Source organism: Diabrotica virgifera, chromosome 9 (assembly GCF_917563875.1).
Source record: "Diabrotica virgifera virgifera chromosome 9, PGI_DIABVI_V3a".
Classification (NCBI taxonomy): Eukaryota; Metazoa; Arthropoda; class Insecta; order Coleoptera; family Chrysomelidae; genus Diabrotica; species Diabrotica virgifera.
The window spans coordinates 26,303,652-26,417,746 of record NC_065451.1 but is presented as its reverse complement, the minus strand read 5'-3'; the positions used below and the strand labels follow the sequence as shown (position 1 = coordinate 26,417,746).

General features: G+C 32.6%; 2 protein-coding genes across 4 annotated transcripts in view; both read right to left on the bottom strand.

Moving 5' to 3' along the window:
- LOC114332058 (uncharacterized) overlaps nucleotides 1-11,174 on the bottom strand; it is a 20,473-nt gene extending 9,299 nt beyond the window's left edge. Inside the window, exon 1 of the mRNA XM_050660935.1 lies at nucleotides 10,717-11,174. Coding sequence (XP_050516892.1) covers nucleotides 10,717-10,992 — 276 coding nt within the window. The 5' untranslated portion in view covers nucleotides 10,993-11,174. The remainder of the gene's footprint in view (nucleotides 1-10,716) is intronic.
- Nucleotides 11,175-20,827: 9,653 nt separating this feature from the next.
- Nucleotides 20,828-78,891, bottom strand: LOC114332060 (uncharacterized). Of its 3 annotated transcripts, none has more exons than XM_028281766.2 (2): nucleotides 36,476-37,003; nucleotides 20,828-25,718 (listed from the first exon to the last, which is right to left on the bottom strand). In XM_028281766.2, the coding sequence occupies exons 1-2, from the start codon at nucleotides 36,749-36,751 to the stop codon at nucleotides 24,591-24,593; spliced, it is 1,404 nt and encodes a 467-aa protein (XP_028137567.1). In that variant the 5' UTR covers nucleotides 36,752-37,003; the 3' UTR covers nucleotides 20,828-24,590. The 3 variants fall into 3 exon arrangements, with proteins under 3 accessions (XP_028137567.1, XP_028137569.1, XP_028137568.1); XM_028281768.2 differs by lacking the exon at nucleotides 36,476-37,003 and adding an exon at nucleotides 78,417-78,891 and having other exon boundaries at nucleotides 20,854-25,718; XM_028281767.2 differs by lacking the exons at nucleotides 20,828-25,718; nucleotides 36,476-37,003 and adding exons at nucleotides 66,597-67,744; nucleotides 78,417-78,827.
- Nucleotides 78,892-114,095: the final 35,204 nt, after the last annotated feature.

Below are 114,095 nucleotides of genomic sequence, written 5' to 3'. Positions count from 1 at the left end.
ACTATTTCAAGTCCAAAATGCTACTCAGATTCCTATCCTAAAACCAAATCTTCTTGATTTTTGTCATATATTTCCAATAATTCAAAAGAGACTTATAAGATAAGAGACTACATTGCAAAGAGGATACCATACTACAAGACAATTGTACCCTACGTTTCCTCAATGGTCAAAGTTCAACCCAATGTTTAACCACAGAAGTCACTTTTCAAGAATCTATATTGAACAAATATCTAATAAGGAAGTATTGACAATGCGATTCATATCTGAATGAGTCCAATCAAAGTGCAAGAGAGAACAAATTTTCAAAGTACCTATCTAGTTGTTTCTGCACAAATTTAGCTGTTGAAAACCAGAATGGTCCAAGTCAAGAGTTTTATTTTACTTTCTTGTATATTTTTATTTTTATATAATATTATTATATAATATTGAGATATGTATAGGTATTGCAGTAGCTTCGTCTGTGAATGGGTGGATGCACTAATATTTTTCATATTTTTTAGGAAAATAGAACACGGTCAAACAGAATAAAATTCTTGACTTAGACCACGCTGGTTTTCAACAGCTCAATTGTACACAACTCCATTGGCGACATCCTCAACCATAAGATTTATTCTTATCCTGATGATGCTGTGTTATTAAACAAAAAAGGCGGAAACCAGCATCCTGAAGATAAATCAATTATCTTTCGGTCTCAGTGATGGAACAGTCAGGACACTGAACTCTTTGGAATCAGCACATTCCAGTACACCAGAAACTACTCAATATCATTATATCGATGCCTCAGAAGCCAATCAGTGTAAGTCAATAAGTGTTTAAAATGAGACACTAAGATGTTTCTGACAATAGTTGCAGAAATATAATATGCCAGTCAATGGGAGCAAGAATAGGATATTACCTCCGACTTCTATCCTACTGCATGGCTTTTAATGAAGTTTTGGGAACAGCCTCTACTTATCTCCTAATTCAAAGTCCACCCTATTAGACCAGTAAGGATCTGTTTTTAGGTGGATGTGAGAGGTGGCATTCAGATTTTTGCGGATAAAGTTAGGTGATAACTTCGTTAATAATAATTGAATTATGCTCCTTCTCAAATATGCCCGGAACATTAATAAAAAAAAATAAAATATTTAAAAATTTCAAAAAAATTCGTTTTTTTCTACTTTTTTGCTTATAACTTAAAAACTATTCATTTTAGAACAAAGTCGTATAGGAATAAAACAAATGTAATTAAATTTTCTATCAGATGCTATTGGTTAAAAATGTCATAATTTATCACCCTTGCTTCAAAATATCAATAAATATAAAATAAGGGAGCAAAACAAGCCTGTCCTTATTCAATGATTTTCCATCACTTAGGTTACACTTGGAACCTTCCTAATTCGCTTAGAAAATTTTGGTAATGTGCTAAAAGCGTACACCAGATTTCATTAAAATTGACTTACTAGATTTTGCATAATAATTTTGCAATCTAAACTTTTTTTAAAAAATTAAAATTTTTCAAAATCTTGCACAACAAAAACTACAACATACAAAGATTTGTCAATTTTTTTACATACTCCACCTATCTAATTCACTTTACAGAATTAAAATCGGATTATTTAAGCAGCCTCAGCAATGTTTTAAAGTTATAAACAATTTTTTGGCTTATAAACAAATTAGTGCTGTGGCCAGGAGGGGGTGCTACGGGCTCCTTTATTTAGATGGACTTACCCAAGTTTTTTTATTTATTTTGACCCGTAGAACACGAATTTTTTGGGTAACAGTTGATCCGGATGTCGATAAGATTGTTATAAACAAAGGACTTGAGGAATTACATAACATCGATTTTTCGCAAAATAAAACATTTTTTTGTATTTCTTGGGTAATTCTAAGCAAAAAATGTTCTTACAAGTTTTTTCGTAGGATGCATAGTTTTTGAGATAAACGCGGTGGAACTTTCAACAAATCGAGAAATTGCAATTTTTGAACGCCAATAACGTTTGATTAAAAAATAAAATATTAATTCTGCTGACAGCTTTTGAAAGTTTAAGGGCCGGTTGTTCGAACGCTAATCAACAATGATCATTATCAAATAATTAATTACTGTCAATGTCAACTTTGTTTGAGTTGTTAAAAAGTCTGTGGAGTCTATAATCAATTAATATAACAATAATTATTAACATAATTAATAATAAATCTCATAATTGTAATTAATTATGTTTTCAGCAACCCAAACAAAGTTGACATTGACAGTTTTGGTGACAGTAATTAAATATTTGATAATGATCATTGTTGATTAGCGTTCGAACAACCGGCCCTAAGTCAAATTATACCGGTTTTAATTATTTGCATTGCTAAAAATTAATTTTTTTATTATTAAACAAAGCTATTTGTTTATAAGCCAAAAAATTGTTTATAAATTTAAAACATTGCTGAGGCCCCTTAAATAATCCGATTTTAATTCTGTAAAGTGTAATAGATAAGTAGAGCACCGCTTTATATGTAAAAGAATTAGCCAATTTCTAAATGGTATACTTATTGACGTCTCTTAAGCTGGCAGAGCAAGGTCAGCAGAATCGAAAAATTTTTTGTGCAAAATTTAAGGCTAATTAAAGGCTAATTAAATGCCCTAATTAAAAATTTAGGGCTCAATTAGTTTGCCGTAAAATGAATGTTCTGCTAGCTTAAGTTTAAGTCAGCAGAACAATGCGAAAAACAGTGCTAAAACTATTTAATTCGCAATTCTATTGAGCCCTGAATTAAAGGCTATTTAAAGGCTCTAAGAAAAACCAAAAATGAAATTGATTGAATAAACGATTTTCCGAAAAATTAACCATATCTATGATCAGAAGTTCGAACCAGCAGAGCAATGCAGAAAAAGTAATAAAAACTATTTGAATTGAATTCAATCCAACGTCATATTTAAAGGCTATTTAAAGGCTCTAAGAATAACCGAAAATGAAATTGATTGGAAAAACGATTTTCCGAAAAATTTACCATTTCTATAATCAGAAGCTCGAATGAGCAGAGCAATACAGAAAAAGTTATAAAAACTATTTAAATCGAAATTTATTCAACGTCATATTTAAAGGCTATTTAAAGGCTCTAAGAAAAACCTATAATGAAATTGATTGGAAAAACGATTTTCCGAAAACTTAACCATTTCTCTAATCAGAAGCTCGAACCAGCAGAGCAATGCAAAAAAAGTAATAAAAACTATTTTAAACGAAATTTATCCAACGTCATATTTGAAGGCTCTTTAAAGGCTCTAAGGAAAACCGAAAATGAAATTGATTGGAAAAACGATTATCCGAAAAATTTAACATTTCTATTATCAGAAGCTCGAACGAGCAGAGCAATACAGAAAAAGTTATAAAAACTATTTTAAACGAAATTTATCCAACGTGATATTTAAAGGCTCTAAGGAAAACCGAAAATGAAATTGATTGGAAAAACGATTATCCGAAAAATTTAACATTTCTATTATCAGAAGCTCGAACGAGCAGAGCAATACAGAAAAAGTTATAAAAACTATTTTAAACGAAATTTATCCAACGTGATATTTAAAGGCTCTTTAATGTACAAAAAGAATTGTTTTACAGTCCTCGTTTAATAGGTAGTAACTTTAATAACATTAAATTCGATTAAAATAGTTTTGATTACTTTTTCTGCATTGCTCTGCTGGTTCGAACTTCTGATTATAGATATGGTTAATTTTTCGGAAAATCGTTTTTTCAATCAATTTCATTTTTGGTTTTTCTTAAAGCCTTTAAATAGCCTTCAAATATGACGTTGGATAAATTTCGATTAAAATAGTTTTTATAACTTTTTCTGCATTGCTCTGCTCGTTCGAGCTTCTGATTATAGAAATGGTTAAGTTTTCGGAAAATCGTTTTTCCAATCAATTTCATTTTCGGTTTTCCTTAGAGCCTTTAAAGAGCCTTCAAATATGACGTTGGATAAATTTCGTTTAAAATAGTTTTTATTACTTTTTTTTGCATTGCTCTGCTGGTTCGAGCTTCTGATTAGAGAAATGGTTAAGTTTTCGGAAAATCGTTTTTCCAATCAATTTCATTATAGGTTTTTCTTAGAGCCTTTAAATAGCCTTTAAATATGACGTTGAATAAATTTCGATTTAAATAGTTTTTATAACTTTTTCTGTATTGCTCTGCTCGTTCGAGCTTCTGATTATAGAAATGGTAAATTTTTCGGAAAATCGTTTTTCCAATCAATTTCATTTTCGGTTTTTCTTAGAGCCTTTAAATAGCCTTTAAATATGACGTTGGATTAAATTCGATTAAAATAGTTTTTATTACTTTTTCTGCATTGCTCTGCTGGTTCGAACTTCTGATTATAGATATGGTTAATTTTTCGGAAAATCGTTTATTCAATCAATTTCATTTTTGGTTTTTCTTAGAGCCTTTAAATAGCCTTTAATTCAGGGCTCAATAGAATTGCGAATTAAATAGTTTTAGCACTGTTTTTCGCACTGTTCTGCTGACTTAAACTTAAGCTAGCAGAACATTCATTTTACGGCAAACTAATTGAGCCCTAAATTTTTAATTAGGGCATTTAATTAGCCTTTAATTGGCCTTAAATTTTGCACAAAAAATTTTTCGATTCTGCTGACCTTGCTCTGCCAGCTTAAGAGACGTTACTTATTGTTCAGACAGATTTTAAAAAATTTGAACTTTTTTAAAAACATTTAGATTGCAAATTTATTATGCAAAATTTATTAGGTCGATTTTAATGAAATTTGGTACACGATTTAAGTATGTTACAAAGAATTTCGTAAGCGAATTACTAAGGTTCTAAGTGCCACCAAAGTGGTTAAAAAATATTGAATAATAACAGACTTATTTTGCCCCTTTCTTTTGTATATTTTGCTATATTGCAGAAAAGGTAATACCTTAACACATTTTTTACCAGTCGTATATCATACAAAATTCAATTATCTTTATTTTATTTCTCTACGACTTTGTTCCAAAACGAATCGTTTTAAAGTTATAAGCAAAGAAAGCAGAAAAAAATCGACGTTTTTCGAAATTTTTAAATATTTTAATTTTTTTATTAATGTTCCGGGCATATTTGAGAAGGAGCATAAGTCAATTATTATTACTGAAGGTGTCACCGAACTTTATCTGCAAAAATCCGAATGCCACCTCTCACATCCAAAAATAGACTTTTTTTGCAGATCCTTACTGGTCTATACGTCGATGTGCGCTATTATCTTGGGTGTGGTTCCCACCCCTTCTCGGGGATGGAAAATTTTTTGGTTAAACTAACCACGGAATTGGCTAGAGAACCTAATTCTAAGCAAAAACTGCTCTATAATTTATTTGTAAACTCAATACTTTTTGAGTTATTCGTGGTTGAAAATTGGTCATTTTCATTGAAACATAACACCTTTTCGAACGGTTTTTGGCGAATACTTTAAAAACTATGCATCTAACTAAAAAAAACTGTGTATAATATTTTTGTAGACTATAAAAAAAGAGACTCGTTGTTCCTTCACAAATCTTCTAGTTATAATAAAAAAAGAGATATGGTAGGTGAAAAGAGTATGTTTTTTTGGGGTATGCTCAAATTGATGTATTCAACTTGAAATAATAGAGAAACAGTCGATTTTAGGTGTATAATGCTACCAATTCCTTTTGTATTGCTTGAAAAGACCTTTAAAATGAGCAATCTTAAAGGTCGATTACAGTCAAACTAACCGAGATATGCTGCAAAAAAATTGATGACTGATGTATTTTAAGAAAAAATCAGAAGTATGTAACCCCCATCCACCAGAATTTAAATGCATCGTTTTCCTTCTACGTTACCTTTTATTCTAGTGTTATTTCTATGTTCAAAAAGTTGAACGGGTTCAAAATGAATGGTTTTTGAAAAAAAAAAAAGATTAAATTATAGAGCGCATTTTTAAATTTTCTTAAAAACCTTCCTTTTTCTCCATGTAACTCGAAAATTATAAGAGATACAGTAATGAAAAATAAAAACAGATTGTTTATCCAAAAAAACCCTACATTTTTGTGTGGTATCTTTATTTCGTATCTCTTATCATTTTCGAGTTACATGGAGAAAAAGGAAGATTTTTAAGAAAATTTAAAAATGCGCTCTATTATTTGATATTATTTTTTTCAAAAACCATTCATTTTAAACTTGTCCAACTTTTTAAACAAAGTAATATCACTATAATAAAAATTATTATAAAAGGAAAATGATGCATTTAAATTCTGATGGATGAGGGGTTAAATATACTTCTCAGTTCTTCTTAAAATCCATTAGTCATCAATTCTTTTTGCATCAGATCTCGCTTAGTTTGAATATAATCAACATTTAACAATCCTCATTTTAAAGATCTTTTCAAGCACTACAAAAGGAATTGGTAGTATTATACACCTAAAATCGACCGTTTCTCTACTATTTCAAGTTGAAAACACCAATTTGAGCATGCACCAAACAACATATTCTTTTCACCTACCATATCTCTTTTTTTTATTATAACTAGAAGATTTATGAAGGAACCAGTCTCTATGTTTTTTATAAGCTACAAAAATGTTATATACAGTTTTTTTAGTTAGATGCATAGTTTTTAAGGTATTCGCAAAAAACCGTTTGAAAAGGTGTTATGTTTCAATGAAAATGGCCAATTTTCAACCACGAATAACTCAAAAAGTATTGAGTTCTCTAGCCACTTTTGTGGCTATTTTAACCAAAAAAATTTCCACCCCCAAAAAGGGGTGGGAGCCACCCCTAGATAAAAGCGCACATCGGCATAGGGTAGACTTTGTTTCTTGAGCTATTCCCTACTTACTGTGAAAATATCAAGTAAATCGATGTACTAGGATGGAATTTGGAGCCAAATACCCTCATTAACTGCCCTATGTAGTTATTAAAAACAAATAAACTGTCTTTATTTATCATAATATGAATATGGGTAACATATTTATAAATACAAACAAGGAAATATCAATATTATTATATATAATAAGTGTTATATCCAATGAACAGTCAACACGGATGGAATAGGCACGAAGAAAATTAATGTGGCCACGATACAAGAGAGACAGAGAATGGACAGGAAAATTTGACAGGCCGTTTAATTTGAGTTGCCTATATCAACTTAAATCGGGGAAATGGACCTCATATTTTCTTAACTTTATTAACTTAACTTAATTTTTAAATACTGCCTATCAGCCCTAGTTAAATAATATAAATACCATTCTGTCTCTCTCTAGGACCTCTCTCTTGTATGTTGGTAGCAATCTCGCTTCACAATAGGGCTTTTCATCTATTGTCATTTGTTTCGAGCTTCTGTCATGTGTCACATAATATTAATATATCGACGTCATACGTCTTTGGTTAGTATTATGGAGACCTGTAAGAAGGAGTGGAAACGCAATGCATCGTTTGTGGGCCAACTTTTCAACCTCTAATTCAACTTTCAGCAATCGCCGTTAGAGACGCAAGTGTTCTACAAATACATTAGCTCTTATGGACTTATTTAATATTTAACTCATTTTATTTTTGTTTTTAGCGTAATTAGACATTAATTTATTGGTGGATTGTAGCTGAATATGTTTTATGCCAAAAATAAATTATTTTAACCTTATAACATATCGACGTGTGGTAAAAAGTGTATTCTTTTTATACCATTGTAGATGGAGATGTGACATCAAATTTAAATTTGTCATTACTTTAATATGTAGGCAGGCTTATTTAGAAGCGGAAATATTTTGTCACATTATCTAACTGCCACATTTATATACCAATGGTATTTCAACTGCAAATTAATTTTTTAATATCTTTGTACTGGTATCAAAAAGTTTGTTAGTTGAAAAAATTGACTTAACTGTACGTTTTTTTTTTTCTCCGATTCTGGCTTTGGTTTAGAACTAGAACCTTTAGCCACGTAATTGTATAACTTATCACTAAGTCAGGGGAGTAATGTGTAGTGTGTGTGTTGAGTAAGTGTCTTGTTACTTTGCAAAGTCGACGTCATTGTCTTTGCAAAGAGACGCTAATTGTTTCCAAACGTCTGCGGTCCCTCCGGTGAGTACCGATCCCACAAGGACAGAAACTATTTTTCATTTATTATTTTATAATAAAACTGTACGTAATTGTTTTTAAAAAGTTATTTAAATAATTTGAAGTTTATTGATCAATTTTTTTTTAATTATTCTTTTTATCAAAATTTAAACTGCTTTTTCTTTTGAATACTTCATTTATCTATATTCTGAAAGCTTACCTATCAGATGTTTAAATTTAGTTAATAAAAATATAAATATGTCTATAAACTACGCAGACGATAGTCTGACTTTTATAAAATTAATGTTAATTTTTGTGAAATATTTTGTCTCAAAAAATGCATTGTTTCGACAGAAAAACTTTCAAGATCCTCCTACTATTATCACTATAATTTTCAGGTTAAAATAAAAACCAATAATAGGCACAAATTTTATTTACACCGAAGGAAATAACATACAAACGAATAGGTATAATCCATGAACAATATAAATAACATAAAGACAAATCTTTATAAAAAGTCTTTATTAACTTCATTAAGTTCCCTTTTGAATTTTTTATCGGAACGATAACTCGATATAAATCCCGGTACGAAGCAAGTTCTTTTAGTGTAAGCTTTCTTGGCACTCATATTTAAATAATATTAACCACCAAAACCAATAATCTTATATTAACTACGAATAATTAATTATTTTCGAAATTTTCACATTCACTCCAATGCAAAAGTAGCATCTATCTCTACGCCACCGCCGCCCTAGCGAGAAACCAAGCAAACAGGCAAAATCGTGTACAAAAATTTCAAGGTCGTCCTATCTCGATTCCTCTCCTCTGTGTAGGTCTCCATAGTTAGTATCATTGGCATATACCAATAACGTATGACGTAGATATATTAATATTATGTGACACATGACAGAAGCTCGAAACAAATGACTGTGAATGAAAAGCCCTATTTGAATGGGACGGGGCCATTCCATCCATGTTGACAGTTCATTGGTTATATCTCGTAAGTCATAAGTCCCAGATGTAAACAATAAATCTGAAACCTCTCCTGGAACCACTTTCTGGTAACATGCTTAATCTCTGCCTATTAAAATTTATAAAACAAGGAGATGACGAATAAAGGAGATGAAAGGGACTCTACAATATATAGTCACATTCTGTCTTTTCGTCAAAGGAAAATTCCAACGAAGGTTCCATGTACTCAAATATGAGTAAAATGAAAAATTAAGGACAGCTTATGTTTCCTTTGGGTCCAGAGATGACATAAATATCATCCCCAGAGCAGACTGCTTAAATAGACAGTTTGGTTTTTTTTCGATTTAAAAGTGTTCACGTAGCCCCACTCACGAGGTCTGAGGAGACCGAAACATATGTATGAAGATGATGGATAATCTCTGGACCGAAATGACAAAAAGATGACTTTCATTTTTCATATTTCTGTTATTATTTAGAATTTTGAAAATAAATTGATTTTTAAAAACTACTTTTAGAAACTCAAATCTTTAATTCTTTTTTGTTTAGGATTTGATTTGCCCATAAAATATAATAAATATTAACTACAAAAACCTTATCCTATCTGTGGTCTGCAGCCAACATATAAAAATAAACTACAAGTAACTACAAAAAAAATATAGGTCTTTAAATTTTAAAAGAAGCAGACTTGGATGACAAAGACTCAGAATAATTTAAGAGATCACATAAAAAGAAACAGATCACATAAAAATTATATGTGGAGTTAGGCAGGGATGTATCCTATCGCCGTTGATATTTAATATGCACCCAGAGAGAATTATTAACAAGGCTTTATACGGAGTAGACGAAGGCACCCTTCTAAATGGAGAAAGAGTAAACAATATTAGATATGCCGATGACACCATGGTCATAGCAGATAGTTTAGAGGGACTTCAGAGGCTAATGGACAGAATCAATGAGTACAGTCAACAGTACGGACTAAACATTAATTCCTAAAAAACCAAACAAATGATTATCAGCAAGGAGAATATAAATGGGGCTCATCTATACACTAATGGAACGCAGATACAGTGAGTAAAACAGTATTGCTACCTGGGAACTATTATAAATGAGCAGTGGAGCAACATACAGAAAATAAAGTGCCACATAGGAAAGGCAAGAACGTTTTTTAACAAAATGAGCGCCATCTTCAAAAGCCATGATATATTATCCCTAGATACAAAAATGAGACATTTGAGATGTTATGTTTTCTCTATATGGAGCAGAGGTATGGACGCTTACAGAGGTCATTATTAAAAAACTTTAAGCGTTTGAGATGTGGCTCTGTACAAGACTGCTGAGAATATCCTGGACAGCAAGGATCACGAACAAGGAAGTTCTAGAAAGAATGAAGAAGGAATCGAAGATTGTGTTTACCATCAAACACGTAAAACTGCAGTATTTGGGACACGTTATGAGAAATCAGCAGCGTTACTCCCTGCTGCAGTCCATATTGCAACATAAAGTAAAAGGTAAGCGAGATCCGGTAGTAGGAGAATATCATGGCTGTGAAATTTGAGAACACGGTTTAAGAAAACTTCAACAGAACTGTTTCAAGCAGCCGTCAGCAAGATTATGATTGCCAATATGATTCCAACATCCTAAAGGGATAGAAACCAGAAGAAGAAGCCTTTAAATTTACTTTAGGAACTTTAAATGTATGTACCTATTACAAACAGTATTCAAAATAAATCTTACCTGTTCATGATCCTTAACTTGAGAGTATGTTAACAATTCTCGACAACCATCAAATCTGTTGACACATTTAAATAAAATGTTTTCAGCAATTTTTCCATACTGTGATTCTACTGCTTCGAAATCATGGATAGATTGTTCCTGTTCCTTTTTATCAACACATCTTCCACATTGTATAAGCCTGTTGGGATAAACTTTTGTGGGTTTCACAGATAAGTATTTATGACAAAAACTGCAAAGTAAAGTCTCTAGGATATTATCTGGAAGTATAAACGCCATAATAATATCCTACAATAACGAAATATAAATTGATCACACAAAACAATTCGAAAATTTGTATTGTAACTAAAAAGCCAAGCCAAAACTATTGTCTAAATTCTAAATTGTCGACAGGATGAGTGATGGAGAAGAGAAGAGGGAACAGACAGAGACAAGGTGACGAGGACGAGACGAGCTAGACAGAGACGAGAGTTGTTTATGTTTGGTTTGGTTTGGGTGCACGTGCTAGTGGCAAACAGTGTTGCCAAGTGACATGAACCATTGTCCGGCAGGAAGAACATTATGGGACTTTCTTGCAAAAATGTTTTTTATAACAGTAGGTTCAAATGTAAATAATTTTCACTAAGCAATACATACTAAATTAACAAAAATATATAATTTTTATTAAATAGGAAACATAAATAAACGTCAAAAATATTATCTGAATACAAAATTCCTTCAAAAATCTTCAAAAATAGAATAGTCCGTTCGACTTTAACGGTAAAATATTGCAAAACCTCTAAATTTTAAAGAACCGCTTGGATTGACATGAAATTTGGCATACACATAGCTAACAATAGTCAAAGAAAAAAAGTGATATTGTGCCGATATGTGCTTTTGCCCTGGGGGTGATTTTCACCTCCTCTTGGGGGTGAAAAAATATTCGTCCAAAGGAAGTCAGGAAATGGATAAAATGGCTAATTTTAAGTAACTTTTGTTCTACATAGAGTTTTTTCACTAAGTCAATACTTTTCGAGTTATTTGGCAGTGAATATATGTTCATTTTTTCAACAAAATAACTACGCTTTTAGACGGTTTTTCGCAAATCACTAAAATAGTAAGTATTTTGTCGAAAAAACATTCTTAGCAAAAATATAGCCTGTAAAAAATTTAAAAACATGGTGTATATATCACGTCTCTACACCTAGTAGAAGCAGAGTTATAGCTAATGAAAAATAGGTTCATATTCGTCAAATTCCGAATGGAATACTTTAACGCGAAATAACCAAAAATGAAGCACATTCTGGGGAGAACTCATTACAACTTATTTAAAGTGTTTAAAAAGCATTTTTGTTTTATAAAAAAAATTTCTAGCATCAAAATTAAACAAGTTACGCTCAAAATAAAGTTAGTCCCTTTTGGTTTTAGTAAAAAAATCGAGAAAATCACCCCCTAATTAGTATCTTAAAGGAACTTAATCGTTACGACTTCACAAGTTTCTTGACTCTTGTATATATTGTTTATATGATCTGTATGTTTCATCGGTTCAAAGTCCTTATTATTGAAAGGGCTGTAGTTAAAAGGGGTTTAACGGAGTCACTGATCACGAATGTATGCAAATTTAGAAACACCAAATCTTAATAAATTTTTGTCTAACAGAAAAACAAAAAAATACGTGATATTCAGAAAAGCAAATCTGACTTTTTTTGTTTTTCGAGATTTTTGGTATCTCTAACAACTTTTAAGTTATTTTGAAAAAAGCATATTTGTCAAAATTTAAATTTTTAAAAATTTTACTTTGAAAAAAAATTTTTTCAAAAATAAGCACCTTTGAATCAATGAAACTTACAGATCATATATTATAAACACAACATAAGTAAAATAATTTGTGGAGCGGTAACGATTAATTTAATTTAATTTGCTAATTAGGGGGTGGTCTTTCCGATTTTTTTTGCAAAAATAAAAGGGACCAACTTTATTTTGAGCGTAATTTGCTTAAATTGAATGCTAGAAACTTTCTGTAAAAACAGAAATAAAGCTTTTTTAAAACACTTTAATAAAGTTATAATAGGTTTTCCCCAAAAAGTGCTTAATGTTTTGGATATTTCACGTCGAAATATTCTATTTGAAGTTTGGTAAATATGAATCTATTTTTCATTGGCTATAACTCTGGTTCTACGAGATCCAGAGACCTAACTCTTACATCATTTTTTAAACTTTTTTATAGGCTATATTTTTGTTAAGAACGTTTTTTTCGACAAAATACTTACTTTTTACAATTACAGAGCTGATAATAGCTATCTATTTCCAGACTTTGATATTCTCTTGGGGTGAGTAGGTTGTAACATCACTGTACAAAATTTTCTAAGCCTGTATTCTTTTTTTATAATAATTTTTTTTCTCTAACCTTCAAATGTTCAACCATGTGTTTAGTTTCTATATTTTACATTCTGATCTATTAATATGCTTTTAGTAATCAAATTTTAACTAGTGATATTCAATCTTAATTCCATTTAATTTATTTTTGTCATCTGCTACTCTTTTTGATTATTTCTTAAAAGAATGGCAGACTTGGCACATTTTGGTTTTTTAACTTCTTGATTGTTACTTATACGCATTATTCTTCTAGTTTCTGGGAATAATTCTACCTTTCTCCCTTCGGGAGCCTCAAGCCATCTACATCACCGGTAATGCTACTCTTCAGGCAAAGATGACAGGATGCATCGCAACTAGACTGCTGCGACCTGCAACCAACACCACCAGTAAACTAGAGCTGCACTGACCTGAAGCCGTCCATCTAGCCCAGATCAAGAGAAGTCAACAGCTGTACCATTCGACATCAAGAATAAGTTACCATTGAACCAGATACCAAAAGCCATAAGTATAATCTACAAATTGTTAGTTTTGGCAAGATTTTGAATATATTTTTTAATGCATGTCATATTTTTATTATACCTTTTTGAACAATAAACATGATTGGTTAAAAATACTGTTTGTTTGCTTCCATTCTAAATTTTCATAGTTCATATCTAAGATTAGGACAAGACGAACACACACCTTGAGAGATTGAACTAAGCAAGGGTGTAGCGATGGCTATCTTGGATGATTGAGGTAATATTTTCGAATATTATTTCAATTAGCTAGGATAGTCTATCGCCTATTTCGTTTCAAAATCAATAATCGATTACTGTATCTAAGGTAAGCTCCTTGACTCTGGAATTTCAAAATAAAATACTGAAGTATGTATAGGGTAATAAAATAAACAAATAAGTACCTATATAAATTTTAATTATTACAAACATAAATAAAACAGTAAATTCTTATAAATACGAAATATACAATATACAATATTGTAGCAAGAAGAATAAGTATGAAGATGCATTTACCTCATCGAGTTAGAATCCCAAGGGTCTCTGGGTTAATTAATCATTAATCAAAATAAAAAAAGTTAATTAACTTTAAAAATCAAAAAGTTTGTCCACAACAGGGAATCAAATCCCGGTCATGAGAGCAATAAACAGGTATTTTATAACTAGTATACAAAAACATTTACAAATACATACTCCACTGTAAGATGCAAACTTGCAATAATCCATTAACATTTCATTCTTGTTATTAAAAAACAAAGCACGTGGCGTTTTTTGCAAGACTTGGTGTTAAATGTAATGTATTAGTTACGCACAAAAATACAATACGCTCTCTTACAAATACATACATAACATCTTAAAAATTTATAGGTACTTTAAAACCCTACAGTGCGTAGTGATGCATATATGCATCAAACTAAATTTCAACTCATTATTTTATACGGATGTATAATTTTAAAAATAAACGCGCACCGACTCCTTTATGAATCATACTGTTGCCAAACTTTATGAACGGCCAGGGATCTAAACTAAAGTATGTAATTCAGTTGTACGTTTGAATATTGTGGTGCCAAATTGGTCATTTTTCAAGTGTAATAAAATCACTTTATTGACAAAGGTAATAAAAAATAAAAAATTTACATTTTTTTACGTTTACTGCGTACAGAGATTAAATATAATTACAGTTTATTACGTCTACTCAACACAAATCTATAAAATATGTTTGATTCAAATATGAATCACTGTGCAGTTGTAATACGATCTTGATTTATACATTCGTTAGGTTATTTTTTATATTATAGGTTGTTTTATTTTTCTTTTCAGATGCCTTTTGTTTTCAAAAATTCAAACAAAAACGTTAATTTTCAAAAATTAGACAACATGGATTCTGATGAGTTATCGGATTTTACTGAAACTATACCCAATATTAGTAAAGATAAATTACATTTGTCGGATGATTGAATGTCTTGATGTTGACAATAGACCATTGAGTCATTCTGTACAAGAATTCATCTGTACTCAGTAGATATATCTTAAAAACACCCTGTAATTATCTACGATAATTACTTTCAGTTATTTATGTCATCAAAACAACATTACAACCTTCATTCGATTATATAAATATTGTTAGCCAAGATCACGATTCACTAATAATTGCAGAGTCAATTATAAACACTTTTCATGGTCGATGCTGAATAGGCATTCCTAAATATATAAACAGTTAAACTATAACAAGGGAATTCTTTATTATTATATGAGACATTCGTCATTCTATTTTGGTGATCAGACGTAATATTTCCACATTAAAGATAGTGTCTCTTTCTACACGAGATGTTCTTTGGGTGAGGTGCTACCAGCTTATACTAATGCGAGTGTAAATAAACCAACTCAACAAGTAAGCGTATCAATTATTCCACCCCTCGGATAAGGGATAACCACCCTCACCGGGAGAAGATAGCCTTAGTGCCCAGGGCTGTCATATGGCGATCCAGAACCAGGGAAGAACGCAGGACTGGTGAACAGGACAGGTATGGAGAAACACGTCAATGTTCAGGCACCTAGACCACCTTAGACAACAGTGTGGTATGTAAAATGGATGGAGACATCAGGCCGACGCGGAGCTGAGAATGGAATAGTATGGAGATGGAACATCGTGGGACAATGGACAATGGACAATGCTATGGAACGTGCAGCGAGGACTTGTGATACGAACAAAGACGCGTAAAAGTGGTAAGTCCATATTAGCTATTTTTGTGGTATTTCCTGATTAATATAAAGTATAAAGTATAAACATTATGTGCTACCTTAATTACATTAATATATGTTTCAAGTTTACCTATTTTTACTTAATTATTCTATTCTATTACCAATATTTATCAATATAAAAAGATTTTTTTTACCCTCATATTAAGTTATTATAGGACGCAATGATACAATTTTATATGATTTTTACATATTTATCAACGTATACTTTATCCTTGCTGACTTTTATTCATTTATTATTTGACTACTGATTTTTAGTACATTTTTGCAAATTTTATGATTTTAATATTTGCTATCGTAAATATACCTATCAAAATAAATATACGATATAACAAATATACGCTATATGCATAATACATTTAAATTATTATTCTAACTACTTATTTACAAGGGTTAATATAACGTTATTTATTTTTGAATTTTTATTACTACTGCAATTTTTACATATTTTTACCATATATTGACGTATTATTTTATCTCTATATTTTTACTATATATCTATATACTACATATCTATATACACCGTAAGACTATCGAATTTATATTTTCGCTAAGAAGTGCAGAAGCTGAAAAAAATTATGTATAAATGAGTAGCAACAAAGTTACTTGGGAAGATTTTGTCAAAATAGTTGAGGAAATTGCACAAGAAACAGACAGGCAAAGCAGAAGAGTCTTAAAGAAAAAAGTTCCGAAATCTAAGGACATAAAGGAAGAAGTAACGACACAGCTAATTAAAGCTTATAACAAGTTCACACAATTGACTAGGAAAAACTGGGAAGCACTTTCGGACAAACAAAGGGAATCGTGCAACAAATATTTTGGAAAAATCAGAGACAAAGTTATACGATCATTTCAAGCAGTAAATGTGAGAACAGTGGTTCCAAGTTCAATACATCAACCAATCGACAAGGAAGTTGAAGAGGAACAAAGCGATGAGGAAATAGAAGAAGGAAAAAGCGACGAGGAAGGAGAAGAAGAAATAATTAACGACGAAATAAAAGAGAAAAAAGGTGACATAAAACAAGATATAACAATATTAAACATGGCTTTGACAATCAATGAATTTTTGAATATCGCAAGCAAGATATTGCCCAACGAGTTCGATGGAAGCGCAGGGAAATTACAACCATTTTTAGACGCATTAGAACTACTTGGAAAATTGGCAGAAGGTCATGAAGACACAGCTGTAACGCTAATAAAAACGCGACTCACCAATAAGGCTAGGAACCTAATAACCACAGAAGATACAATTCCACGGATAGCTGAAGTACTAAAGAAAGAATTAAAAGGTGATAATCCGAAGAATTTAATAGCCAAATTAGCCAAAAAAAGGCAAGGGCATAGAGATGCAGCAGTGTACGCATCTGAAGTGGAAGAGTTAGCAGAACAATTAAAAGTAGCATACATAGCGGAAGGAATGCCACTTGACTTAGCAAAGAAATATACGACGGAAGCTGTAGTAACAACAATGAAACGAAACGCTAATGCAGAGAAAGCTAAGATAATACTGGAAGCAGGTAACTTTACATCACCGCAGGAAGTAGTATCTAAATTTTTGTCGATCGATACGACTGAAGAAAATGCACAAGGAAGAGTCTTAAATTATAGGACAAACTACGAGAATAGGAGAGGACAGCAGCAATACAGAAGAGGATATCATAACAAATATGACAGAGGAAGAAGAAATAACTTCGGACAACGGAACGAAGGAGAAGCAACGGACAATCAACGAAATTATTCGAACAGAGGATACAGACAATTTAACAATCAAACATACAGAGGAAACCAGAGAGGCGAACGTAACAGGAACGTAAGGTTACTAGAAATAGAGGACAGTCAAGAAAAGCAAGAAAACCAGCAGTTGGGGTTTTGAATGAACAAGAAGTTGGAAGCACACAGGCAGAAATAAAATATAACATTTACAACTTCGACCTAAACCTAACGAACTTTGTACGAATGAAAACAGGAATTCTTGAAAACACAAGCACTTTTATCATAGACACAGGAGCTGACATTTCAATACTAAAATGTTCACAAGATTTTATGAAGGAACAGGTGAAACCAAACACAAAGGCGAAAATAAAAGGAGTCACTAAAGGAGAGTTGCAAACAATGGGAGAAGTTGAGACAACACTCGAAGTAAAAGGAACTCGATTCGAACACATCTTTCAATTGGTAGAACCTAACTTTCCAATTCCAACAGACGGAATCATTGGGAGAGACTTTATTTCTAACTTTCAATGTATACTAGATTACGCAAACCTTAAAATGCACATTAAAGAGGACAACGATTGTTACATTAGTACGAAAATTCTGGATAATATAGACAATGACACCATAATAATACCGCCTAGATGTGAAATTTACAGAATCGTAAAAATTTTTCAAACGTTAAAGAAAGACAGGATAGTGGAACAGCAAGAAATACAACCAGGAATATTCATAGCAAGAGCAATTATTTCAAGTAATAATCCATACATCAAAATTTTGAACACAACGTACGAAACAGTAAATGTAGACGCAAGCACAATCAGGACGTTGGATATTAAACTATTCAATATATATAGGCTAGTCAACGACAGCAAAGACAGAAAAAAAGAATTACGAGAATCACTGAAATTAGACATACCAGAATACATACGAGACAACTTAGTATCGTTATGCGAAGAATATTCAGACATATTCGCCCTAAGGCATGATATGTTAACCTGTAACAATTTCTACGAACAAAAACTAAGAGTTAAAGACCAAACTCCGGTATATATCAAGAATTATAGGACACCTCATGCGCAAACAGAGGAATTAAATCGACAAGTACAAAACCTAAGAGACCAAGGAATCATAGAACCATCTACATCCGAGTACAACAGTCCAGTAGTACTGGTACCGAAAAAAGCTATAGATGGAGGAAAAGCATGGAGATTATGCATAGATTTTAGACAACTGAACAAGAAGATAGTTACAGACAAATTTCCATTACCAAGAATAGATTCGATATTAGATCAACTAGGAAGAGCAAAATGGTTTTCAGTTATAGACTTAATGTCAGGCTTTCACCAGATACCATTAGAAAAATCATCGAGAAAATACACATCGTTCAGCACAGAAAATGGAGCATTTCAATTTACTAGATTACCTTTTGGATTAAATGTAAGCCCAAATAGCTTTTCAAGAATGATGTCAATAGCATTTTCAGGATTAACACCAGACAAAGCATTTCTTTACATGGACGATATCGTAGTAATTGGAATATCCGAAAAGCATCACTTAGACAACCTGAAAAAGACATTCGAGACATGTCGAAAATTCAATTTGAAACTTAACCCAGGAAAATGTCAATTCTTTAGAAGGGAAGTAACATATTTAGGACATGATCTTTCTCAAGAGGGAGTATCACCAGACAAAGCGAAGTATGCAGTAATTGAACAATATCCGACACCTCAGACAGCGGAAGAAACAAAGAGATTTGTAGCATTTTGCAACTATTACAGACGTTTTATTAAAAATTTTGCGGAAATATGCATACCACTCAACAAATTATCGAGGAAAGGAGTAGAATTTTCGTGGACCGAGGAGTGTGAAAAAGCATTCAAAAAGCTTAAAGCATCTCTGACGAAACCACCAATTTTAAAATATCCTGATTTCAACAAACAGTTTATCTTAACAACAGACGCATCCAATGAGAGTTGTTCAGCAATCCTAAGTCAAGATTACAACGGAATTGACCTACCTATAGCATATGCATCAAGAAGTTTTAGTAAAGGAGAATGTAATAAACCTATAATCGTTAAGGAATTACTACAGTTATCAATGACGAAATGTTGGCAAGCTTTTTAGATGATTGTGGAGAAGAGCAAGTTACAATAGAATTGCAAACGGAGTGTCAGTCTGCGAACGCAGTGTCATTAAAAGACAGTTACTTCAACATCAACTTCTAGTACTACCACACACAGAGAAAAATAAATCATCTAGATCCAAAGAAGTACCTATTATGGAAGAAGAAGAATATTGGGAATATTCCATTAACTTTTATAGGTAATACTAATTTGCTCTCGTTACTAACACAACGACGAATAACACTTATACACAAATAAGGGACATATTTTAAGAGCAACATCCTAATAGCTATGAAAGGTAAGACATTTGACTAATGCGTTCTTCCTATTATGACATAACGGAGCATAAACTCTCACGCTCCCAAAAACAACAGCACGAAAGATCGCTTCTCGGCGTAACAAAAAAAAGACAAAATAAGGAACCAAGACCTAAGGAAAAGAGCAGGTATCACTGATGTTGTCGAACGTATAGCGTATAGCCAAGCTGAAATGGAATTGGGCAGATCCAGAATACCAAAAAATTGTTTATACCAATAGTGCAGTCACTGAAGGTTTTCATCTCCGATTTCGTTGAACCTCCATCGATTTTTATGAAAATTGGTGAGTAGTTAGATGATATCTCAGGGAACAAAGGTGACATGATGCCAACTTGCGATTTTACCCTGGGGGTGGATGGCACCCCTTCTCGGGGGAGAAAATTATTTTATTAAGGTGATACAGTAGCGACCAACAGGTAGCCAAAACGCGTTCCAAGATTGCGTCTGTAGTTTTGAATATTTTTTCGAGATATTTGGCACACGTATTCGTAATATAATAAAGAATGGCGGTGCAGAACCCAATTTGAAAAAAATATTAATATGTGGAAATTACTCTGTAATTAAATACAATATTAAAAAAACGAGCCTGTACCGCCATTAAGAAGAACAAAAAAATACACTTTCTTCAAATAAACTATTTTATCCGATGCCTAGATTTTGTGTCATTTTGGAACTACTGATGAAATAAAAAATTTTAGTAGTTCCAAAATTACACAAAATCTAGGCGTAGGATAAAAAAGTTTATTTGAAGAAAGTGTATTTTTTTGTTTTTCTTAATGGCGGTACAGGCTCGTTTTTTTATTATTGTATTTAATTACAGAGTAATTTCCACATATTAATATATTTTTCAAATTGGGCTCTGTACCGCCATTCTTTATTATATTACGAATACGTGTGCCAAATATCCCGAAAAAATATTCAAAATTAGAGCCGCAATCTTGGAACGCGTTTTCGCTACCTGTTGATCGCTACTGTTTCCTCTTAAAAATAATACCATAAGTCGATAGAGGGACAAATTCTAATAAAAATTTGTTATATAAAGTTATTAACATAAAGCAATAGTTTTTGAGTTATTGAACATCAAAAATTTTAATTTTTCTTAGAAAATGCATGCTTTAAAACTGTTTTTCACGTATAACTCAAAAACTATAAGCTTTTGCAAAAAAAAGTTATTATCACTGAAATTGAAGATAATAAAAAACTTAATATACTCCTCACGTAAAGAACTAAACTAAATTTAATTTAAAGTGAGTTATGGGTAATTGAATGTATATTTTTTCAACGAGAACTCAAATCTAAGTATTCAAGCTTAAATAACGGGAAAACGATGCATTTTATGAAATACACCTGTTAAACAATTGTCAAAGTACTTCAGAATACCTATCAAATGAGCTCCAGAAGTTAATAGCATCAACATTAAGCAAGTTATGATGAAAATAAGAGAACCCTTTCGATTTTTTTAGGAAAAAGTGAAAACGAAAACATTTCCACAAAAATTAAAATTTATAGTAATCCTTACAAGATTTTTTTATACTGGCATAAGCAATGATGTCAACAATTTTGACTGGTTTAGAATGCATATTTTTGAAAAAAAAAGATATAATTTTAAAAAATCAGAATTTTTTAAATTATCGCAATTTTCATTTTCTTTTGAGAGTAACTACAAAAATACTCAATACACGTAAAAAATGATAAATTATATAACTAAATTTTAGTTATTTCTGTATCAAATATTTTACCTGTTTTACTATTTCTGTAGGGTAAAAAATAACCGAGACAGAAACGTTTAAAGCTTAAATTTTCCTGCGAAAACCCTGTAAGCTGGGCCATTTAACCTTTTATTTAAAAAAAAAGTAAGGGGTTAAAAGATTAAACTTAACAAGTTTTCTTGGAATTAGCTTTGAAATAGTTTTTAGGTGAAACTGATATCAGTGATATCGTAAACATTAACGGAGTTATTTAAAAAAACAATAACATTTTTTGTAAAAATTTTTAAAAGATAAATTTTGAAAATTTTTGGAGCATAAATTTTAATGCTATTATCTTGTTCGGGGACTCATTTGATAGATATTTCTAAGTACTTTGGCAAATATTTAATAAGTTTATGTTATAAAATGTATAATTTTCTCGTTATTTAAGCTTGAATACTTAAGAGTTGGGTACTCGTCGAAAAAAAATATACATTCAATTACCTATAACTCACTTTTGGTTAACACTAAAATAGACCGGACAGTATCGTCGCCCCCGCTGGCGAAATTATTCCGATTCGATTTTTTTTGCACAAACTTACCCAAAAAGAGGTCCTTATAACATATCCACAGGGTACCGGGAGGTGCCGTGGTCAAAAAATTGTTTAAACAATTTTATTTAAACAAAGTCACGAAAATAATTTTTTTCATTTCGAACAATTGTTTTTAGATAATTTAGGTCACTCTGAGCAAAAAAAGGCTCTTATAATTTTTCTCTAAAATTAATTGTTGTCGAGTTATATGCGATTAAAAATTTGAAAAATGCGAAAATGGCCATTTTCATGGCTTAACTCGATTAAAAATTATTATTATAAAATTCAATAAGTAACCAGATCAAGTTTCAACCCCCTTCTTTAAGGTCCCGAAGAGATTTTTGTCATTATTTTATTACAGAGCTGTTATTTTTAATTATTAACAATTAGCGCTGTAGTCCACGATGTATCGTCGCCCCCGTTAGTGAAATTATTCCGATTCGATTTTTTTGCACAAACTTACTCAAAAAGAGGTTCTTATAACATATCCACAGGGTGCCGGGCGGTGCCGTGGTTGAAAAATTGTTTAAACATTGTTTAAAAATTCACAAAAATTTTTTTAAGATAATTTGGGACATTCTGAGCAAAAAAGGTCTCTTGTGATTTTTCTCTAAAATTGATTGTTGTCGAGTTATACGCGATTTAAAATTTGAAAAATGCGAAAATGGCCATATAACTCGACAACAATCAATTTTAGAGAAAAATCACAAGAGACCTTTTTGCTCAGAATAAATTATCTAAAAAAAATTGTTCGCAATAAAAAAATTATTTTTGTGAATTTGTTTAAAAAAAATCGTTTAAACAATTTTTCGACCACGACACCGCCCGGTACCCTGTGGATGTATTATAAGGACCTATTTTTGAGTAAGTTTGTGCAAAAAAATCGAATCGGAATAATTTCGCTAGCGGGGGCGACGATACTGCCCGGTCTAAAAGGTTTTTCTAGTAAGGAGCTTATTTGATTTTTTATTAGCTTCAATTTTGGTAATTATAATTTTTGTAAAAACTTATAGTTTTTTAGTTATTTATGAAAAATCGGTGAAAAATAGACATTTTTCTCACGAAAAATAAAAATGTTTGATCTTTAATAACTCAAAAAGTTTTGATTTATTTTAATAACTTTATATAATTTTGCTTAGAATTTGTCCCTCTATCGAATTATGGGGTTTTTTTAATAAAATAATTTTCACCCCCGAGAAGAGGTGGCATCCACTCCCAGGGTAAACGCGCAAGTTGTAACCATGTCACCTTTGTTCCTTGAGATATCCTCTAACCACTCACCAATTTTCATGCAAATCGATGGAGGTTCAACGAAATCGGAGGTAACAGATCATATCCACCTTCAGTTACTGCACTACAATAACATGCTATTTAGCTAAATAGGGTAGACATGCTCTTGGAACAGTAAAACGAAATAGAATTCTATCATGCAAAATCCCAACGGAATCGGAGAGCAAAAAACCGATACGAGGAAGCTTAGGTGAATATGTAGCTGAATATGATGATGTACAAATAAGCAATATTTATTGGGCAGACAATAAAATGGTGGTATTTTTATCCTATTTTAAAGGAACAGATCCTATTCAAACCGTAAAAAGATATGATAGGAAGCAAAAAAGTAAGTTTGATGTAACTTGTCCTGCAGTAGTATTAAAGTACAACCGTCTATGGGAAGGGTCGACCTCTTGATAGTATTCTGAGTCGAAATAAAATAAAGATAAGATCAACAAAATGATATATTTATTAGATATGGCAGTTGTGAATGCTTGGTTGTTATGAAAGAGCTAACCTTGAAAAATCAAAGTGCTTGAACATATCTGAATTTAGAATAGATATAGCTACACTTATGCCTATGTATATATAGAAATAGAAAGTACTATATAGAAATGTAGTGTAGCACCTTTGATTTCACCAGATGGTCGAACTGGAACTGACAACATAAGAAACTTTCCTACATGGGGTGACACACGACGGGGTTGCAAAGCACAAACATTTGTAGTGTGTGAGAAATGCTCTACAGCATTATGTTTCAACAAACAGAACAACTGTTTTAAATTATTCCACAAAAATTAATTACTTTCGTATGTATATCAGATACTAGCTTACAAGTACTACTTACGTGTGATGATGCACATATGAATCAGACATTTTTTTTGTATATTTTATATACAATATGTGAGAATTTTTTTGTTGTTTTCCTCATTTAACATATCCCATTTTAAAATCAAATGTCACGGTTTGATATAAAAAAAACATTGCGCACTGTAGGGTAAGTTTGTCTCTGACAGGGATCAAATCCTGGTCTTGCGAGCAATAACATAATAATATTTTATAACTAGTATACAAAAACTTTTACAAATACTTCACTGTAAGATGAAAACTTGGAATAATCTGTTAAAATTTCATTACTGTTATTAAAAAACAAAGCACATGGGTCTGTGTTATCACTTTCAGTTGTTATTAGTTCCACTTTAATAGAGATATGCTCAAGACTGGATTTTACAGGTTTAGTTTTACGTAAACGTACAATATGCTCTCTTACAAATACATAACAGCTTTCAAAATCTACAGGTAGTTTAAAGTGAGAACCAAATCCCATATACTTATGCCTGTCTTTCAAATGTGTGATCATTTGGTTAGCAGTTCCTTTTTCATAACAATTTTTTCTAGGGCAAGTATATTGTCTACCTAATTTACAGCTTATTTCATGTGACTGCATATGTGAAAATTCAAACTCGCCACAACAATTACTACAATTCCAAGCGAACATCTTCATTGTCTCAAGTATGTTGATGGGGATTGATATTCCATCGGTGTCAACTTTAAAAAACTGATTACAATAGTAACATACATACTCATCGTCGTCGTCATAGTAATATTCCTTCACTGGATATCCAGTCAATGAAAAAACGCAATACGCTTTGCAATAATAACATATTAGATCGAGACTGAATTCTGGGTGTTCAATTTGACTCTCGAGTGAATCATTTTTGACTATAGGTTTCCTCACAGCATTACTAATTTCAGGTGCCGTCAAAACTTTTAGATTGCAATCAATTAATTTAAACTTAATCAGTATCAAATTTGACATTTTCGAAATATTCACAACAAAAAAATCATCAGTACATGGTCTTGGGTTCAATATAACATCAAATTCTTTGTTTTTACTACTTACAGTAAATTGGTGGTATATATTTTTAGCGAGTTTATAACTCCCAATATAAACCAAATATAATTTTATTGTATTTTCTGACTTAGTATAGCTAATATACAGAAAAAACAAATTATCTTCTTCGTGATATATATAAACACTAGGCATTTCTAAAAGATCATTTAACTTGAAAACAAACGCGGGACAATCCAATATAGCATCCTTATGGTTGGAATCAAAGTGTCGAAGCAGAAAAAAACTCGCCATTTCTTCACCACAAATTGGACATTCGTGAACTTTTTCCAAGCACACCTAAAAATATAAAACAATTATAATTTTATAATCAATAAATGCTTATTTAACACATATTATCAAAATACGTGTAATTCAAATTTTCAGTCAAATAGAAGGACCAGAAAACTCAATATAAATATTAAGTATTTATAGCCCTTAAACTATAATGGCTTTTAAAATACTAGTATATATTTGGTTAAGGGGACAGGCGCAAAATGTCTCCTGTCAAAATTTTCAATGTGTTTTAAATGTATTCATTTTTTTCGAATCCTGAGAAAACTAATAAGTATTTTTGAAAAATTTAAAGGCAGAATGAAAGATTGTGTTATTGTCGCGGGCCGAAAGTCCCTTAGAATAAATAAAAAGTTTCTTTTGAACGAAATATTTGCAATTAAAAATCACACTAAATTTTCTCTTTTATTTTCACCCCTGTAACTTATTAAAATAAATATTATAGAATGTTTCAGGGACTTTCATCCCTCAGTAATAATGTATTTAAATTTGCGTTTAAATTTGTCAAAAATATTTATTACTTTTCTCAGAAAAACCTAAAAAAACGTACATTTTTGTACGGTATCTTTTTTTCGTATCTCTTTCATTTTCGAGTTTCATGGAGAAAATGGAAGATTTTTAAAAAAAAATTTAAAATACGCTCTCTACTTTGAACTTATTTTTATCAAAAACCATTCATTTTAAAGTCGTCCAACTTTTTGAACATAGAAATAACACTATATTAAATGGTACTGTAGAAGGAAAACGATGCATTTAAATTCTGGTGGATGAGGGGTTAAATACACTTCTCATTTTTTCTTAAAATACATTAGTCATCAATTTTTTTGCAGCATATCTCGCTTAGTTTGAATGTAATCGACCTTTAAGATTGCTCATTTTAAAGATCTTTTTAAGCACTACAAAAGGTATTGGTAGCCTTATAAACCTAAAATCGACCGTTTCTCTGTTATTTCAAGTTGAATATACCAACTTGAGCATGCACCAAAAAAACAAACTCTTTTCACCTACCACATCTCTTTTTGTATTATAACTAGAAGATTTATGAAGAAACAAATCTCTTTCTTTTTTTATTCGCGGTGTGCAAGTACTTGGAAGGGATACGCGAAACGATCGTGCGCGAATAGCGGAGAAATATTGCAACTTTCTTAAATAATTCATATTGTCAAATGAAATTGTCAAATTGACGTACATTTCATACCTATTGTCATTTAAGAAGAAAAATTATATATTACTTCACAATATTGATATGATATGCAATTATTATATAAAGGTAAATTTAATTAATTGTATTTTGCTTGCAATACTGCATTTTAATAACTAATTTTATTTACTACATACAATTGTTTACGTTTGAATAACACAACCTAAATCTTATTTTTTCTTCTTATTATTTTTTTTTGGACTATGGCTTTGACAATTATCCAGTAACCAGGACCATATGATTGGCCAATATAATTAAAAGTGCGAATAAAAGTTCAGAGCGTAGGAATAGGTGTCGCTTTACCGAACTTGCACGGTCCCAATAGTGTACAAATAGCTATTTGTATAACAAGGGAGGAAAGTGCTACTTTTCCTCCCGAGAATGAAGTTTACTGCCCGACGCGTAGCGGAGGGCAGTAATCATTCAAGGGAGGAAAAGGCACTTTACTCCCATGTTATACATATGGTTTTTCCACCTTCCTCAAATTAATAACAAGTCATTTTTCATTTTTACTTAATTTATTTATGTAACTAACCAACAAAATTTATTAGAACTAAAACTAACTAGTAGGTACAATATAACTGTCAACTGTCAAATATAAGTCAAATTATTAATGTAAACATTGTTAAATCAAAATAACAATTTACTGTTTTTTACCATTCTGCAAAATACTGGGTGTTTTATAAATAAACGTTAAAATGTATAGATACTTACGTAATAGAAAATAGATATTATACAGGGCGTCAATAAGTTATATTTCATGAATGACGTCACTTTTACTTTTCCTCCCTAGGGAGGAAAAATATTTTCCTCCCTAGGGAGGAAAAGTACAACTTTGCTCCCTACAACCAGGTCCGGAAAAGTATACTTTCGGTAGAGGTAGGTGGAAAAATGTTTTATATAGTTTTTTTAGTTAGATGCATGGTTTTTAAGGTATTCGCAAAAAACCGTCGGAAAAGGTGTCATTTTTCAATGAAAACGGATAATTTTCAACCACGAATAACTTAAAAACAATTGAGTTTTCAAAAACAGTTATAGAACAGTTTTTGCTTAGATTTAGGTACAGTTTGTCTAATTTACTTACCGTTGCACATCATTATCTATGTCAGAGATGTAAGTTGACATTGTTGCCAAAGTATAAAAAATCCTGAATCCATTTTAAATCAAATAGATCACATAATTATTGCAAACTTGGATTATACAACAAAACAAATTAATATTCAATGTAAATAAATAAAAACATTAGAAATAGAAAACTAGAATTAAATTATAGTCTTACCTTCAAGTAAATAATAAAAACAATAAATATCATAAAACAAATATTTAGAGTCAAGAATAAAAGCAAATCTAAAGTGTCAATACCGCAACTGTCAAATAAATGTTACCAATTTATGCCAAAATGTCACCTTCGTTCGATTACAGTTACAGTGTGTTCCGAACAAATGTGCTTCATAAAAACGCTTTATAATCCATTTATACAAATTAAACGAAACATATTATTGTGTATTACTTTAAAATAACATTAATAGAAATCTTCAAATATTATATCTACGCGTATATAATAAAATATGTCTAGTGGCTGTAATTCCAGTGTACTCGGCAAAAGGATTCTAAAAAAGAACACACCTACCGCCTAAATATTTCGTGTTGGTATCATGTGACGTCACGGGCTATGACGCAAATGACGTGCAATGGTAATTAAATTAGATGGAGTATAGGTTATCTAGCGACTTCCGTGGTTATTTTGACCAAAAAATTGTCCACCCCCTTGAAAGAGTGGGAACCGCCCCCAAGATAAAAGCGCCATAGTATATAGGGTACACTTTGTTTCTTGAGCTATTCCCTACTTACTGTGAAAATATCAAGTAAATCGATGTCGTAGGATTGAATTCGGAGCCAAATACCCTCACTGACTGCCCTATTAAGAATTTGTAAAGCCAGAGTCAGACGAATAAAGACATATGCATCAGAAACAGGACCCAACATAGCCACAACACAAAAAATACTGGAAACAGTAGAGATGAGAGTAATGAGAAGAATTACAGGAAATACGCAGAAATATCTAAAGAAGAGTGAAGACATTAGAAGAACATGTAAACAGTGTATAAACGAATGGGCACTAAATAGAAAAAAAGAATATGGAATAACCACATACTTAAGCAGAATGGGAGAAACCCTTGTGGTCAAAATAGCAAGAGATAAATCACCAATTGATAAAAGCAGTATTGGAAGACTACGCAAAAAATTAAGTGACAACCTTCCATAGAAGTATCAATCCGCCAATAAACAAGCAGAATTGATTATAAAGAGGAAGATGAAGATAGATTATTCATAGATAGACAGAAACAGACTGTTCATAAGACAAACTTACAAATAATATCTTTGTATAAAACACTAACAGATCACTACAACAAATCTCCAGAAATACTTTGGAAAAACTAACAAAAACTGAAACATAACAAAAGTTCCAACTAGTAATGAAATCCAAAGCACTATGAATAGTTTAGGAAATTTTATAGGGATCCAGCTCTTAAGTTAACACTTTATAGAATGTACTTATAATATTCTGATTGTTAAATAAAATATGATAAAAAAAATGAAATTATATTAGGTACATACTTTTCAATGTACCTACCATATTAAGTCCAATAAATTTAGATTGTCAAATAATATTACATGCTATTTGACACAAGTAACTTTTTCAAGTCCAAAATGCTACTCAGATTCCTATCCTTCTCAAATCTTTCTCAATGGTCAAAATTCAATCCAATGTTTTACTACAGAAGTCACTTTTCAAAAATCTATATTGAACAAGTAACTAATAAGGAAGTATTGATAATGCCATCCACATCTGAATGAGTCCAATCAAAGTGCAAGAGAGAACAAATTTTCAGTAGGTAGTCATTTCCGCACAAATTTACCTGTTGAAAACCAGAATGGTCCAAGTCAAGAATTTTATTTTACACACTCTCTTGTATATTTTTATTTTTATGTAACATAATATTATTATTATTATGCAGTGAGTATGTAAAGGTTGGAATAAATTCGTTTTCTCGATAATGGACGATTTTGGAAAAAATCCCGAAACAGGTCAATTTTGATTTTTAAATTACGACTTTTTGGCATATACCTACATATATCATATTTACTAGTGACGTCATCCATTTGGGCGTGATGACGTCATCGATGATTTTTTTAAATGAGAATAGGGGTCATGTCATAGCACATTTGAAACATAATTCAATTCTATATTCAGTAATAGAAACATTAACATAATTATTATTTAGATACAGGGTATCCAAAAAAAAATTAGTTTGAATTAAATTTATTGACAAAAAGAAGAATCTGTAATTTATTTTATTCAAAATACATTTTACTGCTATCAGAAAACAAGAAAATATGTTTATTTGACAAATAAATGTTATTTTTTGCTTAAATTCAATATTAAAGCAGCCACCCACCTGCCTCTTGACAGTTTGAGCATTTAATTCAAGCGAAAAGCAATGATTCTTTTTTCAAATAAACATTTTTTTTCTGTTTTCTGAGAGCAGTAAAATATATTTTGAATTAAATAAATTACACATATTCTTTTTATGTCAATAAATTTAATTCAAAAAAAATTTTATTCGACACCCTGTATAAATAATTATGTTTGATGTTTATATTACTAAATAGAGAATTTAATTATCTTTCAAATGAGCTATCACACGACCCCTATTCTCATTTAAAAAAAATCATCGATGACGTCATTACGCCCAAATGGGTCATGTCATTAATATGATAAATATGCCAAAAAGTCGTAATTTAAAAATAAAAATTGACCAGATTCGGTATTTTTTCCAAAATCGGCCATTCTCAAGAAAATGAATTTATTCCAACCTTTACATGCTCACTGTATAATATTGACATATAGCATATAGGTATCGCAGTAGCTGCGTCTGTGAATGGGTGGATGCACTAATATTTTTCATATTTTTTAGGAAAATAGAACACAGTCAAACAGAATAAAATTCTTGACGTAAACGTAAATTGAAATTCTTGACTTAGACCACTCTGGTTTTTAACAGCTCAATTGTACACAACTCCATTGGTGACATCCTCAATCATAAGGTTTATTCTTATCCTGATAATGCTGTGTTATTAAACAAAAAAGGCGGAAACCAGCATCCTGAAGATAAATCAATTATTTTTCTGTCTTCTTTCCATATCTCGGTATAGTCACATTCTGTCTTTTCGTAAAAGGAAAATTCCAACAAAGGTTCCATGTACTCAAATATGAGTAAAATGAAAAATTAAGGACAGCTTATGTTTCCTTTGGGTCCAGAGATGATATAAATATCATCCCCAGAGCAGACTGCTTAAATAGACAGTTTGGTTTTGTTTCGATTTAAAAGTGTTCACGTAGCCCCACTCACGGGGTCTAAGGAGACCGAAACATATGTGTGAAGATGATGGATAATCTCTGGACCGAAATGACAAAAAGATGACTTTCATTTTTCATATTTCTGTTATTATTTAGAATTTTGAAAATAAATTGATTTTTAAAAACTACTTTTAGAAACTCAAATCTTTAATTCTTTTTTGTTTAGGATTTGATTTGCCCATAAAATATAATAAATATTAACTACAAAAACCTTATCCTATCTGTGGTCTGCGGCCAACATATAAAAATAAACTACTTACATACAAGTAACTACAAAAAAAATATAGGTCTTTAAATTTTAAAAGAAGCAGACTTGGATGACAAAGACTCAGAATAATTTAAGAGATCACATAAAAAGAAACAGATCACATAAAAATTCTATGTGGAGTTAGGCAGGGATGTATCCTATCGCCGTTGGTATTTAATATGCACCCAGAGAGAATTATTAAGGCCGCGTCTCACCATCAAATAATTGACAGTTATTTGATCAAACTTGACAGTTAGTGACACAAAGTGAAAGTTAGTGACGTCACATCCTGAACATCTGATTCAAGGCATAATTCAAGGTCAGTTTGCTCAAACTCGACAAATGACAATCAGCTGTTAGACATAACATGATGGAATTTTAATTTTTAGTAAATAAATTAATATTCAAACAAATGAGAAGCGTTGAAAAGTCCTATTTTATGAACAATAATATTATTATATTACTGATTCTGATTACTACAACACCTAGAGTGACTCACAGCTTAAATTCTGAAATGATGCAGTCACTAGCTCAATATTGATTAGAAAATAATTACATACTGATACTGAAAGTAAGTTACTATACGTCTTCTAACATAGCACAAGCTATATGTTTTGGGTTTTTAATGTACCATACTTAAATACCTTGAATTATTTTATGTATGATTTTGATATCAGCTAAAATGATAAAGCAAACTTTTAAATAAGAATGAGAAAATAAACACAAGGCAGTGAACTATGATTGCTAATATTTTATACATCCTTCTTTATTATCAGTTACAGTTGGGGTACTATTTATGTTATTTTTTAATGTCACAAATTTTCAATAACATTCAAATCTGGTGACTGGGCTGGTGTTTTAATGACATTTCAGCACTTATAAAGCAACCAAATATGAACCCGATATAACATAACATATCGATACATTTTTGGCAAAGTAATGTAAGTGACATTTTATGTTTTTCCATTAAACTAAAGCTATTATTGTTTAGAAGGTACTGCCAAAGTGTAATAAGCCTAGAATTAATTCAAACATAATATGTCTAGGCTTACAACACTCCGGCAGTACCTTCTAAACAATAAGAGCGTTTGTTTAATGGAAAAACATGATTCGCCAAAAATGTCACTTACGTTACTTTGCCAAAAATGTATCGATATATGTTTTGAAAATCCACAAGGAAGAACTTCCTGTAGTTGGCTGTATACCATTAATTACAAGTGAAATTTAATAAAAAATTTTCTTCTTGGTAAATGGTATATTAGTTTAAAAATTCCTAAAGGGCTACAAACATGTGAACAAAACATTTTCGCTCTGTAACAAGAGCATCATCAGTGTTACAAGAACATGGTGAGCCAACCAAAAAAAAAATACAAAGGTCAAAGCCCTTTAAAAAGGAGACAAAAGTCTTATATAAATAACTACATTTGAAAAATCCAAAGGATGGATAGAAATTCCTAAGGATACGGCCCTAAAGCAACATATGACTCCCACACGTTGTAAGTGGGTCAAAAGGTAATTAGGTCATTATGTTATATTGTTGCCTGCCACCTCTTAACTATGCTGATGATGCTCTTGTTACAGAGCGAAAACGTTTTGTTCACATGTTTGTAGCCCTTTAGGGCTTTTTAAACTAATATACCTTTTACCAAGAAGAAAATTTTTTATTAAATTTCACATATATGTTTTGGATCAATGTCCTGATAAAATGGGTAATTATCATCGATACGTAATTTTTGAGCACTAGCAGTGAGACGATGTGTTAGTATATCCAAATATATGTATTGGTTCATATTACTGTTAATAAAATGCATGTTACATACTCCTGCAGACAACATACACCCCCACATCATCACTCCACCTCCTACATGCTTTCATTTTTTTTAGTTTTAGTTCTTTAGTCTATCGGACCCAAACAAGTTTATTTTCATCAGCAAATATTACTGAATTCCAAAAGTTACAATCTTTGTTAATATGCTCCCTAGTGAACACAAATAATGTAATATGCCCATTTCTTTGGCTGATAGAAGATTTATTTCTTGCAGTTCATGTAGATTATTCTTTTGTAATATCCTAAATAATTAAATTTATTTCAAAGGTTTATTAATATTTATGTATGGTATACTTGAAACCCAAAACAGCTTATGCTATTTTAAAAGACTTATACTAACTTACTTTCAGTATGTAATTTTTTTCTAATACATATTGAGCAACTGACACAAGCTAGTTTTATAGAGCTTTTCATTCACAGTCATTTGTTTCGAGCGTCTGTCATATGTTGAATAATCCCTGTATATTAATATTATACAACATATGACAGAAGCTCGAAACAAATGACAATTGATGAAAAGCCCTATTGAGTAGTGACTGCATCATTTAAGCTGTGAGACACTGTATATCAGTGGTGGCTTCGCTACATATTAAAATTGTTTTGTTGATCTTTCCTTCCTTGATTTCCTTCTTTGCTTTCTTTAGCGTGCATACTAAACAAGTTATTTATGTACAGCAGCTTTTGTAGCCAATGGTTACTCTTGTTTGTTTTCTAGATTTTTTCTCATCAGGACTTCTGATTGCTTTTTGGTTTGTTACTTTCTACCTTCTACAATTCAGAGACAGAGTTTGGGGCTTATTATTCGTCCAAGTGTTGGAATGCTTGTGGGTTTTGATATATATGTACCAACTACCTACTAGGTTTAGGTTGAAAGGCTAAGGATTTGGTTGTGAGAAATATTGTGGGATAATTGATTGCATTTGTGTGGATAAACCTGGCATCTGTTGATTTTGATCTTGGTAGTCCATCTTGAGCTGTGCCATTAGCACTAGGAAATAACTTTGTTGATATGACATATATCATTTACTTGATATCCAGTTTAAAAATACAGCACACCATTTTTAAATCCCTTTTTAACATCACTGCACTAGTAGTAGGATTGTTTCTGGTTTGTTAGTCGAAATAAAACACTTGTTTTATTTATTTTGGCCACTCATAATATTAATAAAACTAATTATATTAATTATCAGTGTAATAATAATTGTAAATCTTCAAATATACAATAAGGTTTAACTAAAAACGCACTAAAATAATTTACATTTTAAACTTATTCACAGCCGAATGTTGCTAACTGCACCAATAGCTATTAAAAAATCTGAAATTCAAATCTGATATATTTGGATCATTTCTTCTTATATCTGCAATAAGAAATTGACCATCTGCATAATATAATACAGCAAAAAGTAATGGCTGTCAGTTCCTTTATAATTTCTATAGTATCCCTTCTGAGAGGTTGAAAGTTCACCATGTTTCCATCCATAGCTTCTAGACAATGTGAAAACTGCCATTTGCTATTAAATTTATTGCTAATTTAGAAAAATTATATGCAATTGTCGTGGAAAAGCTTACCCTTTTTAATGTGAGCCCTGTGCCTACAAAGCGTAAAGCAACAATTAATCTGTAAAGAACAATATTGTTTAAATATAAATACATAGGTTAATTTAATTGATTAACTACTGTTAATTCAATCTTTGATTCGTACCTGTTCGCACTGTTGATGCTTTCACTCATAGATGTATTTTTCCCAATGTCTTCTTGTACACAATTTAGTTTTTATTAGGGCTTTCATTTCATGGAAAAAGTCCAGCTAGCCTACATTCTTTCTTTTCTATTTTTTCTGCCTGATATGCTCGAACAGTGGTAATAGGTGCCCTACTTAGTACTTGACAACAAAGTAAAGTCACAACTCCCTTCAGCACTCCTCACTCCAGCCTTTTCATTTCATTTTCAATTTTCATTGTGGATTAGATTAAGTTCAAACAAGTTAGACAACTCTTAATACAGAAAATTTGATCAAACTAGACTGATCGTGAGAACACCGATTTTTAGAATTTCAACAAACTGCAATTGTGACGTCACTTTGACGTACTTCCTCTCGTACGTCAAGTTTGCTCAAACTGTTTGATCAAATTATTTGATGGTGAGGCGCGGCCTTTAATGAGGCTCTATACGGAGTAGACGAAGGCACCCTTCTAAATGGAGAAAGAGTAAACAATATGAGATATGCTGATGACACCATGGTCATAGCAGATAGTTTAGAGGGACTTCAGAGGCTAATGGACAGAATCAATGAGTACAGTCAACAGTACGGACTAAACATTAATTCCTAAAAAACCAAACAAAATATTATCAGCAAGGAGAATATAAATCGGGCTCATCTATACACTAATGGAACGCAGATACAGTGAGTAAAACAGTATTGCTACCTGGGAACTATTATAAATGAGCAGTGGAGCAACGTACAGAAAATAAAGTGCCACATAGGAAAGGCAGGAACGGTTTTTAACAAAATGAGCGCCATCTTCAAAAGCCATGATATATTATCCCTAGATACAAAAATGAGACATTTGAGATGTTATGTTTTCTGGATATGGAGCAGAGGCATGGACGCTTACAGAGGTCATTATTAAAAAACTTTAAGCTTTTGAGATGTGGGTCTGTACAAGAATGCTGAGAATATCCTGGACAGCAAGTATCACGAACAAGGAAGTTCTAGAAAGAATGAAGAAGGAATCAGAGATTGTGTTGACCATCAAACGCATAAAAATGCAGTATGTATCTATGACACGTTATGAGAAATCAGCACCATTACTTCCTGCTGCAGCCCATATTGCAAGGTAAAGTCAAAGGTAAGCGAGGATCTGGCAGAAAGAGAATATCATGGCTGCGGAATTTGAGGACATGGTTTAAGAAAACTTCAACGGAACTGTTTCAAGCCGCAGTGAGCAAGATTATGATTGCCAACATCCGAAACGGATAGAAACCAGAAGAAGAAGTCTTTAAATTTACTTTAGGAACTTTAAATTAATGTATTACAAGTAGTATAAGTCCAAATAAATCTTACCTGTTCATGATGTCGCACTTGGGAATATGTTAACAATTCTCGACAACCATCAAATCTGTTGACACATTTAAATAAAATGTTTTCAGCAATTTTTCCATATTGTGATTCTACTGCTTCGAAATCATGGATAGATTGTTCCTGTTCCTTCTTATCAACACACCTTCCACATTGTATAAGCCTGTTGGGATAAACTTTTGTGGGTTTCACAGATAAGTATTTATGACAAAAACTGCAAAGTAAAGTCTCTAGGATATTATCTGGAAGGATAAACGCCATAATAATATCCTACAATTGCTACAATAACGAAATATAAATTGATGAATCTTCTTTTTTGATAGTGAATCACAAAAAACACAATTCGAAAATTCATAAAATATTTACTACTATTTAGCCGGAAACTCTTGTCTAAATAAGAATAAGACAGGAAGATAGAAGAGAGCCTAGATCAGACAGAGACGAGAGTTGTTTATGTTTTGTCTGGGTGCACGAGCGAGTGGCAAACAGTGTTGCCAGGTGACATGAACCATTGTCGGGTATGTAGAACAAACAAATGGTAGAACGTAGATAGAACCATAAAAATATCTTTCATAAGTGTTGCCAGGTCAAATTTATAAAAGTTACTAGATTTCACTGAAAAAAATCACTAGAATTTCACTAGATTACGCGCATGCGCAATAACGTATAATTATGCGCAGTAACACATTTTTCGTTACTGCGCATACTCGTAAGCATAGGGCTTTCATAACATTTTCAGGGGATTTCCCTATTTTTGACCTATCCAGGTTAGTTAAAACGCAAAAAGTTCTTACAATTTTATGCTGAAGTAATTATTCCGAACAACCATAATTTAAATTTAATTTATAAATAAAGAGCTAAGTGATTTTTACAAAGGTAGCCATTATGATGAAACATTTTATTTTGGGGAATAGCGGGAATCGGTAACCAGGACATGGATGGAGATCATAATACTTATTAAAAGTTTATTTATTCATCTCGTTGAAATAGATAAGACAAACGTGATTTTCTTATTAGTTGGGATAATGGATTGTCAAAGAAAACCGCACAACTATTATCTGTTATTTATGTCCTTCTCTTGACACTTGAAACTCTTGAGTTGAGGAGAGTGTCGTAATCGTGAATTGACTCATCACAGTCATCACTTTTTAAGGATTGCCATGTTTATGTTAACGTTATGGTATGTTATGACTAGGTATTAAATTGCCATCACAAATTTCTGGGGATTTTTCTTTCTTTGCAAAGAAATTTTTAAACAATACAGGGAAGTATTAAATGAATTTTAATACAAACGTATTAAAAATACTACTGAAAATATTTTTTTTTGGTATAATGTAGTAAAAATATTCAATATAATGGAAATTTCCAAAAATCACTAGAATTGTGACTATTTTGAAAAGTTATCACTATTTCACTAGATTCTTAAAAAATCACTAGATCTAGTGAAATTTCACTAGACCTGGTAACACTGGATAACAGTAGGCAGTAGGGCAGTAGGTTCAAGGGCGTCATTTGATAGGGGTGGAGGTGGTATTTGCCTGTAATATTAAATTTCTCCTATATTTGTCTATAAAATTGGAATTTACAAAAAATTCATCAATTTTATTACTATAATGATCAGTGGCGTAGCGTGAGTGTCGGCCGCCCGGGGCGGAAGACAATTTTGCCGCCCTCTTATTTAGGTATTTTAATTTATTGTATACTATACATTACATACATTAATTATAGAGAACTTTTCGGCGAGAACAGTTATCATTATTTTGCATTATACAGGTTGGATTTTAAATAAAAAAGTTTATCTAAGTTTTACAATCACGTTTATTAATACAAAAATTCTTTTACTTTAACTAATTAGATACATTGATATAACTTAGGTTTTACCGGTACCTGTCACTTAAGATTAGGTACACCTTGACGATCGACGAAATTAAATAAAATCAATTTTTAATTAGAACTGGAACGATACTATAATGTTATATTTTTATTTTTATTGAAAAGTAATATGAGTATTTGTTAGGATTAAAAACAAAACTTGCGTCTTCAATTAACAATTTATACGTCTACTTTTTTTAAGAGCAAAGTCTTTTATTGCTCCGTCAATGTCTATCCCATCACACACCTCTTGCTCAATAGACAAAATAGCCAAATTAGTTAGTCTGAGCGTGTGCTCACTACGGAGACCAAAGGACTGTATCCTCGCTCCGACCCTCGCTCCCCAGTATTTATATTCGTGAATTCTCGCATTTAAAATAATGTATTTATTTTACATAGCGATCGATAATATAGTTTTGATCGCTATGTAAAATAACATTATTTTAAATGCGAGAATTCACGAATATAAATACCAGGGAGCAAGGGTCGGAGCGAGAATACAATCCATTGCTCTCCGTAGGTAGTGAGCAAACCCTTAGAGTACTCATTGTCGATCTTAAATAATTTTTAATCAATTTCAATTTTGAAAAACTCCTCTTACAGCTGGCATTGCTTATAGCAACTGTGAAAAATATTCGGAACATTATTAAAATATTCGGCAGAGCATCTTCCAGCTTGGATTTAACAATAAATTTAAATAATTCAAGTGAGTCTGCATTAATCAATTTCGTTGCATGTAGCAGCAACGAAAGTCCGCAGTCGAAGTTTTTATAGTTTGAAACCCTGCTCGTCAATTTCTTCAGATGCGTAGTCTAGATTACATTCAGTGTTGTCTGGATCTAATAATACAGCCGGCCGGCGTTAGATGAACAAACTTATCCGTTAAATTATGTTGCTGTTAAAAAGGCTCACGAATTTCTACAATAACTCTATCTCTATCTAACGAAGAAAACAGCTTTCGTCTCAACTCATTTTCACAAGACAAGTTAGCACCTCTAGTTCCGTCATCAAAAATATTCTTTCTTGTTATGCGCCTCCGAGGTTTTATGGAAACTCCAAGTTCTTCACACATATTTTTGCATAACCTACCTACAGCGCCATTTGCTCATTCCTCTGTTTTCTCTGTCAATATCGTCTGCAATGTATTTACTTTCTGAGCGCACAATCTTATGTCAAGTCCCCTTGTTTGTAAATATGTTTGTGCATCATTCACTTTATGTAGCATCGGTTGCCACAGGCCCAAAAAACAAAGAAAGGAAAATAACTGCATCGAAACTAGTGAAGCACCTGCATCTCTCCTAGTGTTTAAGCTTTCACCTGCCTCTGTCAGTTTTTCCAAAGTGACGAGAATGTCTTTGTCATAATGCCATGTCACATTTACGGCATCGCCTCTTGCACTCCACCGCGTGTCTTGAATCCTTCTTTTGCCTGTAGCTGCTATCAGAACTTCCCAACGATATGTGTCGATGAGGAAAAAAAGAATAGCAAAGTTCTAAAGCGCCGAAAAAATTTGTGGTGATTGTTAGTCATAAACGGGGAATTTCGACAAGTCAGTATAGACGTTCTTGCCAGTCGCTACAAAATATCATTCAAAGAAAAGGAATTCATCGAATTCGTCACAAAATAAGTAATAATGAAAAATTCCGTGCTCCTTTCAATCGGTCCGAATTTGTAGTTGCGATAAAAATATAAAATGGTTCAAATATTTACAAAATATTTTTATTATTTATTGTTAAATTTTGCCGCCCCTAAAAAGTGCCGCCCCTGCCGCCCCCACTACGCTACGCCACTGATAATGATTTATTTGTAATAATTAGGAACATAAACTTTATAATACATAATTGTTTTCTAATTGCACAAAATAACTGCAGTGAGCAGTGCATTTCAATGTCCAGGCCCGCCGAGAGGGGGACCTTTGGGTACAGCCGGTACATTTTACCGGGGCCCGGCGTCGACCAGACCAAAGACGTAATTTTTCCCGTTTTTTTGCTCGTCACTTTATGTGCATAATACTTTTAATTAGAACTCGGCATACTTAAATATGACCTTTACCTCCGTTTTGAAATATAGGGCCTAGTATTGAGGCAACTGATAATTTTGAGCCCGACGCAATATTTTGCTGTGAAATATTTTGTAATATTGCCATAGAGATTGTATAATAAGCAACTTAACCAGAAGATTTAATGCGGCAATTGAAATTAATTAACTTTTTAACATTTTAAGGTCATTCCGATAGAGCGCATATTATACAAGGATAATATTTGTGAATCTCAACTTTCTCCTATAGATTTACTTAATAAAATTAAACATCCCAAATTGAAATCATATTATTTCCTAACGTCGTTAAGTAGGTACCTATAGCGTCAAGAATATTTTGCACATTACCGGCGACAGTAGCAGAAGGAAAAAGATCCTTGTTTTCTTTCTCGTATAAAAAATGCTATGAGATCTACAATGAAACAGGATATATTATAATGAATATAATAAAAATTTAATAAAATTTATATTTGAAATGATTTTTATCATCTCATCCCTTTCGGCGGCCCTGTCAATGTTACGTTAGTGTAGTGGTACCGTCGTGGTTTCCTCGCAGACAAATCATCCACCGATCCACCACTTGTTCTTTGCTCTAGGGTAGGGGTCACCAATTAGTTTCCCTGAGGGTCCATTTCGATAACCTATGACACTTCCGGGGTCCGGAGTCCGGATTTATGCTGCCTGCATCTTAAAACATCACCTTTTTTGTCCCCGAAAATATGTTTTTAGCATTTTTAGGTCATCTTAAACAAAAAAAAATCTGTCATTTTATTAAAACTAAGTTTTTTTTTTCTGAGTTTTCAAGCATAGCAAATGCATATTTTCGCATTTTTCAGATTTTAAATCGCTTATAACTCGAAAACTATCAACTTTTCAGAAATATGACAAGGGACCTTTTTTGTTTATAATTACCCAAGAAACCTAAAAATACATTTTTCGAGGCAAAAAACTAATTTTGAATTTGCTTATTTGTTTAAAGAGGACATTTTTGAACAGGAATCCACAAAGAATTCGAGCCAGAAACATTTTTCATACGAAAGTGGCCTCACACATGAACTAATATGGAAAGGAAAACTAATAATATCTGATTGTTTTTTGGTTACTGTATACTTTTCTGTAAGTTTTCCTGGTACAATAAATAAAATATAAATTCATTGTGTACCTTTTTTTTATGTTATTATCAGCATATTTTGAAAACAGCAGTATTGTAAATTGTTACTGAGAATATTTTAAAGTTAGGAATTTATATTTTGACAGCTAATGAAGTTTTTACGACATCTTTAATTTTGTAGAAAGAAAACTGAGGAATTTAAAATTAATAATTATAGTACAAAATGCTTATTAACATGTTATCTTTTCTACATTACTTCCAATACAAGGTGTTTGTTGAAAACTTATTAAATCTGAAAATTATTTTAATTAAATGCACATCTAAAAAGTACTCCTACTTAACATATAGTAAAGAGGAAATGAATATAAAAAAATGAACATGACAATTTTATATTACAGTTTACTTAATTTCAAAATGAATGATTAGTAAGTATAACAATAAGGGGGAAAACTCTTTACAAAATTAAATTATCAGAGAGACAAATGACATTTTTTATGTACAACCTGTCTGAAGTTTGGAGTGAGTTTAGTGAAACTAAGTCTCACTAGGGAGTTGAGATATTCATCTGTTAAGTGAGATCTCTACCGATTTTTAATAAAGTTCATTCTTGATATAGCGGCTTCGCACACATAAGTAGAGCCAAACATAGTACACAATTTCATGGCCAAACATTTTCAAAATTGCCAAACTCTAGGTATATTCTGAATTTATTGAAGGTCCGCACAAAACTAGCCCACGGTCCGGATGCGGACCGCGGTCCGCTAATTGGTGACCCCTGCTCTAGAGGTATTTGTTTTTTCATTTCTTCTCGTTCAACCGCCATCAACATAAGTGAAGACCTTTCATCACCAGTAGAACTTCAAGAGCACAGAGAAAAATCTTTCATTTCCAGCTGTGGAGATAGGCATTGGAGCAAAAATATACAGCCGTTTTATCACTTCTGAGTATGCGACTGGAATCAGTCTGATGCCTTCTCTACACATTGGCAGACAAGTCTGCGGATGCATCTGCCGATGTACCATCACGAGTCACGAGCTGACCGCTGACCACACATCTGTAGGTATACATCTGTTCTGAACTTAGATAAGGAAAAAAGAGAGGACGGGTAACACTCATCTAATGCCTCCTCTACACATCGGAAGACGTGTCCGCGGACGGCATCTGCGTATGCATCCGCAGATGTGTAGATGGGGTAATTTGATCGTCTGTTGTTTACCTCGGACCTCTACGACGCATTAGTTTTCGCAGTGAATTAAAAGTAGATATTGCGTTACCTGAGAATTAACACAGACTTAACGATTTACAGATGTGTGGTCAGCGCGTGATGATACATCGGCAGATGCATCCGCAGACGCGTCTGCCGATGTGTAGAGGAGGCATAACACACACGTTCCAAAAGTGAAGTCAGTTTTTGGTTTGTTTGCCACCAAAAACATGGCGGTCACGTCAAATATAACAATGGGTTGCCAGTGGTGGGTGTTCGTTGAAGGTTAAAATTTCATAAAAAATAAAGAAAATCCTCATCTAAAATTCGTAATAAAAACATATGTATGTATTGACACATATGTACGTAATATGAGCAACTTAATAAAACATTTACCGTACCTACACAAATTCTTCATTTTAAATACATTTCATGTTTTCATTTTAAATACTCAATGCATAACAATACCCCAACCTACGTCGATGATCAAAATCTCTGGTGTCGGTTTGGCTTCACTTTTGGTCATAGGATTACTCGTCCTCTCTCTTTCCTTGTCTAAGGTTCTGAAGCTGAAGGCATAAGGCAATTAAGGCATTCAGTCTGTGTTAATTCTCAGGAGACGCAATATCTACTTTTAGTTCACTGCGAAAACTCGGTAAAAAGATAGAGACGATACGCACAAACAAATACCTACTTAAAATACGATAAAAAAGGTTCATTTGTTGCATACGATATTGATATTTCAAGCTGTATTTATTTATTTATTTATTAGGTGAGATAAGCCAGTAATCAAATTGTTAACTCCTAGTGTAAATATTTATACAGTATGATGTAAATGTTTGAAATAAATTAGTTATTCCTCGTAAACCGGCGACTTTAAGCAAAAATCCCGAAAAAGGTCAATTTTTATTTTTAAATTATGATATTTTGGCATATGATCATATGAGTGACGTCATCCATATAGGCGTGATGACGTAATAGATGTTTTTTTAATGAGACTGGGGGTCGAGTGATGTCTTATTTGAAAGGGAATTCAATTCTGTATTCAGTAATATAAATATTAACATAATTATTTGTACAGGGTATGCAAAAAAAAATCGTTAAAATAAATTAATTAACAAATAAAGAAGAATGTGGGCAATTTATTTAATTCAAAATACATTTTACTGCTGCCAGAAAACCAAAAACATGTTTATTTGACAACCAAGTATTTTCTTTTTCTTTTCATTCTACGCCTAAACCAATAAGCCACTACAACGTCTTCATCACTTGAGCTCATAATTTTAACTGGCATGAATTGTGCTTCCATCATCATCATAATGGTCGCGGCGATTTGTCGTCCGTTCTCTATGAACCTTCCTAGCAATATATCGTGGCGATAAAATGTCGCTTATCGTCTATCGCCAGAGTATGAACGCCGCCTAATGCGTCGTAGAGGTCAATTAAATGTGTTTGGAAAGGGATGGGACGTCGCACCGAAACCCTTTGATCTATGCTGGTTAAACCGACAACAATGGGATATTTAGGCATTAGAGATTCGAGTAAATTAAAGATTCTTCACAGTGGCGCACCTAGCATGTTTCTCTGGGAGGGGTTGGCTTGGTCACCGAAAATTGTTTGTATTGTTTTTGAAAGACAAGTTACAGTTTTCTACTATTTTTAGGTACATATATTTTAACTCTTATATAACTCTTTTACATATATTTTAGGGTACATATCGCACACCTAGTTCAATAGTGCCACAAGTACAAAACACAATATTCTCGAGAAATGAGAAAAACGTTCTGTAGTAAATGCGTTATGCCCTGTAAATAATTTATTTTGAGAGTGACTGGCTTCAAAATTACAATTTAGGTAGTACATTATACACTTATTGGCTGGATCTTATTACAATTTATTAAAAATAAAACGTTATTCTTGTTTTGATAGTTATGGTGATACTGCATTGTGAAGAAAGTCATTTATAAAACAATACTTAGGAGATACGGCGGCAATATAATGAAAAAATCAATTGATTTTTGCAGTTGTGGCCGTATTGAATTATACCGGTTGTATTGTGGCAGTGTATATTATCGCCACATCTCTCTTGATTTTTGCAGTTGTGGCCGTATTGAACGTATTGAATTACATCGGTTGTATTGTGGCAGTGTATATTATCGCCACATCTCCCAGTTATGGCCGTATTGCATTTTCAAAACCTCCAAAAACCTTACAGTGAAATACCGAAGTAACTTACTTTATACTTATCCAAATCAATATTTTAGTTCAGGCTGTATTGCATTAGATGGGCCATTATATAGGCAATATTTTACACCCTTAACCCAAAATTCGAATTTTTTGCAGTTGTGGCACAATTGAACTAGGTGTGCGATATATTGTTTGCTCTGGGAGGGGTTTTAACCTCCAAATCCCCCCTGGGTGCGCCAATGATTCTCCATCGCATGTTTGTAAGTAAAGGGTTCCTGGTTCCTGGCTATAGGCAATTGCAGATGTATAGACGTTCTAGATTTAGAACATGTAGAGTATGGAGACCTACACAGAGGAGAGGAATCGAGATAGGACCACCTTGAAATTTGTGTACACGATTTTGCCTGTTTGCTTGGTTTCTCGCTAGGGCGGCGGTGGCGTAGAGATAGATGCTAGTTTTGCATTGAAGTGAATGTGGAAAGTTCGAAAATAATTAATTATTCGTAGTTAATATAAGATTACTGGTTTTGGTGGTTAATATTATTTAAATATGAGTGCCAACAAAGTTAGAGGAACTGGTCCGAATATGGGCTATGTATTTAATATGGGCCACCCCACTATCTATGAAACAAGTAGTGTTATCTGTTAGAAAATGCTCAAATATACTAGAAGGCCCCTCTCTTGTCATATATTTACAGATTCGTCGACCAGCACATATGTTGTTGTTACACAGTGTACACCGTTTGATTTTGACTTTTGAAAAAAATTTATTGGGCAAGTTTATATTACGTTATATTTGTGTTTATTGACATTATTGCGGAATTGATATATTATGCTTGTGTGGCAGAAAAAGGGAGGAAAATAGTTTTGATATAGGTTGGAAACAAAAAATAATTACAAAATCGTAAGCTAATATTTTTCTTGAACGTACATATTTTGAAATATGGGCCCCTTGTATGACGTAAATATGGGCTAGGGGCCCATATTTAGACCGCTCGCATAAATCTAGCAGAACTATTGGAAACGGCATTATTTTTGAAATGCCAGGCGGCAGAGATAGCTAAGAATTGTTTTAAAGTAACAGAAATAGGGCCAATAAATATAACCATTTTTTATGATGCTGATTTCAGTGCTGAAAAACTTGAATCTGAGAAAACTTGTAACTTGACTGAAATTTATTTGGAAGCATTGACAAGCGACCTTGCAAAAACGATTTTCTTCAGAAAATATAACAGTTCGTTCAGAAGATCAAGGACCAAGTTATTCTAAAGACCCAGATCAACTATTAAGGAAAACAACGAACACAACAACTGTGCTAGAACACCGTTCAAAACATTCAAGAGTCCATTCGTTTTTTCAACTGTCCCATCAGTTACGAAGCGAGCGTCTTCAAGAGGAAGGAAAAATTCTCGTTCTCAAGTTATAATTTCATCTTCGTATAAATCAGACCTTAAATTATCAATTGAGAATATAAATAAATCAAAAAAAGAACGGGGAAGAGAACTGTGTTTTCAGTTGAATCAAAAGAAAATGTAAAAACCAAGGAAGGAAAGGGGGGAACTTCCTAATAAATTCTGCGCTAAAGCCGAAAGAAAATGTAAAGAAACTCAAGAGAAAAATCAAAATCAAATTCAGTTCGGATGAAGAAGAGGAAGAGGAATTTTTGCCTGCTGACGAAGACCTTGACGTAAAACAGATAGGACAGTATTCTCCTGAAAGCAATGACACCGCATGTCTATTTTCTGAACAACAGTTTTCTGATGATACTAGAGGAGAACCGTGGGTTCAATGTTCAATGTTTAATGTGCAATGTCTGGGCACGTGAACAGTGTTCCGGAACTGAGAAAGACTCTTACGTTTGCGATTTTTGCAGTTAATTTCATTTTATTTTTTCACATATATGTTTCTTATTCTCCAAGCATAAATTGTTGGCTAGGTTATTCCGTATTTTTGTTGTCAAAAGAAAATTTTGTTAGTTTTTGAATGGGGCCCATATTTTAGACAGCCTGGCCTGGTTAGAAAAATATGCCCCACATCATACTATTACCCGTAAAATAAATAAACTTTGTTATAAAAAATACATAGTTAGCAGTTTTTTTTTCTAAGGTCTCATAGCATGTATAAATGACATTTAGACATTGTTATAAAATATTATAAGCAAGTTTCGATAGAAAAACAAATGGGGGGCCCATATTCGGACCAGTTCCTCTAATATTACAAGACTTTTTATAAAGATTTGTCTTTATGTTATTTATAACGTTCACGGATTATATTCGCTTGTTTGTTATTTCCTTCGGTGTAAATAAAATTTGCGTTTTACCTATTATTGGTTTTTATTTTAACCTGAAAATTATAATGATAATAGTAAGAGGATCTTGAAAGTTTTTCTGTCGAAACAATGCATTTTTTTGAGACAAAACATTTCACAAAAATTAACACTAATTTGATAAAAGTCAGACTGTCGTCTGTAGTTAATTTACATATATTTTAATTAACTAAATTTAAACATTTGTATATAAGCTTTCAGAATATAAATGAAATGTGCAAAAGAAAAAGCATTTTAAATTTTGATAAAAAGAATAATTAAAAAAAATTTTTATCAATAAACTTCAAATAATTTAAATAACGTTTTAAACTTTTTAACTTTTTAAAAACAATTAAGTAGGTACAGTTAAGTTCCATTTTTTCAACTAACAAACATTTTGATATGGTTCTTTTCATGAGCATTTTTCAGTGCGTCACAGTTTTTCGATTTCTCTCTAACGCATTAAATTGTATGTGACAGAAAAAAACGCACGTCGCTGATTACATTTCGTCGGTGACATTTATAACATTTAATCTAGTTGTCAATAGATGGCGCTAATAATATAATATTAAATAATATTATATTATTCCATATAAAACAAATTTAATCTGTACAATTTATCAGACTATACAAATCAAAGAAAATACCATTTTATAAATGCAATAAACAAAATTGATTTGTTTTTATACCAATAAATATTTTTATACCATAAAATGTGACAACTGTCAGATTTAACTAAAATGTCATGTTAGAATAAATGTCATAAATGTGTATTTATCACGGACTAACCTTTTTTTCTATCATTTGTGACGCACTGAAAAATGCTCATGAGGGATGGCGGTTTTTGACAAAAAACCGGTTTTCGGTTATACCGGTTTTTTTTGCTTACGGTTTAACCTGGCGGTTATAACCGGCCAAAAAAAACCGGTTTTTGGAAAAACCGGTTTTCGGTTTTTTTAATCCAATAGGTTACAAAGTTACATTTACAATTACAATTTTCCTCTCCTCCCAAAATCAAAAAATTCCCCAACCATTTCAACTTATAAAAAATTTCCCAGACTCTTTGAAATGGGATTTAAAAAAAAATAATATCAACATAAATATTTTACTTAAAAATAAATTGGATAATGCAATATATCTTTTATTTTTACTACCATCAAAAAAAATTTATCATGTATTACTTTTAACACGTTTGTATAATATATATTTCTAGAATAGGTACATTTTAACTCATTTAATACTTCCTGTATGGGTGTATCGTTTTGAAAACGTAGGGAAATTCTTGGAGCTTCGTATTCGTAATCAGTAATACGATATGCATAGGCAGAGCCAGTGTTGCCAGACATACGATAATTATCGTATTTGTACGATAATTAAAGGTATTGTACGATGTACGATCAATATGAATAAATGTACGATAATTTCTGAATTATTTGAAATTCATAAACAATTGATCGAAAAAAACCTTTTTTTGCTTATTTTATAAATACATATATTTACTTTAATTTATAAAAAAATGTTAATAACATAACTGTTATTTATTATCCTAACGAACATTTTTAATTTGAACAAAGATGAGGATATTTGTATTGGGTCTGTTAAAAGGTAGGTACACCTGTGGTAAATTTTTCTAAAAAGTCTACAACAGGAAAAAATGTGCAGTTTTATTTTTGTTATAAATAAATTTATTCATTATAACAAAACTAAAGCATCCTTGATATTTAGTATTGCGTCTGTTAGGCGGCTCTATTTGAGTTACATACTTTGGATTAAAAAAAATGAAGAAAATGCTATAAAAGTCGAGAAAATACATTTTTTAAGGTGATACAGTAGCGATCAACAGGTAGCAAAAACGCGTTCCAAGATTGCGGCTGTAATTTTGAATATTTTTTCGAGATATTTGGCACATGTATTCGTAATATAATAAAGAATGGCGGTACAGAGCCCAATTTGAAAAATATATTAATATGTGGAAATTACTCTGTAATTAAATACAATATTAAAAAAACGAGCCTGTACCGCCATTAAGAAGAACAAAAAAATACACTTTCTTCCAATAAACTTTTTTATCCGATGCCTAGATTTTGTGTCATTTTGGAACTACTAATGAAATAAAAAATTTTAGTAGTTCCAAAATGACACAAAATCTAGGCATCGGATAAAAAAGTTTATTTGAAGAAAGTGTATTTTTTTGTCCTTCTTAATGGCGGTACAGGCTCGTTTTTTTAATATTGTATTTAATTACAGAGTAATTTTCACATATTAATATATTTTTCAAATTGGGCTCTGTACCGCCATTCTTTATTGTATTACGAATACGTGTGCCAAAAATATCTCGAAAAAATATTCAAAATTACAGCCGCAATCTTGGAACGCGTTTTCGCTACCTGTTGCTCGCTACTGTTTCCTCTTAACGTATACGTATACCGATTTTGAACTTTGAATATTTTTTATGATGAATGATGATTATTGATCATCATATATGATGATGAAGGTAGTCTTTGAATACTCATACCTGAAGTATCAGTTTTTTGCAATGTGATAGCAAAAGAGGTAAAAAATAAAATCTACCGAAATTGGACGATTTCTACCGAATAATTTCTGTAGCATTGTACAATATTTTCGTTATGATCATCTGGCAACACTGGGCAGAGCATTATTTTTGGTAATCAGATAAAATCATTCACCGACTTTCATTCAATGTCAAGGGTTAAGAGTTAACTGTGAAAAATAGATGATGTTTGGCTTGCGTCTAATTCAAACAGACACTTCTTATGTAAATATTATGATTACAAATACCTTTTCAAGGAAATATTAAATAAAACTTAATAACTGATTCTGCTGGCTGATGTGAGATTGCACTTTCCGTTGGCTTCTGTATTTATAAAATAAAATAAAATTTGAATTATGGTTTTGTTTGGAATAGTTACTTGAGAATAATAATTATGATTGGGATCCCAAATAATACCTAACCTAATCCTAATCACCGTAAAAACCTAATAACCGGTTTTTACTTTAAAAATAAAAAACCGGTTATAACCGGGACAAAAAAATAACCGGTAAAACCGGTTATTGCGAAGTAAAAAAACCGGTTTTAGGTTTAAACCGGTAGGTTTTTCCCATCCCTAAGTCATGAAAAGAACTATATCAATTAATTTGCAGTTTAAATACGATTGGTATATAAATGTGACAGTTAGATAATAATGTGACAAAATATTTCCGCTTCAAAATAAGCTGTCCCACATATTAAAGTAATGACAAATTTAAATTTGATGTCACACGTCCATCTACAATTTAATGGTATAGAAAGAATACACTTTTTTCTACGGCCGTGCTAAAAGAGCCACTTTCACGCAGGCATTTCGTTTCCGAAAGTTACACTTTCCCGCACGGCGTGCGTGAAAGTAAATTTTCCCACACAGCGTGCAGGAAAGTAAAATACAGTGTAATATGGCATTATAATGTATTATAATACATGCAATAAACTAATATTTAGATATTATTTACTAATTTATTTCAAATTTATCTTATTGTGGTCATGTTTTAATGAAATTACCGGGATAATTTCATTCATAGGAGATTCTGACCAATAGAAAGCTACAGAAATAAAAATTAAACTGATTATTTTTTGATGATTTTAACTTCCAATCGTATGGTAAGATATTTGATCACGTGTTTAATTCCGTCCAATCAGATTAAAATTATACTGAGAATTATCTACTGTAGAAAATTCTCGATATAATTTTTTTTATGTAGATTGTTTCTGTTTAATGGGAACCAGTTTCCTAGTTTTGACAACTGTCACATTCAAGAAAATATCCATAATATACGTATTAAAAAATAATCTTCCGAATATCACACGACAGTAAGAATAAATAAGAAAATAATGCTTCATTTTTACTCAAATTTGTTGTCATTGGGCAATAGCCACTCGAGCCCTGCGGGCTCTCGTGTCTATTGCCAGACAACAAATTTTCGAAAAACTGTCGCATTATTTTCAATTTATTCTCACTCTTGTGATATTATACCCGATAATTTTTGATAATTTCCCGTCGTCAAGTATATTACGTCAGATGCCCTTCGTTACTATGAAAAAATACATTCAGTGACATTAATGACAATTAATGTTTTAAAAATTATAAAAGTGATGACTTTCAACCGTCAAATACTTATAACAACTGTGTGTTTAATTGTACTAATTTGTATTTACATAAATAAATTACAATAAAATTTTGGTTTTGAACAGTTTTATTCATGAAATAATCGCAACAAATTGCACTCGATCTCTAAAATTAATATAGAATTTTAGAGCTCTTGTGCAATTACTACTGATAATTCGATGAAATAAAATTATTTTGACATACCTAATATTTAAAAGTCAGATCAGTAGACAATTACAATGGTTTTGAATAGTCGTCATGGAAGCCAATATCGTCGTCGTGGTAGCCAATTATATTGAAAGTTTGGTTTTGACAACCTTATCAAATAATTAATTTGTGTATTTTCACTTCTAAATAAAAATTGATATAACTCTATTTTTTGTGTTTTTTTTTTCAAAAGTACGGCCCTAGAAAAAATATTGTTCCTAACTCATGCGGAGAGTGTCTTCCCCGCACTCGACTGCTTGCCCGAACTCCGCTATCGCGTCGTTCGGGTCAACGGCAGTCTCGTGCGTGAAAGTATCACTTTCCGCACTAGTTAGGAAAATAACTATTTACCACACGTCGATATGTTATAAAATTAAAATAATTTATTTTTGGCATAAAACATATTCAGCACTTATCAACCAATAAATTAATGTCTAATCACTCTAAAAACATTAATAAAATGAGTTAAATATTAAATAAATCCATAAGAGCTAATGTATTTGTAGCACCTATTCGAACACTTGCACCTCTGGCGGCCACTGCTGAAAGCTGAATTAGAGGTTGAAAAGTTAGCCCACAAACGATGCATTGCGTTTCTACTCCTTCTTACGAGTCTCCATAATGTAGAGTTTATTTTAGTAGTTGTAGTAGTTTTCTATTAATGGCTTTAATTTCTCTTCTGCCATGAATGTTTGATTTTCTTTCTAAAGGCATCCGTTACTAAGAACAGACCTTCATTTTCTCTGAGAAGCTGTCGATAACTTAGATTATATTCCACGAGAATGATGTCGATAACTTCAGAGTATGTACCAGTGGTGTCATGGTGTGGGAACGCGTGGGAACGCCGTTCCCGCACTGGTTAAGCAAAGAAAAAAAAATAATAGAGAATTTAGGTTTTGTAAACAAAAATTAGCAGTGTGTTCCGGCACTGCGTTCCCGCACTGCTAATTTTGCCATGACACCACTGGTATGTACCTACCTATTATATATGGCCATTGTTTCGGAATAATTATGGCCAGTTGTCGACATTATAACTCGACTCTCCTTGCAACGAGTTTATGAGGAACAGTTTTCAACACTACTACTGTCTTTACCAAAAATTTAGCCTTCTCTAAAATATCTGGGTATGTCTCGTCAGTTCTGGATTTTTTAAGTTCTTCTTTGGTACTTTTGTTTAGATGCACGGCGGCTGCTAAGTTAAATTCTTCAGTTTGCAGCTGCTGCGATAGACAATAAGTAATGCCTAATATCTTTCTCATACCACAAAGCAGAACTATGAAGATATTCTACATTAATTGCACCGCCATCTTGATTTTAAACGAGAACCAAGTTTTTGCTGAATATCTCCGCCATTTTCAACTTTTCGACAAAAAGTGTAGGAACTGAAATTGTTGAAAATGCGATCTTCTATTAGTAAAAATTTCGATACCTACGAGATGGTACTCCTTTTGTATTGACTTCCCCCACACTAATTGAAAAATATCAGACAGTAATTTTTCTATTTTTTAATGCGTTGTTTCCCAAGATATGTACCTATAGTGCAGTCACTGAAGGTTTTCACCTCCGATTTCGTTGAACCTCCATCGATTTTCATGAAAATTGGTGAGTAGTTAGAGGATACCTCAAGGAAAAAAGGTGACATGATGCGAACTTGCGCTTTTACCCTGGGGGTGGATGCCACCCTTTTTCTGGGGTGAAAATTATTTTATTAAAAATAATTCCATAAATCGATAGAGGGACAAATTCTAAGCAAAATTTGTGATATAAAGTTATTAACATAAATCAATACCTTTGGAGTTATTAAAGATCAAAAATCTTATTTGTTCGAAAAAAAAATACATGTTTTAAAGGTGTTTTTCATGTATAACTCAAAAACTATGAGCTTCTACAAAAAAAATATTACCAAAATTGAAGATAATAAGAAACTGAATACACTTTTCACTTAAAGAACTAAACTAATGTTAATTCAAAGTAAGTTATGGGTAATTCAATGTATATTTTTTTCGACGAGTACTCAAATCTAAGTATTTAAGCTTAAATAACGGGAAAACGATGCATTTTATAAAATATACCAACTAAACACTTGTCAAAGTAGTTCAAAATACCTATCAGATGAGCTCCATAAAGAAGTTAACAGCATCAAAATTGAGTAAATTATGATGGAAATAAGAGAACCCCCAAGTAGCAATTTTTCGACGCATTGGTTGTCAGTACAAACAAATGCACTGTCTACAACGTTGCCCGAGAGCATTTTCAGTTGTTTCGGCCAACGTCCCATACCCCGACTGACATTACGATGTTACAACCTGTAGTTATACGGGTAACTAATTTATTACCATTTTGACAACTACATATCACACTTCAGTTTTTTCAACAATCGCAACGACTTAAAAATGTTATAATGCTAAACTAATTATTATATATTTTATTTTGATAGAAATTTTCGATTTATTTAACAACCTGTTTATTTGTTTTTTTAATAGCTGGTTTCCATTCCATTGTTTTATCAGTAGATTTGAGATTTGATAACCATCTTTGTATCTGCTTTGGTAGACAGGGTTGCCAGGTCAGTTTTAACTCTTTCAGTAGTTTTGTTTTCACAAAATCAGTAGATTCTTTTTAGGCCATGTAAATATACAGTAATACAGTGATATGCACATCCGTCCTAAATGTCCCAAGAGCAATTCCACAAAATTGGAAACCTAATTATTCCAAACCACCAACTGGTAATTATCATTTTTTAGCTAAAATCTACTAAATCAAAAACTAAAATATACTCTAAAGTATTTTTGGGATATATTTGGGATTTTTTATAATAAAAACAACAGCTATTTTAAGGGAATAGGCGCAAAATGTCGTCTGTTAAAATGTTCAATGTATTTTAAATGTTTTCGTTTTTTTGAGAATCCTTAGAAAACTAATAAGTATTTTTGAAAAATTTAAACGCACAAAGAAAGATTACGTTATTACCGAGGACCGAAAGTCCCTGAAAACTTCTATAATGTTTATTTTAATACGTTACAGGGGTGAAAAAAAGAAAAAATTTAGTGACTTTTAATTCCAAATATCTCGTTCAAAAGAAACGTTTTGGTTTTTCTAAATAATGCAGTCTTTCATTCTGCGTTTAAATTTTTCAAAAAGACTTATTATAGTTTCCTCATGATTCGAATAAAATGGATCAAATTCTGTTGAAATATACCAAAAATCTACTAAAAAATATTGCCTACTAGAATTTTTTAAAAAATATCAAAAATCTACCAAAAAAGTAGAAATCTACTAAATGTGGCAACGCTGTTAATGAGAATGATACACTTTTGACACTGGTCACATGACCTCTGTCACCCAATAAGAGGGTGCGTTCTAAAATGGTTTTGATAGTCGGCGCGGCCGGGTTTGATTGGCGATTGGACTTCTAAGTTGTCTTATCCGTCTAAGGTTGGTAATTAGGTATTTTTTTAGTAATATTGGTAATATTGTTTAATGCGCCATTTTGGTTTTACTCGAGATTTTTGGGATGTAAAGAAAATGAAAACACAGAATATAAAAAATGCAGGCATTTTCTGATAACTTTAAAAGCACCATCAATACATTAAATTTATACCATCTTTAACATAAATTTTGACTTGTCAAAAATGTCATAAAAAAAGCAGCGCGTGTTTTTTAAAGGTGAAATATCCATATTTGACGGTAATCTGAGATGCGTTTATAAATTTCACATCAGGTAATAAGTCCTTTATGTATTTATATCATATAAATTTAAATACCCAATACGATGTCAAAACAGTTTACTTTTTGGTTTTCGCATTCACCATACAGGTGTTAAAAATATAGGTAAAAAAACATAACTAGTCTGACTCCTTGAGCAATCATTGCACGCGCAGGTGCTTTTTATAGTCGCTTCAGTTGTCCTATGCAACGGTTACGAAACGATGTTGCTTAAACAGGAGGTTGCCTAGGCAACGTCAAGACAACTCAAAAATCGTCCACCAAATCAGTGCAGAATAGGGTCGTCTTTTAGGCAATAACAACGTTGTAAGAAAACGTTGCCACGCGGTAGACAACGTTGTCGCGTCGACGAATTGCTACTTGGGCCATTTCGAATTTTTTAGGAAAGTGAAAAATAAAACATACGCCATTTCCAGGGTAAAAAATAACCGAGATAGAAACGTTTAAAACTTAAATTTTGCTGCTTAAAAACCTTTGATTTTTAAAAAAGTTAGGGGTTTAATAGATTAAATTCAACGTGTTTTAATAGCCTTCGGAATTATCTTGCAAATCTTTTTTAGGTGAACCTAATATCGTAAAAATTAACGGAGTTATTTAAAAAAACAATGAAATTTTTTGGAAAATTTTTAAAAGATAGTTTGAAAAATTTTTGAAGCATAAATTTTAATGCTATCAGCTTGTTCGGAATCTCATTTGATAGATATTTCTAAGTACTTTCACAAATGTTTAATAAGTTTATCTTATAAAATGCATCACTTTCCCGTAATTTAAGTTTGAATACTTAGATTTGAGCACTCATCGAAATAAATATACATTCAACTACATACCTATAACTCTTATAGTTAACATTAAAAGGTTTTTTTATAACGAGTTTATTTTATTTTTAATTAGCTTCAATTTTGGTAATACATAATAACTTTTTTGTAAAAAACTTATATTTTTGAGTTATTTATGAAAAATCGGTTAAAAACATGCATTTTTCTCACGAAAAATTAAAATCTTTGATCTTTATTAACTCAAAGAGTTTTGATTTATTTTAATAACTTTATATAACCAATTTTGCTTAGAATTTGTTCCCCTATCTAATTTGGTGTTATTTTTAATAAAAAATTTTCACCCCGAGAAGGGGTGGCCCCCAGGGTAAAAGCGCAAGTTGGCACCATGTCACCTTTGTTCCTCGAGATATCCTCTAATTACTCACCAATTTTCATGCAAATCGATGAAGGTTGAACGAAATCGGAGGTAATAGCTCATATCCACCTTCAGTGACTGCACTACTTACTATTGTAAATTTTTATAACATATTTTAAATATTTCAATTGCTTTGTAAACAGTGTGCCAATTTGAATGCAAATAAAAACAATAAATTTTTCTATGGATGCTATACAATGTGCCATTTCTTCAGTGAGAAAAGTCGACCATTGCTGGTTTTCCATATAAATGATCGTCGTTTCCATGGTAAAATACCCAATACAAACACAATTATTTTTGTCAAACAAAATGTGTCGAAGCAAAACTTACCAAGAATTACCTTTTAAAACTGTTCAAATATAACTGTGAATTATAATGTTAAATAAATAAAGTATATTATTAAGAATATTAAATACCTACATTATGTATATTATGTATATGTATTTTATTTCAATTTTGGCATATAATCTACATAAAAGCACCTAAATTATTTAATTTTGAAGTTTGAACTCTTGACAAAAACCGCATCCATAGAAAAAGTACAGTGTACAACACGTGAGAAAATGACATATTTCTCCCTCGCTTGATTTGCGGAACTCGCGCCTATTGTTGTACAATATACTATTTCTTATAAAAGACTTAAACTTAAAAGGGTAATAAAATAAGCAAATAAGTTAAATGAATTTTAATTATTACAAGAATATAAATAAAACAATAAATGCTTATAAATAATACGAATTATACAAATTATTATAATTAAAAGCGGATTACATACAGGAAGAATGTATTTTTTACCTATTTTGCCTATTCTAGATATTTTTTGCACAATTCGCCTTTTTTGAGCTGGTATGTAAACATTTTTTTTCAACCTTTAAAATTTATTTAAATTTAGAGAAAAATTCTAGCTAGATATTTTGGGCTGTAGGAAACTGAATTATAATTTTTGTTGTCTTATATTTCTCATAATATCCTTTCAATAAAAAAATATAAACAGCGGACTAATTTGCTTAGGGTCAGTCAGGGTAATTGGAAACACTATTTGAAATATCATTTCAAATAGCATTTGAAATTTATTTAAAAATATACTGTTTTATATTATAATAAAATAAAAGCTTTTGGCTATTATACGATAAGTCTACAGTAGAATGTCTTAAAAACTAGTAAGAAAGTCACAAAAAATAAGATATTTAAAGTTTCCATTTACCCCAGAAATTTTAAGAGAAAAACTAAAAAATGGGGTAAACGTAAATAACAATCTCAGGATTTTAAACACGTAACAATATGGTCTTCAATTTTGGCTGACCATGCAGTAGGCACCCTAGTTCCATCTTATCAGTCGGTACGTTTCTACCCTTTATGCAGTTGTAAATAACGCAATGTGGAATACTGTAGTAAGCAGCAGCCTCCCTATATGTTATTTTTTTTTATTTTAACATCTGACACCTCATTTTTAAATCATTCAAAGAGTATTTCGTTGGTTCTCTCTTCCGTATGTACTTCCTCAACCTTTTAAAAATGGCAAGACCTGTAACCTTAACATAAAAAATTGATTTCCATTTACCTAACATTGTTTCCATTTACCCCTAACAGGTGTTTTCATTTACCCCATACTCAAGATTTAAGGGGGTAATTGTGAACACTTACTGCACTGACTTCTTGTAGTAAATAACATTCAAATTAACATTGTACGCAATATAAATATTCTTGTAGTAGCTATAAATTATACAATCACTATAAGTACCTAATACAGAGAGATACAATTTGTAAAATATTGGCACTGTTCTAAATCGATTTATGATTTTAAAAACAATCAAATTTAAATTGCACAGAATGGACATTCACTTGGTTTGTAAAGAAATGAATAACATACCACACAATAAGCAAAGATGGAATTGTAATTCTGTGTATGTGATATTGTTGCAATGTATCATTTCTAGCGGTAGGGAGTACTGTTTCCAATCACCCCTGTTTCCAATTACCCTGACTGACCCTACTTCATTTAGATTTACATATTTAATCCTATTTTATCGTTTACTGGAGTATTCTTGTTGATTAATGTTTCTTATAAACTACATTCATGCAGTGGCGGCTCGTGGCTTTAGGGACAGGATCGGCAAGGTTTTTGTCTCCTCAGATACCATCTACTTAAAAGGCTTCAATCATCATAGAAGATTTTTGGTTTTTTGTTTTTTTTTATTTTTTTTTTGTTTTTCACATAGATTTAGAACCTAAACATGTTTATAAATTAACTTTAGTCTATGTTGTTTGCACGTAGCAAAATGGGTTATAACATCATCGTAAAATTTATTAGTGTGTTGGAGAGATTTTAATAGTTTTTTTCTACGAGAGTGCAAAAATGTCTACTTTCGCGCACGCATTTTAGTTTAGAAAGTTTCACTTTTCCGCACGCGTGTTACTTTTCCGCACGCGGTTTTTACTTTTCCGCACGCGTGTTAATTTAGATATGTTAATATGGCCTTAAAGTAATTATAATACATTATAATACATATTGTGTTAGTGTTACATATTGTGTTAGTGTTAATGAAATTAACGCGACAATTCGATGAAATAAAATTATTTTGAAATAAAATTATTTTGACATAATATTCGAAAGTCAAATCGGTAGACAATAACAGTCGTTTTGAATCATCGTCATGGAAACCAAGATCGTCGTCATGCTAACTAATTATATTGAAAGTTTGGTTTTGACAACCTTGTCAAAGAATTAATTTGTGTATGTATTTTCATATTAATTAAATTAATTGATTAAGATTTGGTAATTTTTTAAAGACTCTTAGAAAAAATATTGTTCCTAACTCTTGCAGAAAGTCTCTTTTCCGCACTCGACTGCTTGCCGATTTCCCGCTTCGCGTCGTTCGGCAAACTGCAGTCGCGTGCGGAAAAGAATGACTTTCTGCACTTGTTAGGAAAATAACTATTTTCTACGAGCGTGCAAAAATGTCTACTCTCGCGCACGCATTTTAGTTTAGAAAGTTTCAATTTTCCGCACGCGTGTTACTTTTCCGCACGCGGTTTTTACTTTTCCGCATGCGGTTTTTACTTTTCCACACGCGTGTTAATTTAGATATGTTAATATGGCCTTAAAGTAATTCTAATACATGCAATAAACTAATATTTAGATATTATTTACTAATTTATTTCAAATATATCTTATTGTGTTAGTGTTTTAATGAAATTAACGCGACAATTCGATGAAATAAAATTATTTTGACATAATATTCGAAAGTCAAATCGGTAAACAATAACAGTCGTTTTGAATCATCGTCATGGAAACCAAGATCGTCGTCATGCTAACTAATTATATTGAAAGTTTGGTTTTGACAACCTTGTCAAAGAATTAATTTTTGTATGTATTTTCATATTAATTAAATTAATTGATTAAGATTTGGTAATTTTTAAAGACTCTTAGAAAACATATTGTTCCTAACTCTTGCAGAAAGTCTCTCTTCCGCACTAGACTGCTTGCGTCTCCGAACTCCCGCTTCGCGTCGTTCGGCAAACTGCAGTCGCGTGCAGAAAATAATGACTTTCTGCACTTGCTAGGAAAATAACTATTTTCTATTGACATTTAAGAAAACATTTGGAGACATTGAGGAGAAATTCTCTTTTGTTTCATGGTGTTTCGACAATACGTTTTGACACTTTTGAGACAAGAGAAATCCCGTTCATTTAAGGCAAAAGTTGGTAGCAATGAGAGAATTCATGATAATAATTTATTAATTTCGGGAACAGTTTGTTGCAATGAATTGCAGTATATAAAATTATACATATTTTGTAACTTTCCCATCTTCCGAAAATATTTTAATCAGCATATAAAACTTTTAATTAATTTCCTTAGTTTATTTGATTAAAAAATGATGGATAGTTTTAATACACTTGTCTAATAGATATTTTGAAAATTGTTTGGCGTAACTTTTAAATTTTTGCAAATCTTTAAAATTTGAAAAAATGAGTATCTATTTGCACAAGTAATAATAGTATCAAAAATTTCAAAATATACTTGTTTTTCGAGATCTGTGTCATACTTTTGTCTTTTGTGGGGATGTTCGAAAATATCAAGCGAAGCCAAAACGTCACTGCGTATATATTGAAAATTACTATCTCCGAGATTTTTTACCAGCTTTGTTATTCTATTTTTGGAAAAAATAATGTCAGTTGACTGATTTTGAACAACATTGAATATCACATCAGTTTGGGTAAACATTTTTTTAAAAATATGTAAAAAATTATTAAAAGAATAATCATTTAGTAAAGTTTTCAAACCGATTGTTTCACGGATCGAGATATCATCACTTGCAAAATTGTCGCCTTTATTAATAAAATTAAAAACTTCCAAAAGCTGTTTACGAAAATCTGCTACAGTGAAAACTAACCGAGATTTAAAATTCCAAAAGCTGCTTTATTTCATAAATAATTTCATCCCGAGCGCACTATTAGCAGGGTACGTGGCTTGGTACATGCCTAGCTGGTGTCTGCCCATCACCGATCGGCAGGTTGGTATCTGCCGGACTCTGCCATTCAAATACGGGTGAAATTGTGGTGAAATGTATAATTGGTTGCCTATCGGCTAATATTCCACAACGCTTCTTACAAGTAAATCGTAAATCTAGGGACGGCTTGCCGTCCCTGTCGAAGCAGATCTTTTCACACAATCGCAATCGGATGCATGGCTGGGATTATTAATTTGAAAAGTTTATTACGCGTAGGGATCACGTAACGTATCGGATTGATCGAATTCTTTTAAAAACAATGAATAAAATTTAGTGTGTATTATCTCAGATTTTTTTTATTTTACAGAAACAAACAGGGCCGTGCGGTGCTATGATGCGGTGAGGCAGCCGCATCAGGCGGCATAATCAGTAAAATCAAAATACAAATAATTGAGCAATTCAATAATTAAAAATATATATAGGACCAAGTGTCAGCCGAAAATATTTAACCGGTGAAGGTACAGAACTTATTTTGACAAATTTGGAAAAATTAGTTCTTGATTTAAAACGGCTCAGAGGACAAGGCTATGATAACGGGGTTAATATGAAAGGAATAAGAAAGGGTGTGCAAAACAGAATATATGAAAAATATCCGAGGGCGTTTTACGTGCCCTGTGCATGCCACCTTAGTCATAAATGACGCAGCGTCTTCTTCTACAGAAACAACAACCTTTTTTGTATTATACAAGAACTGTACACTTTTTTCTGGTTTTACAAAGCGTTGGGAAGTTCTGAAAAAAACATGTTGCACAACTAACACTAAAACCGTTGAGTACTACTAGATGGTTAAGTCGAATAGATGCATTGAAACCTCTAAGATTTCAATTTTGTGAAATATATAATGCCTTATTCGAAATAGTAGAAGACGTCAACAATGATTCAGAAACTAAAGTCAAAGCACGAGGATTAGTAAAAAATATGAAAAATTATAAATTTATATGCCGTGCAGTTCTTTGGCATGATATTTTTTTTATATAAATTCAGTCTCGAAGACGTTGCAACATGTAACCATAAATTTGTCAGATTGTGTAAAAATGTCGTCAGAAACTATGGAAAAAATGAAAATTTACGGACAATTTGGCTATGACCAAATGAAAATTACTGGTATTGAAATTGCAGAAAATCTTGTAAATAAGTTCCGAATTTCCTACTGAAAATGAATACTAAGGCAAGAGAAAAATGCGTCAATTTGATCTGTGGATCAGCTCTCAACAGAGGAAGATCAATTATTTAAAGTAAATTTTTTCATCTATATTTTAGACATTGCCTTTAATTCTTTGATTGATCGATTTTCGCTTTTAGAAACTCATAAGAATTCTAAATTTTTATATGATATTTTTAAATTGAGGGAAATATAAGAAAAGGGAAAGATGATAAAATACTAGAAAATCTTCATTCGATACTTAAGACTACACCAATCTGATTGACGAGTTTGCCAAAATTAAAATCAAAAGGATAAAATTTTAATTTTCATAAATGTTATTTAATGTTAATACATATTTCATTTAATTTTAAGTATGTTTTGTTTTTAAAATAAAAGTTTTCATTAATTTGGTGTATTTTCATTTAATAAAAATAGATACTAATATTAAGTTTCAATAATATTTAGAGGGCGGCATTTCGAAGACTTGCATCATATTGAAAAGATGTACCGCACGGCTCTGGAAACAAATATCATCAACTCTGATTAAATTAAATATTTAGAAAACCTACAATGTGTCCATAAATGTGTGGGTCGGCACTGCCGACCCTGACCGGCCGCCACTGCAGTCATGAATAAATCTCGGAGACATATATTGTTGAAACTTTATACGTTTTATTTTAGTGATTTACAAATAGGACACTGGTACTAAACGTTATCAAATATGCAGTATTTCAGTGTTCAGTCGATTATGAATCTATGACCTCAACTAGAGGTCAACTATTCCTCTTCAGCCGTAATGGTTGGGGAAAAACCAAAGTTGTAATGTGCCCTGATCGACAGGCGAGTAAAACCACGGTTTTGTGGCTCGTCGGTAAAGCTCTCCTGTGTATCATTGCAATACTGCGGTTTTATATATCGACGAGCCGGGCTCGCGGCTCGTCAGTTTGTTTTATTTTTTTACTTGGCTCGCCGTTCAAAACCTCGCGTCGAGCCGGCAGTTTTCGGCGACCACTTTAGTGGAAGTAATGAATTTTAGTAATGATTATGAGAACTCTCAATCGCTATTTTGTATTGAAATTTATATATGATTTATGGAAATGTAAATCGCCAGAGGGCAATAACATAGAAATTCGGCTTACCGCATATAACCTCTTGGAGATTGTGAAAAAATATGAAACGAACGCAAATTATAACCGATGCCAAGAAAAAAACTTAGTCATTGCGAGCTTCCTACAGGAAAGAACGTAATAAGATTACAGCGAGCATAATAAGAGGCTCCGGAATTAAAGATTTGTACCTGCCAAAATCATAGTATTATAAGGAGCTTACATTTCTCAACGATCAAGGCTCGTTAGTCGGTCGCTCGCTCACGGTATTATGGCTCGTACGTCGATCACCCACTTTAAACGATTGAGTGGCTGTTTTTCATGTTTTTTTCCTGTTCCGGAGTTTCACAAGAGGCAACAACTTAAGCATTTTATATATTGTAATACAATAATTGTTGTACAATAATTAGAATTCTAATGTTCAACATAATGCTCACGCATAATACTCTGGGCTAATTAGCAAAATACATGGAAAAGTTATTTACCACAAATTTTATTGCTGGAATCGAATTATAAGATCTTATACATTAATAATATAGGTATGCAAAGTCCGCAGATAGTGCTACTTTTTTTTATAAACAAAATGGCGCCGACAAATCGTATTTTTTTCAATTATTGCTCTATAACTCCAAAGATTTTAACATTACAACAAAAACACCCAAATAAAAATTCACCGCAATTAAATTTTGCATAGAGATATGTTTTTCCCGATTTGCTCCGACGAAAATTTTCCTCGTAAAATGCGGGTTTTCCCAACAAAATCTCTAATTTTTAAATAAAGTTTTAGGTAAGTAATTATTTATTAATAATTAAATAACTTCAGAAGCCAGTGAAAATTAAACGAATATTTTAGCAACAATTCAATTGTTAATTAACAATTTACGATCGCAATAATAACCAAAATAATCATGATACATTGATTAAACTTATAACGATTATAAAGATGAGATGCTTATTTAATATTTTATTGACAAAATATAAATTTTTCGTTTTTTTTGCATAATCAATAAATTTTGAAAAAAAAATAGTAATAAACTCTGGTCTAATTAGCAAAGTACAAGGAAAGGTTATTTACCAGCAATTTTATTGCTGGAATAAAATACTATGATCCTATATATTAATAATATAGATATGCCAAGTCCGCAGATAGTGTGCTACTTTTTTTTATTAACAAAATGGCGCCCCCAAATCGTGTTTTTTTTTTCAAATATTGCTCTATAACTCCGAAGATTATATCTTTCTACCAAAAACACTCAAATCAAAATTCACCACAATTTAATTCTACATAGAGGCATGTTTTTCCCGATTTGCTCCGACGAAAATTTTCCTGGGAAAATGTGGGTTTTCCCAAAAAATCTCAAATATTCAAATTAATTTTTTGGGCAAGTTATTATTTACCAATAAATAAATAACTTGGTGAAATAAAAGCTTTCTTGGTATAGATTATAATTGCAGAAGCCGGTGAAAATTAAACGAATATTTTAGCAACAATTCAATTGTTAATTAACAATTTACAGTCGCAATAACAACCAAAATAATCATGAGACATTGATCAAACTTAGAAAGATTATAAAGATGAGATGCCTATTTAATATTTTGTCGACAAAATATAAGCTTTTCTTTTTTTTGCATAATCTTTAAATATTAAAAAAAAAAGTTATAAACAAATTAACATTTCTCAGAAATTCTTTATTATATTCTAATTTTAAAAAATACTTAAAATGCGTATTTCAAAGGTCTTGAAAATGAATGCTTTAAATCTTTATTCCAACCATTTGTAAAAAAGTTATGAAACAGCAAAGTAAATATACGATTGCTCGGTTGTTTATAATTCGTTTTAATTGTTTCAAAGCTTAAAAGTGAGTATATGTTACAATCTAATTACTCGTAAAAATATCAAATATTAGTTCAATGGTTATATTTTAATCAAAGATTAAAAATATTCTTTTTTGTAATTTTTAGCGCGAAAGTAGGCTTAATACAGAGCCGGAGCTAAAATGTTCACTCGAAGCGACTGACACGCAGCATACATATTAATATAATTTTATTTAGGTCGCGCGGGTCGTCGCTTCGAGTGACAATTTACGAGAGCTACCGTACTGTATCAGTCTACTTTCGCGCGTGTAAATTACAAAAAAAAAATATTTATGATCTTTAATTAAAATATAACCATTAAACTAATAATCGATATTTTTTGTAAATAATTAGCTTGTACTTTAAACTCACTTTTACGCTTTGAAATAATTTTAAAAAATTATAAACAACGTAGTAATCGTATGTTTACTTTGCTGTTTCATAACTTTTTTGCAAATGGTTGCAAAAAAGTTTTAAAGCATTCATTTTCAATATCTATGAAATACGCATGTTAACTATTTGTTAAAATTAGAATATAATAAAAACTTTCTGAGAAACGTTAATTTGTTTATAACTATTTTTTTTAGCAGTTAAAGATTATGCAAAAAAATAAAAAATTTATATTTTGTCGACAAAATATTAAATAGGCATCTAATGTTTATAAGATTTCAAAGTTTGATCAGTGTATCATAAATATTTTGGTTATTATTGCTACCGTAAATTATTAATTAACAATTGAATTGTTGCTAAAATATTCGTTCAATTTTCACCAGCTTCTGGAAGTATAATCTAAACCAAGAAGGCTTTCAAGTCACCAAATTATTTAATTATTGGTAGATAATTACTTATCTAAAACTTTATTTGAAAATTAAAGATTTTGTTGGGAAAGCCCGCATTTTCCGAGGAAAATTTTCGTCTGAGCAGATCGGGAATAACATATCTCTATGCAGAATTTAATTGCGGTGAATTTTTATTTGAGTGTTTTTGTTGTAAAGTTAAAATCTTCGGAGTTATAGAGCAATAATTGAAAAAAACACGATTTTCGGGCGCCATTTTGTTTATAAAAAAAGTAGCACACTATCTGCGGACTTTGCATACCTATATTATTAAAATATATAATCATAAGCTTCGATTCCAGCAATAAAATTGCTGGTGAATAACTTTTCACAAAAATGGCGCATTCTCCGATAATCAGCCCAGACTATAAGTAGTGTCGAAAGCGCTTAGCTAAGGAAATAAAATACTTTTACCTACTTTAATATACAATTTTTGTCACTTCCTTTAAATTGTTTAATTATTATTAAAAAAAAATAAAAAGTTTGTCCCCAACAGGGAATTGAACCCCTGACCTGCGATCAATAGACAGTATTTAGTTTAACTATTATTTAGTAATCGTATACATAGACGTACACAAAAACTTTTACAAATACTTCACTGTAAGATGCAATACTTGGAATAATCCATTAAAAGTTTTATATTAAAAAAAAATAATAAAAAAATAATAATTTTTATTTTTTCTGTACAAAAACTTTTACAAATACTTCACTGTAAGATGCAAACGTGGAATAATCGCTTAAAATTTCATTCCTGGCATTAAAAAATGAAACATATGGGAATATGGCATCGCTGTCAATTTTTGGTACTAGTTCCAAGTCAATATATTTATGTTCAAGACTTGAAAAATTTCCTGTATCAGTTACACTTAAAAGTGCAATATATTCCTTTACAAATGCATAACCTCTTAGAAAATTTATAGGTAGTATAAACTGAGACCCAAATGACATTTCCTTATGCCGATCTTTCAAGTGTTCGATCATTTGGTTAGCAGTTCCTTTTTCACAACAATTTTCTATAGGGCAAGTATATTGTCTACCTAGCTTGCAATTTATTTCATGTGATTGCACATCTGAAAATTCAATCTCGCTACAACAATTAATACAATTCAATTTGAAAAACTTTATTGTCTCAAGTGAACTAATTGGAATTACTTTTTCAACAATTGGTTTATCACTTTCAAATTTGTAAAACTTATAACAATAGCAACATATATAATCACCGTCATTGTCAATGTAGTAATAATTAACTGGACATGTAGACAATGACAAAATGCAAAACGCTTTGCAATAATAACAGTTTAGATTGAATTCTAATCGGAGTGGAGCATTTTTGACTATAGGTTTCCTCACAGCATTGCTAATTTCAGGTGCCGTCAAAACTTTTAGATTACGATCAATTAACTTAAATTTAATTTGTATCAAATTTGACATATGCGATATATCCACAACAAAAAAATCATCAGTACATGGTCTTGGGATCAATACAACATCAAATTCTTTGTTTTCACTACTTACAGTAAATTGATGATATATATTTTTAGCGAGTTTATAACTGCCAATATAAACCAAATATAATTTTATTGTATTTTCCGACTTAGTATAGCTAATATATAAAAAAAACAAATTATCTTCTTCTTGATATATATAAACACTAGGCATTTGTAAAAGATCATTTAACTTGAAAACAAATGCAGGACAATCCAAAATAGCATCCTTATGGTTGGAATGAAAATGTCGAAGTATCAGAAAACTCGCCATTTCTTCAACACAAATTGGACACTCATGAATTTTTTCCAAGCATACCTAAAAACATTTAACAATTATAATTTTACAATCAAAAAACACTTATTTAACACATATTGTCAAAATACGTGTAATTCAAATTTTCAGTCAAATAGAAAGACCAAAAAAACTCAATATAAATATTAAGAACTTATAGCCCTTAAACTATAATGGCTTTTAAAATATTAGTATATATTTATATTTGGTTAAGGGGAAAGGCGCAAAATGTCGCCTGTCAAAATGTTTAATGTGTTTAAAATGTATTATCATTTTTTTCGAATCCTGAGAAAACTAATAAATATTTTTGAAAAATTTAAACGCAGAATGAAAGATTACGTTATTGCCGAGGGCCGAATGTCCCTTAGAATAAATAAAAAGTTTCTTTTGAACGAAATATTTGCAATTAATAATCACACTATCTCTTTTATTTTTACCCCTGTAACTTATTAAATTAAACATTATAGAATGTTTCAGGGACTTTCATCCCTCAGTAATAATGTAATCTTTCATTCTGCGTTTAAATTTTTCAAAAATATTTATTACTTTCCTCGGGAAAACCTAAACAAAAACCATACTATTTTGTATAATATCTTTTTTCGTATCTTTTATCGTTTTCTAGTTACATAGAAAAAAAGGGAGGTTTTTAAGAAAATTTAAAAATACGCTTTATACACACACCGGCAAAATTAGCCGAACACCTTAAAAATGGGACATGTTCGATGTCACGAATTTCCTAAACCAGTGGTCCGATTTGAGTGATTTTTTTAGTATGTTATAGCTTTATTATACAAGAATATCGTTGTAATAATATTGTTGCTAAACAGCTGAATATCATTTTATACCTGGTGTAACAATAATACTATGTTTTTTTCTTAAAGTTTGGAACACCCTGTGGAATATTCTAGCATATATAAAATATTGAAATTAAAACTCAATTATAGCCTTAGGCTTTCTTAACATTTTTTTTTGATTCATTTGCTTATGTTGGAAAATGAAAAAGTTATGGGCTTTAATAGCTAGCCATGTTTTTCATCGATAAATCCTCATAGTAGGGGAGGAAAGTTTGCTAAATTTGCAGTTACTCGAGCGTTATGGGGACCTATTGGATTGTGAATAGTATGTGTTATACCAGAAAAAGGTTAAGTTAAGTTTTCCATATATTGGGGACTTTTCATTTTTTAAATTTATTTTCCATTTGAAACAATCGTTTTTTTCCAATTATAGCGTGATTCATCCATAATTCGAAAAAATGTGTCGAATAAAATTTGCTTATTTTTACGTAAAGAATCCAAATCTGCAATAAAAATTGGGGGCTCCTATTTAAGATTTTAAATTAAATTCCCTACCCCACCTCCCTGGGGGGAGGTGTTTGTTACCATTCGATAGATTTTTCAAAAATATTGAATACGTGTATTTTGCAGTTTTTCGATCTGATGTTCAGCTAGTTCAGTTGAAATCCACGGGAGGTCGTCATTGTGACATCGCGTATTAATTTATTTATTTAATACATCTATTGAATTACTTTAGGCTTGTTTATTAAACTAAGCAGATAATGATGGTAGGGGAGCCCAAGCGGGAATTTTTTCAGTTACTCAGATTATCACATGGGGATAAACCTTGTACCCTGTAAATGTACCTATACCATATATTGGTTCTTAACACCGGGAAATTCATTAAGGGGGACCGAGAAAAAAAATATTTTTATAAATCTAAAAAATCTATTCGTTTGGGGGGTAAATTAAAAATTTTAAATACGATATTTCGCAAAATGAACATCAGGGCGTAAAACTGCAAAATACACGTATTCAATATTTTTCAAAAATCTATCGATTGGCACCAAACACGTCCCCCCACGGAGATGGGGTTGGGGATTACTTTAAAATCTTAAATAGGAGCCCCCAATTTTTATTAAAGATTTTAATTCTTGACGTAACATTTTTTTACATTAAGGATAAATGGCGCTATAATCGGAAAAAAATGATTGTTTCAAATGGAAAATAAATTAAAAAATGAAAAGTCCCCCAATATATGGAAAGCTTAACTTAACCTTTTTCTTGTTTTAGCACATACTATTCACAATCCAATAGGTCCCTATAACGCTCGAGCAACTTCAAATTTATCATACTTTCCTCCCCTACTATGAGGATTTATCAATAAAAAACATGGCTAGTTGTTAAAGTCCATACCTTTTTTATTTTCCAACATAAGCAAATGAATCAAAAAAAAATGTTAAAAAAGCCTAAGGCTATAATTAAGTTTTAATTTCAATATTTTATATGTGCTAGAATATTCCACAGGGTGTTCCAAACTTTAAGAAAAAAACACAGTATTATTGGTACACCCGGTATAAAATGATATTTAGCTATCTAGCAACAATATTATTACAACGATATTCTTAAATAATAAGGCTATAACATACTAAAAGAATCATTCAAATCGGACCACTGGTTTAGGAAATTCGTGACATCAAACATGTCCCATTTTTAAGGTGTTCGGCTAATTTTGCCGGTGTGTGTACTTTGAACTTATTTTTATCAAGAACCATTCATTTTAAAATCGTCCAACTTTTTGAACATAGAAATAACACTACAATAAAAGGTATTGTAGAAGGAAAACGATGCATTTAAATTCTGGTGGATGAGGGGTTAAATACACTTCTCATTTTTTCATAAAATACATTAGTCATCATTTTTTTTGCAGCATATCTCGCTTAGTTTGAACGTAAGCTTGGAAGTTTACAAAAAAAGTTATAGAACAGTTTTTGCTTAGAATTAGGTTGTCTGGCGACTTCCGTGGTTATTTTGACCAAACAATTTTCCACCCGCTTGAAGGGGTGGGAACCGCCCCCAAGGTAAAAGCGCCACAGTATATAGGGTACACTTTGTTTCTTGAACTATTCTCTACTTACTGTGAAAATATCAAGTAAATCGATATGGTAGGATGGAATTTGGAGCCAAATACCCTCACTGACTGCCCTATTAAGAATTAGTCCATGTGGTGAGACCGCTCCCGTCTGAAAAAATTTCTGATTCGGTTTCTTTGTGGATTCCTATTCAAAAATGTCCCCTTTAAACAAATCTGAAGGGTGCCGGGCGGAATTTTTGGGCAGAAATTGTTTAAACAATTTTTTTAAACAAATACAAAAGATCACGTTTTTTTGCGCTGGAACATATATTTTTAGGTTTTTTCGGCCACTCTAAATAAGAAAGGTATCTTGTAATTTTTCTTAAAAGTTGATAGTTTTTGAGTTATAGGCGATTTAAAATCTGAAAAATGCGAAAATACGCATTTTCGAGGCTTAAAAACTCAAATTTAAATTAGTATTTTTGAGGTTGTCAGATACTTAAATCGAAGATTAAATATTCAGCTTCAAGATTCTGAAGAGTGATCGCGTCCAACCTTAATTTATTCCATTGTTTTTTAATTGTTAAATATGCGTGTTTATCCGATTTTTTTGCCGGTGCGGCGCGCTGTATTTAAAAAATCTCCTATTTTCCTCCGAAAAATATTTTTTCTAGATTCTTTGAGATATTCTTAGGGCCGGTTGTTCGAACGCTAATCAACAATGATCACTACCAAATATTTAATTACTGTCACAACTGTCAATGTCAAGTTTGGCTGGGTTGCTGAAAACATAATTGATTATAATTATGAGTTTAGTTAATTAATTAACATATCAATTATTAACATAATTGATTAACTAATATAATTGTACTCAATAATTATGTTTTCAGCAACAAAATCAAAGTTGACATTGACAGTTGTGACAGTAATTAAATATTTGATAATGATCATTTTTGATTAACGTTCGAACAACCGTCCCTTAATAAAATAAGTTACTTGACATTTTTCTCAAAAGTTAATAGTTTTAAAGTAATAAGCGATTTAAAATCCATAAAATGGCAAAAAACTCATTTTTGGATTTTAAATCGCTTATAACTTTAAAACTGTTCACTTTTCAGAAAAATGTCCAGAAACTTATTTTATTTAGAATGTCCCAAAGAATCTAGAAAAAATATTTTTCGGAAAGAAATTGGAGATTTTTGAAATAGAGCGCGCCGCACCGGCAAAAAATCGGATGGACATCAGTGGCAGCTGGTCAGGGTCGGCAGGGTCGGCAGTGCCGACCCACACATTTATGGACACATTATAGATTTTTTTAAATATATAAGTTAATCAGAGTTGATGATATTCGTTTCTGTGAAATAAAAAAAATATCTGTGAGATAATACAGGCTAAATTTTATTCATTGTTTTTAAAAGAATTCGAACGATCTGATAGGTTAAGTGATCCCTGTGCGCTGTGCGTAAGAGACTTTTCAAATTATAAGGATCCTAGCCAGCCATACACCCGACTGCGATTGTGTGAATTCATGGGCCGCTGCGGCTAGCCGTACCCAGTTGACCATTTTTGCTTGTAATAAGACGCTATGGAATATTAGCCGATAGGCAACCAATTATACATTGCCCGTATTTATTTGAATGACAAGTACGGCAGAAAAACAATCTGCCGAGCACAGCGGTGATCTGCCAACCACCATCCGGTAATACTAATCTATGCTGCAAACGGCAACAAGACACGTACTTGGATGTTGAGAGGTGACTCATATTTGTTTGCAGCAGAAATTGCTTGAAAATAACTCATATAATAATATTTGAGTTATCCTCCCACTCAAAAAGGTCCGGAACATTGTTTAAATAATCAAAATGTCAAAAAATAAAGGAAAAATTCGATTTTTTTCTTCATTTTTTGATTATAACTTTAAAAGTATTCATTTTCGAGAAAAGTTGCACTGACATAAAAGTTGCGTAATTAAAGTTTCTACAATAAAGGATTAGCTAAAAAATTTAAAAATTGTCACCCTTGTTGCAAAATAGCAATAAATGCGAAAAAATCATAAAAAACAAGTATTCGCATTTTACGTTTTTCAACCGTTTATGCTACACCTAGAACTTCATAATTTTACCCAGAAAAACTATATCATATAATAAAAAAATACTGTGAATTTCATTAAGATCGGTTCAATAGATTTTGCAAGATAAATTTTGAAATCCAGCTTTCGCAAAAAATTAATTTTTTCAAAATGTTGCAGAACTGAAAATAAAGCAGACAGCAAGTTGAATTGATTTTTACGTATAGAAAAATACTGTACCTTTCTTCTGTATGTAAAAAAAGAATGTGTGTGTACTTGGTACGCACGTAAGAAGATATTCTTCTATTATATAGGTAATTTCAACGAAGTAAATATACTTAACAAGTTATTTTTATTTTATTTAAAAATTAAACAAACTTTCTGATCTACCACTTTCAAAAAATTTTTATTAAAACAACCAAAAATAAAAAAAATATATGAATCGCCCAGGATTCGAACCCGCGTCGTTCCAATCTCGGACCTAACGCCCTACCAACTACTCTAGCGAGGTCATTGCAATTGTCATGAAGTTTCGGATATAATTACACAACGCGTGTAAAAATGTTATGCCTACATAATATTTTATTATTTTACTACACACAAATCGAAAAACACAAGAATTATAATAAATAATACATTTACTAAAAACACTAATATATTCTTTTAATGACTTATCTGCACGGATACAGATACATATATACCTATCTTGAAAGATTAGCAAGGAACTAGATACTGTATGTGTGCGCAGGCGCGCAGATTTATGTACAATTTTACCCTCAATCGAATCGCCGCTAAAGAAGAATATCTTCAAAAATTCAACTTGCTATCTGCTTTATTGTCAGTACTGCAACATTTTGAAAAAATTAATTTTTTTTGCAAAAGCTAGATTGCAAAATTTATTTTGCAAAATGTATTGAATCGATCTTAATGAAATTTACAGTATTGTTTTATTATATCATAAAGGTTTTCTGGTTAAAATATGAAGGTCGTAAGTGTTAGCATAAATGGTTGTAAAACGTAAAATGCGAATACTTATTTTTTATGTTTTTTTCGCAATTATTGCTGTATTGCAACAAGGATTACATGTTTTTAAATTTTTAACCAATCCTATATTGTAGGAAATTTAGTTATCCAACTTTTATGTCAGTGTAACTTTTCTCAGAAGTGAATACTTTGAAAGTTAAAATCAAAAAACGAAGAAAAAAAAATCGAAGTTTTTCTTAATTTTTTGACATTTTGATTATTTAAACAATGTTCCGGACCTTTTTGAGCGGAAGGATAACTCAATTATTATTTACAAGGAATTTTCAAAATATCTATTAGACAAGTTCATTAAAAATTATCCATCATTCTTTAATCAAATAAAATAAGAAAATGGATTAACAGTTTTATATGCTGATCTAAATATTTTCGGAAGGTGGGATAAGTTACAAAATATGTTTAATTTTAATATTAACAATAACAAATTATTGTCCTCAAATGTGGGCAAATTCTGCCTCAAATGAACAGGATTTCTCTTGTCTCAAAAAAGTCAAAACGTATTGTCGAAACACCATGAAACAAGAGAGAATGTCAAACTTGTCTCAAATGTCAATAGAAAAAAACTTTTAAAACCTCTCCAAAACAATAATAAATTTTACAATGACGTTATAACCCATTTTGCTACTTCGAAACAACATAGACTAGAGTTAATTTATAAACAGGTTTACAAAAAAAAAACAAAAAAAAAATAAAAAAAAAAAACAAAAACCAAAAATCTTCTATGAAGCCTTTTAATTAGATGGCATACCTATCTGAGGAGACAAAACTTTGCCGACCCTGTCCCTAAAGCCACGAGCCGCCACTGATGGACATGCATATTTAACAATTAAAAAACAACGGAATAAATTAAGGTTAGACGAAATTACTCTTCAGAATCTTGAAGCTGAATGTTTAAACTTCCATTTAAGTATCTGGCAACCTCAAAAAAATACTAATTTAAATATGAGTTTTTAGGCCTTGAAAATGCGTATTTTCCCATTTTCAGATTATAACTCGACAACTATAAATTTTTGAGAAAATTTACAAGATACCTTTCTTGTTTAGAATGACCCACAAAACTTAAAAATATATCAAAAACTTAGTCTTAAAAATATATGTTCCAGAGCAAAAAAAACATGATCTTTTGTATTTGTTTAAAAAAATTGTTTAAACAATTTCTGCCCAAAAATTCCGCCCGGCACCCTTCAGATTTGTTTAAAGGGGACATTTTTGAATAGGAATCCACAAAGAAACTGAATCAAAATTTTTTACAGACGGGAGCGGTCTCACCACATGGACTAAATTTATAAAGCCAGTGTCTGACGAATAAAGAGATATGCATCAGAAACAGGACTCAACACAGCCAAAACACAAAAAATACTGGAAACTGTAGAGATGAGAGTAATGAGAAGAATTACAGGAAATACGCAGAAATATCTAAAGAAGAGTGAAGACATTAGAAGAACATGTAAACAGTATATAAACGGATGGGTACTAAATAGAAAAAAAGAATATGGAATAACCAGATACTTAAGCAGAATAGAAGAAACCCTTGTGGTCAAAATAGCAAGAGATAAATCACCAATTGATAGCAGTATCGGAAGACCACACAAAAATGAAGTGACAACCTTCCATAGAAGTATCAATCCGCCAAGGAACAAGCAGAATTGATTATAAAGAGGAAGATGAAGATAGATTATTCTTAGTTAGACAGAAAGAGATTATTCATAAGACAGACTTACAAATATCTTTGTATAAAAAACTAACAGATCACTACAACAAATCTCCAGAAATGCATTGGCAAAACTAAGAAAAACTGAAACGTAACTTACAAAAGTCCCAACTAGAAATAAAATCCAAAGCACTATGAATAGTTTAGGAAATTTTATAGGGGTCCAGCTCTTAAGTTAACACTTTATAGAATGTATAATATTCTGATTGTTAAATAAAGTATTATTAAAAAAATAAAGGAAATTATATTAGGTACATACATACTTTTCAATGTATGGGCCATTCCACGAACATACGCCTGTTTTGGATTACTTCGACAACGAATATTTTACTGTGCAACATAAGAAGTACGAAAGTAAATGGCGCTAATAATTATTCCAATAAACAACAATGTAATTTGCAATTTACTTTCGTTCTTCTTATTTTGCACAGTAAAATATTCGTTGTCGAGGTAATCCAAATCACGCGTATGTTCGTGGAATAGGGTATACCATACTTAAGTCCAATAAATTTAGATTGTCAAATATTACATGCTATTTGACACAAGTAACTTTTTATTACTATGATAAAACCAAATCTCTTTGATTTTTGTCATATATGTATTTCCAATAATTCAAAAGAGACTTATGTTGCAAAGAAGATACCATACTACAACGTTTCCTCAATGGTCAAAGTTCAACCCAATGTTTTACCACAGAAGTCACTTTTCAGGAATCTATATTGAACAAGTAACTAATAAGGAAGTACTGATAATGCCATCCACATCTGAATGAGTCCAATCAAAGTGCAAGAGAGATCAAATTTTCAAAGTATCTAGTCCATTCCTCACAAATTGAGCTCTGTTGAAACAGCTCAATTTGTTACAAACTAAAAATACCCTATGAAGAGATAAATGTTAATGACATCATGAGGCTTTTGAATTTATCCCCTTTGGAAACCAGAAGGAACTATTTGGATATTTGTACAATGTATAAAATCATAAATAATATTATTGATGAGCCCGATCTCCTGGCAGCTGTTGCTCTACTTGTTCCATCGATTAATTCCAGAAATAGTCAATTACTTAATATTGGGTTTCATGGAACAAATAAATTATGGTATTAACTCACCTATTTGTAAAATGTATCTTATTTGTTGCATGTATGTGATATGATTCTTAAATTGTTACTTCCAAACTTTTTGGTTTTATGTATGTTTCCTCTCTTTATATTTCTTGAAATAAATCTGAAACTTATTGTGGAACCACTTTCTGGTAACATCCTTAATCTCTGCCTATTATAATTTATAAAACAAGGAGATTACAAATAAAGGAGATGAAAGAGACTCTACAATGCGCAGTCACATTTTGTCTATTCGTCTAGGAAAAATTTCAAAGAAAGTGGATTCCGTGTACTCAAAATATGAGTAAAATGAAAAACTAAAGACAGCGTATGTTTCATTTCGGTCCAGAGATGATCCATCATCCCCAGAGCAGAATTATAATTCTGCTTAAATAGACAGTTTGGTTTTGTTGTGATTCAAAGGTGTTCATGTAGCCCCACTGAGGAGACTGAAATGTACCTATGGGGATGATGGATCATCTCTGGACCTAAATGAAACATGAGATAACTTTCATTTTTCATACTTCTGTTATTATTCCAAATTTTGAAAATAAATTGATTTTTAAAAACTACTTTTAGAAATTCAAATCTATAATATAAGCCTCTTTTTTGTTGAAGATTTGATTTGCGCATCTATAATAAATATTAACTATAAAAACCTTATCCTATGTGTCGTCTGTTTTGTGCAAAATATAAAAATAAACTACAAGTAACTACAAAAAAAAACTATGTGTCTTTAAATTTTAAAAGAAGCAGACTTGGATGACAAATTTCAGAACTCTACTGGAATCAGACTGCATATATGAAAATTAACGGAGAAGAAACAGATCACATAAAAATACTATGTGGAGTTAGGCAGGGATGTATCCTATCGCCGTTGATATTTATTATGTACTTATGTACTCAGAGAGAATTATTAATGAGGCTATATATGGAGTAGATGAAGGCATCCTTCTAAATTGAGAAAGAGTAAACAATATTAGATATGCCGACGACACCATGGTCATAGCAGATAGTTTAGAGGGACTTCAGAGGCTCATGGACAGAATCAATGAGTACAGTCAACAGTATGGACTAAACATTCAATACCCAAAAAATCAACCAAATGATTATCAGCAAGGAGAATAGAAATGGGGCTCATCTATACATTAATGTAACGCAGATACAGAGCGTAAAACAGTATTGCTACCTGTAAAACATACAGGAAATAAAGTGCCACATAGGAAAGGCAAGAATGGTTTTTAACAAAATGAGCGCCATCTTCAAAAGCCACAACATATCCCTAGATACAAAAATTAGACTTTTGAGATGTTATGTTTTCTCTATATTATTGTACGGAGCGGAGGCATGGACGCTTATAGAGGTCACTATTAAACACGGAGGCACGAACAAGGATGTTCTAGAAAGAATGAAGAAAGAATCGAAGATTGTATTTACCATCAAACGCATAAAAATGCAGTATTTGGGACACGTTATGAGAAATCAACACCGTTACTCCCTGCTGCAGTCCATATTGCAAGGTAAAGTCAAAGGTAAGCGAGGATCCGGTAGAAGGAGAATATCATGGCTGCGAAATTTGAGAACATGGTTTCAGAAAACTTCAACGGAACTGTTTCGAGCCGCAGCGAGCAAGATTATGATTGCGAATATGGGGTCTATTGAATAAAAAGAAGTATTTGCTTTTACTTCCTCGTATTTAAGTATTTACTTAATAGTAATTAAATAAAGCATTAAAGAAATGACTTTATTAAAATTACTATTAAGTAAATACTGAAATACTTGTAAGTAAAAGCAAATACTTTTTTTTATTCAATATACCCAATATTTCCAACATTCGAAAAGAATAGGAACCAGAAGAAGAAGCCTTTAAATTTACTTTAGGAACTTTAAATGTATGTATTACATACAAGCAGTCCAAATAAATCTTTACCTGTTCATGATCCTTAACTTGAGAGTATGTCAACAATTCTCGACAACCATCAAATCTGTTGACACATTTAAACAAAATGTTTTCAGCAATTTTTCCATACTGTGATTCTACTGCTTCGAAATTATGGATAGCTTGTTCCTTTTTATCAACACATCTTCCACATTGTATAAGCCTGTTGGGATAAACTTTTGTGGGTTTCACAGATAAGTATTTATGACAAAAACTGCAAAGTAAAGTCTCTAGGATATTATCTGGAAGTATAAACGCCATAATAATATCCTACAATAACGAACAATAAATTGAACACAAAAAACAATTCGAAAATTTGTAACTAAAAAGCCGAAACTTGTCTAAATTATTCTGACCCTGACGCTGACGACAGGAAGAGAGAAGAGAGGACAAGAGGGAACTAGGGAGGACCAGACGAGAGAGACAGAGACGAGAGTTGTTTGTTTGGTTTGGTCTGGGTGCACGTGCTAGTGGCAAACAGTGTTGCCAAGTGACATGAATGAACCATTGTCCGGCAGGAAGAACAATTTGCGGCTTTCTTGCCAAAAATGTCTTTTATAACAGTAGGTTCAAATGTAAATAACTTTCACTAAACAATACATACAAAATTAACAAAAATATATAATTTTTATTAAATAGGAAACATAAATAAACGCCAAAAACATTAACTGAAAACAAAATTATTTCAAAAAATCTTCAAAAATGGAAATGAAAAAAGAGTGTGTGTATAAAAAGGCCCCGTCTCACCATCAAATAATTGACAGTTATTTGATCAAACTTGACAGTTAGTGACACAAAGTGACAGTTAGTATGTATAGTTTGTGTCACTAGTCAAGTTTGACTGTCAAGTTTGATCAAATAACTGTCAATTATTTGATGGTGAGACGGGGCCTTTACTTGTACCATAGCCACCTTTAACAGGTGGCTATGCTTGTACGCACGTAAAAAGTTACGGCATAGGTAAGTTGAGTCCCGTATGCATCTAAACATTCCGTATATGTATTTGGACCATAGGAGTTTTCTATTGGTTCGTTGCAGCACGCGGTAATATTTTAACCAATAGACGGCGAGGTTCCAGATGCATATACGGAATGTCAGTCGGTCCCAAATTCATATACGGAATGTTAAATATCGTACACCGAAAAAGATAAGTTTTTTTAGAGTCTTTTAAAAGGAGATTGATTTTAAAATACTTGTTACTGTATTATTAAATAAAAATAAAACAATTATAGTATTTCGAATGTTATTTGGTGCGAAATTCATATGCGGAATGTTAATTATTAGTAGACCAAAAAATGGGACTTTTTATTAATCAGTTAAAGGAGACTGATTTTAGAATACCTATTTTATTAATGTATTATTAAAGAAAAATAAAACAATGATTAGGTACCTATTTGGTGCGAAATTCATAAATGGGAGGGTATAGATTTAAAAGACATTATTTCTTTATTTGACTAAGGTTTCGCTTTCTCAGAATTTTTAATGACTTGCACGTGTTTCATTCACAGTCATTTGTTTCGAGTTTCTGTCATGTGTCACATAATATTAATATGTACGACATACGTTATTGGTATATACAATAATACAAAACAAAAACGTATGACGTAAATATATTAATATTATGTGACACATGACAGAAGCTCGAAACAAATGACAATCGATGAAAAGCCCTTTATATCAATTATGATGTCACTACCTGTATCATAATGAACTTTATTATGATACAGATTTCCATTAAGATAGGGGAAGGGCGGGCACAACGGGGTGGACGGGCAAGACGGGGTACCGCGATTGAGAACGAAACCCCCAACTCTATCTACTTTGTACCGTCACGGGTACTTGTAGGAGACGAGCCTCTGTAATTTGATCGAGTTTTAAACTGGTAGTGCAAACAATACCGTTGTAGGCGACTGAAGTGTATTGTGTGACTAACAAACGAGTAGTAGTTGTAATTGTTAAGAGCGATTTAAACTAAGGTTAGTACTGTTAGGTTATTTGCACATTATTTTTTTTCATTTCAGCTAAACATGTACTATTTTGAGCGTAATATGTCGTAGCGGTTTTTCAAATAAACAATGTTTTAAGAATTTTTTAACACTTAACCTAAAAGTAGTGCAAAGCGGGCTAAACGGGGTAGAGTAGGGTAGGGTATAATGGGGTACCCCATTTTGCCCTTCCTTAAATTAGGTACTTTCTTTCAGATGGTGTTTAAATACAAACGTGTCACCCAGAGGCAGAGCTGGTCTACACAGTCTATGGAAGGGGCGGTCAGAGCAGTAATCAACGGCGAAATGGGACATTACCGTCCATCGGTTCAGTTTAATGTCCCACAAACCACACTCGAACGTTATGTGAAAAAACGAAAAAATGATCCAGATGTGCCTATTTCAAAAACTATGGGAAATTACAAGCCAGTTTTTATACAGACGCAGGAACAGGAAATCGCTGGTTACCTAAAAAATATGGAAGAACGATTATTTGGGTTTACGATGGAAGAATGCAGAGGTCTCGCCTTTCAGTTAGCTGAATTAAATGGTGTTGATCATCCATTCAACAAAAGAACTCGAATGGCTGGAAAAGCTTGGATGCAAAGCTTCTTAAAGAGACATGCGGAGCTGTCGATAAGAAAACCTGAGGCTACGTCTGGAATGAGAGCTAGAGGGTTCAATAAATTTGCTGTTTCACAGTTTCTTACACTACTGGTAGAAGTAGTTCTAAAGTATAATTTTTCAGCCGAAAAAATATATAACTTTGACGAAACCGGAATTACAGTGAATCCAAAGGGAAGTTCCAAAGTTATGGCTACGAAGGGTAAACGGCAGGTGGGTAACTTAACATCCGGAGAACGCGGAGAGTTAGTAACTGCGGAGATATGTTTTTCAGCAGCAGGTGCTTACATGCCTCCTATGTTGATTTTTCCTCGCAAAAGAATGCAGCAAGGGTTCATGGATGGACTGATGCCTGGTGGTTGGGTGGAGTTGAGTCAAAAAGGGTGGATAGACATGGAACTCTTTTTTAAATGGTTTAAGAAATTCGTAAAATTTTCTAAAGCGTCAAAAGAAGCACCGGTGCTTCTTTTATTGGACGGACAGTTTTCCCATACAAAGAATTTGGAATTAATAAATTATGCAAGAGATAACGGTGTAATTCTCTTATGTTACCCTCCTCACACAACTCATCGGCTGCAAGCTCTTGACGTCTCATTCATGAAGCCGCTAAGCACTTATTACGATGTCGAAGTGAGAAAATGGCTGAGAACAAATTCAGGTAGAGTAGTGACATTTCACCAACTCTCATCATTATTTAGTGCTGCTTTTATAAGGGCGGCTACAATGACAACTACTATAAATGGGTTTAAAAAAACTGGGGTGTGGTCTGTAGATTTAGGTGTTTTTTCTGACGCAGATTTTTTGCCATCTGCAACAACTGAGATTGAAAAAAGAGAGAGAACTCCTGAACAAAATTGTGAGGTCTATCGAACTAGTAGTAAGCCAAACCAGCAAACAAATAATAATCCGACGTTTTCTGATGAAGTGCCATCAACTTCAAAAGCTATTACTCAATTCGAAGAAATAACACCAAGAAAGAAAACGATACCCACCGTTAGCCCACAACCAGACACATCAAGAGCTACTGTTCCATTCGGCGAAAGAACCCCTGAAAAAAATACAACACCAATCAGCAATGCGAAGCCAGGTACCTCTAGTTCCAATGATTCAGCTTTTCCGATAGTATCACCAACCGTTTTTATGCCTATTCCGCAAGCCAGTGCTGCAACTAAACGGAGTTCACACAGAAAGGGAAAAACTGCTATTTTGACTTCTACTCCTTACAAGAAAGAGCTGGAAGGCGCTTTAGAAAAAAATAAGCCGAAAAGAATGCCAATGCTTGGGGTAGTAAAAAGAAAAATAGGAACCATCAAACAAACCGAGGGTATTAAAGGGAAAACTATCACGAAAAAAGTAAAAGTTTCTAAAAAGTGGGATTCTTCAAGTGATAGTGAATCATGTGCTAGTGACGCAGAGTGCCTTTATTGCGGAGATCTTTATTCTACATCCTCTGAAGGATGGGCTTCATGTCCCAGGTGCATTCGTTGGGCGCATATGTCATGCGCTGGGATTGAAGAAGATGACGAAGAGATTTTTGTTTGTGAACTCTGCAAATAGGTAGTTTACGTGTTTATTGGGTTATTATGCCTTATTTTGATCCTACCCCATTTTACCCTACCTGACGGGCAAAACGGGGTAAAAGGACTTTTCTTAATTTTTTATTGTTTTCATGTTGTATTTGTTTTTTGCTAGGAATAATTTATGTTTTTTTTGGATGTCCAAATATGCTTTTATTAATAAAATCATATGATGTTATTGTAAATATACACATTTTTTTTGTACTGATCTTTCAACCTTAAGTACCCCATTTTGCCCGCCTTTCCCCTACAGACTTTTAACTAATAGGGCTTTTCATCGATTGTCATTTGTTTCGAGCTTCTGTCATATGTTTTATAATCTTTGTAATATAGTAAATATACACGGATTATACGACATATGACAGAAGCTCGAAACAACTGACTGTGAATGAAAAGCCCTATAGAATCGCGATATGACATTCGCGATAAAGGTGGCACACGCGCAGTAACCAATGGCGAGTCAAATACATACGCTTTGACAGTTCTTAATATGTAGACAAACTGTCAGACTGACAAACTACTTAATTTGTTTGCGTTACAAAATTAATAAATTTGAATATATTGTTTTTGTGAATTATCATAGAACAAAAATCGTGTATACAACTTGCATTTAATTATCATTATGACGCTCGTACTTTATACGAAACTCGTTTCGTATCCTTTATACTCGCTTCATAATGACCATCATTAAATGCTCGTTGCATAATATACTATTAAAAACCAGTCTCATTTTAACTGGGTTTAATAAAAATCGTCTTTTTGTTCTACGAATATTTATCCTTACGAACATTTTTTCCGTAATAAAAATAAACAAGAATGGTATCCCGTTTTGTCCAACTCTCCCCTAATAATTGAATTATAGGGCTTTTCATCGATTGTCATTTGTTTTGAGCTTGTGTCATATGTTGTATAATCTGTGTATAATATTAATATAATACAATACACGGATTATACGGCATATGACAGAAGCTCGAAACAAATGACTGTGAACGAAAAGCCCTATATAATATATGCACATTGTTTTTTTTTCACATTGTTTATTTGAACTGATACGTAACTTGGAAGGTTTAGCAAATAACTTCAGACTAACATTTTTATTTTGTCGGTGTGCGCGTACTTCAGACTGTGTTCAGGCTGTAATTTTATAAAAATTTCACTTTCAATGCATTTTCGCCAATCGCGCCTAGAACTTCAAAAACATTTACGAGTTCTACGGTAATATCGGAAAACTTGGCAGCACTGCGTACGAGTGGCAAAATTCGAAAAGATGGATGGTTTAATTTTACCTGGAAAATTTTACCCCACCCATGGTCGGGTAAAATTTTCCATACTCTAAGAATTTTACCGGTACTATTGTGCGGTGTTGTGACGTCGTGATATAAAATGGAAAATATGCGATAACGACAAGTTTTAAATCATCAAACACAAAATAGTAATTTATAACGTTTTAAACTTTACAAAAAATTAAGCACAAAATCTACAATTTTTAATAGATTTTGAGGAAACTGCAGGAAACCGGACTCCACCTCCTTTTCCGGAAAGTCAACAGTACATAGAAAAAATGAGTCGGAATGCTTTTCAAGTGTATATGTAGGTACCTATCTATGTATGTGTGCAATTTGTAGCACTGTCTGCTACATACAGTGCAATTTGTAGCACTGTCTGCTGCCTTGAAAATATGTTATTTTCAAGGGCGGATCCAGAGGACGGCGATGCGCTCCCCCCGAGAATTTAAAAAATTTGTTGATTTTTTGTTGCTCGACAAATAATAATACTTTAATAACGATAAGTTTTCTTCTTCTTTACGTGCCATCTCCGCGACGAAGGTTGTCAATCATCATTGCTATTCTAACTTTTGACACTACAGCCCGAAAGAGTTCAGCTGAGCTGCATTCAAATCATTCTCTGAGATTTCAAGTATATTGCAGTTTTCTTATTTTCATGGAATCCAGTATCTCCCTGCTGTTCTCTATTCTTCTTAGTACTTCTTCATTGGATATTCTGTCTGTCCAGGAGATTCTCAGCATTCTTCGATATGTCCACATTTCAAATGCTTCCAATCTATTGAGACATTGTTTATTAAGAGTCCATGTCTCCACACCGTACAAAAGAACAGAAAATACATAACATAACGCTAATAAGTTGAATATGATGATACGTTTTGAATGTCCTTAAAAGTGTGTGAAAAGTGCCTTAAAACTCACCACTCACATTTATTCCTATTAGAGATACTATATTAGTAGATATGAGATCAATCAAATTACACCGTTTATTATTGAGATCAGTATTTGTTACTGTAACAAATACTGAAAAAACAAAAATCTATCTTGTTCAAAAAATACACCAACAAAATTTTAAAAATCAGCCAAAAAACACATTTTTGAATGAAAATTGATATAGTTTATTTAATTATTTAGTTGCTATATTACTTAGCTATATCGCAAAGGTCTGATGTATTACCTACGCTTTTTTCATTCCATTGAATTTTCATATCATTCCATCCAGTGGCGCACTCAGAGGGGGTTTTGGTCGTTAAAACGCCCCTCGCCCCAGGGCATATAAAAATATATAACCATTAGTATGAAAATGTAACTTGTATTTCACAAGTAATACAAACAAATTTCAGTGCCCAAGCCAACCCCCCCCCCCCCCCACCCTAGAAGAAAATTCTAGGTGCGCCACTGCGCACATACCACATCACGCGGAATTGGAAAATGACGTGAGATCTCGCAATACCGAGATGTAAGTGTTCCGGGATTGGAATCCCTGATTATCTTGTAATGGTTCATATAATTATTAATTATTATCTTATCACCCTTGTCGTTTGTAATAGTTAGTAATTAAACCTTTGGAGTCTAAAAATAATATACCTATACCTACCTAAGCCCAGCGGCGGATCCAGCATCGTTAAGAGGGGGGCCGATCATAGATATATAATAACAAGTAGATTAGGTCAGGTCCGAAAAATAGCGTAACGCGGAGCAGTTCGGGTCGGTGGTCTATCTATCTCTCTCTACCGGCGTGTACAGGATTATCATCATCCAAAATAAGAGCAAGACATATTCGTTTAATTTTTAAATGTCCTACAAAACAAACATTACGTTTGTTTTTAAATAATTGAGGTGACACCGATTACTTAACACAAGTGCACCAGTTTTCAATAACGCTTCGTCAGCGGTTCAATATTATTCTTAATTCAAGGTCAAGCTGAAGTCAGCATTAAACACATCAACACTTTCCGAGTTTATTTATAGTTACAGCAAAGCATTGTGGATCATTCTATTTCATTAGTTTATCAATTATCATTCGTGATTCAGATACATTATTAGACAGCTAAACTTCAAACGTACCAACTAGTTACTGTGGTATTTAGAGTTGGTAAATAAATAAGTATTCAGTAAAAGTGTTTACTTCATTAACCCCTATCATAGGGGGTAACTACCCCGACTAACCTAGGATGTTCCTGAGGATGGAGTACCATCACAGGCGCTTAGCTTTCTCTCCCTACCATATGATGGCCGCCGCCTCTGTGTTTGTGTCGTTCCATTACTCCCACCTCTTGGTAGATACGCTCACATCCGCACGGTAGACAAAGATAGCTAGACCACCGTACTTGATATTGGCGTTACACCCCGATGCATTGAGTGGCATATAACTAGTCTGGTCTATGGTTAACATGTCTCTGGGGCCGATTGGCTAAAGGCTATAAAGGGATAAGATGGTAAAATCTGCACTCGGCTGAATTTGTATGAGGGTCGTTTTTTTTTCAACCTCCGTTTGTCCATAAAAAATTCCCGTGAAGCGTTTCGCCATTGCGGTGCGCAGTGGGCGACAGCGCATCTCCCCCGCTACACTCTACATTAATCCCGACTTCCAGGCATCAGTCTGTACTGTGCTACACACGAAACAACATGGCCGCAACAATTTGTTCTCCCGCCAAGTGTGAATTACGCGCTGTCATTCGCTTTTTGCAGGCAGAAGGCAATAGTGCAGCTGCAATTCATCGAAAGATGTGTCAAGTGTACGGAGAAGGGTTTATGAGTAATGGGGTTGTGCGTGAATGGTGCCGAAAATTCAAAGAAGGACGAAATGATGTGCATGACGAAGGGAGTCAAGGTCGCAATTCTGTCGTTACAGATGAGCTTGTTCAACGTGTTGATGAAGCGGTGAGAAACAACCGTCGCTTCACTTTAACATCGTTGACAATGGAATTTCCACAAGTTTCATTTGACACACACACTTGACACATCCTTGATGTGTCAAGTGTGTGTGTCAAATGAAAGCGAATGACAGCGCGTAATTCACACTTGGCGGGAGAACTTATTGTCGCGGCCATGTTGTTTCGTGTGTAGCACAGTACAGACTGATGCCTGGAAGTCGGGATTAATGTAGAGTGTAGCGGGGGAGATGCGCTGTCGCCCACTGCACACCGCAATGGCGAAACGCTTCACGGGAATTTTTTATGGACAAACGGAGGTTGAAAAAAAACGACCCTCGTATTTGGATGTGGTAACTAGAAAGTGCATATTTCAAAACCTCCTTAGCCAAATTTTTAGCTCCCTATGTGACCCCAGGTGTCCCCTCCCGTAACAATGTGTTTTTTAAAAAACAATTTTTTCTGAGCGATCCTTGGGTTTAAACAATCTGAAAAACTTAAAAATATACATTGTTATATCCAAAATCACATTTTTGTCTCATACGCAGTATACAGTGCTATGTCCAAAACCACTAATTTTTTCAGATTTTTTTATCAAAATTGAGTTCAGGAAAATTTTTTGAAATTTTCAAAAAAATTTAGGTTATGTAAATTTCGAAATAACTTATTTTTATGTCCCCCCTTTATATCCATAGCGTTTCCTGAACGATCCTTTGCTTAAACAATCGGAAAAAACAGTTCTGTGTCCGCCAAAAATTTCCTCCATAACCTAAATTTTTTAGAAAATGTCTAAAATTTTTCCTGAGCTCAATTTTGATCTAAAAATTTTGAAACAAAAATCAGTATTTTTGTATATAACTGCAGGGCCGGACTGGCACATAAAAAAGGCGCCAACCCAAATCCTAAAAAAGGCGCCAGACCCCCCTCCCCTTCTTTACACGAAACTTTTTTCAAATCCTAACGCATGTATTTTCAAGTAACGCTATAAATATTACTTGTGATTTTTTAAGTTTATTTTACTTTAAATCCATAAAGTAATTTACTATTTTTATTGGAAATAGTAAATTACATTAAGATGGCATAAAAATATAGCTTCAGATTCCCAGTATCCCTTTTACTCCGTTACATTTTTTGGTGATCTCTGGAGATTTAAAACAAATTTTTGAAAAGTTTGAGTAATTTTTCAACTGCTTCTACAGAGGAATCTACTGGTTCAAAAACAATTAACAAAAATCATGATTGGTGTTCATTATAAGTCACTTTCTGAATTTTTTCAAATTTTTAGAGCGCTCTAACACTCCATATAATAGAAGAGTAAACCTAGATAAAATATCCGCAACCACACGGTGTCAGGCGATTTGTGCCTGAGTGGTGAATGTCCTAGATCAGACAGCCGCAAACGGAGCCCTCGGAGAACTGACGAAACCCTTTGAAATTTGAAATTCAAGCCTTTACGTGGGGCTATCAGGACCAGGTGAATATATTTAATATAGACAGTGATGCCAAAAAGGAAGAAATCCTGAGACAGGTTCGCAGGTATACCGGCAGCAGAAAATCTAACACATCTAACTCGTCTCTATAAGGGAAAATAAAGAACGCAACACAAACGTCACAGTCAGACTGACGCGCATCACAGCCAAAAAAGCACTGGAAAAAGAACATATTGGCTATAACTCGTGCAAGATACAAAAGAGAGACTGCATGTCCAGCGATGCTTCAGATGCCTACAGTTCAGTCATGGTAAAACCGACTGCAAGGGAGAAAACAGAGCGACCTCTGCTACAGATGTGGCCAGGGAGGCCATCAGGCACGAGAGTCCAGTAGTGAGGGCGACTTTTTGTCTCACTTCAGTGCCCAGAGTATAAATGGGATGTAAATGATTAATGGGATGTTCCAATATCGGCAAGCTCTTATTTTTAAAAGATGCATATCGAATTTCTTAAACATTTATACCAAACATTAAAATGGCCACTTTTTGCGCATTCTGACAAAGTTGCGTTTCTACTACGCCCACGGGCTTCATTATGTAGGGTTCTAGGCCCCAACAATCCTACATGTATAATGTAGTTATGGAGCGCAGAAGATTGCACTCATATATTTTAGGCCGATTGTGAGATGTAGCACTCTTATAATATAATAGAAAGAGCGGATATTGATACCTACGAAAGGCGCCTGAATCGTAAAATTGGTCTTCGAGGGCGCCGCGCGTCGTATCTACGCCATTTGATTATCTAATACCTGATACAAGTTGAAAATTTGTATTTTGTTGTACCAAATAGCTTCATTATTTAGGATTCTGGGGCGCAACAATCCAATACCTGATAAAAGTTGACAAGTTGTATTTTGTTGTACCCAATGGCTTCATTATTTAGGATTCAGGGGAGCAATAATCCTATATGTACAATGTAGTTATGGAAAGCAGAAAACTACACCTGTCTATAATAGGCCAATTGTGGGATGTAACACTGTATCAAGTATCAGATAATTAAATGGCTTAGATGCAACGCGCAGCTCACTCGAAGACCATTTTTATAATAAAAACAGCGGAAATTGATACCCACGAAAGGCGCCCGAATCGTAAAAATTATCTTCGAGGGCGTCGCGCGTCGTATCTAAGCTATTTACCTAGTATAATAGAAACAACGGATATTGATACTTACAAAAGGAGCAAGAATCTAAAAATGATCTTCGAGGGCGCCGCGCGTCGTGTCTAAGCTATTTATTATAATATAAACTAATACAAACAGCGGATATTGATACCTACAAAAAACGCCAGAATCTAAAAATGGTCTTCGAGGGCATCGCGCGTCGTATCTAAGCTATTTATTATAATGGAGACAGTGGATATTGATACCTACAAAAGACAAAGGAATCTAAAAATGGTCTTCAAGGGCGCCGCGAGTTGTATCTAGCTATTATAACAGAAACAGCGGAAATTGATACTTACGAAAGGCGCCCGAATCGTAAAAATTATCTTCGAGGGCGCCGCGCATCGTATCTAAGCTATTTATGATAATAGAGACAGCGGATATTGGCCAAGGGATCTAAAAATGGTCTTCAAGGGCGCCGCGAGTCGTATCTAAGCTATTTATTATAACAGAAACAGCGAAAATTATTGATACCTACGAAAGGCGCCCGAATCGTAAAAATTATCTTCGAGGGCGCCGCGCGTCGTATCTAAGCTATTTATTATAATAGATACAGTGGATATTGATACCTACAAAAGGCAAAGGAATCTAAAAATGGTCCTCAAGGGCGCCGCGAGTCGTATCTAAGCTATTTATTATAACAGAAACATCGAAAATTATTGATACCTACGAAAGGCGCCCGAATCGTAAAAATTGTCTTCGAGGGCGCCGATCGTCGAATCTAAGCTACCTACAGGGTGGGGCATTAGTGTGACAAAGTCTAATTACTCGTTTGTCGTAAGAGATACGAAAAAAAGTTATTTAGGTAAAAGTTGGGGGACACATAGTACCATAATTTAAAAATATTTTCAAATATACAGGGTCGTCCGTCTTGGCAGGGTGACACAAACTTATGTTTTTTTTAATGGAACACCCTGTATATTTTTACATTTTTGGATTCTCCTCGATGTTTCCTATCTTAGAATATATGATTTTGTAATATTATACGAGGTAGTTTAAAAGTTAATTACGTTTTTTTGTTAATTTGGTAGCAAAATCTACACCCTGTAGAATTTTAGTGATTTGACATCATATTTTTATTTTATGTTCAAACGATTTTTAATATAGTCTACTATTGTTAAACATTAACAGTATAGCGAAATGTTTAATTTTAGTATACAGGGTGGGTCGAAACTCGGAATGAGTATTTTCTGAGTTTTCTTAAATGGAACACCCTGTATTTAAGTATTGTAATGAAATGATATTTTATGGTACCTTTTTATTTCTTAAGCATTCCCTATACCTAAGTGCTTTAATTTGTAAGTTATTCGTGATTCTTTAAGCCAAACATTAATTGTAAGAAAAATTACGTGAAATTTTATTAGGTGGCTGTGAAAATATTTAATCAGAAATAATTTTTGGAAAAGAAAATACATCATAATCTAGTCTGATCCTTAATTTATTACTATTGGATGAAATATCCAAATAAATTCGTGGTTAAGTTTGTTAGTGCGCAAAATATTAATAAAAACATACAATATTCTACCTCGTCGGCTATGACACTAAATTTCCTTAAAAATTTGACATTATACTATTTTTATAGATCCAGTTGCTTTGTTACCATTACTAATATGTATTTTTCTTATGAGAAACTGACTAATAAGATTTTGGTGCTAGTGGAATATAACAAAAATGTGCTACTAGCAATAAGAATTTTTCATTAGAAATTCCCTAATAGACGACAACTAAGAAGAGAAACGTTTAAAAATATACTAGAACGGTTTCAACGGACTGATCACTTAGATTATGATAAATCTGCTCGAATAAAAACTATTGTAAGTGAAGAAAACAGCAATTATATGTAATCCTTAGTGTCACTGAGGATCTGCATATTAGTACAATCGTTCTTACAATCTAAGTATCTAGTCTGTTGAAACCGTTTTAGTATACTTTCAAAAGTTTCTCTTTTTGGTTGTCGTCTATCAGGGAACTGCTGATGATAAATTTTTATTGCTAGTAAGTAGCTCATTTTTGTTATACTCTCCTAGCACAAAGCCATTTTAATCCGTTCCTCATTAGAAAAATTAATATTAGTAATGGTATCAAATCAACTGAAACTATATAAATAGTATAATGTCAAATGTTTAAGCAAATTTTGTGTCATAGCCAACTAGGCAGAATTTTGTATGTTTGATTCATATTTTAACCACCAACAACCTTAACTACGAATGTATTTGGATATCTCATCCAATATTAATAAATTAAGGATCAGGCTAGATTATTATGTATTTTTTTTTCGAAAAATTACTTTTGATTGGATATTTTCACGGCTACCTAATGAAATTTTACGTAATTTTTGTTGCAATTAATGTTTGCTTAAAGAATGACGAATAACTTACAAATTAAAGCACTTAGGTATAGGGAATGCTTAAGAAATAAAAAAGTACCATAAAATATAATTTCATTACAATACTAAAATACAAGCTGTTCCATTTAAGAAAACTCAGAAAATACTCATTCCGAGTTTCGACCCACCCTGTATACTAAAATTAAACATTTCGCTATACTATTAATGATTAACAGTAGTAGACTATATTAAAAATCGTTTGAACATAAAATCAAAATTTGATGTCAAATCACTAAAATTCTACAGGGTGTAGATTTTGCTACGAAATTAACAAAAAAACGTAATTAACTTTTAAACTACCTCGTATAATATTACAAAATCATATATTTTAAGAAAGGAAACATCGAGGAGAATCCAAAAATGTAAAAATATACAGGGTGTTCCATTAAAAAAAACATAAGTTTGTGTCACCCTGTCAATACGGACGACCCTGTGTATTTAAAAATATTTTTAAATTATGGTACTATGTGTGCTCCAACTTTAACCTAAATAACTTTTTTTCGTATCTCTTACGACAAACGAGTAATTGGACTTTGTCACACTAATGCCCCACCCTGTATGTATTATAATAGAAACACCGGATATTGATACCTACGAAAGGCGCCCGAATCGTAAAAATTGTCTTCGAGGGCGCCGCGCGTCGTATCTGTGCTATTTGATTATCTGATACCTGGTAAAAGTTATACTTTGTTGTACCAACTGGCTTCATTATATAGGTTTCCATAGCAGTTTCTGTTTCTTCATTAAGTAAAAACAGTTTTTAGGGGAATGGTTGTCTTCCAACATAGTCGTTGTCGTCATAGTCTTTGTGTAAAGGTTAAAAAAAATTTCAGCGTTTACTTTTTATAAGGGATATATACTAACGAAGGCAAAAGGCGCACCGGCCCGCTGGCCGGTGGGCCGGCGGCCCAGTCCGGGCCTGTATAACTGTGTATGTCCCTAAATTTTTTCAGATTATTTAAATCGAAGGATCGTTCAGAAATTTTTTTGTTCGAAAAATCACATTTTTTGCGATAGGGGACACCTATTGTCACATAGGGAGCTAAAAATTTGGCTAACGGGGGTCTTGAAATATGTACTTTCTAGTGCCCAACCCCAAATACGAATCCAGCTGAGTGCAGATTTACCTATTCCGCTATACCTACCTAGTTTTTCTATAAAAATAAATGAATGTTTTTGTAATCTTTATATATAATTTTAAAAAAATTAATCACTTGGTTTGAGAGGGGGGGCCATCGCCCCCATCGCCCCCCTTGGATCCGCCACTGCCTAAGCCACATACTGAGATATTATAAGTACTAATATGCTCAACTAATAGTGAAAGGAAAGATCGAGGGAAAGAGAGGACTAGGAAGGAAAAGAGTATCGTGGCTCAGAAACATCCGACAATGGACAGGGCTAAATTCTGAACAGCTCATAAGAGCAGCTGAAGACAGAAGAGTTTGCAATATTGTAGATAAGTTAATTTAGCCAGTTGAGTTTACGCCACAGTAAACTCAAAGAAATCCTGGAGAGTAAGAACATTGACACCAGAGACATACAAATAATATTAAATCTGTACTGGAATCAGCGAGCTAATATAAAAATAGAAGAACAAACATCGGACGAAATAGAAATACGTAGAGGAGTACGACAGGGTTGTATATTGTCACCGCTCTTATTTAATATCTACAGCGAACAAATATGCCAAGAAGCTCTCTCATATGCAAAAGAAGGGATAACAGTCAATGGAGAAGTTATCAATAACATTCGATATGCTGACGATACTGTGATAATGGCAAGAACAGCGGAAGATCTACAACATTTAGTTGAAACTATGAATGAGATATGTAATAACTACGGCATAAGGATGAACGTCAAAAAAACCAAATATATGACCTTCAGTAAGAATCCAATAAATGACACTAGTATCACAATAAACGGTACCCAACTTGAAAAAGTAAACGAATACAAATACTTGGGAACCCTTATCAATGAAACAGGTGACCAAAATCACGAGATAAAAAGACGTATTGAAATTGCCAGGTCTACTTTTATAAAAATGAAAAAATTATTTTGTAATCGTGATATTAGTATTCATCTACGAACTAGAATGTTAAAATGCTATGTATTCAGTACTTTGCTCTACGGTTTTGAGTCATGGACTCTTAAACAGAGGAATATTAAAAATCTTGAAAGCTTTGAGATGTGGTGCTACCGCCGTATACTACGAATAAGTTGGGTGGATAAAATTACAAATGAAGAAGTAATACGCAGAATAAATAACGAGCCAGAAGTTCTACGGAGTATAAAAAAGAGAAAACTTGAATACTTAGGCCACCTGATGAGAGGACAAAAGTACACATTCCTACAAAATATAATGCAAGGAAAAATCCAAGGACGAAGAAATCCAGGCCGTAGAAGAATGTCCTGGATGAGAAATTTGAGAGAGTGGTTTGGCTGTACCACTAACGAATTGTTCAAAACAGCAGTAAATAAAATTAGAATCGCCCTAATCATATCCAATCTCCGATAGGAGAGGCACTCAAAGAAGAAGAAGAAGATAAGTTAATAGACCGGGAGATATTATACAGAAGTTCAGCCACGATTTTCTAAGTCCTACCCTTTGCAATAGTGGAAGGGTAGACGAGGTACTTACAATTTGTGGAAATATCCACTTTCCTGTGACATTTTCCTGTAAAAATTAGATTTTCCCAAAAAATAAAAATAGGATTTTGCGATGAATTTCTGAGTCCTGCCTGCCTGCCATATCCGTAGAATGACAAAGTACTATGGATTTTATGAAGAAAATTTTTTGGGCAGGATGGTTGCAAACGGGCTAACGGTGTATATATGTATACAAACATGTAAGGAAAATAATGAAATTTTCTTGATTTTCTGGGTCCTGCCAACTAAATAAATTATAAACATATTTATTTCAAAATGATAGAAAAAAATGTTGGCATGACGTCTCCTCTGACTGTTTAAGTATACTTGTCCCTTGGAAAATTATGCGCAAAATTTTTACCCTGATTCCGTGATTTTCTGAGTCCTGCCTTTAAAAAGTTATAATACTCAAATACAATCAATACTTTTTCGGTACTCGGCAGGAAGGTTAAACGGTTCTTGTAAGACGGCAGGAGTCCTAGATTTGTAAGAAAATTCGTGAAAAATTCCACGATGTTCTGAGTCATGCCATTTTGCATATGTTTCAAGAATCTTAATATAAGTCTATTTACAAAGAGGCAGGATGGTTTTATAGTTATTTCGTATACAGGGTGGGGCATTAGTGTGGCGCGAAGTCCAATTACTCGTTTGTCGTAAGCGATACGAAAAAAAGTTATTTAGGTAAAACGTGGGGCAAAGAGAGGATCATAATTTTAAAATATTTTCTAATAAGTATACAAGGCTACCCGTATTGACAGGGTGACACAAACTTATGTTTTTTTTAATGGAACACCCTGTATATAATTTTAAGATTCCTAAGATAATTTAACACAATTCACATAATCCAAAAATGCTTCCTAAGGGAGCTAGAGCTCTTTGAAGATGGCGCCTTGTAATTAGATTTTTTTTATCTCCAGAACGCTTCCATTTCGATAGACAAAAACTGGTCCGTCTTTTTATCTTCCAGATACATATAAATCGATTCCATCAATTGCGAATCTCTAGTACCGGTCATAGGAGTCCGTTTTGGGTAGGGCAACGGTTATTTTATCGCATAAATTTTTTGTCTTTAACTTTTAAGCATTTTTGACACTATATTATTAAATTGTGAGGTATTCTAGTACTAAACGGTACTCTTGCTGTAAGTCGGTAGGATGCACCGTTTTCTAGAAAAATCAATTTCAAAATTTTTCGTATTTTAAATTTAAGAAAAATTTGAAAAAAAATAAAAAAAAAACGGTGTATTTACCGACTTAAACCAAGAGTAACTTTTAGTACTAGAATACCTCATAATTGAATACTCTACTGTCAAAAATGCTTAAAAATTAAAGCAAGTTATGAGAGTTCGTTGATCTACCCAAGACGGACGCCTATGACCGATACTAGAAATTCACAATTGATAAAATATTCATCTCTGGAAGAGAAATAAACGTACCAGTTTTCGTTTTTCTAAATAGTTTTTTTTTTTTTTTTTTTTTTTTAGTTCAAAAACCGAACAATTTTTCAAATCGATTTTTCTAGAACACGCCGTATCCTACCGACTTAAAGCAAGAGTACCTTTTAGTAAAAGAATACCCCTTAGTTTAATAATCCAGTGTCAAAAATGCTTAAAAGTTATGGGATAAAATATTCGTTTCTCTACCCTAAACGGACTAAACCGGTACTAAAAATTGACAAATGATGGAATCGATTTATCTCTGGAAGATAAATAAGTGTACCAGTTTTCGTTTTTCTAAATAGAAGTGTTCCGGAGCTATTAAAAAAAACTAATTAGAATACGCCATCTTTAAAGAGCTTTAGCTTTCTTGGGAAGCATTTTCGGACGAGGTGAATTGAGTTAAATTTTCTTAAAATTATCTGAGGAATCTCCGGGCTTCGATTGTTAGAAGAGTTTCTGGACACCCTGTATAATAGGTACAATCCCTACTATAACCAATTAATTGTAAAATTATTGATTTTCTTCCTATTACTTTTATTACTTTTACTTAGATACAAATATGATCTAATCGCTTAAAATAAATATGTTACAGTTTGGTATTAGATTTGAAAGGTGTGTAAAAATCCGAGACATTACTCAGGAAAATAATATTTAATACCGTATGATTCTTTTAACGATATAAAAATTAATTTTTATGTATTAAATATCTTTGCGGTTATCCTGCCACGTTGTAAACGGTTTTAGATTAGTGTTTTTTAAGCATACCTGACATGGCATGACTCAGAAAATTGTGGTGACATGAATATGTTTGTATAACAACCTGCAATAATTTTACTGACTTAAAATTTTATTTTTATATACGAAATAACTATACAACCATCCTGCCTCTTTGTATATAGCTTTATAATATGTTTGTTCGTAGAACGATCAGCAACCGTTGCCAACCGTCAGACGCAAGCGCGTTCGTAGTCTACGAACTCTAACTGTTAACTGCGCAGCGCTAACTGTTAACTGCGCATGCATCTCTGATGGTTGGCAACGGTTGTTGATCGTTTGGATCGTACTACGAACAAACCTAATTAACATTCTTGAGATATGTCCAAAATGACATGACTCAGAAAATCGTGTAACTTTCCACGAATTTCCTTACACATTTTTTAACTATGTTTAGTAAAAAAGGTGTAACTAAACATCCTGCCATTTTGAATAATGTCTACTTAAATTATTTATTTTATAATAAAATTTATTTTATGACTCAGAAAATCACGGAACCAGGGTGAACATTTTCCAAGAGACAAGTGCAGTTAAACATTAGGAGACGTCATGCCAACATTTTTTTCGATCATTTTCAAATAATTATGTTTAATTTATTAAGTTGGCAGGACTTAGAAAATTATGATAATTTCATTATTTTCATTACATGTTCGTATATCCATATACTCCCTTAGTCCTTTTGCAACCCTCCTTCCCAAAAAATGTTCTTCATAAAATTGATAGTATCCTGTCATTCTATGGATATGGCAGGACTCAGAAATTCATCGCAACTCCCCATTTTTTCCTCATGGAAAATCTAATTTTCACAGGAAAATGGCACAGGAAACCCGTGGATTTTTCCATAAATTGTAAGTACCTTTTCTAACCTTCCAGTATTGCAAAGGGCAGGACTTAGAAAATCGTGGTTGAAGTTTTGTTAATATCTCCCGGTTTATAAGTACATGCAAAACAGTGTATATTTCAAAAATCTGACGATTTGAACGTAAGGAAATGAGTGAGTCACAAAGTTTCAAAAGAAAAAAGCGAATATTTCGCGAAATGAGCTACAGATCTAAAAACTAACAAATAGGTGCTCAATATTTTCAAATATCTATCGAATAATAGCAAACACGACCCCCCACACAGAGGGGTGGGGGTAAATTTAAAATTTTAAATACGAACCCCGCGATATTTCAAGAAATGAACATCAGATCTAAAAGCTGAAAAATACATGTACGTATTCAATATTTTTGAAAAATCTATCGAATAGCACCAAACACCCATGGAGGTGTGGTGGGGGGTTACTTTAAAATATTAAATAGAAGCAATAGGAGTACCCATTGTTTACTGCAGATTTGGATTCCTTACGTAAAAATTAGTAACTTTTATTTTAGACATTTTTTTCGAATTATGGTTATATGGCGTTATAATCGGAAAAAAATTATGTTGGAAATTGAAAATTAAATTAAAAAATGGAAAGTCCGCACTAAAATTGAAAATTTACTTAACTTTTTTTGGTTTTAATAACCAATCTTCACAACCCAATAGGTAATAGGTCCCCATAACACTCGAGTGACTGCACATTTAGCATACTTTCCTCCGCTACTAACGTTTCTAAGATCAATTTTTGATCTTTCTAATGGGTCATCCATTATAAGGACCTCCAAACTGAGGACTGAAATTATAGGGTAATAAAATAAACAAATAAATTATATAAATTTTAATACAAAGACAAAAGAATAAAGTCCATGCCAAATATAAATTAGATGTGGAATATATACACTGGTTAGGTACTTATCTTATTCTAATTAATTGTTTAATCATTAATCAAAAATAAAAAAAAATAACCCTCTAGTGTCCCAGTCAGCCTCAAGGCGGACCGTAATAAAAGTTTCCATACTTACTATTTAAGTATTTTATAGCTGCAATTCCCAAACCACCCTCTGGAATAGATCGAAGAAGTACCCAGTTTTTAGAAATTTGGCGGATTAGACAAATTTTTACTCTGTAATTTTCAGTTTAGAGTGAAATTTGGTACTGGTACCAAAAAAATTCGGGCAGTAGAAGGTTAATTTAAAAAATCAAGAAAATTGCCCCCTACAGGGAATCGACCCAGAACCCCGGACCCGAGTCAATTCGATTAATAAAAACAGTTTCAAAAGTTATGCATCACCTAAAATTAATATGCTCATTTTCGTAGTTGATTTTTTCGTTAACAGATTAATGGATTCCGCTAATTTTTTTTATTATATTAGGTTTTTCTTTGGTATTTACACAGTTGGGCAAAGGTTCACTCAAACTGCTTTTTTAAACTTATACCGGGTGGACGAAAATATATGTTTTTCTTATGTTAAGTTTGAGACACCCTGTAGGGAGGAGGTCTAAGTGTGGGTATACATCGAAATCATATTGTAGTCTTGTCTTGTGAATATTATGTTTTTTGGGTTCCATGACATCTCGTAACGCGACAGTTCGTAACCGGACAATTGGTAACGGACAATTCGTAACAGCGGCAGTTCGTAAGGGCGACACTTCGTAACGGCGACACTTCATAACGGCGACAGTTCGTAACTATACAAATTCGTAACGGACAATTCGTAACGTCCAAATTGAATTACTCTGTTTATTTTTGTTAACGTCGAAACTAACTGTTCCCAGATAACAATATAAACTTGTTTCAAATTTGCAACAAGTTTGATATATCAAACATGAAAGCTTGCTGCAGGTTTGCCATGGCAACTTTGCAAACTTGCAGCAAGGTTAAATCAAACTTGCTAGTTGGTATGTGACAAACTTGCATGAAGTTTGTTTTTTCAAACTTGATACAAACTTGATATAACAAATTTCCTGAAGGTTTGTTTTTGTTTTGTTGCATGAAGTTTGTTTTTTCAAACTTGATACAAACTTGCTTAAGGTTTGTTTTGAGATACTACCCACAATTTGAATAAAACAATGTGAATAAAAAATACAATACCATTTTATATAACTATTTATTAATCACTCGACTAAAATACAATCGTATAAAATTATTCATTGGAACTTACATTAAACACGCTATCTTCAGATTCCGATGATTGGTTTTGTGTATCAGCTCTGAAACAAATAGAAATTGTTAAAAACTCTTACTGTGTGAACAGAATTAATCTATGTTATTAAAAGAGGTAAAAAGATGTTAAAGTAACATTTTTACAATAAAACCTAAAATTTATTTATTATATCTATTTTATAATATATAATTTATTTTAAATAGTATGTGAGTACAGTTAGAAGCTACAAAAAAACATAAAAAGACTTACCTCTACCTCAATGCCACCAGAGTTGACCAGAGCAAAATGAGTAGGTACCAGAGGCCTGCGGTCCATGGAAGCGGGGGAAGCGCCGCTTCCCTATTTATACGTCGATATAAGAAAATATATTATTAATTAATATTTAATAATAAAAATTTTTCCCTAATCCAAGTAATCTACATATTACCTAGGCAATAGGCATTAAAAAATATTAAAAATTAATCGCGTACGAACGAACTCAATATGCACACAATTCAACTATTTGGTCCACTCCTGACAGAAGCGCATCTCAAAATCGCCGCTTGTCGTACAGGTGTCCCGTTTAAAAAGTGGTCAGGGTTCAATGACCGCAACCACTAGTCGCGCGAATTTTGGTACCATGGAAGCGCTTATCCTATCGCCTTCGCGAAAGTGAGATGCTCCGACTGTTACTGCTGCTAAGGGGTGCTTAGGTATTACATACATTCGCTTAAAGAATATTTCGATTTAAATTTTTTGCAGAGATTTTTCCTTTTACTGATCTTTTATTTGAAATTATACAGAAATCAAATGGTATTGCATTTTGTATAAGACAAATTTATGACTTTATTAATACGATAATTAAAAAAACGAGAGCAGTTTAAAAATATTTGGGATAAAACTGAACATGGGTTTGAACATGAAAGAAAAATAATGAAGATTGATAATTTCGGAGACAGAGAGACAGAGAACACATAGGAAACAAAGAGACCTTTTGATAATATTCTACAACAAATGAATTCTAGCTTTCAAAATTTTAACGATTTAAAATTTGTGGAATTATATATATAATCTTAATATTTCTAATGATAATTCATCAAAATTTCCCACATAGGAATTTATTTCATTACGATTAAATAATGAAAACTTTTTGATATCCCAGCTTTGCATTCTCAGTTAAGTGTCATCTATGAAACAACTGACATTAATGAAAAAGAAATACCCAGAAATCTGGGATTTCTTTATAACTACTGGTTTAAACAAGTCACTGTGTGAAGTGGTCAAGTTGTGTGAATTAGTACTACCAACTATCCCAGCCACAAGTGTATCAGTTGAACGAAGTTTTGCAGTATTAAGATGCATTAAGAGTTTCAAATTAAGAGTTTAAAAGCAATTCAACAAGCGAAGACAGACATTGAAAGTTAGCCCTATTATCCATTGAAAAAGACTGCATTCAACAATTATCAGAAGTTGATAGGAGAATAGACCTCGAGTATAAATAAGTGTCATTTTAGTGAAAGTTGTGTGTTGTGGAAAATGCCTCGGAGTATAAAATTTATTTTAAATAGGATTCTTCTTTAGAAAACCAAGCCCGGCGCGAGGACTCAAGGCCCGAGCTAGCAATACAGATCAATGATAGGTCACTAGTCACTAGAAATAGCGGGAATAGAGTGCCTCACGCATTCACGCGTCACAGATTTAGTGTGTGAGTCCTTGCACGCAGGACGTCTCACATAATTAAGTACTTTGCTGATAGAGAGCCCCTGCGCATCAGAGTGTTATCATCAGGTGGGAAGTGGCTCGACCCTCGACCCTTAAGAAAATATTTTTATATCCTTATTGAATCGCTTCCCCTTTCAAAAAAGTCACCGCACGCCACTGGTAGGTACTAATCTCTAATTCGGTAAGAATGCAGTTTGGTCTATTAACAATGAAGAAAATAGGCTTCAGTTTTGTAATAATAATTAAGGTCTCGGAGAATTGTACGGAAAATTTAAGTTGTAAAAAAAGAAAAATATCAACATAACCACAACAACAAACTATCACCGCGTACTCGTAGCAGATTATTTTTCCCGTGTTGCCAGCCACCAAGTAAGCTTTTTCCCTCCACTTACCTTAAAAATTCTCACTTTTATGAAAAAATTCGCTCCTATTTACAAAATCTGCGAAAATATGTTGAATTATTTTCAAATATTTTGATTTTTTTAAATATTGTGCAATTTGGACTGGAGCAAAAATTCCCTTTTGAGATAACTTTTTCAATTGTATGTTGAAAATTCTCGCAAACACAGAAATTTCCCTCCGGGTGGCAACACTTTCGTTGTCGTGGGCGGGACATCAGTCGGGGCGCCGAACGAAAACCGAATCGAAGCGGGCTGTGCAAAGCTAAGCTTGAAGCAAAGTTGCTACAAACTTGAATAATCATCTTCGTCATAACAATATTGCAGCAAACTTGTCACAAACTTGCCTCGTCATATTTGACGCAGCAATGAAAAATCAAAGAAGAATCAAACTTGCCACAAGTTTACATGCCATCTGGGTTATTACAGTTATAAATGAAATTATGTTTATCAATTTAACGAATCAGTATCAGGATAAACATTAGGTACGAAATCGAAATAGTAGGTACCTGGATAAACATGTTTAACACATTTCATATTTCAGGATATAATAAATAGTATATTAAGTATGGAGAACGGTAAGGGTTTTATACCGATCGAAGACAATTGTTTGGAGGAGGAGCGGAGCGACGACTCCAATTATTGTCTGAGATCGGTTACCCTTAACGTTCGACAAGCTTATAACGGTTTTTGCACAATTGATACCATTATAAATTATAAAATTAAACATTTTCGTCATATTGACTAGTTTCATTCATTTTATCAAGATAGATACTTTGGTTGTTAGGTAGTAACTAGGGTGCATAACAACAATGGAGAATTGAGTTTTTATTTAGTTGTCAATAATTTTACGTACAATTTTGATTATAATAAATTAAAATATGAGCGAAAGTGAATTTGAAGAAATTGAACGGGCTTGTGAAGAAGGGTGTTCCGCAATTATTCCCGAAAAATCCAAAATCCGTTATCAAAATACCTACCAAAGTTTAAAAAATGGTGCGAAGGCAAGAATTTAAGAATCGAAGAAAAGACTCTGTTGGCATATTTCGTTCAAAGACATATGCAGTTGAAAGCTCCTGGAAGCCTCTGGGCAGAATATTCAATGATTAAATCCACCGTTTTTCTTTATGATGGCATTGATATTTCCAAGTTTTCAACTTTGATCGCGTATTTGAAGAGAAAAATTAACAAATTGTACCATAAGTTTCAATATTAATAAATAATTCGTTAGTTTTCTTTATTCTTTCAAAAAATAAATTAAAATTAAGAGATTTTTTAACTCGACGGTAAGTGAATTACTTACCGTCGAGTTGAAGTACTTACCGTCGAGTTGGATTACTTACCGTCGAGTTGCTAGTAAATGTCACCTACTGACGTAAAATCTGTCACGGTAAACAGTCAAAAATGATCAATCGTGCAAAAAGTATTTAAACACGCAAACAAAAACTATTTATAGTTATTTATGATATAAGTGTTAAAAGTACACGTTTAAGGCACGCATGTGAAAGTTTGCAGAATGAGCGATAGCGAATTCTGCAATTCACATGAGTGCCTTAAAAATGTACTTTTTAACACGCATATCATACAATATTTTTTCTACAAACGTAATTACAGGACAATATCTACAAAAACTTTTACTTGAACTTGACTGACATTCCATTTTTATATTTTTTTGACATTACATCAAAATTGCCTACACGGTCAATACGAACTGCAGTGCCTTAAAATTTTTTTAAAGCACTAGTGCCTTAAAGTAGCATTTTTAACGCACGCATGGAGTGCTAAATATTGCAATTTTAACACGGTTGTAGAAAAAATAAAATACTTTACTTAGAAACATGTTTACTTAGAAAGTTGGGAATGTCTAACGATGGTTGTCGGCTTAAAGATTTCACGAATTACTTCATTATTCCTTTGTCTAGGTACATGCAAATTTAAGGAACAATAATGCCTGGTTGCACCAACAAATCTTAAGCTCCAACTTAGCTAAGCTCGGCTTATACAAAGGGGCCGCTTTGACTCTTACTTACGTTTCACCATACTTTTCGATTCTTATCTAAGTAATCTACAGCTACGTAGCAATTACTTATTCCTTATAGTATTCCTTATAGATCGAGTCACTAGAGAATGCTCCAATAACGGACTTAACATAAATGCAACAAAGACAAAGTTACTTGTGGTTAGTAGACAAGACGTCGGCCCTATGCAACTACTTAATTGTCAATGATGAATCAATAACAAAAGTTAACCATTTTAAATACCTAGGATGTTGGATAAACGAGACACTAAATCCGGATGAAGAAATTAAAACTCGTATAGAAATTGCAAGAGGAGCATTTATGAAACTTAGATCTATTCTGAGCAACTCTCAGCTGAACTTACAATTAAGAATCAAGTTCCTAAAATGTTATGTGTATCCTGTATTACTATATATGGATGTGAAACCTGGATCATGAAGGTAAACATGATGAACAAATTAGAAGCCTTTGAGATGTGGTCGTATCGTAGAATGCTCAGAATATCTTGAGTTCAACGCATTTCAAACAGAGAAGTCTTAAACAGAGTAGGTCAAGGCGAAGGTGACTTAATGAAGATGATAAAAAAGAGAAAATCTGAATATCTGGGGCATATAATGAGAGGTAGCAGATACAGGATGCTGCAGTTAATACTCAATGGAAAGATCGACGGAAAAAGAGGAATTGGTCGAAAGAAATATTCATGGCTCCGAAATCTTTGTCAATGGACTGGCTTATCAGCAGATCAATTGTTACATGCCGCACAAGATCGAGAACGATATCGGCAAATTGTTATGGAAGCTACCCACGCCTAAAAAAGGGCACGGTACTTAAAGAAGAAGAAGAAGAAGTAGCAATTCATTGTAGCAAGCTAAAAGTTGGTCCAGAACTCAATGGTGCAACGCGTATTTTTCGTAAGCGGAGCTTAAAGCACGTCTTATGTCTAAGATGTGTTGGTGCAACCAGGCATAAGAGGGACAACCTTTTAAAAATACATATTGTTAAAAGTTTGTATGTATTTAAATATTTGTTTGTGTTTAAAGACTTTTAATATATATTCTGAAACAGAAAGTATAAAATGTGTTAAACATGTTTATCCAGGTACCTACTATTTCGTTAAATTCATAAACATAATTTCAATTATAACTGTAATAACAGTTAGTTTCGACGTTAACAAAAATAAACAGAATAATTCAATTTGGACGTTACGAATTTGTATAGTTACGAACTGTCGCCGTTACGAAGTGTCGCCGTTACGAAGTGTCGCCCTTACGAACTGTCGCTGTTACGAATTGTCCGTTACCAATTGTCCGGTTACGAACTGTCGCGTTACCTGTCTGGTCACGGTTTTTTGACCCGGATTATATCTTTAGAAACAAGTAAAACAGACGGTTTTATTCATTAACATGACGTGTTTTAACTGAAGCAAAACTAAATTAACAATAGGTTTGTTCTAGCATCAGTTTCAAACGGTTTGAAACCATCAGCGAATAGTTGAGTAGAGGGGATAGCACTGGTGACTGTATTATGTTCTCTCACTGACCAACTGTTTGCTGACGGTTTCTGACCAGTGTGACTGTTTGCTAGAACAAACCTAATAAAAAACAGTTAACCAACCTTTACCAACAGAAAGACACATAGCGTTAACAATAATTGTTCAGAATTATTCTGGTAGACGCACTGCATCTGCAGGTGCAGGATGCTAGATGGTCGCTTGGAGGGTGGATTTTAAAGGTGGATGGTGGAAGGGCGCTGCATCCTGGACGCAGTGAAAGAGTGAAATGAAATCAGATCAGAAGTCAGTATCCAACTGACTGCTAAGGAATCGTTTGTTTCATTTGTTACGTTACATTTGGTTTGTTTTTTAGCATATCGTCATATTAGAGGTAAAACTCACTAAGTATCACCGACTTGAATATTGAATTTTCTTTATGCAACTGCAAAGAATAAATAAAACAGATATTTTAAGACATATTTCGTAACATAGTGGGTTTTCTGGGACCCAAATTGTCTTTCTTTTATCTTCTTTTTCTTCACTTACCATCTCCGCGACGGAGGTTGGCAATTATCATGGCTATTCTAATCTTAGATGCTGCTGCTCTGAATAGTTCGGTTAATGTGCATCCGTACCATTCCCTCAAGTTACACAGCACTTATTACGCTTTCCTCCATAGCCAGGCTACCCGGATGGAATATCAAACACGACTGATTTGGGTGGATAGACGCCTGGCGAACCACCGGATGGTTAGCTGGTAGTGGGAAGCCGCTGCGGCTACCGTCGTTTTGTTATTCGTGGTATAAGTATCTGGATGGTCGACAGGCAGGTATCAGGTATCTACCATCCACCATCCTACCAAATTTCCTGCAATGCGCAATGGCTTTAAGCAAGACGTAGCACTGCAGGAAGTTTGGTAGGATGGTGGATGGTAGATACCTGCCTGGCGACCATCCAGCTACTTATACCACGAATAATACAACGACGGTAGCCGCAGTGGCCTCCCACTACCATCTACCCACCCGGTGGTCCGCCAGGCGTCTATCCACCCATATCAGTCGTGTTTGATAATCCATCCGGGTAGCCTAGGCTATGGAGGAAAGCGTAATAAGTGCTGTGTATAAAAGAAGGGCAATTTAGGACCCAGTAGACTAGGGATGGACTCGAGCCGAGCCGAGCCGAGCTTTTGAAAAGCTTGTGCTCGGCTCGAAATTTCGAGCCGAGCTCGAGATAGAAGCTCGGCTTGAACTTCGAGCTTGCAGGTTGAGCTCGTGGCTCGTGCCGGCTCGGCTCGAATAGTTCGAGCCGAGCCGAGCCGAGCCGAGCTCAAAAACATAATAATGAATGTAAAATATAACATTCGTAGTAATTTTTTTTACTTATAATAGTCAAATATAAGAAATAATAAGAAATTCACTAAATGCTTTTCACATAATAGCTACATACTCTGTCATAGTAACGTTAGGAGACAAGAAGAGTGAGATATTTTTTTTCTTAGATTAATGAACAAATAGGAGAAATTAAAAATGTTTATTTCACAGTTTGTCTTAATTTCTGTTTAAAAAACTATGATAATGTATGATTTTAGTGTTCGTCCTGAAATAATGTCAGTCTTTTTAAAATAACCCGATTTAAAGGAAGCCAAGAAAATAGTTTTATCGCTGAGAAACTATATAGGTAGAAACTATATTACGATAGTTTAATATAAATTTCAAATAAGATGGCATATTTGTATTAAGTATTATGACAAGATAGTGGATGAATTGTTTGATAACACCCGGATTTCGTATAGTGTAGTGATAATAAATAATACAAATAACAATAAAAAGTAAAGTCTAATACGACCACACTAATCCATAAATAATCGGAGTAGGAAAAAGCAGCATATTTTATGAAAACATTTTTTTAAATATCAATATTCATATGTACATACAGTGTGGCCAAGCCAAATGGAATAAATTTATTATTTCGTGAATAAGCGCTTTTGGAAAAAAATTCCGAAACAGGTCGGTTTTTATTTTTAAATTACAATTTTTTGGCATATACTCGTATATGATAGTAGCTCATTTGAACGGTTATGAAATTCTCTATTCAGTAATATAAATATTAACATAATATACAGGGTGTCCAATTTTTTTTTTTAATTAAATTAATTGACACAAAAATGAGAATGTATATGTAATTTATTTAATTCAAAATACATTTTGCTACTGTCAGTAAACAGAAAGAATGTTCATTTGACAAATAAACATAGCTTTTCACTTAAATTCAATGTTCAAGATGCCACTCACCTGCCTCTTGGTAGTTTGAACATTTAATTTAAGCGAAAAGCTGTGTTTATTTGTCAAATAAACATTTTTTATGTTTTCTGACAGCAGTAAAATGTATTGTGAATTAAATAAATTACATACATTCTTCTTTTTGTGTTAATTAATTTAATTCGAATTTTTTTTGGACACACTGTATACATAATTATGTTAATATTGATATTACTGAATAGAGAATTTAATAACCTTTCAAATGAGCTAGCACATGACCCCTATTCACATTTAAAAAAATAATCGATTACGTCATCACGCCCAGATGGATGACGTCATTAGTATGATATATGTAGGTATTATATATGCCAAAAAATCGTAATTTAAAAATAAAAATCGACCTGTTGTGAGATCTTTTTCCAAAATCGCTCATTCACGAAATAATGAATTTATTCCATTTGGCTTTGCCACACTGTATAATACTATTGGTAATATTGTAATGTAGTACCTACCACCTAAAAGGCCTGCATAAATAAATAAAAAATATAAATAAAAATTATCAAGTATTTTATTGTCTTATATTACTAGATTCGCATAAAATAAATCTTTCACTAAACTTAATACAGATGAGTTGTAACTCTTTTTTTTTTAATTTAAGTAACTAAAAAACCTGTGTCACCTGAAAAATATTTTTGTACACTTACAGTCAATTGTAAATAAGTATCTCCATTAACATTTTATATCGGAGATACTATTTAAAAAAAATTACATTGTTAATAAAAATCATTTACAAGAGGAAAGGAGGAAAGTGTAGGTATATATTTAAAAATAACATTATAACTCTATTCTTACCAAATTATACATATACGACTCTACTTCAACAATAAATAAAATTAAACCTAGAACTAATTTAAACGATTAAAATTTAAAAAAAAATTGTTTTACACATTTTTCAAAATTGGGTTTTCTACCCAAGAGTTTAGACATAAGAGGCACTTAGCCGATTCATTAGTCAATATATTGCGTTGTTTTCGAATAATTAAGCCAGCTTTCGAAAACAATCGCTCAGATGGTACGGACGTAGCAGGAATACTTAGTAAGTCTCTGGCCATTTCAGCAAGAACAGGAAATCTTCCTTTATTTACCTGCCACCACTTTAAAATATCTTCGTTGCCAGTACTTTGCGGGAGTGCTATGTAGTCATAGAATTCAGTACTTAAGTCTTTTGGTTTTGTTATGACCTTTGATTGATAATAGCTTTCGAAATTGATTTCAAGCTCATCTTGTACTTCCATGACCACCGACGATTCAGATGTACTTTGCGTTATATTTTCTACAGCTTGCTGATTTCCTTCATACTTTTTTAACAGTTTTTTAAACACTGAATACGATTCGTTTTTTAAGTCCCTTCCCCAAAGTGAGTTATCAAATGCTTCAAGTTTATGTCTTGGGTCTAAAATAAGTACTGCACAGTAAATCCAATTTGTTTGTCTGTAATGTTTTAAAATTTTATCTCTGGCCTTTTGAAATGCAGTTAAAAGTTGTTCATCTACACAGGAACGATTCGGTTTATCGTCAAGCAACTTTGATTGTAATTCGATTTTGTCTAACAGTATATTTAAACTGACTATCACTGATGGAAGCGTTGCGTATTTGTCTCCTCCAAGGTTTTCGCTTACTATTTTAAACATCTTTAAAAATTTACAGACGGAAGCTAACATCTGCCATTTGTTTTGGTGTAGTCGAAAATTGTTTAATTTATTGACACTGTCGCTTGCACATAGACAGTCGATCCCCTTTTTTAACTTTAATGCGACATCCAACATATCATGAGTGGAGCTCCATCTTGTTGGAACATCCAGAATAGGTGAAATCTGTGTAGATGCCCCAGCAGTTTGGCATGCACTTTTAAAACGGATCCGTAATTTTTCAGATTTTTTTATTTTCTTAAATATATAACGAATTTTATCCAAACAGTTAGTTGGTGTTTGAATATCTTCATCTAGAACATCGTTGTGTTCGAACTCAACCTCTTCATCTACGTTACTACTTTCTTCATCTTCAGCCTCCCCTCCTACGTCTTCTTCTATTTTCAGAGATTTTAAGCAATCTTGAACAGCCAAGTTCAGAATATGTGCTACACATTTAAAATGTTGATTAACGTCATCAAAAGAAGGAATAAGCTTTTTTAACTCCTGCATGAACGTTGTATTTGCTGCAGTGTTGTCAACAGTTATGCCTTGAATTTTCGATGTGATGCCATAGCTCTGCAAAGATTCATAAAACAACTTGGCAATATCTCTCCCAGTATGAAGCCCATGTGAAGGTGAGAAATCGATAACTACAGACTGGAGTTGCCAATGGTCATCAATAAAGTGGGCGGTGATCCCATAATAAGATTTTCCATTAATTGCCGTCCAGCCATCAATGGTAAAAGATATTCTTGATGTGTTTTGTTGTAGTATATGCATAACTTTTTTTTGATCCTGTTTAAAACGGGACACAACCATTCTCTTTAAAGCTTTTCGTCCAGGCAGGTTTATTCCAGGTTTGATTTGATCGAAGAAGTTCCTTGTTGCTTCGTCGTCAAAAAACTAAAAAGGTAGGTATTTAGTGGCCACCCAATCAACGATAAAGTTTTCATCTTTAGGTTCATTCACGGATTTCTGCAATAAACATAAACGAGTGTAAATTACTTGATATTTGAATGTAAATTTGAATTATTTTTAAAATAAAGCTATTATTTTATTGTATTTATTTTGCTATTTATTATTTCCCAGCCAACATGAATTCACACTAAATTACCAGAGCCCGCTAATAGTTAAAATAGGATTGGAGGTCGTTGGGTAGGTACAATGAACTGCACACTAAAGGGATTACCGAATTGGGCGCTGAATTTTTTGAACTTTTTTTTTTGTTTTTCCATAAATAAACAAATTAAATTGACCTAGTCTTTTAGAAAATTATGAAATATAAAATATTTTAATTATAACTTTTATTTGTTCTTTAAGTCAATATCATTTACATTGTTAAAAAACTAAATCATTGAGAAAAGTAGTAATAGATAATGAGAAATTATCTAATTGTTTAGAATTATTATAGCAGCCCAGCGGGTAAACAAAATTATTTTTACCAACTTTACGGCAATTGAACCAACAAGAATATTAGCAAGAATAAGGAGACAATGATTGTTAAGTGTTAAATGTTCTTTACGTGTTTTATATTTTAATTTTTGGTTCCTTTCAGACTTTTGTAAGCTTTGGTTTCAAACAACACAAAAATAGAAGTAATTAAAAACTAAATTATGGACGAAAACGGCAAGAATTACTTGTCGCAGACGGAAAAGTTTTATAAAAGTAAAATGAAAGTGATAAAATATGGTAAAATACATAAAAGGGAGTTTGGGTGTGGTACCAATTATTAAAGATAAAATGAGATAAGTTTAAGGTGGTTATGGGGCGTACAATGCGCAAAGGTACCATTTCATCCAAAAAGCGAAAATGTGTGTCGCACCTGGAGCTAGTAAGAGAGGAAGAAGAAGCCGTTGTGGTAAAGTTAGGAATGACATGGCGGTAAAGAATATTTATTCTGATGTGGCTCAAGACAAAAAAGGCAAATATGTATAATGATGATGATGTAATAGAAGAGAATATATTAGACTATTGATTATGTTCAAAATAAGATGGCTAAAAGGAACTACAACGTTCACGGGGTTTTATTGTTTCTTGTTTCATATGGTCAATGGACCTCTAAATATGAAAAAACCGCGGAGTGCTTCCATTTACAGGGGTGCGTTTTTGAGAAAGGGGTGAATTAACCCCTATGAACTAAGGTGCATAGTATGAGTTCTATGCCCTTTTAGTACATACATTTCTACAGCAAAATTGTTCGAAATTAAATTTACTATTGAATTATCACCTTTTAAAGTTTAAAAGTGTTTTTTACAAAAATATATTAAAAAAATGCAAATTCATCCTTCCTCTTTAAAATGACGTTTGGCAGAGGTCATTGCTTATAACTCGACAACAACTAATTTAAGACAAATATCACAAGAGACCTTTTTTGCTCAGAATTATCCAAAGAATCTAAAAAGACCTTAATACTATCAATTTCTTTACAGGGCTTCTCATAAAGCCCTTATTTTACCATAATTTGTTAATAACAATTAAACGGACCATATTTGGGCTTCCAGACCACTTCCATTGGATTCAGCGACCCAAAAAACTTATAATACCACCATTAAATCACGGGGAGCTCGAACTTTCCCACGGGACCCCCTCTGTTGCGACTAGACAATGGATCTCGGATTTGCATTTTAGGTTAAGTAGGTATATCAATTTTCATTATAATTAATGCAATTGTTAGTACTGAAAACTAACAGCTTAAAATTTTATAATTTTACTCAGTTTGACAACATTGTTTAACGTTAAGCAATTATTTAATGCCAAATATTTATCAGATTATTACATCGACCAAAATTTTATTAAGAAAATTCCCAAAAAAACTGGTTATGAACAAAAAATTTTATTACACTTTTTTTTCCAACAATAATAAATAAAAACTGAAACATCATGCAAAAAAATAATAAAATATTATTTTTGAATATTTGCATTGTTTTGGCACATCGAAAACTTTGGCGTTAATACTTTGAATATTGACATTACAATAGTAAAATGTGTTTTTACCTTAATTGTTAAGAAATTATGAAGTGGTCCAGCTTTGCTAGTTCCAGGTTGAGCACCAGCGTAGATAAGGGGGGGTACTGGGGGACAGTACCCCCCCTAAGGGATATAGATATAGACAGGTTTTCAATGATTTTTGTTTGTTACTTCTGTATTTTCTTGTGTAAATAAACTTTAATAAAAGTTCAAATTTACCTAGCTGTTTGAGCGTGGTACCTGGCGCAAAAAATTATTAGCATTAAAATAAGATACTAAGTACCCCCCCTAGAAAAAAAACCTATCTACGCGCCTGGGTTGAGACAGCTTTGGAAAAATAGTACCATATTCCTTTGGATGTTTACTTAATAAGTGCCTTTTTAAAGTAGTTGTAACGGAAAGTTTTACTTTAAACTCACTTTTAATTTTTCGTTTGTTACATAATTTGCATGTCGCTAATTTGTTTATTTTGTCAATAATTTTAAACTCAAAAAAGCATGCAAACTTGCTCCGAAATGTCGAAGTTTCGTCAAGAGTATAATCGCCGCTAACGCTTTCAGAATTCCTAGAAGTTAGTCTTTTTGATAAACAAATTCTTAAGAAGGTTACAAGAGGCAGTTTAAGTTTATGGAGGATTATAAAATTGGGATTCTACCTACATTAAAATTTTTACCTCTTCCGAGTAACTATAGTAAAAATGAGAAGTACATAACTGCATTTTATAAATCCTATTCAAATATTTAGTGACGATATTATTGATAATCGAAATGCAAGAATATTATTTAAAAAGGAATTTATACAGAGTGTCCGTAAAATATGTAATAAATTAGATACTTCCTTAATCCTTTTTAAAAATATCTGGAATTCGTGGAGTTTTAATTTTAATGTTCTACCTTCTACCATAAAATTTGATTATACAGGGTGATATACATTAAGCTGATATGTATGAGGTAAATGTACACTCTGTACCTACGTTGTGACATTTTTAGATCGATAATAATGAGCTGATGTTAAAAAGGTATGATACTTGGGGTCTAACGGACAGAATTTCAAAGATATGCGCTATGAAAATAAATTTTATTGATTTCAAATTATTAATCTAAGAATTTGAAAGTAATCCAGTAATTGATACATGACTTTATCTTAAATTTTCACACTCCCACGTCTTCCAATCCACCTGTTCGGAAAAATTTCGTCTACGTACCTTGGAACATCTACAGCATAATGCGGAGGCGCAATATCCTGTTGAAACCATAAACTTTCATCAAAACCTCCAGGATTAATTCTACTGGGAAATAAATAAATTAAAGTAGGTGCGAGATACCCCGTTAAAGACTGATGTTATGCGACTCGTTTCAATTACCTTTGAAAAGTAGGGTCCGATAATTGTTAGCCCACATATTTACCTTTTGCAGGTATTGTGTATGAAGCTGTTATATTTACAAAAAATCCGATGGCGTCATCACCTTTATGTGTATCACTCTGTGTGATTAAATTTGATTGTAAAATGTAGATCATTAAAATTAAAAATCGACGTGTTTTAGATTTTTTTCAAAAGACTTTTAGTTTTGGAAATATCCCATTAATTTAATACATTACGGACACACTGTATATTACAAATACATATTTGTCGTCTAAATTACTTATTCTCAAACAAAAGTATCAGTGGTATCAAAAATAAATAGAAAAAATATTAGAGTATTAGCTAAAATATTGACAAGCTCGTTAAGGAAAGCTCGGCTCGTTTCCAATTCAGCTCGGCTCGGCTCGAAAAAAATTTGGCTCGGCTCGAAGCTCGGCTCGCAAGAAACAAACAGGCTTGAGCTCGAAGCTCGGCTCGTCAAACGAGCCGAGCCTCGAGCCGAGCCGAGCTAAGCTCGAGCTT

Bases quoted from the DNA above. Each gene is read 5' to 3' on its own strand.
- LOC114332060 (XM_028281766.2), bottom strand. From the start codon at position 36,751: ATGGCGTTTATCCTTCCAGATAATATCCTAGAGACTTTACTTTGCAGT. The intron at 25,719-36,475 runs GTAAGATTTATT...TTATATTTTTAG, and splicing joins AAGTGCGACATCATGAACAG to GTGTGCTTGGAAAAAGTTCA.